The sequence below is a fragment of the Syzygium oleosum genome, unplaced genomic scaffold (genome assembly GCF_021117445.2).
Source record: "Syzygium oleosum isolate NSW1041296 unplaced genomic scaffold, Sole_v2.1 Sole_v2.05, whole genome shotgun sequence".
Lineage (NCBI taxonomy): Eukaryota > Viridiplantae > Streptophyta > Magnoliopsida > Myrtales > Myrtaceae > Syzygium > Syzygium oleosum.
In genome coordinates this window covers 4498411-4640193 of record NW_026607489.1, presented here as the reverse complement: position 1 = coordinate 4640193, position 141783 = coordinate 4498411, and the positions used below count along the sequence as shown (strand labels likewise).

Below are 141783 nucleotides of genomic sequence, written 5' to 3'. Positions count from 1 at the left end.
TATATCTCGGCAATTGCGCATGACTTATGCGGTTGCGTCATGTGGCATGACTCATGTATCTATGTCACGTGATGTGCCGCCACATGGCAGAATATTATTGGTGAAACATTATTTGACTCATTAAATATAATATCACCCAATATGATTATAATATGTTGTAATCTATAGTTACATGTAAGTAAGTATTTTGTGTAAATAGATTACAACATATAATAAGATTTCCCAATCAATGCAAGTATTTTGTGTAAATTAAGTAAGATTTCCCAATCAATCTGCAGAAACAATGCAAATTAATCAGCATTGATATTTCTGAAGTTTACTACTGTCCTTGCTTTTAATTTCGCATTTTGGTAAATTTACTAAATCACCTTTTTTATATGGAAAAATACTTAATGACATACGCATACAACTTTTAATAGATATATCGATAGTGACTTATTTCACAGGGAATTGATTAACACATGAATAAGCACTTGCAACTTTTAAAGGTAGAAATTACTAATGACCAATATGCTTAAACTTACTTTTCTAAATAAAAAGTGATTATTAGTATGGAGAAGTTACTGAATTTAAAGAGTTTGGAAGTGAAGTTACATTTCATCATGACAAAATTGGTGGTCATCGATATGCGCAATCCTACTTTCCATGGTGAAAAGTTACTATGGTAAAAGACTGACTTGGTACAATCCTTTTTTGCCAGAGCAACACTCCAAGTTCACCACTGAGTATAAACGATTAACTAATTTTCGGCATTGGTTGACTTCAAGTCAACATCTGAAAAGCCATCTAAATGGATCCATCATCTATCCCTTAATACACGCACTTATATAGACACAAGTCCAAGAACCTCTGCTATGAATGCCAACATCTTGACTAATCAAGCTTATAGCATTCTTTGTCCAAAAAAAAAAAAGCTTATAGCATTCGAAAATGAGCAAGTATGCCTGGAGACAAAAACTGAGCTATTATAATAGCATTCGAAAATGATCATTTATCATAGGATTCTTGTCGCTTTACATGTCTTCCCTTATTTTCATTCACCTTTTGAAGATGATTACTACCGATCATCATCTTCATTTAATGATATGATATGCCACAAGAACTATTCTGAAGTTGCTTGATTTCCTTGAGATATACGTTTTGAATTATGTCAGAGCACTTGCCATTCGTTGCTTATGAGGAGCATCCCGAATGTCAGCTTGAGTAACGCAAACATTGGTGAAAATCCAATGCCCCGAAAACTCTATCGGGGAGATAGTTCACTAATAGATCAGTGGATAAGTAATTCAACTCATTTACATCTAGATCGTGAATGTTCAATGGATACAAAACACCCATGCTTTGGCGCTTGATGCAACGACCCCTACACGGCTAAATCCATTTTGGATTTGGTATATGCATCGAAACCAGAAACGCTAGTAATCACTGGTCAACCATATCATTCGAAATTATAATTTTGATGTTATTTTGAATATTGCAAAATTTAATTTGAAGAAATAAATAAATGTGAATTTTATTATGTTTGAGTTCCTTTTCTTCTCGAGTAAAAATGCATCAGAAGGCAGGTGAAAGCGATAAAGTTTCATTTGTTTTGTATAAGAGCACTCTCAATTGATAACTACTCTATCTATATTTAAAAAAAATTATCAAAGTAAACTCAATGTAAATAGAATTTTTTTTTTCAAATTTGGTGAGCATATGGAATAATTAGTGAATTACAACTCTATTGTACCACATTTGGTGCGCATTTGTTGGGCCTTTTGGTTTACTCTCCCTTTACCACCCCATGAGGATGGTCTACGGGGTTTGTAACCACTACTCCTACTACTAGACGCTTTACCTAGCCAACATTTACATCTCCCTTTACCACCCCATGAGGATGGTCTACGGGGTTGTTGGGCAACAAGTGCTTTGCATCATTGCCTAAAGCGAATTTTTGCTATATGCGAGGTACTTGGGATCGGTAGTGGAGATTGTAGCCATAAATTGATTACATGGAAGAACTTTTCAATGCAAGGATGCTGCCTCTGCCTCTCTTTCTCCCGTCTTCCTTTTCTTTCTTTCGTGCTCTGTAGATGGAGTTTCATTGGCAAGACAGTAACTCATGCAATGGTTAAATTTTACACACAACTCAGGACGTAATTTACATGTCATTCTTTAGTATTGACTGGGAATACCAAAGTCGTGGCCATTTGAGCTTCCTATGCAGTAATGGTGTGGGCATTGCACTGATTGACTTAGAAGGAAACATCCCCACATATCGCCTTCTCGTAAATTTCCAGCCCGACGAACAGGGAAATACTTGCGTGGACCATGAACCATGGACCATGGATTACGGAAATTTGTGGAATCTGCGTGAAACTCACGTGACCAACAGCTGTGATTGGCCCATCCCACATGGATTGTGATTGGACCGTGCCAAGATAAGAATTTCACCCCCAAAATACACGCAGATGCATATACATCAACATCACAGCGGCTCTCACGGAGCATATATGGCCAGACAAGGAGTCTATTCCAGAGGGGATGAAAAGTAGTGCAACGTAGTGAATGGGCAGTGCAGTCAAGGTCAACGGTCGACCGTTGATGGCTTATCATTCACTGAATGGTACTCATTGTTGTTATTGTCTGCAGAAAAAAGAAAAGAAAAGAAAAGCCCTTCAAAAAGATCTTTTAAAAATGAACGCTTTCTTATGAAGAGGTTATTACTAATTAATTGTGTATGCTGAGTAATAAGTAATTACTTAATTACTTGTGATAACTAATACAAGAATAAGAACTGTGAAACCTTTAATAAAAAGATGTGTAATTTATTACGTCTTGGTAGTTGCGCATGAATTCACGCTGTTGCGTCATGTAGCGTGACTCGTGTCTATGTTATATGATGTGGTGTCACATGTCAAATTATTATTGGTGAAACTTTAGTTGACTCATCAAATATAACATACATATCATAAGATATAGTTACACGTAAGTAAGTATTTCGCATTAATTGTATCAATTGATTATTACTCATCTTTATACCATGAGAAATAGTCAATTCCATAAAACGTGCAGTGAGAAAATTACATGAATGCAATGCCCAAGGAAAATAACATTTTCCTAGCAAAAGTTATGCAAAATTATGCTATAATAACCAAAATCCACTGATTAAAACAACAATTTTCATTTCAAACAATTCTATGGAAACCAATTACGGTTCAAAAGTATTGAATGGACAAAACTCATTGACGATAATGACTACTTTTTCCTAAAAAGAAAAAGAGTGCCACTAGTTGCATTTCAATGGGAAGATTTTTTCTCTTTTCCTTTACATAAAGCACTGGAATTGACTGGAAGATTCTCTCTTTTTATTTCTATAAAGCACTGAATGTTACTCATAAAAAGAAGAACCAAAAACAGAAAGAAGAAAAGCGCTTCAAAAAGCTGTCAAAGAAAAATCGACACCTTCTTATAAATCTCTTCCCAGTTTGCTCTAGCATTGATCCTGCCTCTTGATTCCTTGCCTTGCTTTCATATCTACCCTGCTTTCTTTTTCTTTGTGTCATGAAACTCGGAAGCATGAGTTTTGTAGAGTTTCAATCATGCCACTTGCTTCTTGGTATTGTTCTTGCACTATGCTTTAACCAAGTCTTCTCCACCACCAATGAAACAGATAGACTTGCGCTGCTCACATTTAAGGCCGGCATAACCGAAGATCCTTTCGGCGTGCTCAACTCATGGAACAATAGCATTGGGTTTTGCCAGTGGTATGGCATTACGTGCGGCCGCAGGCACCAGAGGGTTACAGTCTTGGACTTGCGATCACAAGGACTCTCCGGATCAATCTCTTCTCATATCGGAAATCTTAGCTTTTTAAGGGGAATGTTCCTCCAAAACAATAGCTTCAATCAAAAAATCCCTCCACAACTCGGCCAGTTGTGCCGCCTGCATATCCTACGATTGGACAACAATTCATTGGTTGGAGAAATTCCCAAAAACATGTCGGGTTGCTCAGAACTAGTCATCCTCTGGCTTGTGAAGAACAAACTGACCGGAGAAATTCCTGGAGAGCTCGGTTCAATGTCGAAGCTACAAGACTTAGGTTTGGGTAGGAACAATCTAAGTGGGAGTGTGCCTTCCTCCATTGGGAACTTATCTTCACTAAAGGAACTTTATTTAAGCAGAAACAACTTGGGCAGGAGCATTCCCTCAGTTCTAGGCCATCTAACAAACTTGCAAGCGATTGGCATTGGAACTAACATATTGTCAGGTACAATTCCATCTTCGTTACTCAATCTCTCTTCTCCCGTTGTGTTTGACATTGGAGGCAACCGAATACAGGGGACTCTTCCTACTGGCATAGGCCTCAAACTCCCAAATCTTGAAATTTTTACCGTTTCTTGGAACCAACTTGAGGGACCGATTCCTCTGACGATATCGAATTGCACAAAGCTATACACGCTTCAACTTAACATTAATAGGTTTTCTGAAAAAGTGCCTTCTTTGGAAGAATTGTATAGGCTTCGTTGGTTTGGAATCGGTGGTAACCAACTCGGAAGTGGAAAACCTGAAGACTTGAGCTTCCTTTGCTCATTAACTAACATCACCCAATTAGAGTACCTGTCTATTGGGGGGAATAAGTTCGGCGGGGTGTTACCTAAATGCATAGGTAATTTATCCACCACTATCAAAGCATTTTTGTTAAGCTTCAATCATATATCCGGTGAAATTCCAGAAGAAATCGGGGATCTGGTTAATCTGGAAGTATTGTATATGAATGATAACAAATTATCAGGTGTTATTCCCCCAAATTTGGGGGCTCTACAAAATTTAGTGATGCTGGACTTAAGTGATAACAAGCTGGGAGGGACTATCCCATCTTCTTTGGGAAATCTAACCAAGTTAATCCAACTAGATCTTCGCAGGAACAACTTTCATGGGAAAATTCTGCCACATCTATCTAATTGCCGATCTCTTGATGAGCTTATTCTGTCTAATAACAATCTCAGTGGTGCCATTCCTCCGCAGCTCATAGGTCTCTCATCATTAACAATCATTCTGAACTTGTCTCATAACCGTCTGATTGGGGTTCTACCCACAGAAGTCGGCAACTTGAGAACTTTAACTGCGCTGGACATCTCGAACAATTTGTTGGTAGGTGAAATCCCCATCAGTTTAGGTCATTGCACTTCAATGACATCACTGAGGATGGGGGGCAACTTTTTCCATGGGTCCATTCCTCAATCAATGAAATCGTTAGGAGGCATTGAAGAACTAGATCTTTCATGTAATAATTTGTCAGGTCAAATTCCAGAATTTTTAGTAGCATTTCGCTCCTTGAAGCTTCTGAATTTATCGTACAATAAGTTTGAAGGTATGCTACCACGTGAAGGAGTCTTTAAGAATGCTACCGGTACTTCTATTATTGGGAATAATGAGCTCTGCGGCGGACTGCCAGAATTTCACCTCCCCAATTGCATCTCCAAACGCTCCAAGAGCAGAAAGATAAACATAGCAATATTGTTTGCTTGTATTATTTCCGGAGTCCTTGGAATAGCTCTTATTCTAACTTTTTTATATCTTTGTTGGTTAAAGAAGAAAGTAAATGAACCAGCTTCAAGTACGATAAGTGATTCACGTCCGAAGGTGTCCTATGGAGCACTCCTAAAAGCAACGGATGGTTTTTCTTCAATGAATTTGATCGGTATTGGAAGCTTTGGTTCTGTTTATAGGGGGATACTCGAGGACAATGGAATTGTGGTTGCCGTGAAGGTACTTCATTTAGTCCGTTGTGGTGCTCTGAAGAGTTTCATGGTAGAGTGCGAGGCATTAAAGAACATCAAACATCGAAATCTCTTGAAGATACTTACAGTTTGCTCGAGTAGTGATTATCAAGGAAATGATTTTAAGGCTTTAGTCTATCAATTCATGGACAATGGAAGCCTAGAACAATGGCTACACCCTAATGCAACATCTCATGGGAATGAGCTCCCGAAAAAGTTGAATTTCATTCGGAGGATAAATATTGCTATTGGTGTTGCTTCTGCACTGGATTATCTCCATCATCAATGCCACATCCCCATTGTTCATTGCGATCTAAAGCCAAGTAATATCCTCCTAGATGCGGAGATGGTCGCACATGTTGGCGACTTTGGATTGGCGAAATTCCTTCTTGGATCATCCCTTGATACTGTAGTTAATCAGATGAGCTCAGTGGGTTTTAAAGGGACAATTGGTTATGCTCCACCAGGTACTCTCTCTCTCTCTCTCTCTCTCTCTCTCTCTCTCTCTCTCTCTCTCTCTCTCTCTCTCTCTCTCTCTCTCTCTCTCTAACTCTTATAGTCTTAGGCACATTACCTTATGATTTGAAGATCCGCACCCCAATTTTACCTGCACTATGATCTAAATGTGTGGCAGAATATGCAATGGGATGCGAAATTTCAAGAGAATGGGATGTCTATAGTTACGGGATTCTCTTACTTGAGATGTTCACAGGGTTGAGTCCCACCGATGACATATTTAGAGACAATTTGACTCTTCATAGTTTTGTCACAAAAGCTTTGCCCGGACGAGTACTTGCAATTACAGACATCATTTTGCTTCAAGAAAGAGAGAGCCATTTAGGCCCCCGTAGTCCGCAGCATTGGCTTTTCGAAAGCGACGGCATATTTCAAGAGTGTTTGGTTATGGTGTACAATATTGGAGTTGCTTGTTCGCATAGCGTGCCTGGAAGACGGATGAGCATCAGCGGAATTGCAAATCAGCTGCAACAAGTTAGGGAGAAACTCTTTGCCTTGGGTTTACATGGAGAAGATGAACTACTAACAGCTTCTGTTTAGCTGTTAGTAAACGGAAGCGGACAGGTAAAATCTATAACTGAAGAGGATCGGTCATTGCCTTTTCCTCAAAATGATGATTGATCATTATTCTCCATCTGTATCTATACATAACAAAACTAGCACAAGGCCAATGGTGCATACATATTCTCGAGTACTGTTGCTTTTCTTAGAATTCTTTTTTGGTTCCATAGTATTTTAAATTGAATCCAACATAAATTGTCTAGCTTCTGTTTTTTTCTTGTCATTAGTATGATGCTCATTAAGAGGAATTGCAATCGATTAGTTATTGGAAATCTTATTCAAAATAAAACTTGGTTTCTGCAGATTGAGCGGGAATGGCTCGCCGTTGCTTTGTTTCTAAATAATCCAATATCGGGAATTGATCTCTGCTCCAAAAAGTATGTTTAGTCAGCTATGAACCATGCGGTTGCTCTGGAGGGTGAATACGGATGCATAGCTTCTGGATTTAGCATTCTAGCATGTGGTAATTCAAGAACACTTATTGACTGTCGATGCGCATGGTACGAATTATCCAAGAATGCTTAGTAGAATAGTGTAACTCTAGTGTATTGGATTTTTCTAGGAGTGCAAGTGCAAATTAATCAGCACCGATATTTCTAAATTTACTACTGTCCTTGCTTTTAATTTCGCATTTTGGTAAAGTTACTAAATTGCCTTTTTTTATATGGAAAAACACTTAATGACATATGCATAAAACTTATAATAGATATATCGATAGTCACTTATTTCACAAGGGACTCATTAACACATGAATAAGCAACTTTTAAAGGTAGAAATTACTAACTGCACCAAGAAATTACTAATGACCAATCTGCTTAAACTTACTTCTCTAAATATAAAGTGATTATTAGCATGGAGAAGTTACAGAATTTAAAGAGTTTGAAAGTGAAGTTACTTTTCATCATGACAAAATTAGTAGTCATCAATATGCGTTTGCCTACTTTCCATGGTGAAAAGTTACTATGGTAAAAGACCGACTCAGTACAATCCTTTTTTGCCAGAGCAACACTTCAAGTTCACCACTGAGTATAAACGCTTAACTAAATCTCGGCATTGGTCGACTTCAAGTCAACATCTGAAAAGCCATCTAGATGGATCCATCATCTATCCCTTGAGACACGCACTCATATATACACAAGTCAAAGAACCTCTGCTATGAATGCCAATATCTTGACTAATCAAGCTTATAGCATTCAAAAATGAGCAAGTAAGCCTGGAGACAAAAACTGAGCTATAATAATAGCATTCGAAAATGATCATTTATCATAGGATTCTTGTCGCTGTACATGTCTTCCCTTATTTTTATTCACTTTTTTATTCACTTTTTGAAGATGATCACTGCCGATGTTTCATCATCATCTTCATTTAATGATATGATATGCAGCAAGAACTATTCTGAAGTTGCTTGATTTCCTCGAGATATACGTTTTGAATTATGTCAGAGCACTTGCCATTTGTTGCTTATTAGAAGCATCCCAAATGTTGGCTTGAGTAGCGCAAACATTGGTTAAAATCCAGTGCCCCGAAAACTCCATCAGGAGATAGTTCATTAATAGACCAATGGATAAGTAATTCAACTCATTCACATCTAGATCATGAATATTCAATGGATACAAAACACCCATGCTTTGGCGCTTGATGCAACGGCTCCTACACGGCTAAATCCATTTTGGATTTGGTATATGCATTGAAGCCGGAAACGCTAGTAATCGCCAGTCAACCATATTATTCGAAATTGGAATTTTGATGTTATTTTGAATATTGCAAATTTTAATTTGAAGAAATAAATAAATGTGAATTTTATCATGTTTGAGTTCCTTTTCTTCTTGAGTAAAAATATATCCAAAGGCAGTTGAAGGCAATAAAGTTTTATTTGTTTTGTATAAGAGCACTCTTGATTGATAACTACTCTATCTATATTGAAAAAAAAAATCAAAGTAAACTCAATGTAAATAGATTTTTTTTTTCAAATTTGGTGAGCATCTGGAATAATTAGTGAATTACAACTCTATTATACCGCATTTGGTGCGCATTTTGTTGGGCCTTTTGGCTTGCTCTCCTTTAATCACCTCATGAGGATGGTCTACGGGGTTTGTAACCAGTCCTACTACAAAATGCTACCTAGTCAACATTTACTTCTGGCTCTACCCTAGGGTTTGTTGTGTAACAAGTGCTTTGCATCAACGTCTAAAGCGATTTTTGCTATATGTGAGGTACTTTGGATCGGTAGTAAAGATTGTCGGCATAAATTGATCACATGGAACAACTTTTCAATGCAAGGATTCTGCCTCTGCCTCTAGTTCTACCATTTTTATTTTCTTTCTTTTGTGCCCTGTGAATGGAGCTAGAGTTTTATTGGCAAGACAGTATCTCATGCAAGGGTTAATTTACATGTCATGTTTTAGTATTTACTGTGAAAGTTATCAAAGTTGCGACCGTTTGAGCTTCCTATAAAGTAGTGGTGTAGGCAATGCCCTGCCTTCTCGTAAATTTCCAGTCCAAAGTACAAGAAACTAATTGCGAGGGTCATGGCCCATGGACCATGTGCAATCACAATCATTGAAATTTGTGAGATCTGCATGCAATCCAGATAGGAAGTTTGAGCTTCCTGTAAAGTAGTGGTGTGGGCAATGCCCCACCTTCTCATAAATTTCCAGCCCAACGTATGGGAAACTAATTGCGAGGACCACGGCCATGGACCACGTGCAATCACAATCATTGAAATTTGTGAGATTTGCGTGAAATCCACGTGATGGACAGCTACGATTAACCCCGGTCCACGCGGATTGTGAATGGATTGTGCCAAGGAAATAATTTCACCCAAAATACGCGCATATGTGTATACATGAACATCACAGCGGCTTTCCCGCTGCATATATGGCCAGACAAAAAGTCTTCCAGAATCAAGGAAAAGTACTGCAACTTTAATGACTCATGTGCTGATGTTATGTGATGTGGCGTCATATGGCAAATTAATATTGGTGAAACTTTATTTGACTCATTAAATATAATATACATATTATAATCTATAGTTGCATGTTAGTCAGCATTTTGCATTAATTGTGTCAATCAATTATTACTCATTATCATAAAATGAGAAATACTTAATTCCATAATATGTGCAGAAAGAAAATTATATGAGTGTAGTTCCTAGAGAGAATAACATTTTCCTAGGCAAAAGGACACCAGAAGTGCCATAAGTTGTGTACGGAGATCACTTCGGTGCCATAACTTTTTTTCGGATCACTTTGGTGCTAACTTTTTTTGAAAAACGATCACTTTAATGCCAATGCTGACATGGCTTGCCGGAAATCCTACGTGGCGCTGACATGGCTCGCCGGAGAGGTCCAATCAGTATTAAAAACCAAAAACGACGCCGTTTAGTCCGCTGACATGTACTTTTTTAGAAAAATAAAATTTATATTATATTTATTTATATTTAAAAAAATGGTCTAACTTGTACATGTGAAAATTATGTGGCTTTTTTTTCGAATTTTTTAATCTTTTTTTTTCCTAACTTTTTCCTGATTGCCAGTCTGGCGACCGGCCAGAGGGGAGGGCCGGTGAGGCCGACCTTGCCGGCCTCTGGCGAAGCTCGCCTCGCCCAGCAAAGGAGAGGCTGACCTCGCCGTCACCTGGGTTGCGACAGCGAGGTCTCCCCTCGCCCGGCAAAGGCGAGGCTGACCTCGCCGTCGCCTCGACCCAGGCGATGGTGAGGTCGGCCTCGCCTTTGTCGGGCGAGGCGAGACCTCGCTGTCGCGACCCAGGCGACGGCGAGGTCAGCCTCGCCAGATCTAGCGAAGCTCGCCGGTGGCTGGCAGGGCGAGCTTCACCAGATCTTAGGGGTGAGCAACTTGGACCGCCCAAACCGGGACCGGACCGACGAGTTTGGTCCGGTTCTCGGGACTATCAGTCCGGTTCCCGGTTCCTAAAAGCGGAACCGGTTTCCGGGCGGTCTGGTTCCCGGTTCCAAGGGGGAACCGGATCGGACCGGACCGACTATTTAATATATATTTTTGTTATTTTTTTCTTTAAAAAAATTAATAAAATGTGAACTAAACTTTAAGTGAACTTCATTATCATAAATTCATTAATAAAAAATAGTAAAATGTGAATTAAACTCTAAGTGAACTTCATTGACATAAATTTATTGATAAAAATTAGTAAAATGTGAACCAAACCTTAAGTGTTTGACAAAAAAAACCCTAAACTCTAAGTAACCGGTTCCATTGGATCAGACCGAAACCGGACCGGACCGATAGTCCGGTCCGGTTCCCGGTCCTAGAACCAACCAGTCCAGTCTGCGGTTCCCAAAATTGGGAACCGGTTCTCTCGGTCCGGTTCCCGATTCCACCTTGGAATCGGACCGGACCGGGAATGTAACGACCTGGGTCCCACTCGCAAGATATTGTCCGCTTTGGACACTAAGTCCTCACGGTTTTGTTCCTCCAAGGGCAGCCCATACTACCCCCAGAAAAGGCCTCTTGCAAGTTAAGGCTTCCCAAGCCTTTATAAACTAGCCCAGGACTCCCCCCTAGGCAATGTGGGACAAGAGACATGCCCCCCTTGCCATCCTAGAAGCCTGCCAGGAGCCGCTCCTTGTCCAGGCCCTCTGGCCCCGGCGACCACTCCCCGCCCTCGTCGGACCGGGTTGTTACATTTTCCCCCCCTTTGGGCACAGCGTCCCCGCTGTGGCCCCACACGCGGTCGGGAGTCGGCTTTGATACCATTTGTAACGACCTGGGTCCCACTCGCAAGATATTGTCCGCTTTGGACACTAAGTCCTCACGGTTTTGTTCCTCCGAGGGCAGCCCATACTACCCCCAGAAAAGGCCTCTTGCAAGTTAAGGCTTCCCAAGCCTTTATAAACTAGCCCAGGACTCCCCCCTAGGCGATGTGGGACAAGAGACATGCCTCCCTTGACATCCTAGAAGCCTGCCAGGAGCCGCTCCTTGTCCAGGCCCTCTAGCCCCGGCGACCACTCCCCGCCCTCGTCGAACCGGGTCGTTACAGGGAACCGCTCACCCCTACCAGATCTGGCGAGGCCGGCCTCGCCTTTGCTGGGAGATGCCGGGCGCCGACGAGGCTTGCCCTCGCCGATGGCCGGCAAGGCGACCTCGCCGGTGGCCGATGAGGCAACCTCGCCCAGCTAGGGGCCGGCGAGGCTTGCCCTCGCCGGTGGCCAGCGAGGCGAGCTTCGCCAGAGGCCGGCAAGGTCGGCCTCGCCGGCCCTCCCCTCTAGCCGGTCGCCGGACCGGCGACTGGGAAAAAGTTAGGAAAAAAAAGATTAAAAAATTCGAAAAAAAAGCCACATAATTTCCATGTGTACAAGTCAGATCATTTTTTTAAAAATATAAATGCCACGTCAGCTTTTTGGCCGGAGTCACTAAAGTGATCTATTGTCCTCCGATTTGGCACCAAAGTGATCCGAAAAAAAGTTATGGCATCAAAGTGATCTCCGTACACGACTTATGGCACTTCTTGTGTCCTTTTGCCCATTTTCCTAGCAAAAGTTATACGAAATTAGGCTATAATAACCAAATTCCACCAACTATAACAACAATTTTATTCCTTTTAAACAATTCTATGGAAACCAATTATGGTCCAAAAGTATTAAATGGAAAAAATTCATTGACTAAAGTGACCAGTTTTCCTAAAAGAGAAAGAGAGCCACTAGTTGCATTTTATTTCACAAACCACTGCATGATACTCTTTACTGACTGAGAGATACTCTTTCCCTTGTTCTTTTTATAAAGCACCAAATGATACGCACAAAAAGAAGAACAAAAATAACTTTAAAAAAAGTGCTTCAAAAAGCTGTCCACATAAATCGACTCCTCATAAATTTCTTCACCGTTTCTATGAGCATTGATCCTGCCTCTTGTTTCTTCTTGCCTTGCTTGCATATCTACCCGCTTTCTTGTACTTTCAGTCATGAAACTCGTAAGCATGAGTTTTGCGGAATTTCATTCATGCCACTTGCTTGTTGGTATTGTTCTTGCACTGTGCTTTAACCAAGTCTCATCCACCACCAATGAAACAGATAGACTAACGCTGCTCGCATTTAAGGCCGACATTACCGGAGATCCTTTCGGTGTGCTCAACTCTTGGAACAATAGCATTGGGTTTTGCCAGTGGTATGGCATTACGTGCGGTTGCAAGCACCGGAGGGTCACGGTCTTGAAATTGCGATCACAAGGACTCTCCGGATCAATCTCTCCTCATATCGGAAACCTCAGCTTCTTAAGGGAGATGTTGCTGCAAAACAATACTTCAGTCAAGAAATCCCTCCAAAACTTGGTCGGTTGCGCCGCCTACATATCCTAAAATTATACAACAATTCATTGGTTGGTGAAATTCCCAAAAGCATGTCGGGTTGCTCAAACCTAGTCATCCTCTCGCATGGGAACAACAAACTAACCGGAGAAATTCTTAGAGAGCTCGGTTCAATGCCAAAGCTACAATGGTTCGATTTGGATCGGAACAATCTAACCGGGAGTGTGCCCTCCTCCCTTGGGAACTTATCTTCACTGGAGATCCTTTATTAACCAAAAACAACATGGGCGGGAGCTTTCCGCAAGTCCTAGGCACCTGACAAACTTGCTACAAATTAGCTTTCAAAGTAATAGATTGTCAGGTACAATTCCATCTTCGTTACTCAACTTTCTTTGCTTGTTGTGTTTGAAGCTGGAGACAATCGGATACAGGGGACTTTTCCTGCAGGCATAGGCCTCAAACTCCTAGATCTTGAATTTTTTAGCATTTGTTTGAACCAACTTGAGGGGCCGATTCCTCTATCAATATCGAATTGCATTAAGGTAGGATCGCTTCAACTTGCAGGTAATAGATTTTCCGGAAGAGTGCCTTCCGTGGAAAATTTGTATAAGCTTAGTAGGTTTCTCATAGCAGACAATCAACTTGGAAATGGAAAACCTGAAGACTTGAGCTTCCTTTGCTCGTTAATTAACACCTCCAAATTAGAGCTCGTGATGGGGGGAACAAGTTTGGTGGGGTGTTACCTAAATGCTTAGGTAATTTATCCACTACTCTCATAGGTTTTTCTTTAGGCATGAATCAAATATCTAGTGAGATTCCAGAAGAAATGGGGAATTTTGTCAACCTAAAAGTACTAGTAATGGTTAATAACCAGCTTTCAGGTGTTATACCCTCAAATTTGGGGACTCTACAAGATGTAGCGAGGCTGGTACTAAGTGATAACAACCTCGGAGGGACTATCCCATCTTCTTTAGGAAATCTAACCAAGTTAATTCAACTAGTCTTGGTGGGAACAACTTTCATGGGGAAATTCCGCCACATCTATCGAATATCTAATCTCTTGATATGCTTGTTCTGTCTAATAACAATCTCGGTGGTGCCATTCCTCCGTAGCTCATAGGTCTCTCCTCATTAACAATCATTCTGAACTTGTCTCGTAACCATCTAATTGATGTTCTACCCACAGAAGTCAGCAACTTGAGGACTTTGACTGCGCTGGACATCTCCGACAATTTGTTGGTAGGTGAAATCCCCAGTAGTTTAGGTCATTGCACTACAATGACATCACTGAGGATGGGGGGCAACTTCTTCCACGGGTACCAAAATTTTGTTGGAAACAATGAGCTCTACGGCGGACTACCAGAATTTCATCTCCCCAACTGCATCTCCAAAAGTTCCAAGAACAGAAAGATAAATATAGCGATATTGTCTGCTTCTATTATTGCCGGATTTCTTGGGATAGCTCTTTTTTTTAACTTTTATATATCTTTGTTGGTTAAAGAAGAAAGCAAATGAACCAATTTCAAGTTCGATAAATGATTCACGTCCGAACGTGTTGTATGGAGCACTCGTAAAAGCAACAGATGGTTTTTCTTTGACGAATTTGATCGGTGTTGTAAGCTTTGGTCATGTTTATAGGGGGATACTCGAGGACAATGGAATTGTTGTTGCCGTGAAGGTGCTTCATTTAGTCCATTGTGGTGCTTTGAAGAGCTTCATGGTGGAGTGCAAGACATTAAAGAACATCAAACATCGAAATCTCTTGAAGATACTATCAGTTTGCTCGGGAAGTGATTATCAAGGAAATGATTTTAAGGCCTTAGTTTATCAATTCATGGACAATGGAGGCCTAGAACGATCTCTGCACCCAATCACAATATCTCATGGGAATGAACTCCCGAAAAAGTTGAATTTCATTCTGAGGTTAAATATTGCTATTGGTGTTGCTTCTGCACTGGATTATCTTCATCATCAATGCCACATCCCCATTGTTCATTGTGATCTAAAGCCAATTAATATCCTCTTAGACGCGAAGATGGTCGCACATGTTGGCGACTTTGGATTGGCTAAATTCTTTCTTGGATCATCCCTGGATACTATAGTTAATCAGATGAGCTCAATGGGTCTTAGAGGGACAATTGGTTATGCTCCACCAGGTAATCTCTCTCTCTCTCTCTCTCTCTCTCTCTCTCTCTCTCTCTCTCTCTCTCTCTCTCTCTCTCTCTCTCTCTCTCTCTCTCTCTCTCTCTCTCTCTCTCTCTCTCTCTCTCTCTCTCTCTCTCTCTCTCTCTCTCTCTCTCTCTCCTTGTGTGATGTTTGGTAGCTAATGATAACTCTTATAGCCTTAAACACATTACATTTTGATTCGAAAATCCACACTCCAATTTGACCTGCAGTATGATCTAAATGTGTGGTAGAATATGCAATGGAATGCAGGGTTTCAAGAGATAGAGACGTCTATAGTTACGGCATTCTCTTACTAGAGTTGTTCACAAGCTTGAGTCCCACCGATAATATATTCAGAGACAATTTGACTCTTCATAGTTTTGTCGCAAAAGCTTTGCTTGGACGAGTACTTGAAATTACAGATGGCGTTTTGCTTCAAGAAAGAGAGAGCCATTTAGGGCCCTGTAGTCCCCAGCAAATGCTTTTCGAAAGCGATGGCAGATTTCAAGAGTGTTTGGTTATGGTGTTCAATATTGGAGTCGCTTGTTCGTACAGTATGCCCGGAAGATGGATGAGCATCAGCGGAATTGCAAATCAGTTGCAACAGATTAGGGAGAAACTCTTTGCATTGGGTTTACATGGAGAAGATGATTTACTAACAGCTTCTGTTTAGTTGTCATACCTTTAGGGTTTTTTAAGCAAACGCAAGCAAACAGGTAAATTCTATAGCTGAAGAGGATTGAATTTTTTTTCCCTCAAAATGATAGTTGATCATTATTCCCCATCTATAAATCTACATAATTAAACTAGCACAAGGCCTATGGTGCATACACATTCTTGAGTACTGTTGGTTTACTTAGAATTCTTTTTTGGTGCCATAGTATTTTAAGTGTAATCCATCATAAATTGCCTCGCTTCTCTTTTCTTTTCATTAGTATGATGCTTATTAAGAGAAATTGCAATCGATTAACTATTGGAAATCTTATTCAAAGGAAAGCTTGGTTTTTGCAGATTGACGGGGAATGGCTCGCCATTGCTTTGTTTCAAAATAATCCAACGGCAAGAATTCATATCTGTTTCTAAAGCTATGTTCGGTCAGCTACAGGCAATATTGTTGCTTTGGTGGGTGAATAAGGATGTATAGCTTTCGGATTCGGCATTCTGGAATGCAGTAATTCGAGGACACGTATTGACTGTTGATGTGTGGAGTAGGAATTATCCAAGAACGCTTCAGTAGAATAGTGTACCTTGAGTGTATTGGATTTTTCTATGGGTGCAAGTGCAAATTATTCAGTATTGATATTTCTGAAGTTTACTGCTGTCCTTACTTTTATTTTCGCATTTTGATAAAGTTATTAAATCGCCTTTTTTTTATTGGGAAAACACTTAATGACATATGCATAAAACTTATTATAGATATATCGATAGTCACTTATTTCACAGGGGATTTATTAACACATGAATAAGCAACTTATAAAGGTAGAAATTACTAGCTACGTCAAGAAATTACTAATCACCAATATGCTTAAACTTACTTCTCTAAATAAATAGTGATTATTAGCATGGAGAAGTTACTGAATTTAAAGAGTTTGGAAGTGAAGTTACTTTTCATCGTGACAAATTTAGTAGTCATCGATATGCACACGCCTACTTTCCCTGGTGAAAAGTTACTAGAGTAAAAGACTTAGTACAGTCCTTTTTGGCCAGAGCAACACTTCAAGTTCACCTTTGAGTATTAACGCTTAACTAATTTTCGGCATTGGTTGACTTCAAGTCAACATCTGAAAAGCCATCTAGATGGATCGATCGTCTATCCCTTAATACACGCACTTATATAGACACAAGTCCAAGAACCTCTGCTATGTATGCCAACATCTTGACTAATCAAGCTCATAGCATTAAAAATGCGCAAGTATGCTTAGAGACAAACGCTGAGCAATTACTAGGAAACCCACATATGCTTTATCATAGGATTCTTGTCGCTTTACATGGCTTCCCTTGTTTTCATTCACCTTTTGAAGATGATCACTACCGATGTTTCATCATCTTCTTCATATAGTCTTCATTCGTTTCACGGAAAACAACTTTCACAAAAACATTTTCCGAATTTTCCAACGTTTATTTCACAAAAAATAAATTAGTCATGGAAAACATTTTCCACCAATAGAAAAAACATCTTAAAAAATGGGAAAAATGTTTTCCGCTTTTTCCGCTTCTTAGAAAGCAGAAAACATTTTTCATATCTTCTTTCACCTTACTTTGTCACGCCCCGAACCCTACGAGCGCGCGATCATCCCTCCGAGGTCAATTCAAGTGCAACGTCCCAGGACACGTCGCCAACCCAAAACCCAAAACAGAGAACAATGCACAAGCGGAAGCAAACAAACACCCGTACAAATTAAAACCACATGACCAAGGATCGCAGTAATACCATAAATACAACTTGCACTAATAACAGGGATTTACAATATCCATTATAACATAATAAACACATAAAAACCAAAACGGGTCAACAGCCACCAACATCGAAAGGGAGTACGTGGCTCAACGGTCAGGCACTATATCTAGCCGGGGCTCCTCCCAAATGTATCGGTACGCCTGCCATCCTCAAGGCTGGGGGTCTGAAAAGTTGAGTTTAAACAACAGTGAGAATAAATCTCAGCAAGTAGGCCCCCTAAACCTAAACTAGGCTAACATGCACCTCCTGACGAGCACTAAACAATACACAATCCAGAATATAAATGATTTAGGCCCTCGAGCCCAAATCCTAAACTCAATTGGCCCTGCAAGTTAGGCACTTTATAAATTCACAATAATAACGCAGAACTTAATCGTGGCACATACATAACATCACTTGATCACAACGTATGTCATGCATATGCTCATACTCATGCTCATGCTCATACTCATGCTCATGTCTCATCAATGCACTTTCGCACACTTGCACTCTTGCACACTTGCAATTTACCAATTCTCCTCCGACCCGCATAAAACTCATCAGGTCCGACCCGCGTAAAACGCATCAGGTCTATCACTTCGAGATCGATCTCTGGCCCGCGTAAAATGCATCAGGCTCATGACACAAAACCCGCGTAAAACGCATCAGGTTGGTCATCTTCCGGTAGTCCGAGCATCGTCCCACGTAACACGCCTCAGGACGGGTTCAATACCCCGCGTAAAACGCATCAGGGCTTTATGTGATCACACGTACACAATCACCAGTTATTATCTGAACCCCGCGTAAAACGCATCAGGGCATTTTAGGTGATCACATGCTCATGTCATTCGTGCACACTCGCATATGCACATGTTATGCCAACGTTCGAGATGCACACTCATGGCCATAACGTTCACACTTGGGCATTTAAGAAATTCACAATGAGCATTCAATTGCACAACACCACTTGTTCAATTCACAATACAATATGCTCAATTTACACCACACATATTCAATTTAATGAATCAATATGCCCAATCAATCAATTAATTCAAATCAGCCATGGTACATCATCGGCACACGAAAATCACGCAATTAAGCCCTTAAACTTGCACAAGTCTAAGGTCCACCAAGCCTATCCTTTCTCGGCCACATAAGTACCCAATCCCGGCATCACATAACCACTACCAAGCCATAAACAATCAGCCACTTAATGGACAAATCAAGCACACACGGCCATTCACAATTAATCCTCAATTTCGCCGAACAAGGCCCGATAAATTCCACTATGGCCAGCCACTAATCAGTCCCCTCTAGGCCTCCAGTCCACCTCCAAATCATCACATTAGGCTCCCAAATCCACCACATAAACAGCCACTACACGGCCCGATTGTTGCACCCATTAAAGTCTGCATTTAGACCATGATTAATCAACATAGTAATCCAATTGAGCCTACACTAGTCGGTCACCAACCAGATCACCTTAGGCCACTAAATCACTTCCAAATCATCACATTAGACCACAAAAATCACCACGAGAACAACCACCACACAGCCCACAAATTACACTCGCTTAATCCACATTTTTGCCCGAATCACGGCTTCCATGACCAGCCACCACGCAGCACCTCGTAGACCACTAAACCTCATTTAAATTATCACACTAAGCCATCTAATTAGCTACAAGGTCAGCCCCTAACATTCTCCACCAGCTAACCCCTAAATTACCCTAATTAACCCCTAAAACTCATCTAGAAATGTACATTAGCCTAACTAGGGTTTAGGGTTGTAGTCACCAAGGTTCCTAAGCTCCTAACAAGGCTGACCAAGTGGGGAAAATGGGCAGCCCGAGCTGGTTCCACGGCGGCGCAAGCGGCGGTCCTCGACGGCGCTAACGGCGGCGGTGCGCGGCTAATCCGGTGGACGACGATCCAAGGCGGCGAAGGGGAGGGGAATGCTGGTTGGTGGAAGACGGGAGAGAGAGAGAGAGATGGTCGGGATGGTGGTGGTGCTAGGCGGCGGCGGCACCCCGGCGTGCGGCACCGGCGAGCGGCGGCGGTGACACTCCGGCGGGCGGCACACGGCCGAGAGAGAGAGAGCTTGCGGAATGGAGAGAGAGAGGGAGCTGGCCGGCTTGGAGGAGAAGAAAAATGAGGGAGAGAGAGAGAGACTAGAGTGTTTATGCACAAATGGGCTTAGTGGGGTTGGTAACCAACTTTGCAACAATGACCATCTTGTCCTCATTCCAATGGCCATGATCAAGACTTGCTAAATATCTTGGGGGCATTATGGTCCTCAATTTTCAGCATTATTGAGCTGAAACAAACTAATTTAAAACCCTAAAATATTCTCCAAATGATCCCAAAAATTCGGAATACAAGGTTAGGGGCACAAAGGCAAAACGGTAATTTTCCGGTCCCGGGTCAAATTCCCAATTTTCGACTCTATCGATCCCAAATATGTTTGGCCACACTTTTACGATGTTGTCCTTGCAAAAATAGTCGCGCACGCCCATGAAATTCGACACCCAAGTCCGGACTCAATTCCACGATCGATTTCGCTCGATTTGCGATTTTAGCGTCTCTCACTAACGGGCGGCTGTTTAGGGGTTACGCGTATCGACCTAGGGCTACTCGAGTCGTGAGGGTCTCGATTTCCCAGAGAGCACGAGGATTTATCGCTAGTTCCGGGGGTCGCGATCGTTCGGAATAAGTTCGGGATCGTCCGCCACGCGTACTCTTGGTCGCGCGGAATCACCCGCTATCTGATCGTACGTCGTTGGCCAAACTGAATCCGTCACTCTCCTTAGATCGGCCCACATTGGCACAAAATATTCCCTCGTCACTTCTTGGAATCGGACTCGATTTACAGTCGAGTTCTTGGGTCCACGCACCGTTTTCCTAGTTAGCCATTCCCTAATGGTCAGTATCCCGAGAATGATCAGTTCTGGGCGAGACTCACTAAAACGAAATGAGAAATAATCATCTATTTTATTAATCCCGGAAGTGGGTCGAATTCAGGGCGTTACATACTTTCTTTATAATACACATTTTCCTTTTATTTTTCTTTTTTCTTTTTTATTCTTTAAAATATCAATCTTTCTATTTTTTTCTTTGCTTTTTATTTTTTGCTTCTTCCTTGGCCGGTCGCTAGTAACTAGCAGAGAGCGAGCTCGAGCCTCGCCGTAGGCCAGTGAGGCTCGAGCCTCGCCGTAGCTCGCCAGATTCCCGCAAGCTCGAGCTCACCCGCGGTCGGCAAGCTCGGGCCTCGCCAATTCTGGCAAGGTCGAGCTCAACCTCGCCATAGGCCGGCGAGGCTCGAGCTCACCTATGGCCGGCGACCGGGCAAGGAAGAGAATAAAAAGAAAGAAAGGGAAAAAAAGAAAAAAAAGAAAATTAATTTAATAATTAAAATAATTTTAAAAATCTAATTTTTTTTGTAGTTTTCCTAGAAATCAAATCGGATACTGAACGGCGAAAAATATTTTCCATTTCATTTTTAGGTATCAGCCAAACATTGGAAAATATTGTCATTTTCCTTGGAAAAAGACTTTTGGAAAATATTTTTCACAAAACGAACGGGCCTTAATGATATGATATGCCACAAGAACTCTGAAGTTGCTCGATTTCCTTGAGATATATGTTTTGAATTATGTCAGTGCACTTGCCATTTGTTGCTTATTCGGAGCATCCCAAATGTTGGCTTGAGTAACGCAAACATTGGTCAAAATGCAGTGCCCCGAAAACTCCATGGAGAGATAGTTCATTAATAGATTGGGGGATAAGTAATTCGACTCATTCACATCCAGATCATAAATATTCAATGGATACAAAACATCCATGCTTTGGCGCTTGATGCAACGGTCCCTTCACATGGCTAAATCCATCTTCAATTTGATATATGCATTGAAGTTGGAAGCTAGTAATCACCGATCAACCATATTATTCTAAATTAGAATTTTAATTTTTTAAATATTAGAATTTTTAATCTGAAGAAATAAATTAATGTGAATTTTATTTTGTTTGAATTCCTTTTCTTTGTTAGAAAAGTGCATCCGAAGGCAGATGAAATTGTTTAATTTGTTTTGTATAAGAGCACTCTCCATTGATAGCTACTCTATCTATATCGGAAAAAAAAAATCGAAGTAGGTCAATTTAAATAGATTTTTCTTTTCAAATTTGGTGGGCATCTGAAATAACTAGTGAATTATAACTCTATTGTACCGCAATTGGTGCACATTAGTCTTCACCTCCTTTTCAGGGAGAGCTAATACTTGTTGGGCCCTTTGGTTCGCTCTCCAATAACCATGGTCTGTAGGGTTTGTAACCACCCCTCTTACTACAAGATGCTTACCTAGCCAACATTTGCATCTGGCTCTACCCTTCTTATAACGGATTGTTGTGTAACAAGTGTTGAGGAAAATTCCTAATGAATTTTGAAGTTGACAAAACTTTCTATGATAATCTTGTCAATCTGACATGCATTCCATTCTAGGAGAATTTATTCTGGAAGCTCAGAAGGAAATGTCAGACTTTACAAGTTCTCAGAACAAGAAGTTCAAATTCAGAATGAGAAGTTCAGACTTTATCATAAAACTCATTCAGACTCTATGAGAAATATGTTCATTTCTTATTAAAAGAAATCTACTAATCTAAGTTCTGAAAAAGACGAAGACGCAAAAGTTATGCAGACGCAGATGCAGAAGTATTTCAGACGCAGAAACAAAACTCATTCAGAACGAAATATAACAGCTAGTGATCTGGCATGGATTTCACAAAAGGAAATTTTTGATTGTCTCAATCTAAGGCTATAATTGATTGACAATCCAACATTATGACAAGTATGCATTATAATAGATAAAGCTCTACTTATGAAACCAAGATTCCGATTGTATGGGCGACCAGAATTTGTGGGATTCAGATTTTGCCTACAAACGGCTACTCAATTCATTTTATACAAATCTGTCCAAGATGAAGATTGGAAGATAATCATCTGAAAATTGTTCAACGTCTAGTTTGGAAGTGGAGGAGTATAAAAGGAGATCAACGAGAAGCAGAAGAAATAGAAAAAAAAAATCGAGAATCAACAAAGTCCAAAGTCCGAGAATCAACAAGTCCAACAAGTCCAATCTAATCCCCGTTGACCACCGCTTGGAAAAGAAGTCCTTGAACCCCGCAATTGGTGAATTGGAGTTGGAATAAAAATAGCACATCAGTTCACAAAGTGGAATTTCAATTCGTGTTACACAGGAGGAAGACAATTTTGGGCATTAGTGGGTGATCTTTACTCGTTGCTGGATTTTCCGTGGTTATTTCCTGAGCCCACGTCGAACCAGCTGCTGCCCCTCCGCAATCCCGACATCCTCCGAAGTTGCTGATCACCTCGAGTCCCGACGCCAAGCCACTGTTGTCCCAGTGCCTCGTGGCATCCTTACACTGCTGTGGCCTTATTCTTCTTTTGCAGATTGACTGGGAGCACCACCGCGCGCACCACTGTGCCCGCTGCCAAACCGATGCCACTGCCATTGTGGTGTCCGTGAGTCCAGATTAGCCGAGCTGCTGCATCCGCAGGCCATCACCATCGCCGCCGCCTCTCATCGTCGCCGCCGCGTCTGCCGTCGATCACCCACCGTTGGTCACCGTCCCGATCCGCAAGCCCGAGTTCGATCCGAGTTCAAATTTGGAATTATCCGCCAATTAGGTAAGATTATCCGAATATTTCTTTTAAATATTTAATTTCCTAGTTTCGGGTGTTTGAATATTTCGTGAATATTTTGGTGGATAGCTAGATATCTTAGGGTAATTTTGTGATATCCGCAATATTCAAAAAATACCCAAAATTGGGAATTTTCCCAAATTTGGCAACGTATCCGGACAACTATCCGACCTTATCCCTAAGGTACGATACGCGGCGATACGGAAAATCGTTATCTTATCCATAATCACTTGGATACGATAATAGATTTTATTTGCTTTCCAAATTTGAACAATCAGCTTTCCGTCAATATCTATAACCCTATAGATATGACCGTTAGTTTGATTTCTTTGCCTAATTTGAATCTGATAAGAAGAATTTTGCAGATTGCGTGGATTGTTTGAACATGGTTGTTATCTTTGTTTAATTGTTTTCCTTTTAAATAAAGAAAATCCAAAAATTTGTTAGTTAGATTTAAATTAGAAATTTTGCATGCTTAGGGAATCTTAAATATATCCAAAAGAATAAGATAATTATTTGATTTAAATTGGGATTTAGGGTAGCATATTTCCTAGTTTAAATTAGAGATTATTTTAATCTTTGTGGATTATTTAGGATATTTAATAATTTCGAATTTTAATAAAAATCCCCAAAAAAAAGAATCACTTTAGGATAGATCAAATCATTTTCTCTAGGATAGATTGCATGTTAATTTGAGTAATTTTTAATTCCGAATTTCATTTGAAAATACCAAAAATACGTCATTAGAATTAGGTCACGTTGTCGCATGACATATAGTTTGCATGTTAGGCTGCATTAATTGCATGTTAATTTTTGCACGTCATTACATATAGGTTAGTTTTCATTTAAATAAGTGAAAATCCTAAAAAATATTGAGTGAACTGCTTGTTAATTAGAAATCATATTAGGACTGTTGATGTGATTTTCTAGCTAACAATGCAGATGCTTACGTTGCTTCGAGGTAAGTAATTCTCCCAATCTTGCAATTTATTTAATGTTTTGATTATTGGGTGTTACTTTGGTGGTTTGCGCACCCGCATGATCACCTCACATGCTAGTGACTAAGTTAAAATGGATCCAGACTGCCTGCATAAATATTTTTGAAAAGAAAAGGTACCGAAAGGGCGTTAGATTAGATCTAGCGTAACCAAGTCCCCGAACTTAAAGTCTCTGGTTCGTAGGAATAAAACATATCTCCCTATGTTTTATTTAGGTTTCTAATCGACCTACCGCAAATAGATTAGTGGCGACTCCAAGCATGAAAGCATTTACGTGTTAAAAACTTAAACCCTAAGTTGCGAATTGGTAGGGCTTGGGAGGGCTCGAGTTAGGCTTAGTCCTAATAATCCATTAGGCTGAGAGAAATTTTAGGTCACGACAGCTTGGCGACTCCGCTGGGGATTTGAGTTAAAACTCTTAGTGGACTTAGGCCAGTTTTTCTTTTCAAAAAATATTTTTTGTTTGGCAGCGAGGATCCCAGGTACGTCCCTAACATTTTAGGTGTTAAATGCTTTTACAGAATGGGAGGTATAAGGGGAGACGTGATTGTTAACCCTTGTTTTGCAGGGAGGTGTTTGGATGTATGGTTTATTTTATGCACGAAGCGCCGTATGATATAACCTGTTGTGCATGCCTTGCATTTGCACTACACCGCACACACTACCCGCTGCCGGATCTGGGCGGCATAGGTTTAGGATGGTACTGAGACAGCGGACACCCCGACCACACCCGCGTGGTATGGGTCGCCCTTCTTGGTCCCGAAAGTTCTTTCACGGTGTCATTGAGTTCCCACCACGGTTGCACCCTTTGCAATCCGGGTCGGCTCCTTGACTAAGCCGGAGTCAGGGGAATCCCAGCCTAACCACCACCATGACTGGTTTAGCTCGGTAATCCTCGCGTCTCCACTTTGCAAGCCAGAGTCTAGATAGAAATCGAATCTCACATTTCATGCGCATGTCTATGTGGTTGCCATGGTCCTACCAGGTGAAGTAAGTCTTCTGAACCTTTATCTTGCAGTTTACTTATTTTCTCGTATTTTTTTTGGGTGGTCCATGACAGGTCTAGGTAGGTTTTAATTTGAAAGCCATAATCATTGAGTCCTTTGAAAAGAAAATAGAAAGAAAGAAAAAAAGCCTTTTTTTAGAGAATTTATTTCCTGGGTGTGTCATAGGTAATTATTTTCACAAGAGGTTGTCATCATTTTTATAACAAAAAATGGCGAAAAAAAAAACTTCAGAGAATTTGTTTTCAGTTCATAGTTTCTAGGGAGTCTTAATTTTTGGTTTTCCTAGTTTTATGATTAGGGATTTCGATGCGTTTATTTCCTAGGTTGTGTCTAGAGTGTTATTTATATTTCTTTGCTTAGAGCACTTTTCCATAAAGTCTCATTCGTATACGAGTATTTTTATGAATAAACAAAGAATGAAAAAGACTAGAAAGCGTGTCATGGACCAACCTTGTCTTGACCATGTGCTTATTTGGTTCATTTCTCTTAAATTAGGTGACTACGGATCATCCACAGTTATCGATCCGTCGCTCGAGCCTCGCCAAGGGGCAACCTTGCCGAGTTCCTTTGTTGTTGCTCTTTCGCCACCGTGAGCTCATTGCCCGGAGCAAACCGTAGCTCCGTCCACCACTTGCCGTTCTCGTGGCGACTGCAGCTTCTCAACATAAATGCCGTCCGTGTCTTTGTTTCTCGGAGCCTCATATGTCTGCTAGCCGCCAAGCCGAGACGCCCCTAGCTGTGAGCCACCACCGCGAGGAAGTTGATACTCGAGCTAAGTGATCATGGATCGTCGACCACCGGTTGTTCCCGCCTGGCCACGAGAGAAAACAAGTAATCAGAGTGAAGTGCTGAACCGCCTTGCTAATATCGAGAAGGACCTGAAGCAGGCCTCTGTCATCCTCCAACAACTCTCGAGGCAAATTGCGCATCTGTCGGACTGCTTGAAACAACTCACCATGACCCGTCCCTTTCCTCAAGGGCCAAGGATGATGATTCAAACGAAGCCCTTCAACACCAACTCGAATGACAAAGCAGTCGTACCTGGCAGTACTATTGAGTCCCTGATCTTAGGGAGTTGAGCACCTTGCGTCCAAAGTTCGTAAAGCACGAACAAGGTGATCGGGATCCACTCGTTCCAACATCGCGGCCCCAGCAAAGCAAAGCACGACTACTCCCTGGATGTCAAGACAGCCCACCGAAACACCCGTTCTCTAATCGACGACAAGGCGCTAGAAGACAATTCATTTCTCTCCCCGGGTCTCTATCCCATGTATTGACGATCCTCTGGGAAAAGGGCTTGCTTTCCACTGAGCCGAAGCGGCCTAATCCTGAGCGGTTCTCCAACTACGACCCATCCAAAAAGTGTGACTATCACCTGGGAGAAGTCGGTCACTCCACTGATGACTGCTATGTTCTAAAGCACAAGGTTCGGGACCTCTTAGATACTGGGGCATTCACATTCCGTGCTTCGTGGCTCTGCCAAGGCCGAGACGATCTTCTCATAGTTCCAAACATCCGGACCACACCCCCAAGTCCTGCAAGAATGATACATGAAGAGAAGAAGGTGATCGACACCCTGGGGCAACAGAGCGGCAAGTTCGACTACTACGTGAAATACTCGGCTCCACCGAGCTTCTATATTGACCCGGGTGATATTGTCCCCGATGGATGGGGAGGTATGGATGATCCAACATCTCCAGTGACAGAAGATCCTGATGATGCGATGGAGGGAATCACTGCCCTGTTCAATAACATGCTCATTGGAGCTATCGAGGAAGGACTGTTGGAGGGAATGGGCACTGGCCCTCAAGAGTGACATCTTTACTTTTTCATACACTCCCCCTGTGTGGGAAGTTTTACTGCTTTTTAGGACTTGCCCCGTCTCGGGAACTGCTTTTTAGGATTTTTCATTTCTAGGACTTATCGTTGCAATTTCCATTCAATAAATGTAATTAATTTGGTGATAATCAATGAAATTACAAATTATTTTTATTTTTGAGGGCATGTTGAGGTACATCAAACAAGCCCGGTGATGATATCCAACCAATAAGAGAAAAATATAGTCTAAGGAGAATTCTGAGGCCTGGGCTTCTTCATGTTCCCTCGCGTTAAAACTTTTTTGAAAAGAATTTCGAAAAAAAAGTCACAAAAAAATCAAAAGAAATAAAAATGCACTGTTTAGCCCCGTTTGTCCTTCTGAACCCCCTACTTTATGTTTCAGGGGCAATCTTGTGACACGTGAGGGTATGAAAATGGTCCAATCTGATGAATCATGTGCAGCGGAGCTTGATCCCAATGACACCGACGAACTCGACGATTCCTCAGATATTCAGCGCGATCTAGAGCGGCATGAAAGGCCCAAAGTCCTCACATCAGACCAAACTATCACTATTAACCTGAGTGATTCTGGAGAACCCAGAAAAGTGCAGAGAGGGGCAAATGCCCCTGAGAGTGAGACGAAATGTCCCGATCCAGTTGCCGCATGAGTAGGTAAGTCTTTCAACCAAAAAGTGTGTCAAAGACACTTCGAGGTAAATGATCTAGTCCTAAGGAAGATACTGCCAGTTTTTCCTGTTCCTGGGGGCAAATTCGCCCCAAACTACATCGGTCCATACGTGGTTAAAAAGGTGCTCCCCGGGAGTGCCCTGATTCTCGCAGAAATGTACGGTCATGAGTTTTCCACGCCTGTTAATTCTGATGCTGTGAAGATGTATTATCCCTGATAAGATCTAACATTTTTGCGGCAAAAGTTTTCAAGTGTTTGGTTTTATACTTTGAGTCACAAACATTTCACTTACGAATAAATAGTTTCAATCAATTTCAAGTTAAGATGTGTGCATTGGCTTTAAATTCTGCATGGTTATTTTGTCGGTCTGCATCATTGATTTCAAAAGGGGAATCTATTTGGACAATCCGATAACTCATGTGGAATGAATTGAATGTGTTGAATGAGGTACATCGGGATGATGAAAGGCAAGCCCTATCCTATATACAGTCCCATGCACTAATCCCCAGTGAGTTGAGTGGAAAAATTCCATGTCTGCAAGGTAAAGGGTTCTCTCGCGAAAGGTACGGCGACCAAAATGTCAAGAGGCATTTCATTTCTCTATCCTAAACAATACAGGTTATCCATTGTTTCGCCACTTTGAGCCCAAACACTTGGTGAAGTTCTTTCAAATTACCCCTGTCAAGAACCACCCCAAATCGGGGCAAACTGGAGGTAAGCTGACATCGTGAGGTGAGAAAAATGGATAGAAATTTTTTTGCTCACACTTGCATCAATCTTCAAGTGTTGCTATTGCAAATGAACTCAAACATTAATTCAAGTGCCTTAGGATGATGAAGAGCGGTTCTTTCTCTATCCTACACACTTTATCCATTGCTTAGCCCACTTGAGCCTGCAATTTCATTTCATAAAAACCCAGTTGGTGATCATCCCCCACACTGGGGCAAGGCAAAAGTCATCACTGTCCACGCAGCATATCCGGAGCGCCGATAGAAGACAAAGACCCTGAAAGTCCAAATGTTAGTCATTCTGTCAAAACACGCCAAAGTGTGGCTGGCCAATATATGCATTGTAGACAGTGTGTGTCAAAAGTCAAAAATGAAAAAAAAAAAACTAGGGGGCATGAAAAAGCAGTGTGCCTGGTAAAAGCAAGGCCAATGCCCGTGAAAAAAAAAAAGAAAAGAAGAAGAAGAGAATGAAAGAAAAAAAATGAAGAAAAAGGAGAGAACTTCGGAGTAGAAAATGTTAAGATGTGTCAAAGTCATCCACAGTCTTAAGGAGTCAAGTGATAAGCTCTCGAGGCCAATGGAGCATCTACCGAGAAGACAATCCCTGGCGGAAAAGAGGACCGGTGATAATGCCGAGATGATCACCAACTCTCACCCCAATTATACACATTTTGAGCCTAATGATCCATTCATTTCTCAACTCATGAGCCTAGCCTACGTTACGTCCCTTGTAAAGTCTCTTCATATTAGGGCACTTGAACTAATGTAGGATTCACATGTTTATAAGCTTAGCTCGAAGAAGTGCGAGCAAGTCCATTTCTATCTCATTTTGCAAGGTTCTTGACTTGTAAACCCGGAGACGATTGCGGAGTATTTTCTTTCAATAGCCTTGACTCAATGAGTCCCCTTTTGCTAAGCCATTGACCAAGCCCACGTTACGGTCCTAGCAAAGACCTCTCGGATTGGTAAGGTTGTACCGCTTGCGAGAATACTCGGACCCTTGTCGACATGATGATGGTGATATAGAGTGATTTTCATAAATTAGCCACTTTTCGATGAGAATGAATGAAAGCCCTTTCGGACTGAAAGTCCCTCATTTGACGTTTTCAAGACACCTACTTGTGAGTTCATATTGTCTTATCATGATTTTCCCCAGTGAAATTTAGTAATGCTGATTTGACAAAACTGTCATGCATGAAAACCAGTTGAATTTATAGTGCATGAGTATATGTGTTCTTGATTGTCCATGAATGCATATTACATGTTGCCTCAAACCGTGTCCAGCAGGAGACACGTCCTCAAGAGTCAGAGATATCAACAGGTAAGTATATCTCTATCCCTTGGATGTCTATGACTATCCAGGTATCCCTAACCTGTTCGAGCAATTGTTAGGTCCCATATTTGATCATTTTGTTGTGATCTCTAGACACCTCTAACGATATCTAGGCATCTATTGATCAAGTCTTTTCAGGTACCTCTGATGATATCCAAGTACTTTGTCAAGGAACCCCTGAACATTCGGGCTAGCCCTGGTTCAGCTAATCGTTAAGTATCTGCGACGATATCCGGGTATTTATTGATCAAGTCCTTTCAAATATCTTAGATGATAACTAGATATTTTGTTAGGCACACTTTTCACATAGTCTCAGAAGATATTCCCCCGTGACGTGCCTATGAGGGAAGGTATAGGCACAGCGGCCAAATCTTTACAAATGCCTATGGCGATGTATAGGTATCTCGTAAAGGTCGAAATATTCTCCCAATCTCAGAAGATATTCCCCCGTGACATGCCTATGAGGAAAGGTATAGGCGCAGCGGCCAAATCGTTATGAGTACCTATGGCGATGTATAGGTATCTCGTAAAGGTCGGAATATTCTCCCAATATCAGAAGATTCCTCCGTGACACGCCTATGAGGAAAGGTATAGGCACAGCGGCCAAATCTTTACAAGTGCCTATGGCGATGTATAGGTATCTCATAAAGGTCGGAATGTTCTCTCAATCCCAGATGTTCCCCCGCAGCTTACCTATGAGGAAGGTATAGGTGAAGCGGCCAAATCTTTACGAATACCTATGGCGATGTATAGGTATCTCGTAAAGGTCGGAATATCCTCCTGATCTCGGAAAGTTCCCCCGTGTCGCACCTACGATGATAATTAGGTGCAGCGGCCAAATCTTTACGAATACCTATGGCGATGTATAGGTAGTTTGTAAAGGTCGGAACATTTTCCATTTTGCTAAATCTTTCTCTCGAGCACCCCAGATGATAACTGGATGCCTCGAACTTTCTTCGTGTGTCTTGACTAAACTGCAGGTCACCGGAGCCCCCCCCAAACAGCTTATCAGGCAACATCTTTGGGACAATGCCCAAGTGATTGTCAACCAACAAAGTCGGAGTCATGCCTCGAATTACGCTACCACTCTTGTCAGGTATGTAACTCCAGGTATGTTTTATTCACGTCAGCATGCATCATTTCATATTGCATTTCAAAATGGGACTCATACTCCCACAAAAAATAACATTCATTGCATTTTCACGGCCAAAATTTAGGTATCATTTAGTCTTTGAATGCAACATCTTCGAGCTCACCTTCAAAGAGGGGCAGCTGTTGACACCTAAATTTTGGTGATCCCGTTAGGTAAATATTGCATAGAAAAATTAGGGATTAAATTTTAACCCCTAAACAAAAATATTAAAATTGCGTAGCATATAGTTTAAGTTCATATAGGTTAGTTGCATTCCGTATCGGACCGGCGGTGGCGAGAAAGCTAAAAATTCATCGCGTAAACCGAGCTTAAGCACTCGGCTCACTCAAGGGATTGGGGGCTGAAAATCACAAGTCTAGAAGGCCTTGGTTGTCTTAATTTGAGCTTAAATCAGTCCATCAAGCTTAATTAAAGAAAAGCCCAAATCAATTCAACCCATTCGGAATTAAAATAAAATTAGATGATAAAGCCTAAGCCAAAGCCCATTAGGACTAGGAAGCCGGTTAATTAACCTAGGGTTGCGATATAAATATGTCGTTATCTTTTAATAATCGAAGAGGCTCTCATAATTTCCAAAAGACAATTCCTGAGAGCCAGAGCGAGACACGTGAGCAAGAAAAAGAGTAAGAGAGAGAGTCGCTCGTGCAGGTGCTCGCCCCACCGTCGCGCCGCCTCGCGACCGCACCATCTTCACCGCTCCTCATCGTCGCCAATCCCGCGAGCCACCGCCGCGACGATCATCGCAAAAAAAAAATAGAGAGGGAGGCTAGTGTTGCTTCCTCGGCAACACCCACGGTACACGAGGAAGAAGACGTTCGTGACGGAGTGCACTGGTCATCCGCACTTTACTTAACTTCTTCACGGGGCCCATATAAGTTGTTGAGGAGAAGAAGACAAAAAAAAAAGGGGAGGCTGATTCTTCATCAATATCCAATATTTGCATCCCATTATTATTCTTTTCCTCTTTCTTCTTGCACCACCACTGAATTCCACGTGCAGAAAGCTATCGTCAGCTTTGGTCCAATCTAATCCCCGTTGACCACCGCTTGGAAAAGAAGTCCTTGAACCCCGCAATTGGTGAATTGGAGTTGGAATAAAAATAGCACATCAGTTCACAAAGTGGAATTTCAATTCGTGTTACACAGGAGGAAGACAATTTTGGGCATTAGTGGGTGATCTTTACTCGTTGCTGGATTTTCCGTGGTTATTTCCTGAGCCCACGTCGAACTAGCTGCTGCCCCTCCGCAATCCCGACATCCTCCGAAGTTGCTGATCACCTCGAGTCCCGACGCCAAGCCACTGCTGTCCCAGTGCCTCGTGGCGTCCTTACACTGCCGTGGCCTTATTCTTCTTTTGCAGATTGACTGGGAGCACCACCGCGCGCACCACTGCGCCCGCTGCCAAACCGATGCCACTGCCGTTGTGGTGTCCGTGAGTCCAGATTAGCCAAGCTGCCGCATCCGCAGGCCATCACCATCGCCGCCGCCTCTCATCGTCGCCGCCGCGTCTGCCGTCAATCACCCACCGTCGGTCACCGTCCCGATCCGCAAGCCCGAGTTCGATCCGAGTTCAAATTTGGAATTATCCGCCAATTAGGTAAGATTATCCAAATATTTCTTTTAAATATTTAATTTCCTAGTTTCGTGTGTTTGAATATTTCGTGAATATTTTGGTGGATAGCTAGATATCTTAGGGTAATTTTGTGATATCCGCAATATTCAAAAAATACCCAAAATTGGGAATTTTCCCAAATTCGGCAACGTATCCGGATAACTATCCGACCTTATCCCTAAGGTACGATACGCGGCGATACGGAAAATCGTTATCTTATCCATAATCACTTGGATACGATAATAGATTTTATTTGCTTTCCAAATTTGAACAATCAGCTTTCCGTCAATATCTATAACCCTATAGATATGACCGTTAGTTTGATTTCTTTGCCTAATTTGAATCTGATAAGAAGAATTTTGCAGATTGCGTGGATTGTTTGAACATGGTTGTTATCTTTGTTTAATTGTTTTCCTTTTAAATAAAGAAAATCCAAAAATTTGTTAGTTAGATTTAAATTAGAAATTTTGCATGCTTAGGGAATCTTAAATATATCCAAAAGAATAAGATAATTATTTGATTTAAATTGGGATTTAGGGTAGCATATTTCCTAGTTTAAATTAGAGATTATTTTAATCTTTGTGGATTATTTAGGATATTTAATAATTTCGAATTTTAATAAAAATCCCCAAAAAAAAGAATCACTTTAGGATAGATCAAATCATTTTCTCTAGGATAGATTGCATGTTAATTTGAGTAATTTTTAATTCCGAATTTCATTTGAAAATACCAAAAATACGTCATTAGAATTAGGTCACGTTGTCGCATGACATATAGTTTGCATGTTAGGCTGCATTAATTGCATGTTAATTTTTGCACGTCATTACATATAGGTTAGTTTTCATTTAAATAAGTGAAAATCCTAAAAAATATTGAGTGAACTGCTTGTTAATTAGAAATCATATTAGGACTGTTGATGTGATTTTCTAGCTAACAATGCAGATGCTTACGTTGCTTCGAGGTAAGTAATTCTCCCAATCTTGCAATTTATTTAATGTTTTGATTATTGGGTGTTACTTTGGTGGTTTGCGCACCCGCATGATCACCTCACATGCTAGTGACTAAGTTAAAATGGATCCAGACTGCCTGCATAAATATTTTTGAAAAGAAAAGGTACCGAAAGGGCGTTAAATTAGATCTAGCGTAACCAAGTCCCCGAACTTAAAGTCTCTGGTTCGTAGGAATAAAACATATCTCCCTATGTTTTATTTAGGTTTCTAATCGACCTACCGCAAATAGATTAGTGGCGACTCCAAGCATGAAAGCATTTACATGTTAAAAACTTAAACCCTAAGTTGCGAATTGGTAGGGCTTGGGAGGGCCCGAGTTAGGCTTAGTCCTAATAATCCATTAGCCTGAGAGAAATTTTAGGTCGCGACAAAATGTTACCTTGACCAAGTATTGCTCATGTTGACAATGAATCTTAGCTGATGTTGGGCAATATTATTGCAGAGGTTATATAATAGGGGAGCAAGAAAGTTTGTTGTCTTCGAGATTGGCCCAATTGGGTGCATCCCAACGATCGCGAAGAAATTGAAGCACGATGGAGTATGTGACGAAGGATCGAACCTACTAGTTTCCTACTTCAATCAAATGCTTCAACCGATGCTAGAGAACATGACATCCAGTCTCTCGGGATCAATGTTCGTTCTTGGTCGAGCGAATTCGTTTGGCTACGATGTAATAATCAATCCCTCCGGATATGATACAACCTCAACTCATATGAATCGAAAAAGGTTTACCATGATTAAAATTACATTTAGCTATTCATTACTGGGATTAATTTCACGGGGTCGGATCCATCGTAACCATCGGATCATGTGACATCAAATGTGAATCCAATGGATGCTTTTAGATCTGATTTGCTCATGGAAGTGAGTCCTGCTAAAATATTTTTTCCCGTGTTGAAATAGGATTGACGGACTCGAGAAACCCTTGCTACACGACATGGGGAAACGGAACTTTACTGTGTGTTCCGTTGCTAACCCCGTGCCCTAATGCCAATAAACACTTCTTTTGGGACGGATATCATCTGACCGATGTGGTTTCCTCAATCATAGCTTCTTGATGTTTCAACAACACAAAAGTCTGTTGTCCAGTCAGCGTACAAGATCTCGTAAAGATATGAACATCTCATTTGATTAGTCCTATCTACGGCTGCTTATCATCTTGGGTTATCATCATTGATAAGAGGTCGTCTTGTTTCGCCAATTAATGCTTTGTTTGATCGTCTAGGTTTCTAACCTGGACATAATAAGATATGAAATCCAGGAATTTTGTAACTTCATATCCACTGTTTGGTGAATTGCAGTAATAAAGTCATATATTTTCACATCTTATCATGTTCATTATTTGGCATGAACAGCACATCAGTGTAAATGAACCTGAAAATGCACAAGCAGAAATTATAAGAATCTCTTACAATTCACTACAATCAATCCATCAATCTATCCATGATTATTCTACGATCTAAATCTTAAATAGCAAAGGAACTCATTGCAGCATTACAGAGTCATAAGTTCGACTATAACAAGAAATGTAAACGAGTTACAGCAATATCGACGAGCTATATCTACTAGCAAATGCCGAATCCAGTTAGAGGGAGAAAATATGATCATTTACCTTTGCAATTCCGAAAAGTATAGTACTTCGACTGTCTCGCCTATTTCATTTTTATTTACTTGTTTTTTTATTATTTTCCCTCTCTTTTTTATTTCTTTTCTTTTATTATTTCTTTTGTAATCCCTTCCATCATTCCATAATAAAATTTTATTAAATAATTAACTATACTAATATACCAATATATGTAATAAATATAAAATACTAAATATATATATATATACACACACACACACACACACACACAATATATATTATAGAATAAAAAGAAATTCAATTATATAAATAAAAATAGGAATAAATATAAACAAAAATTGTTGTTATTTTTTGTTATTTTGAATTTTTTTATATTATTATTCAATTGTTATTTATATTTAATTATTATTTTAATTTTATTAATTTAAGAAGTTTTTTATTCAAGAAAAATAGCTTTTTATACCATAAATATAAGAAATTCTATCCACCTTTATCACATATCCTCCATGGGATATTTTTATCCGGTCTATATGTCTCTTATATTCGACTTTATCCTATGTTGGGTACGAACCAAACACAAGATAGGATAAATTTCATCCTATCCAATTTTTTATCCTGATTACCAAATGTAGTCAAGACAACCCTCTACCGACAGCTACATACAACAGTTACTAAATTTGAACAAAGAAATAACTATCTAATCTTATCAGTATTTACAAGAAGTTATACGGTCTCCTATGATCTATCAACACTGATCTGCAAAAAGTTATAATAATCCTATAGACATAAGTACCCAATAGTTAGGTTCTTGTCAATTCTTCATTGCTGGTTTCGAGTTCCAACACTTACTAATGTTAGTTTACTTAAAACTCTTATTTCGGTGCCATAGTATTTTAAAATGAATCCAAAATAAAATGCCTTGCTTCTTTTCTTCTTATCATTTGTTTGATGCTCATTAAGACGAATTGCGTTCTTTTCTTCTTATCATTTGTTAGATGCTCATTAAGACAAATTGCAATCAATTAGCTATTGGAAATCTTATTGAAAGGATGGAAATCTTACTCAAAGGAAACCTTGGTTTCTGCAGATTGACCAGGAATGACTCGCCGTTGCTTTGTTTTGAAATAATTAAATGCCAAGATTCGATCTCTGTTCCTAAAGCTATGTTCAGTCAGGGACAAGTAATACCATTGTTCTAAAGGGTTAATAAGGATTTATACCTTTCGGATTCAGCATTTTAGCTGGCGGTAATTCGAGGACACACATCAACACTTGATGTGCGTAGCAGGAATATCCGTGAATGCTTTAGTAGAATAATGTAGCTTGTGTATATTGGATTTTTCTAGGGGTGCAAGTGCAAAATTTTCAGCACTGCTCTTTCTGAAGTTTCCTACTATCATTGCTTTTATTTTGGGATTTTTGTAAAGTTACTAAATGACCTTTTTTTTTATGGGAAAGCACCTAATGACATATGCCTAAAATTTATTATGGATATATTGATAGTCACTTCTTCAACAAGGGGATTCGTTAATCACATGGATATAGCAACTTTCAAATGTAGAAATTACTAACTACATCAAGAAATCACTAGCCACCAATATGCTTAAACTTACTTCTCTAAATAAATAGTGACCATTAGCATGAAAAAGTTACTAAATTTAATGAGTTTGAAAGCAAAGTTACTGTTGGAAGCGAGTGTCGGGAGAATCGACTAACCTGTTCGATGCACTACGAACAAAATTTCCAAGATTGTACGTTGAATCATCAGCAAACGATGAACGAATCTACTTCACGTTGGTCCGAATACAATCACAGGGAAAGTATTCTTGTTCCACAGCGTTAATGCCGATTGTCTTCTCAAAGTAGATATGGAATCCTTATTGTAACGTCCTGAATTCGACCTACTTTCGTGATCAATGAAATAGACATGTATTTCTCATTTCGTTTTAGTAAGTCTCGCCCGGAACTGATCATTCTCGGGATACTGACCAATAGGGAATGGCTAACTAGGAAAACGGTACGTGGATCCAAGAACTCGACCGTGAATCGAGTCCGATTCTGAGGAACGACGAGGAAATATTTTGGACCAATGTGGGCCGATCCAAGGAAGGTAACGTATTTGGTTTGGCCAACGACGTGCGATCGGATCGCGAGTGATTCCGCACGACCGGGAGTACGCGTGGCGAACGATCCCGAACTTATTCCGAACGATCGCGACCCCCGGAACTAGTGATAAATCCTCGTGTTCTCTGGGAGATCGAGATCGTCACGACTCGAGTAACCCTAGGTCGATACGCGTAACCCCTAAACAGCCGCCCGTTAGTGAGAGACGCTAAAATCGCAATTGAGCGAAATCGATCGTGGAATTGAGTCCGAACTTAGGTGTCGAATTTCATGGGCGTACGCGACTATTTTGCAAGGACAACGTCGTATAAGTGTGGCCAATTATATTTGGGATCGGTAGAGTCGAAAATTGAAAATTTGACCTGGGACCGAAAAATTACCGTTTTGCCCCTATGCCCTATGCTTGTATTCCGAATTTTAGAGATTTAATTGGAGGGTATTATGGTCTTGCTCAGCCCTATTATTATTAGAATTAGTGGACTAATTTGCCCCTAGATATTTTAGTTAGACTTAATCCCAACCCTTGAAGTGAGGGCAAGATGGTCAATTGTGAGAAGTTGTTCACCTAACCCACTTAGTCCAAATGTGCATAAACTCTCTCTCTCTCTCTCTCTCTCTCTCTCTCTCTCTCTCTCTCTCTCTCTCTCTCTCTCTCTCTCTCTCTCTCTCTCTCTCTTCCTCTCCAAGCCGGCCTCTCCTCTCCCTCTCGCCGAGTTCCTCTCTCCCCCTCTTCCTCTCGGCCGTGAACCGCCGACCGCCGGAGGAGCCACCGCACGCCGCCGCCGTGCCACCGTCCTCAGCCGCCTTGCACCACCTTAACCGACCGCCCCTCACCTCTCATTCTCTCCTTTTCTCTCTCTCCTCCCGACCACGTGAGGGCCGCGCCGGAGCACCGCCGCCGTCTGCTCGAGCGCCGCCGCGGACCGTCGCCGCTCGCCGGGTGCCGCCGTCTCGCCTCACCACCACCACCACCACCAGACCGCCCCATTCTCCTTCTCCCGTCCGCCATCACCACCGACCAACACCCTTGTCGCCGTGAACCGCCGCCCGTCGCCGCCGCCACCCAAGCACCGCCGTGGAAGCCGCCGCTTGTGCCGCCGTGAACCCGCTCGGTCCGCCCGTTCCCCGCCGGTTCAGCCACTAAATTGGAGCTTAGGACTAAGTGAGTAATTAACCCTAAATCCTAATTAGGCTACTAAGCATTTCTAGATAGGTTTAGGGTATTTTAGGGGTTAATTAAGGTGATTTAGGATTGATTAATGGGCCGTTGATTAGTGGCTGATTTGGTGATGATTTGGGGAGCCTAATGAGGTATTTTGAGGGTGAATTATTGGCCTAGACGGACCTGATTTGGTGGCTGTCCATAATGTGATTAATTGGACTAAGTATGGCTAATCTAGAGTTCAATTGTGGAATTTTCGAGTAGGCCTTGATTCGTCTTGAAGTGGCTGATTTGTGATCATTCCCGATCAATTTTTGTGATGCCATGTCGCATGTTGAATGTGGCTGAGTAGTGAGGAGATTAATGGGCCATTAGTTGTGAAATTCTACATGATTAAGTGTATGTGATTGGGTGCCAATGCTGTGCCGTGGCCGAATTGAGTAATTGGGTTAAATTGAACGTGTTAATATGGCGACCTGAGCATGTTAAATGATTATTGGAGCACGTCGTGGCATTTGTTTGAGCATGACTTGGCATGATGTGTTTATGTGCCTATGTGAAATTGGATGCTCATGGTACACCATGTTGTTGCCCGAGTGCCGGATTTGAATGGCCACGCATTTCGCATGCTAAGCATTGGCTTGAGACGAGACTTGTGCGAGTATGCGTGCCTAACATGAGCATGTGATCACCTAATCGCCCTGATGCGTCTTACGCGGGGTTCAGATAAAAATTGGTGTGTGTATACGTGTGATCACTATAAGCCCTGATGCGTGTTACGCGGGGTATTGAATCCGTCCTGATGCGTTTTACGTGGGACGATGCCCGGATTGCCGGAAGATGGCCAACCTGATACGTTTTACGAGGGTTTTGGTCCGTATATGGAGATCGGTGTTGCGCCTGATGCGTTTTACGCGGGCTGGAGACACTGGGCCTGATGCGTTTTACGCGGGCCAGGAAGTGTTGGATATTGAATAGACCTGATGCGTTTTACGCGGGTCAGACCTGATGCGTTTTACGCGGGTCAAGCTCTAAATGAGAAATTGGCAATGTGCAAGTGTGCATTATTGAGCCGGATCATGAGCATGGCATATTGATGGCATATGTGTGCAAGAGTACATTGTCAAGTGTGCAAGTATATGAGTATTTGTGACTCGTGTGTGATGCAGGCATTAATAAGCTTGAGCATGTGCATGGCGTATGTGTGACTAAGCCTGTCGCGTATGTGCCATTATTGTGATTATTATATGCCTAACCTGCAGGATCATTTGTGTGCTCGATCTAGGCCCGAGGGCCTAGGTCAATTGATTTTGATCTGTTCATGTGATTGTTTGCCTGTCAGGAGGTGCATGTTAGCCTAGTTTAGGTTTAGGGGGTTTTACTCGCTGAGATTCGTTCTCATTGTTGTTAAAACCCAACTTTTCATACCCCCGGCCCTGAAGATGTCTGAGGTACCAGTACGTTCTGGGATTCCGTCTTGGATAGACCGGGACGTGACCGAGCACCTCGTAGGGAACGGGGATACTTATATTAGACACTTTACCACTATATGGGTTGATGTGGGCGAGCAGCATTTCCAAGCCCACGAGTATATCACTTGGTGTTTTAGGGACTATTCCGGGACCTTCGGGCCCCTCAGGACTTTTGACGTCCTGTTCAACAGGCTAGGTGAGGTAGATCCCCAGTGTCGGGATGGAGACCTGCCGAGCCCCGAATACACGTCCGAGGAGAGTTCTAGTTCTGGCCGCCGGCCTGTTATCTGGGAGGTTGACGAGTTTGACCCGATGGACAAGGAGCCGGTGGATTGGGACTCTGACCCGAAGCCGATGGAGTCGGATGAGGAGCCAAAGCCTATGGAGCAAGACCCCGAGCAGGAGGGCGAGCCTGAGGAGATGGATTCTGAGGAGGAGCCAGCAAAGGCCGAGTCCGAGCTGGATTCCCTAGACTCCGAGGTCGAGCTGTCTGACAGTTCCTCTGAGTCCTCGGGATCCGATCCGGATTGGGTTCCTTAGGGTTTAGCTGTATCCCTAGATAGGTCGGGCTAGTACCTTTTTTACCGGAGCCCTTCCTTAGGTTAGTGTTAGACTGACCGCTCGGGCCACTTACCCCTTTTTGTCAGTAGTGGCCGTTGACCCGCTTTTGATTTTTATGCGTATGCTGTAAATGGATATTGTATATGTTTCCCGATGTTAATGCAAGTGTTTATTTATAATGCTGTTTATTGTTTGTGCTATCCTTGGTCATGTGTTTTAAATTGTACGGTGTTTATGTTGCTTCCGCGTGTGCATGATTCTCTGTGTTGGATGTTGGGTCGGCGACGCGTCCTGGGACGTCGCTCAATTCCGACCTCGGCTGGGATGTCGAGCACCGTAGGGTTCGGGGTGTGACACTTATGCGTTGAGAGAGAGAGAGAGTTCTAAATTTCTCGTTCATCTACTGAGGAAGTTATCTTAACTTCCTTTAAGAAACTCTCCTCGCACCTCTTCAAAAGGTGTCTCTCATACACACTTCTTATTAGAGCAAATGGTGTCTCTTGGACACATACATCATGGGCGGACCGACGAAATATAACATCTCCCACTCGCACATGATGGGCTTGATGATGCTTTATCAAGAACATAAGGCATTCAACATTCATCTACCTTAGAAACAATTCATAACGGTAAGAAAGCCGTGCGACCAGTGAGTACACCTGCACTTGGGAGCTCTAATTATGCACCTGTTAGGAACAACATAATAGCTACAACCCCAAAAATAAATAAACAATTGATGTCTCACAGTGCCCCAGACATATTTTGTTACATCAGTCCAAGTATACATATACCTTAAAGGCTATACTTGACTTTTCTCAAGAACACCATGTATTTACAATTATTTCCGAAAGCTATTGAAGGCGAAATAATTGGTCGACTAGTAAACACATGTGATAGATGTAAAACAACAATAGTCTTCCTTCGTACTCATGTCTCTCTTCATTTCGAAACAACTGCTTTCCTAGACACCTCCCATGAAGCCATATCTATTTATGACCGCTGGTAACATGCTAAAGTAGCAACATTGATCTTCTACTTCAAGAACATAGTCAAAAGTAACATAGGGCACAAAGTAAGGTAAATTATAAATTATCTTAAGGACTCACACGATGAATAAATAGGGATAATTGTACTCATCTCCCTTATTGGTCAAATAAAGCACATGTAGTATGAATTACATGCTATAGTGGATTTCTCTTTCTATAAGAGCGTATGTCATTTATTAATCATATCCACTATACGAATATTAGCCTAAACATAGTCACATGCTTCTCACGTACTCATGTTTAGCCCGAATGCTATATCAGCTCGCTTTCCATAGCGTCCAATTTAGTACTCGCATTCGGCTACCTTCAGGCATACATGATTGTGGGACTATCATGTTTGGTCTTATCACATACGAATAACAGACCTCATCTTGATTCTAATCAAGGCAACATTAAATCGTTTTATGTACTAAACTGCTCTTCCAGCATTTATAGTACATATCGTCTCATCTCACCCGCTTACTATAGCGTTTGAGGTGATTGCTCATGTGAGTGAGCCAATCATTGCCTGGTGACATACCTTTCAATAATATATGTGTGTTTGTGCTAGTCTCATAACATTGTACTAATTGATAAAACATCAATTCATTAACAAACAATTACAATACATATATACACATAATCCAGTGATCCTCAACAATATTACATATCATAATCACATTCTACGTAATCCTAGAGACATCCTGTGGGTCAAGAACACGTCTCTTGGAACAGCCTTCGTAAATGGATCAGCAACCATTCTGTTGGTTGAAATATATTGCAAGACTACTTCCTTCTGCGCTATTATATCTCTGATGAAGTTATTCTTTATATCAATGTGCTTCGTCCTACCATGGTACTTGGAATCTTTCACATAGGCAATGGCTGCTTGACTATCGCAATATACTGTCACTGGTCTTGGGACATCAGTGACAATGGCTAAATTTTCCAAGAAACGTTTTAGCCATACTGCTTCTTACCTTTAGACGAGAACATGCAATAAATTCTGCCTCCATCGTAGATAAAGCTATGCATGTATGTTTCTTGCTATTCCAAGAAATTGCCCCATCATTAAGCAAGAACGCATATCCAGACGTCGATTTACGCTCATCTAGGTCTCCTCCCCAATCAGCATCAGAGTATCCTAATAAGCGTAGATCACTCCCTTGATAGCAAAGTCAATAGTCCATAGTGCCTTTCAAGTATCTCAGGATCCTCTTAACTGCTTTCCAGTGTGTTGGACCAGGATTTGATTGATATCGGCTCACTAACCCCATAGCATGACATATGTCGGGTTGAGTACACATCATAGCATACATCAAACTTCCGACAGCACTAGTGTAAGGAACAGTTACCATTTCTTTCTTTTCTTCAGGAGTCTGAGGACACATCTTAGTACTCAGGCCTTCACCTTACATGACAGGGGTATCAATGGGATTATAGTGCTGCATATTGAAGCGTTCAAGAATCTTCATTATATAAGACTCTTGTGACATAGCAAGGAGTTTCTTTGATTGATCTCTTTCAATCTTAACTCCCAATATATATGCAGCTTCTCCCATGTCCTTCGTTTCAAAATTAGAGGACAACTATTCTTTTATGGTCATAACCAAACCTTTGTCATTCCCAGCCAACAGAATATCGTCCACATAAAGAGATAAAATCATAAATTTATCCTCGGACCGTTTGATATACACACAGTGATCCTCTTCGATCATCGTGAACCCAAAAGAAGTTATGGCTCAATGAAAGCGAAAATACCACTGTCTAGATGATTGCTTAAGGCCATAAATTGAGCTATGAAGTTTCCAAACTTTACGCTCTTGACCTTCAGCAATGAAACCTATCTGTTGCTTCATATAGATTTCTTCATCTAGTTCTCCATTGAGAAATGCTGTCTTTACATCCATTTGATGTAATTCTAGGTACAAATGTGCAACAATGGCTAGGATAAGGCGTATGGAAGCAAACCTTACAACTGGTGAAAAAGTTTCCTCATAGCCTATACCCTCTTGTTGAGTATAGCCTTTCGTCACAAGGCGAGCCTTATACTTTTCAATGGATCCATCCGCCCATTGCTTAATCTTGAAAATCCATTTGTTTCCAATAGCCTTATGATCGGGTGGTAGATCAACCAAGTCCCAGACGTGGTTTGTTCTCATAGACTCAATTTCGTCTTCCAAAGCTTTTCTCCATTCTTCCTTATTAGGAGATAAGAGAGCCTCTTAAACTGTTTTAGGCTCCGCATCGTCTTGTGGAGTAATCATAAATGCTTCCCCTTCAATCTCAAATCGACGACGGGGAATACTTTTACGATTACTTTTACGCAACTGAACTTCTTGAGAATTCAGTTTGCCAAGCGACTCTATACTCCCACTAGGTCTTGTATGTTGAGGTAAATCTGTATTTCCCTCAATAAATTAGTGGGTGTGTTATTGGGATCTTCCATCTCATGTAATTGGAAGTCCTTATCGATCTCACCTCTACTAGGAAATCGTTCTCCAAGAACGTGACATCTCGTGACTCCATTTCAGTCACACTTCCATCAGCTTGTTCACCTAGGAACACGTACCCTTTGGAGTGTTCAGAGTATCTAATAAAGATACACTTCTTCCCTCTAGGGCCTAATTTGCCATATTTATGGGAAGAATCATGAACATATGCTGCACACCCCCAAGGTCGTAGATTACTTAAGTCTGGTTTTCTACCGGTCCACAATTCATAAGGGGTGGAAGCAACTGACTTAGAGGGCACACGATTAAGTATATAGGCAGCAGTCATTAACGCATCTCCCCAATATGAGACAGGTAGATTTGCCTGCACCATCATAGACCTAACCATTTCCAATAGGGTTCTATTCCTTCTTTCAGCAACCCCATTTTGTTGCGGAGTACCAGGAATAGTCAATTGTCTTACAATTCCCTTTTCATCACAAAGAGCCTTGAATTGCTTAGATAGATACTCACGTCCGCGATCGGTTCTCAATGCCTTTATTGTTTTGTTCAACTGATTCTCTACCAAAGCTATAAACCGCCTAAAGCAATCCAATGCTTCGGACTTATGGGAGATCAGAAAAACATAACCGAAACGCGTGAAATCATCTATAAAAGTGATGAAATATGAGGCTTCATGCCTCGCCCTCACATTTAAAGGACCATAAATGTCAGAATGTATAAGTTGTAATGGAAGTTCAGCTCTAGTTCCTTTACCAAATGGTTTTCTAGTTATTTTTCCCACTAGACAATGTTCACATACGGGTAGTTCAACATTAGCGAGTGACCCCAAAAAGCCTTCTCTTGCTAATCGTTTCATTCTTTGTAACCCAATGTGACCCAGTCTAGCATGCCAAGTACTTGCATCAATCTCCACATTACTAGAAGATGCAATTAAAGAAAAACAACCATCAACATTAACTTTGTACACATCATAGTCAATGTCTAACACCATAAAACCATTCAATACATAACCATAACCGTAATAAACTGTTCTAAACAAAATGTCAACACAATTACCATGAAAATTAAATACATAACCTAAGCCAAGAAGAACAACTACATAGACCAAGTTTCGCCGAATATCTGGAGCATAGAGGACATCATGTAGGAATAGGTTTCGACCACCACGAAAGGTTAATTTACATGTGCCGATACCCTTCACTTCAACTCTTGAGTTATTTCCAACATATATCCATCTTCTTCCAGGCTATATCAGACGATACTCCACAAATGCTTCTCGATCTCTAGCTACGTGGTCTGTTGCTCCTGAGTCTACAGTCCACATTGAATGAGATTCAGCAAGCATTACAGTGCTAGAAACAAAAGCATTACTCAAAGTAATGGAGTAATGTGGTACCTTTTTCGGCTCAGTGCATTCACGAGCGAAGTGGCCCAATTTACCACAATTGTAGCACATCATCTTAGCCTTGTCCTTCTTCCCGCCACGCTTCTTGCGTCGGAAAGTCTCGGCTCTCTTGGGTGCCTAATCAGTCTCTTTTCCTTTGTTGTTGAATTTATGGTTCCTCTTGCGTTTAAAGCCCGAAGCTTTGCCCGAACCTGATTCAGCAACATAAGCATGGGTAGAGGATTTTGTGGCCTCTAGGCGCTCATCTTCTAATTCCAAATGACACGCAATATCGTCAAAAGTGACAATATTCTCATTGTGCGTCATATTGATTTTCATATGTTCCCAGCTGTCAGGAAGAGACCTTATAACAGCCTAAACTTGCTGTTCGTTAGTTAAGGTATGACTTGCTCACTTTAGCTCACATATCATGTTTGACATCTCCCGAAGATGCTGCCTCATCGATAGATTTGAGCGCTTCCGGTATGTGTCAAATTTGATGTTGAGCCTCCTCAACTTAGTGGCAGACGTACCCCCAAACTTATCTTTCAAAGCAACCCATATTGCTTGAGCTTTGTCATAACTTTCAAACTCACACATGAGATCATCTTGCATACAACTCAGCAACGTGATGCGAGCAATGCTATTTTTCTTTTTCCAAGCTTGAAAAGTTTCTTGATCTCTTTTGTGTTGAGCAGAAGTTCCATGCTTAGGTTCATCCATGGTGTGGTTGAGGGTTTCCAAAACCTCTTGCTCCTCAAGGATATATTGAACTTTTCGATGCCAAATATCATAATTGTCACCGTTCAGCTTCTCACCCTTATTGAGGTCAGCCACAATGGTCTTGAATGCCGAAGCCATAATCACTATCTACTACACATTGACATAATAAACGCAAAATCAATACTAGCACATTTTCCATATAAACACACATATTTTAATTTGCAGCAAAGACAAACTAAATTAATGATAATTCAACAAAAGATACCAAAACGAAAGTTCACGATGTTCTCAATCAGTTTCGGCGTACGATTGTTCTACTATCATTAACTTGTTTAATTTGTGCAAATTTTAAGTTCTAGGTGAGAATTTCTTCTAATTCTACCAACCTACGAACTCCCACTAGAAAAGATAATTCGCAAAAAATATTTAAAACAATGATCACATCCTTTCTAGCAATCATATAGCATGGCATGACATAAATCAACAAATAGAACATTCATGCAACAAATATAATCAACAGCGGAATTCAAGACGTAATGAAAAAATAAGAATCTCCGGCCATTGTTCGAGTATGCTCAGAACTAGGGAATTGCAAGCATGCTGGACCATACACATGCTATCATCGAACTAAGCTCTACACAATCTTTATGTGGTCATTTACATGTAAGCCAGCTTCTGTATTTCCAAAACCATAGGGAAATACAAGTAAAATGCAATAATACCCCAAAAATACACGTATTTAGGGTTCCGTATGCATTTTCATACCTTTAAAAGCTTCAAACATGTAAAATAACTATACCACAATGTAGAGAATTTGAATACGAACACAACCATACCAACCACGCTCCAATCGGACCTCCCACGAGCCCACACGCGCCGCCTAAGTGCGCGGCGCATATGGCGCACGCGCCTGCCCAATTCGGGCTTCTAAGCCGGTCCGACCGGTCTAACCGGTTCGACCGTTGACCGGTTCGACCGTTGACCGATCACAGGTCGGGTCGGGTCAGGTCGAGGGTCGGGTCAGGTCGCCGGAGGTGGGATCGCCGGCGAGATGACGTCAGCATGTCGGTTACCGACAGTTTTGCTGACGTCATCGATGACGTCAGCACGCGCCGATTGGCGACGCGCGCGTGGTTTTCACACGCTGGCAGTGCCAACGCTTTGGGCGCGTGGCTCCCACGCGCCACGACTTCTGGCCGCGCATGTGGGCGCGTCCGGCATCTTCCGACAACGTTCGACCCACCGTTCTGCTCGTCTCGACGAGTTCTTCAAATATGTATAATAAAAAACTATTTTCACGGTAAAAAGTTTTTCGAAAATCGTCTGAACAGAACGGTCACCCGTAACCTTTAAACCTGTTCTTCGTTTCAATTCATGTTCGACGATTCATCTTGCAATTCCCGAGCAATGAACATGCAGACAGTATGAAGGTCATCATCATGATCTTCATATCAAATAGCAAGCGAAAAAATTCGACGGAAAAACAAAACAGAGATCATAACCGAGGCTCTGATACCAATGTTGGAAACGAGTGTCGGGAGAATCGACTAACCTGTTCGATGCACTACGAACAAAATTTCCAAGATCGTACGTTGAATCACCAACAAACGATGAACGAATCTACTTCATGTTGGTCCGAATACAATCACGGGGAAAGTATTCTTGTTTCACAGCGTTAATGCCGATTGTCTTATCAAAGTAGATATGGAATCCTTATGCGTCGAGAGAGAGAGTTCTAAATTTCTCGTTCATCTACTGAGGAAGTTATCTTAATTTCTCTTAAGAAACTCTCATCGCACCTCTTCAAAAGGTTTCTCTCAGACACACTTCTTATTAGAGCAAATGATGTCTCTTGGACACACACATCATGGGCGGACCGACGAAATATAACACTTTTCATTACAACATAATTAGTAGTTATTGATATGCACTCACCTACTTTCCATGGTGAAAAGTTGCTGTGTTAAAAGACAAAAGTATAATTCTCTTTTGCCGGAGCAGCACCTTAAGTTCACCACTCAGTATAAACACAAACCTAATTTTCATATGAAACTTGTTAATCACTTGAAGAAATTATCAACTATTAATCGGCCGAAAGTTAATTTTCCTCTTGAAGAATTTCTATTCACATTCAAATATAATGACCTATTAATACACACATACATGCCTCACAACGTTGTTTGTCACTGATGAACAGGTTTATCAATCAACTATGAAATGATTTTAACTGATTAAGCTGTTGTTAGTCAAGTTATATTTATTAATGACAATGACCATCCAATCAATCACGCTTGATTCATCAGTCTTTGGATTATTTTCCAAAGTTGGGGGGGTGTTGGGTTGGTGGGGTTGGAGCTAAAAGAAAAAGTGTACCACTAGTTGCATTTTAATGGGAAGATAATCTTTCTCTTTTCCTTTCCACTAGTTGCATTATGACTGATTGAGCTGTCAGTCAAGTGATATTTATTAATAACAATGACCATCTAATCAATCACGCTTGATCATCAGTCTTCTGTTTATCTTCCAAATTAGGGGGACCTTAGGACTTTGTGGGCACTGGTTGACTTCAAGTCAACATCCGAAAAGCCATCTAGATGGATCCATCATCCATCCCTTATTACACGCACTTGCCCACATGCACTTGCCTAGACACAGTTCAAAGAACTTGTGTTATGCATGCCCAACATCTTGACTAATCATGCTTTTAGCATTCGGAAATGCGCAATTATGCTTGGAGACAGAAACTGAGCAACTAATAGGAATATCACATATGCATTCTCATAGCACTCTTGTCGCTTTACCTGTCTTCCCCCGTCTTCATTCACCTTTTGATTTTGAATACATACTCATAGATGAATGAAGATCTTACAAATTCTTAAATTTCCTGCGGAGTTGCTAGAGGGGACTCATGTCAGCACCGAACTGACATTTTTGAAGTGAAAGGCTATAAGTCTTTTACAATCTATATTCTGTCAGATTGCTTTTCACTTATGAGCATGCGGCAGAAATTTTAATTATGATGCCTCAAACTCCCTCAAGTAAGGACTTTCATTATGTTTAGGGAAAATTCCAATTAAGGAACCAAAGTGGGGTCAAATTCTCAAATAAGGACCCAAAGTGAATATTGTGTCAAATAAGGACCCGAAGTGCACAATCAGTCTCAAATAAGGACCCGAAGTGTCCAAAAAATCTCAAATAAGGACCTGGGTCCCCAGCCGGCCAAAATACCCGCCGGCCGGCGAGAAAGTTACTGTTCCGGCACCGGAACAGTAATTTTTCATTTTTTTATTGTTTTTTTCTGTTTTTTTCTTTTCCTTTTCCTTTTCCTTTTCTTTTTTTTTTCTTCTCTTCCTCCGCCGGCCACAGCCGGGGCCAGCGAAGGTCGCCGGCCTCAGGCGAGGCCGCCCTCGCCGGCGTCGGGCCAGGGGCCGCCCTCACTGGGCCGGGCGAGGCCGCCCTCGCCGGCGTCGGGCGAGGTCGAGCCTCGCCCGATCTGGGCGAGGCCGGCCTCGCCCCACGCCGGCGAGGCGACCTTGCCCGACGCCGGCGGCCGAGCCCTCGCCAGATCTCGGCGAGGCTCGACCTCGCCTCGCAACCGGGCGAGGCCGGCCTCGCCTCGACGCCGGCGGGGCCGAGCCTCGCCCGACGCCGGCGGGGCCGAGCCCTCGCCAGATCTCGGCGAGGGCTCGGCCCCCGCGGCCGCCGGCGAGGCCGGGACTCGCCGCCACCGGGCGAGGCCCGACTCGCTCGCAACCGGGCGAGGCCGGCCTCGCCCAACCCAGGAGGGCGGCCCTCGCCCGACGCCACGAGGCGGCCTCGCCCGAGGCCGGCGAGGGCGACCTTGCCTCGCCAGGGTGGGCGGCCCTCGCCCGACGCCGGCGAGGCGGCCTCGCCCGACGCCGGCGAGGGCGGCTCGCCTGAGGTCGGCGACCTCCGCCAGCCCCGGCTATGGCCGGCGGAGGAAGAGAAGAAAAAAAAAAAGAAAAGGAAAAGGAAAAGAAAAAAATGAAAAGTTACTGTTCCGGTGCCGGAACAGTAACTTTTTCGCCGGCCGGCGGGTATTTTGGCCGGCCGAGGACCCAGGTCCTTATTTGAGACTTTTTGAGCACTTCGGGTTCTTATTTGAAACTGATTGGGCACTTCAGGCCCTTATTTGACACAATATTCACTTTGGATCCTTATTTGAGAATTTGACCCCACTTGGGGTCCTTAATTGGAATTTTCCCTTATGTTTATATTGGTACTCTTATGCCGCTAAGCTGTACCTGAAACACTGTTGAGAACCAGAGTTTGGAAGAAGATGAACAGTAGGAAAGAAGGAAAGAATAAAAAAAAGAAAAAAGAAAAAATTAGAAATTGAAGCTAAAATGGCGTTGTTTCGAGAAAAGTTGTCCATGTCAGATCGCCAGTCGTGCTTCATAGGACGACCAGTGATGACTAGATGCCACGTCAGCAATTTCAAGCTAAAATTGATCGAAAATATTATATTAGAATTTCACGCAAAGATTTAGGATTATATTTAAATAAAGGTTTGAGATTATATTAGAATGCGTATAATAGGTTTAGGATTGAAATGGTAATTTTCTCAAATATAAACGCTCAAAGTTGTATCTTACCGCCACAAGAATTCTACACCTCCGTTGCAAACTGTTGAGAGTAAAAATTCAAATTGCAAACCTATTAAATTTCTCGGTTCCTTTTCCGTGCAAGAAGGGAGACGACTTTATCATTTAACTTGTGTGTTTCTGTGAATGGAGCAAGAGTTTCATTGGCAAGACAGTATCTCATGAAAGGGTCAATTTTTACACACGGCTCGGGCGTAATTTACGAGGCAATTTTTAGTGTTGACTGGGAAGTATCAAAGTCATGACCATTTGAGCTTCCTATGAAGTAATGGTGTGGGCATTGCACTGATTGACTTGAAGGAAACATCCCGACAGTCCACCTTCTTGTAAATTTCCAGCCCAACGTACCAGGAAATATTTGCATGGACCATGGCCCATGGATCACAGGCAATCATAACCATTGAAATTTGTGGGATATGCGGAAAACCCACATAACCGACCAGCGGTGATTGGCTCCGATCCACGGATTGTGATTGGACCGTGCAATTTCGGCCCCCGAAATACACGCAGATGTGCACACATCAACATCACAGCTAGAGGTGTGCAAAAGAATCGAGAACCGCCCGGACCGCCCAAAACCAGACCGAGCCAGCCCAGAACCGGCGGTTCCCATGGAGATCGGTCCGGTTCCCGGTTTTAATTTCTTGAAACCAATGGGTACCAGTCCGGTTCCCGATTTCAAACGTGGAACGATCCGTCCGCCCGCCCGCTCACCCGGATCGATCCACATGTATATGTATATTTAAATTTAAGATTTCAAGCACTAGACCCTCTCTCTCTCTCCAATTAATACAACACTCTCTCTCTCTCGTCAGTGTCTTGCACGATCAACCATCATCATCTCCACTTTCCTCTCTCTTCATGTAATACGGCATATGTAACCAGACAAAAAGTCCCTTCAGGTTTCAAATGAAAAGTCTTCCCACTTGATGAAAAGTAGTCCGAATTGCTGTCCACCGACAATGACAACCATATTTCCTTTCAAATAATTCTACGGAAACCAATAATGGTCCAAAAGTATTAAATGGACCAAATTGATTGACTATAGTGACCGCTTTTCCTAAGAGAGAGAGAGCCACCAGTTGCATTTTAATGGGAAGATACTCATTATTGACTGGGAGATACTTTTTCTTCTTTTTCTTTTTACATGGCACTCTGATGATACTCACAAAAAGAAGAACAAAAAACAAAAAGAAAAACAGCGCTTCAAAAAGCTGTCCACACAAAACGACTCCTCCTTATAAATCTCGTCACAGTTTCCGCTCGCATCGATCCTGCCTCTTGTTACTTCTTTGCCTTGCTTTCATATCTACCCGCTTTCTTGTGCTTTGAGTCATGAAATTCGTAAGCATGAGTTTTGCAGTGTCTCGATCATGTCACTTGCTTCTTGGTCTTGTTCTTACCATGTGCTTTCACCAAGCCTCCTCCACCGCCAATGAAACAGACAGACTCGCGCTTCTCGGATTTAAGGCCGGCATAACCGGAGATCCTTTTGGCGTGCTCAACTCATGGAACAATAGCATTGGGTTTTGCCAATGGTATGGTATTACCTGTGACCGCAGGCACCAGAGGGTCACGGTCTTGGATTTGCAATCACAAGGACTCTCCGGATCAATCTCTTCTCATATCGGAAATCTCAGCTTCTTGAGGGAGATGTTGCTACAAAACAATAGCTTCAATCAAGAAATCCCTCCACAACTCGGCCGGTTGCGCCGCCTGCGTATCCTGCAATTAAACAACAATTCACTGGTTGGCAAAATTCCCAAAAACATGTCAGGTTGCTCGGACCTGGTCATCCTCCGGCTTGGGAACAACGAACTAACTGGAGAAATTCCTAGAGAGCTCGGTTCAACGCCAAAGCTACAAGAGTTTGCTTTGCACGGGAACAATCTAACTGGAAGTGTGCCTTCGTCCATTTGGAACTTATCTTCACTGGAGATACTTTATTTAACCCATAACTACTTGGGCGGGAGCATTCCCCAAGTTCTAGGCCACCTGAAAAACTTGCGAATGATTAGCTTTGGAGGAAACATATTGTCAGGTACAATTCCATCTTCACTACTTAATCTCTCTTCGATCGTTGCGTTTGAAGTTTTAGAGAACCGAATAGAGGGGACTCTTCCTGCAGACATAGGCCTCAAACTCCCAGATCTTGAAATTTTTACAGTTTCTTTGAACCAACTTGAGGGGCCAATTCCTCTGTGGATATCGAATTGCACGAAGCTAGATTGGCTTCTATTTTCTGATAACAGATTTTCCGAAAAAGTGCCTTCTTTGGAAAAACTGCATAGGCTTAGTCGGTTTACAATCAGTGATAACCAACTTGGAAGTGGAAAACCTGAAGACTTGAGCTTCCTTTGCTCGTTAACTAATAGCACCCGATTAGAGTACTTGACTATTGACGCAAACGAGTTTGGCGGGGTGTTACCTAAATGCATAGGTAATTTATCCACCACTATCAAAGTACTTTTGTTAAACGGGAATCATATATCCGGTGAAATTCTAGAAGAAATCGGGGATCTGGTTAATCTGGAAATATTGTATATGAATGATAACCAGTTATCAGGTGTCATCCCCTCAAATTTGGGGGCTCTACAAGATGTAAGGGGACTGTACTTAAGTGATAACAACCTGGGAGGCACTAACCCATCTTCTTTGGGAAATCTAACCAAGTTAATCGAACTAGATCTTGGTGGGAACAACTTTCAAGGGCAAATTCCGCCCCATCTATCTAATTGCCAATCTCTTGACGTGCTTATACTGTCTAATAACAATCTCAGTGGTGCCATTCCTCCACAGGTCATAGGTCTCTCATCATTAACAATCATTCTGAACTTGTCTCATAATCATCTGATTGGGGTTCTACCCACAGAAGTCGGCAACCTGAGAACTTTGACTACGCTGGACATCTCGAACAATTTGTTAGTAGGTGAAATCCCCATCAGTTTAGGTCATTGCACTCAATTGACATCATTGAGGATGGGGGGCAACTTCTTCCATGGGTCCATTCCTCAATCAATCAGATCGTTAGGAGGCATCGAAGAACTAGATCTTTCACGTAATAATTTGTCAGGTCAAATTTCAGAATTTTTAACAGTATTTCGCTCCTTGAAACTTCTGAATTTATCGTACAATAAGTTTGAAGGCATGCTACCACGTGAAGGAGTCTTTAAGAATGCTACTGGTACTTCTATTATTGGGAATAATGAGCTCTGCGGGGGACTGCCAGAATTTCACCTCCCCAACTGCATCACCAAAAGCTCCAAGAACAGAAAGATAAATACAGCAATATTGTCTGCTTCTATTATTTTCGGAGTTCTTGGAATAGCTCTTATCCTGACTTTTTTATATCTTTGTGGGTTGAAGAAGAAAGTAAATGAACCAGCTTCAAGTTCAATAAATGATTCACGTCCGAAGGTGTCCTATAGAGCACTCCTAAAAGCAACAGATGGTTTTTCTTCAACGAATTTGATTGGTGTTGGCAGCTTTGGTTCTGTTTATAGGGGGATACTTGAGGACGATGCAACTGTTGTTGCTGTGAAGGTGCTTCATTTAGTCCGTTGTGGTGCACTGAAGAGCTTCATGGTGGAGTGCGAGGCATTAAAGAACATCAAACATCGAAATCTCTTAAAGATACTAACCGTTTGCTCAGGTAATGATTATCAAGGAAATGATTTTAAGGCCTTAGTCTATCAATTCATGGACAATGGAAGCCTGGAACGATGGCTACATCCAAACGCAACATCTCATGGGAATGAGCTCCCAAAAAAGTTGAATTTCGTTAGGAGGATAAACATTGCTATAGGTGTTGCTTCTGCACTGGATTATCTTCATCATCAATGCCACATCCCCATTGTTCATTGTGATCTAAAGCCAAGTAATATCCTCTTAGACGCGGATATGGTCGCACATGTTGGTGACTTTGGATTGGCGAAATTCCTTCTTGGGTCATCCCTTGATACTGTAGTTAATCATATGAGCTCAGTGGGGCTGAGAGGGACAATTGGTTATACTCCACCAGGTAATCTCTCTCTCTCTCTCTCTCTCTCTCTCTCTCTCTCTCTCTCTCTCTCTCTCTCTCTCTCTCTCTCTCAAGTTTGGTAGCTAATGATAACTCTTATAGTCTTAGGCACATCAATTTGACTTGCACTATCATCTAAATGTATGGCAGAATATGCAATGGGATGCGAGGTTTCCAGAGAAGGGGACGTCTATAGTTACGGCATTCTCTTACTGGAGATGTTCACAGGGTTGAGTCCCACCGATGACGTATTCAGAGACAATTTGACTCTTCATAGTTTTGTCGCAAAAGCTTTGCCCGGACAAGTACTCGAAATTACAGACAGCGTTTTGCTTCAAGAAAGAGAGAGCCAATTAGGCCACCATAGTCCCCAGCATTGGCTTTTCGAAAGCGACTGCATATTTCAAGAGTGTTTGGTTTTGGTGTACAATATTGGAGTTGCTTGTTCGCACAGCGTGCCCGGAAGACGGATGAGCATCAGCGGAATTGCAAATCAGCTGCAACAGATTAGGGAGAAACTCTTTGCACTGGGTTTACATGGAGAAGATGAACTACTAACAGCTTCTGTTTAGCTGTTATACCTTTATGGTTGTTTAAGCAAACAAAAGCGGACAGGTAAATTCTACAACTGAAGAGGATGGATCATTCTTTTTACCTCAAAATGATACTTGATCATTATTCTCCATCTGTATCTATACACAACTAAACTAGCACAAGGCCTAGAGTGCACACACATTCTTGAGAACTGTTGCTTTGCTTAGAATTTTGTTTTGGTTCCATAGTATTTTAAATTGAATCCAACATAAATTGTCTGGTTTCTGTTTTTTTTTTTCTTTTCATTAGTATGATACTCATTAAGAGGAATTGCAATGGATTAGTTATTGGAAATCTTATTCAAAATAAAGCTTGGTTTCTGCAGATTGAGTGGGAATGGCTCGCCGTTGCTTTAGTCAGCTATAGGCCATGCGGTTGCTCTGGAGGGCGAATTTAAGGATGCATAGCTTCTGGATTCAGCATTCTAGCATGTGGTGATTTAAGAACACTTATAAACTGTCTGATGAATGTGGTACGAATTATCCAAGTATGCTTTAGTTGAATAGTGTAACTCTAGTGTATTGGATTTTTCTGGGAGTGCAAGTGCAAATTATTCAGCACTAATATTTCTGAAGTTTACTACTGTCCTTGCTTTTATTTCCGCATTATGTTAAAGTTACTAAATCGCCCTTTTTTTTTATGGGAAAGCACTTAATGACATATGCATGAAACTTATAATAAACATATTGATAGTCACTTATTTCACAGGGGATTCATTAATCACATGAATAAGTAAATTTTTAAAGGCAGAAATTACTAACTACGTCAAGAAATTACTAACCACCAATATGCTTAAACGTACTTCTCTAAATAAATAGTGATTATTTGCAATGGAGAAGTTACAGAATTTTGAATACTGTTTTTCTTCGTTCTGAATGGACACATTCTTCCGAAGCAGCTTCTTTCCACCTTCAATGCGCGATTATCCTGAAAGAAATGAAAAGGACCACAAAAGCAACGGCAAGAACAGCTGAACTATATATTGATCAGTTGAGAGGAACATTAAGGTGGCTAAACAAAAGGATTTAACTGAAATTATATGTCATCTCGTTGTATCAAGCCCGCATTCCTGTGGGCTGCGATGTGGTAATCAAAAGTAGTGCATCATTCAGGAGAGCAACAGAAGAGTATCCAGTCTGCTATTCATCTATTGAGTGGCTGGACTTGCATTGCAGAACATACTCACTTTTGCCTCCCCGTTTGTTAATGCCCGGGGCCCCGTTTTGTGATTCCTATTCGCCACATCCACACAAGCCCTCGAAAGTGGATTGGAAAAATGAGTGTGTGGGCTAGTGTCGCCGTGCACTAGTCACAGTAGACCCCCCCTCCTTCATTCTCTTTGTAACTTGAATCAGCACACGTCATTATCCTTATGATATACATATCTTGTTTCTTCTCGCCTTGCTTCGATATATACCCGCATCCCCTTTTAGTCATGAAACTTGTTAGTGCAGAGTCACTATTATGCAACTTGCTTCTCGGTTGTTTAGTTCTTGCACTGTGCTTTAACCGAGTCTGCTCTGCCACAAACAAACTGACAAACTCGCGCTGCTCGCATTTAAGGTTGGAGTAACGGGAGATCCCTTTAATGTGCTCAACTTGGGGAATAATATTTGCCTGTGATTTTGGCGGCACATGCAGTCACAGGCACCAAAGGGTCCCGGTTCCTAAATTGGGAGCACAAGGACTCTCTGTCCCGGTACTGAACTTGGGAGCACAAAGACTCTCTGGGTCGATCTCTCCTCAGTCCTCCACATGTCAAGCGGTTGCGCCGCCTACATATCTTACGAGTAGGATACAATTCATTGGTCAGTGAAATTCCCAAAAACATGTTAGCTTGCTCCGACCTTCTCGGCCTCATCCTTGTATACAACCAACTAACTAGAGAAATTTCGATAGACGTCTGGTTCATTATCGAAGCTAAGCTGGTTTTCTTTGTATGCAAATAATCTCAATGTGAGTGTGCCTTCCTCGGAACTTATCTTCATCAGAAGGCTTACCTCAGGCGAAATAACTTTGGTGAGATCATTCCCGCAGTTCCGGGCCACGTGCTGAAATTACAAAAAATTTCTGTAGCAATGAACCGCTTGTCTGGTACAATCCCAACTTGAATACTCTTCTCTTCTCTAACTTCGATGTAGGAGCCAACCAAATACGAGGGAGTCTTCCAGCAGACTTAGGCTTCACACTGCCAAGTCTCCAATTGGCACGAGCCTATTTGAGGGATGGGTTCGTCTGTCAATATCGAATTGCACAAACCTAGAGTCACTTCAACTTGCAAGCAACAGACTTTCAGGGAAGAAAGTGCCTTCTCTGGAAAATCTGCATGAGCTTCGATCATTCACCATCTACAAAAATCAGCGCAGGAGCTGAAAAGGCGACCATAATCAGAGGCATTGTCCATTTCTCGCAACAGTTTCAGCCGAGTACGCCTAAATGCATAGAGGTAATTTATCCACCATCCTCACAAAATTTATCATTTCAGGTTTTTGAACACGAGGAAGTTTGATCGAATGCATGTGGAGAACGATTCAGGGTGACATAGGACTTTACATTAGACTATTTGAATAAAGTTTGTTAATTTGGAATTTAAGAGTTTCTAGTTTTTCATTAATTCATGATATATTGGACTTTGTTATGATTTTCATTCAACGAATGGCTTTGTTTAATCGATATGCAAAAATATTTGTTTTGGTTAATTTTATCTTTATTCTACAAAAGATGGCCGGTTATTCCCTAAATTCCGGGTATAGATATGAGGTGTGACAAAATTGTTGCTAGACAAATTCGGAACTTAATTTGCCGGAATGAAATACCTGAATCTACTTTAGATAATTGTTGCTTGAAAGATCTAGTACTTCAATGCCTCTCAACAATGTGATCGATTGAGGAATGGACCCGTGCGAGAAATTGCCCCCCACCCTCAATAATAGCAATGCAACAGTCACCTCATTCATCTGGAATTTTTATTTATTTATTTTTGGTCAGAAATAGCCTTTCTCATTCATTTAGATAAAAAAGAAAGATACATAGCTAAAGCTTCATAGCAAAGCAAGTCCCAAAGGCTTGAGATGGGTAAGAGTGCGTTTGGCAATCATTCTGTTCCCGAAAACTGATTCTGCTCAGAAATGATTCTTTTTTATTTTGTGCCCTGGAACAATTTGTAAGCATTTAAAGGCGTTTGGTAACTGCCTAAAATTTTTATTCTTGGAATAGAAAAAGAATAGAAATGAGTTTGGTAACCGCGCAAAATTTCTTTTTATTAATAATATTTTGAATTTTTTAATATTTCTCTCTTTTTTTTTTCTTTTTTTCTTTCGCTTCCCCTTCCTTGGCCATGGCCAGGTCGCCAACGCCAGCGACCGGCCACAAGCCAGGGCCGGCGAGGGCCACCCTCGCCGGCTCTGTCGAGGGCTGGACCCTCGCTGCCTAGGCAAGGGCTGCCCTTGCCAGATCCAGCGAGGGTGCGAAGAAGAAGAAATTTTTTCTTCTTGCTTATGGATTCTACTAACACAATGGAATTTTAATAATGACGGTTTACAAAAGTTTACGAATATTTGTCACAATTAAGAACAAAACGTTGTAATTTTGGATATTTCTCCAATTACGACGTTTTAAAAGGAGTTGTGATGATTCGTATAGCAAAACTTCACAAATTTGAATATTTTAAATTAAGACCATTTTTCGACCCAAAAAAGAACTAAGACAATTTCCAAAGATTTATGATAGTCCATTGTAACAAAGAACAAAACTTCCTTATGTGGGTAATTTTGAACGATGGCAATTTACAAAGACTAACTATAGCTCCGTTTGTTTCGCGAAAAATAAATGATTTGGAAAATATTTTCTTAAAAAAGATTGCTCATAACGCTTAAAATAATTAGTCGATGACAAATGCTTTCATTATCGATAACAATTTATATCTAAACATTTTCGTGGACGATGAAAATATTGTTCGTTCATTCATTTTTGTAAGAGATATAAATGATCATTTTAAGGAAAATATTTTCCAAATCATTCATTTTTAGCGAAACAAATGGAGCCTATATTTTCAAACTAATGATGGATTACAAATGTTTACGACAAGGAGGCATCATGTCCAAGAATAAAAACGTAGTAAACTTGGATTTTGTGGTTTTCAAAAGTCTATCACGGTCGGTCACAACTAAGAACAAAACATATAAAATTTGAATATTTTATCAACTACGATGATTTTCAAAGAGTTACGATATTTAATCAGGACAAGTCCTAAAAATCGTTCTAAATTTGGAATTTTTTTTTCAATTACGACGCGAAATATTAGGATGGTTCGTTATAAAAAAGGACAAAAATATCATCACGTTTTATTGTTCAATTACGACGAGCGAAAGGCTTTGTAAAAGGCTTACAACAATCCGTCGTAATTAAGAACAAATATGGAAAATTTTGAATCCTTTTCAATTAGATGGTTTCCAAAAAATTACATTGGTTTTAAAAGGTTTGCAATGGTCCGGTCCTAATAAGAAAGGTAACATCGTAAAACATCCTTAAATTTGACTTTTAATTTGTCCGACATCCATATTTTAGCGGGTCACGTGCCGATTCGTAAATGTGTAAAACATTTTAGGGAAAATGGCACACAGTTCATGAATTTTGTCTTAATGTGTAATGTAGTTTTTTAACTTTTAATTTATTCAATGTGATCCATGAACTTTAGCCTTAATTTGTTTAACATAATCCATGAATTTTTTGTACATGTTCAATTTAGTCCTGAACTATATGAAAATGTTCAATGTAATCCTTCTATTAATTAAACTATATTTAACTATGTAGTCCAAGATCATGGACTATTACATTGAACATTTTCATATATTTTAGGAACTACATTGAATATGTACCAAAAGTCCAAGGGCCACACTGAACAAATTAAAAATTCATGGACTACATTAAACATTAGGCTAAAGTTTAGATATCGCATTTAACAAATTAAAAGTTCAAGAACCAAATTATACATTAGGCCAAACTTTATGGATCATTTGTGTCATTATCCCAACATTTTATACTTCATTTTGCTCGTGTCCGGATGTAGTTTCCAGTGGTTCGGGCATCCGATCCTAGGAGAAAGTAGACAACCGGTGAAACTTGGCTCAAATCCAACGGCCGGGGATCTTTCCATCTCCAATCCGTCGGCTACCGTTAGTTCCCGCTCCGCCACCGCGCCACCGCCACCGGCGGTCGTGCCGACGAGACGAGTCCTACTTGACTCACTGAGCCAAGCTCTCGAGTTAGTCCCAGTTCCTCCGCTTCTCTCTTCAACTGCAGGACGCAGACGCTAAAGCGAACCATACGGTCCAGTCCCTAAAACCCTAAATCTCCCTCCATTTCTCAGGCGCGCCACCGCACGAAACCGCCGTCGCACTAGCTTGCGCTCTCACGAGACTTCAAGATCCGGTTCGCCGCTTACGCTACGCCGCCGCGGAGGTGCTTGCAGATTTTCATTTCTTTGGCAGCTTTCCTTTTCCTGATGTTTGGTAGCTGCTTCGTTGGGGATTGCGGGATTCTCGAATTTCTGAGGCGAAAATGAGTTGCGGTAGCCCTTGTTTGGTTGATGTTGGATTTGGTGGGTGGGTGGGGAGGGATTTGTGTGTGTGTGTGTGTGGAAGGAATGGAAAGAGGATGCGATTCTTGCTCGTTTCTGGATAGGGTTTATTGGTGCGAGAGGCTTGACTTGGCTCTTTATTGGGCGCATGTGGACTTGCGCATGAGGTGTTTGGGAAAATGCTTTTGTGAATTGTAGATGTACTTCTTTGAGAGGACAGTGACATGTACATAATAGAGAAATCTTCAACACCCATTTCTTTATTCTCTATCTGTGAATTTCTAATTTTAATTTTTTGGTCGACCATTTTGTATCTGTCGGATTGATAAACTATTTGCTTGTTGTATTTTGTACTTGTTTTGACTTCATCTCGCAATTCACGTTGATACTTCCCTTCATTTTTATAATAGATGCAAAATATATATATAAATGAAATCCCCTTTTAATGAATTTGATTGCTTGGAGTGGGATTCCATGGCAATGAACCAAACAGGCCTTGTTTTTAGTGACTAATATAGTTGGAATGTACCCATGCTTTCTCTTGGTGATGAGAAAAAAATGTTTACTTAATTAATGACGAGCGAGCAAATTTGGGATCATCTTTTGATTCATTAGAAACAACTATGTATAAAGAACTTTGTTGTAGATTTCGTATTTTTGTTATTTCATTTTAAGATAAGGAAAACTTTACCTGCAGAGAAAGAGGTTGAGAGAGAGAGAGAGGATGGTGTTTGGGCAAGTGGTTATTGGTCCACCAGGATCAGGAAAGACTACCTATTGTAATGGCATGTCTCAGTTCCTCCAACTCATCGGAAGGTATTCTCACTCTCTGTTTGTGTCGGTATGTTCTCTTCATCTATATTTGGAATTTGGATATATATTCCTTTTGAGATCTGGGATGACTAGTATTCACCCTTATGTGTCCCCATATTGGGGAGCAAGTTACGTTTCCTCGCCGCTAGAAACTTTACTCCACTCCTACCTTATTGTCAGCAGTCTTGTGAGGTGTTTGGGTGGTTGTGGCCGGTGTGATACTTGACTGCAGTACACCAGTCTAGGATGCAAACATTTTGTAGTTGAAATAGTTTAACTGTCTTGGTGATAATAGCAATCACGAAAAACTGAGTTATTATTGAGTCTTAGTTGTTTTCAACTAGTTTGTCATCGTGAAAGGCTTTCTCTTATACCTAATAAGACATTGCTCTCTATAAGCTTTGGAGTTAAAAACAGCCATCTTCCAAAGAGTGTCCCTAGCTTGCCAGCGCATGTGTATATTAAGCTTCACTATAGCATTCCACACTTGCTGTGGTGTTTGATCTTTTATTTGTGGATATCTGTAAAGTTCACTCTTCATGAATTTAGCTGGTTGCGCAACTTTTATGACTTGTTATATGTACATGTCACATGTTTGCCTTTGCTGTTTCTAGCTTTTGACTTGTCAACAATCAATGAGTGAGTTCAAAACTACTCATCTGTGTTGTTGTAGTGATCACTTAGTATGCTCTTTTTCAAAATAATTTTACCGCCAAACTCATGGTGGTGGTTCTGAGAGTGTTATTTTGACTGGTTTTTAGCACAAGTCACCGGCAAGCAATAGAGTGCACAAGGTTTACAGGAGTGTTCTCTTGATTGGTTTTAAGTACAAGTCACTGGCATGCAAGGAAGTGCAGGATAGTAGACGTGAGACCAGAACTCAATGTACTGTTTATCATGATATGTGGCTATGTATTGTCACAATCCGGGGCATTGTCCTAAAGTTTAGTCCTCCGTGCTTGACATATCATACCGTCATTGGCCATGCAGATTCTTTATATCAGTGTGGAAAACCTATCTGTTTGTCTAGTCCAGATTTCTACTTTGGAAAAAGCGAGATTATAAGAATGGGAGACAGGAAATTGAATGAGATTAGCGGTTTCTGTTCTTATTGCTGCTCATATCATATCATTTCCTGGAAGATGCTTGTGCTCACTTCATTCGATTTGGTTAAGAAATTCTTGAGTTCTCGTGGCATGCAGGAAAGTTGCTGTCATCAATTTGGATCCTGCCAACGATATGTTGCCGTATCCTTTTTTTCCTGCATTATCAATGCGTTGAATTATTGTTTTTCGCTAAGTAGTAGAAATTGTTGTCACTGTATTGCCCTTAACATGAGAATAGGTATGAATGTGCTGCAAATATTGAGGAACTTATCAAACTAAGTGACGTGATGATGGAGCATTCTCTTGGGCCTAATGGAGGTGACCATGTACTTTCCATTTAACTTTCTTTAGAGATATCTCTTTTTAGTAATTAACGGCAAAGGCATCTAGACATGTTATGCAAATGAGTTTATAAACTAGATTTCAACACCTAGGTGGTTTTTTTTTTCCAAATACAACACACAAAATAACAGCTTCGTCTGTGGAAAATCAGATTTTATATTTTCCCTGGGGATCCCTTTCTTATGTGATTTAACTATTATTTTTAGTTTGTTGCTTCCACTCACGTTCCTTTATTTGTTGTGTTGGACCAGGTCTTGTGTACTGTATGGATTACCTAGAGAAGAACATTGATTGGCTGGAATCTAAGCTGAAACCTCTTTTAAAAGGTTTGTATCCTAGGATAATGAATGTCGCTTTCTGTATATGTATATGTACTGCCAAATGATATGGCATTCTTTTTGCTTTGCGGTTCCTTTTTCTGGTTCGCCATCTTAATCTATTATAGGATGAGATCCTAGTGCTTTGGCAATGGCGGTGTTGGCAATGCTAACCAATGCATTGATTTTCCTGATATTCTATATAGAAATTATGCGAGATTACTCTAATTCATTTAAAATCTTAAACTAGCAAGAAGTTAGCTCATGAGGTAAATTAAACATATCGCTTTACACTCTACTCCCGTATAAGATGGGCATTCCTTGGAAAAAAAACGTGAGGTAAATGTAACCTTGTCGAATAGAGAATGGGAATAGCGACATAATGACGGGGGTGATAGGCAAATTGATAGGAGAGAGAATGTACCGTGACTAAATAATACTAGACTTTAGTTAATCCAGCTGCTTTGAGCTTGGTACCCTGAAAACAACAATGTAAACAGAGCACTATATGTATTCAAGTTTATAGGCCCTTCATTTGCAATTTTTTTGCTTTACATTAAGTTAAATGGCAACTTGCACGTCAGAGGGGATGATGAAAAAACTTTCTGTCCTAAGTAAATCATAAGGAACTAAAGTAAAACCGTGTACTATTTTCTAACCATAGTTTTTGGGTTCTCTGACTTAGCTCGTTGCTGATTGAGAGTACCATTGTTCTTCAAACTTCATTTTCCTTTAAGAAATCTAATATTTCACCATATTGGTGTTTATTGTCTTTATCCCTTTGAGTGCATATGCAGATAATCCTTGTATAGAAAATGTTGTAAACTAAATGAAGAAGCCCTTCATTCTCATCCTCAAAATTAGGGCTCTGTCTGTTTTGGTGCGGTTACCAAGCATGGTAAGGAGGGTGATTTGCTTATAAGGACAAGTCAAACAGTTTCTGTGCGGCTCTGCCTATTTTGTTGGGTGATGAAGTTTGACTTGCCACTCACGACCCACCTTTGTAAATCAACTGCAGGTTCATGTTTTGAGGAGAGTCATGTTTGGAATATAGTCTAGTTTTGTAACTACTCTTGTGGTCATATTTTTCACTACTTAATACTATAATAAAAGGCACATATGTAGCTTATTCCATTTGAGTGTGTTCTCTGAATCCCTTGTGCCCCACTCCTCTCTCTCTCTCTCTCTCTTAACCCACCCCCACACCACCCCGCCCGTCCCCCCCCCCCACACACACACACCTTTCCCTACTAGCATAAGCCATTGTGAATGTCTCCATGCTCTTTTCCGTAAATTTTTGGTTTTGGTTTTTATTTATATACTTTGTCACCAAATAATATACCTGACACTTAATATTTCTGCAGATCACTATCTTCTCTTTGATTTCCCTGGCCAGGTGGAGTTATTTTTTCTTCACTCAAATGCCAAGAGAGTTATAGAGAAAATTGTAAAGAAGTTGAACCTCCGTGTATGCATCTTCCTTAGTGGTTTACTACATTCTACTTTATCAGTTTGATCTGCTTGTGGGGAAATCTCCCAGTTTGACTAAGCGAAACATGTTTTCACTCTCATGCAGTTGACTGCAGTGCATTTAATTGATTCCCATCTATGCAGTGATCCAGGCAAATATATAAGTGCTCTGCTTCTCTCTTTATCAACAATGCTACATTTGGAACTACCACACATCAATATCTTGTCTAAGATCGATCTTATTGAGAGCTATGGGAAGCTAGGTGCTGCAGCTATATAGAGTTTACTCACCTGATGGTAAATTTCAGTGATTAATGCTGACAGTTTGCAGACATTTTGCAGCTTTTAATCTTGATTTTTACACGGATGTGCAAGATTTATCCTATCTACAGCACCATCTTGACCAGGATCCTCGCTCTGCAAAGTACAGGTGTGATATTGTGGAGTGCAATGGCAAGTACCAAGGTCTATGTTGTGTGTAAATATGAACTTCCGAGTTCATATTCTCTTTTCTTTCATGCATTCTTGCAGTAACCTTGAATTTGGAGTTATGCATTTAACTTTCATTTGGCATCAGATCGTAAGTGCCCTTATCTGTATCATCGAATCATACTATGTAATTAAGTAGATTCTTGCATTGGCAAATAGTGATCAGATTCTGTGCCCAATTATGTATACCAATGCAGTGATGATGATTTTCCTGCTGCCTTAAAGTTTTTTATTGAGAAAGGAATGTTTTGCATCCTCTACTTGATCACGTATCTTCAAAGGGTATCCCACAACCTCTTGAACACCTCCTTTGATATATTTTGAAGATCCTGTATGTCCAAGCATGACAATATTTTTTTTTACTGAGTCTAAGTAGGATGAGCGGATCTTCTTTTTCGTGGTGCACATTGGTTACTGTGACTTGTATCAACTGTATTGGATCCAACTGATCCCAAATTTACTGATTTGTTGAAGCTGATTTGATTGTTATCCTAGGAAGCTTACGAAGGAACTTTGTGATGTAATAGAAGATTATAGTCTCGTCAATTTTACGACTCTCGATATCCAGGTATAGGTACACTTCCTTGCCTTCCATGTTAGGAGCAATGGTATATATGTTGGGAATAATTCCGAGAGAGTTGAGAAACACAATATCTGATTGAAAATTTCCAGTTGAAGCCTCTTTGCTTTCATTTTCTGAAGTTAAAAAGGTGCTTTCCAGGATAAAGAAAGTGTTGGGAACCTCGTGAAGCTGATCGACAAGAGCAATGGCTTTATATTTGCTGGTATGGAACCTAGTGCTGTTGAATTCAGCAAGATAGCCATTGGTCCAGTTGACTGGGACTACTACAGATATCCTTTTATTTGGGAGCTTCGCCTGATATCGGGGTTCCTGTTTGATGTTTCTCTTATATTCATGTTATAGAAAAAGGCCGTCCTTTTGCTGTGACATGATGCAGATCATTGGACAATTTTGTTGCATTCTTAATCATATATTATTTGCTATTGCCATGTAAATGATATTGGAAATCATGGGTCTATGCATGGAGAGAAGAAATTGGCTTGTTCTGGGATGAAGTTAGGTCATTTATTGTTGAAAACCATGTGACAGTTGACCAAGTATCTGCTATTTAGAATGGAGAGTGGCATGCAACTTCCACTTGGCACGGAGTCTTGCTATTGCAGTTCTTATGTGACCGTGTAAGAAGTTTTGGTGGGTGTTAATTTTGTGTGCTGCTCCAGGAGTATCCAAGTTCAGATGATGGTTTTCATCCATTGTTTTACTCACTTTGTCTGGTGTGTGAATGTCATGATGAACGAGTTTTATGATCACATTATTGCCCTTTTATAATGTCATAAATATAGTGAGATTTCCTTGACAAACGAGTCTTACAGTTGCAGCAGTGCAGGAGAAGTACATGAAGGATGATGACAATGATGCTAATTAACAGGAAGAAGGTGAAGTTGTGATGTGCATTAGGTGGAAACTGCGAGTATGCAGGTGAAGAGATTGCTTCCTCAAATCTTCCTCCAATCAATGTCTTCAGATAAGCACAACGTGCCCATCAAAAATCAGGGAACTTACCCACTCTTATGATTTTGGCATTCTTGTAGAGTATAATGCGAATTAGGTGAGATTTCTTAATCTTAAAAATATTCAACCATGACTTTGCATGGGAAGCTGTAGAATTTGAAAGCCGCGAACGACTTAAAAAGCACTTGTTAGTTGTTGTTACCCACACTTGTCATGGAGATGTTCGAATTCTGATGTAAATCTTTGAACTTTCTCGAGTTATATGGCGTTTTAAGTCAACTGTGCATGACTTGAAAACACTTGTTAGGTGTTGTTACCTACACTTGTTATATGGCGAAGTTCGATTGAGATGTAAACTCGGATTTCTTTAAGCCATGGCATGTCAAGTCAACCGTGGATGACTTAATAGCACTTTGTCATGATAATTCTATGCAGATGCAATTTCTTCGAGTCTGTTGAGTTATACATCGCTAGATACTAGAGCTTGAACAATTTATTTGAATTTTCACACTGGCTTTGCAACAAGGAGCTTCCGATGTCGACATCGATGATTAATTTTTGAGAATTTAATTTTTTGTTTGATTGTTTATCGATTTTTTTTGTGATTATTGAAATGTTATTTCCATTGTTCTGGGATGAGCCCAGATAATCAAATTGTACACTTTATCAAAGAAGTGCAGGTAATGTGTGGTGTAAGATATTATATTGCATAGCTGCATCAGTCACTTTCTGTATGGGGCTAATCTGCCCCGTTGTGATGACTCTTAGTTAGTGTTCGGTTTGGCTTCAAGCTAAATTGAAAAGATCTTTTTTCTAAAATTTTCTGACCAATTCAAAATAGCGTTTCGAATTTAGGAAATCATCGAAAAAAAATCACGGTCAGCGTTGCATATTTACGCGGCCTATCGAAGTTTCGACTCGCGTCTTTGCTGGTCCATGAAGCTACCGGGCTGAACGGCATGAGCTTCCTCACGATAAAAGAAAACTGATTTGAGATGCTCTAAATTAGATATATTATGTTTCTATTAATTAAAAAGTGAAGTTGATCAGTAAAAGCAATACTGAACAACAATTTATTAGTATCCTTACTGTGGTTTTGCTTGTATATTTTACGAGGGACCTCCGGTAAAATGCCTGCTAAGGTAACGTAATCCAACAGTCAAAATACATCTCATAAGAGTTAAAAGTACATTTTGGTAGGGTTTGGGATTTAGTTGGCCGATACCTTGCATTTCCAGTCTGACCAATAACTATACACTAGAATGACACTTTTATTTCGAATTATCTTAGATTATTTTAGATAATTGCATTATATATTTTGTACTTATATATCCATTCATCCAGGATCCCAAAAAGAAATGCCATCCATAGGTTGGGATACCACAGTCATCCTTATTGAGAACCCCATGTCGAAGGGACATACTATCTTGAATAATTTATTGGTGGATCAGAGGTAATCATAGTCGTCGATCATGGTGAAAAGTATTTAAAAAGTTCTAAATTTATTACATTAGTATCAATTCAGTCATAAACATTTCAATTGGACCAAATTGGTCCCGAGACTTTTCACATTGGTACTAATTCAGTCTATTCGACAAATTTAGGTTGGAAATTACTGACGTGGACGTAGGCTATTTTACGTGGCACATCTAATACTAACATGGATAAGTTTTACAATTTTTTATTATTTTTCTGAATTTTTTATTTTTTTTATTTTTTTTCTTATCTTCTCTTTCTTTTTTCTTTTTTTTACACTTTGGGCTCGCCAGCCACAGGCAAGGGAGTGGCCAACAAGGATCATGACACCCTCGCCTAGTCGCCCGCAAGCACCACAAGCGAGGGTTGCCCTCACCCCCTACAAGCAAGGGCCTCCGCGCCCTCACCCGATCTATGCAAGGGCATCGCAACCCTCGCCAGGATCTAAGCGAGCCAGCGAGACGCAGAGGCCCTCGACCAAACTTCGCTTGTGGCTGGTGACCTCATTGGCCCACAATTGGCGAAAAAAGAAAGAAAAGAAAAAATAAAAATATTCAAAAAATATTCAAAAAATATTCAAAAAAGAAAAATTTAGAAAATTGTCCACGCCAGAACCGGCCATGCCACGCGAGAAGACCGGAGTCCACGTCAATAATTTTCGGCTTAAATTTGCCGGCTGAACTGAATTGGTACCAAGATTTACGATTAAAATGATCCAATTAAAAATGTTTATGGTTAAATTGATATCAATATAATAAATTTATAATTTTTTTTATATACTTTCCCTCGGATCATGTACGGCTCATACATGAGACTCGCATCCGGTCAAATCCACGCCGAGTTTCACCCGTTTAGAAGAGCAGTGGATTTGATATCTCCTGACATGACATGGAGTGTGATTATTAAGACCCCGTCTATTAATTTACTTGCCTCCCGAGTGACCTTCTAGATGCAGTAAAAATAAGCCGGCTGGGTCAATGACCCCCGCTACACAATTTACCTCAATTTACGTGCGAGAGCTGAAAAAAAAAATTAATATCGCGAAAATCGTTGAACTGATACATGCATGATAAATTTACCCCAAATTAATTTTTTATCATAGAAAACATTAAACGAATTTACCCTCTGTTAAATTGGATTAATACCACAAAAAATTTCAAACTGGTACACTTGTGACAAACGACAAGTAAAACCCTAAACCGGTATACTTGTCAACTGATACATGTCATCCAACTCAGCAAATTGACGGTAAAATTTAACGGAAACTAACGGAGGGTAAATTTGTCACAGGTGGGTGATCAAAAAATTAATTTTGAGTAAATTTGTCACAAGCGTACCAGTTTGAGATTTTTCGGGATATTAATCAAAAAAAAATGATAAGATGAAATTATGTACTAATTAGTGCGCATCAAATTAAACGGACGAAACCTAATCAGTCTGAAAGATTTACATCGTATAGGGATTTAACGGGTGCCGAAAATCTTGAAGCACAAGATCTCAACGGAGCATAGGATTATCAGCCGGACTATCGAATTGGTCGTGGAGATGCGCTTAGAAAACCATGGTAACTTCATTTATCACATGCATTATTCTTTCGGAATATGAATCGGAATTTTGGAACTCTTTTTTGTCGTCTATTTCCCGCGCTTTTTATATATTCTTGGTCATATTTTATCTGTTCATATAGTTCATCGGATTCTGCACACACGAGTTGACCGGACCCGGCAGAACGCAGTTGACTTCTACCCTGCTGCGCATGTCACGCTTCTGGCTATTGGCGTGAAGACTTTGTACAACACCTAAAAAGAGAGAGGGGGGAAAGAGATTGGTAGTAAAATTCACGCGTTCTCCATACTGTTCCCATAAAAAAAAAAGGAAGTAAATATGCCGCGAAATTTCTCGGGCCGGAGCTCACATGCTCCTGGAAATTTTCCGCGCATCGTACTGAGTTCACCTAATCGGGCGTGACAACGGGCGGACCACTTACGCCGAGCCTAAGGATTTCTCGAGAAATTATTTGCTAGCGCGAGGCATCAATTTATGAAGCGAAGAATAGAAAAATGGGAATACTTACACAAAGGCATTGAGGGTCAAAGCTGGCAGGTATCTTGACGAGTTAGTTGCTCTCGTCCCAGCTGCCAAATAACCAAATGAAGAAGACGTGATGTTGTTCGTAGTATGCTTGAATGGGATGCATGGTATTATGCAGAATGAAATAAGCAAGTGAGCGGTCGACGTGTGGTTTTTGGCGTCGGCATTGAAGCAAATCTCCACATCCTACTTCAAGAACCATCTAATTCTTACTGGCGAAATCGAATAAAAAGAAAACACGTGATCTCAATTGATCTTAGTCATTAGATCATGTCAGCCTCATGTAGAATTCTCATTATTCGGCGATTCATGTCGTTCTTGGCGCATATAATTTGGGTGCACGGGAGATTTCTTCTAGATGATATGCAGTACGAGATGGTCATTAATGACATGCAATTCATCATTATTCTTATTATTAGAGAACAATTTAAATGCGGGACAGTTTTGATCTCTTCCCAACCCAGGAGGGAAAAATTCCACGCAGACTCCATATAAGAAGCTTCTAATGCCTATGTTACTCTTTTCAAACCATTTATTTGACTTAGTTGGCTCTTGCTGGGTCCTAGTAATTCACCCCCTCTTGACAAGTACCTGTCTCTCTCATCTTCCAAACCATAACTCCAGATTCATTCTATCAGAAACCACATCAGTTCAGTTCAGTCCTCCCACCGAGAAATTCACATCCGATATCAAGATGCTCAACTCGTTCATCTGTGGCACTTTTCATCCTGAAGAAGGAGAAGATGATGAGCCCTATTGGACCAACTTCCCTAGATCCCCAGGGAAATCCAGGAGGCACCGCTTGCTCAGGAGGAGCAGCAACAGCTATGTTGGGAAGGAGAGCAAGAACCCGTATGCGAACCGGGGGCTCGACAAGTTCTCGGCCCTCGTGGCCGACCTTGAGGAGAAGAGGAAGGAGATATACCTGCAGAGCGGGTCGCGGGACATAGCCTTCGTCCGGTTCGTCACGTCGAGCTCGGACGAGTTCGTGCCGGTCGTCGTGAAGTCAAAGGATCTTCATCATCAGAGCAAGGAGAAGAAGGCGGCAGAGTTGAGTGATGCGAGGAAGAAGACTGCGAGTGCGACCCGTGATCCGGAAACCATGGTCGAGTCTCCGGAGGAGGTGAAAGCAGTGGATGAACCCAAGGTGGAATTGAATGAGGAGGCAAAGAGGAAGAGCTTCTCATGGAGGAGACCATCTTGCTATGTGCCTTTGGCTATGATCACGATCTTGCTGTTGTTGGCTTTGTTTGGGAGGTCATTTGCTATTGTGTGCGCTTCCATCGGGTGGTACATGGTTCCCGCACTGAGAGGAAGGGGCTCGACTGTCGTGAAGAAGAAGAAGAAGAAGATGGACACTTCTGGCAAGAGGGCGGGTGAGAGAAAGAACATAGCAAGAATTCGTGGAGCATCTTCTCCCCCCAAGAGCAATAACAGTGAAGAAAATGGCAGGACGCATCAAGATGGGCATTGTACAAGCTGGTGAAGATGACCAAACTACCTTGATTTACTCTTAATTTGATCTAACTTTTCAGTCCCTTTATTGGGTCATAGAGACAATATTTTGTTCATTCTGCAGAGAAGAAAGGGGATTTACTCTCTTAATCACATGCAAGGTTAGGGATTACATAAACGATTTTTATGTCTTGGCTGTTGGGAGGTCCTGCTCTTCTTTCTGGACAAGTCCTCATAAAGTGCCTCTCAAATGTAAATTACGATGCATGAACCAAGTAGTTTGCTTTGTAAAAGCGAGAAGTATGACAGCTTCTGCTCATGCTAAGATTTAAGATTTACATGCTTTTCGTTTGTTATATGGAAGGACTTCTCCATGATCCTCTTGAATTTACCATCTAATACCACTCCCAAGAGGAAAGAAGCGAAACAAGAGACATCAGAGAAAGCTTGCATTTGAAAGCTGTTGCAGAGTTCTCTATACTTTGGCCGAAATCACCGATGCGATCAAAGGGCAGAGAGAGTGTCATCAATTGGGTCCATCAGTCTGAAGCTATTGACGAAGCAACCGAAACACGCCCTTCTCGTCTTGCACAGCAAGCAAATACCTGTCCGCATTGAACTAGCAACTGAGAACGATCCACATGCAGGAATCATTGGAAGTAGCCTTCATGTCACACTAGCATGAATCACTCATCCTTATTACTTGACTTCAGGGCTGGTGTTCTAGCCAAAGGTAGTATTGCAACTGTAGGAATTCATCGGTGTATATGGCAGAACAAGGTAAGCATCCATCCACAGGGACGAGAGGATTTACCTTGGTATTTCTGGCTTTACCCTCTTGGCCCTTCCTATAAGTTCCTGCTGTTCTTTGCACTTCAACTTGTTTTTCAAGCGAGACAGCACATTCAGTCAGTGTCCTCTCGTGGTTATCAGATTAAATTGAATTCCCGTCAATTCATATGGAGAAAATTCTCCGCACAGTACTCTAATTTGATCCCAAAATCCGTATCCCGATTTTATTGGCCACAAGCATCGGATATGTCCTTGACAAGCAAACAACACATCCCTGTGAATGTGGATACCACATTATTTCTGTCATCCAATTCCACGAAATCCAAAACTCAAATCTATTGCCATTTAAGTAAAAGACAACCCTGTCCCTAGCTACCAACTGTTGACCAGTGCAGAACATTGCTACCATCTAGAAGGTGCAGAACAAGAGAAAGGCCGGCATTGTCAAATCCTAAATTGAATGCCGTCTCATTTGCGCCACTTTCTTCTCAGACAAAAAGACTTTGCACTTGCTAATTCTCGGGTGGACGTTCGTATGCAAGAGGCAAGAGCCAAGCTTTATGGAGCTGTCAGGAGTACTGGCATCACATGCTCTGAAGGCTTTTATGCACTGCATCCGAATAGGCTAATCTTGCCTCATAAATGCCCTAAGAAAATGCATCTCGCGACTATTAATAGCAGAAGCAGACTAAAATTGTGTGATATATTAGTTTGGTTAGCATTTTGGGGAAAACCTTTGGAAAAATGCAGAGGACTTTAGGGGTACTTTGTTTAGCGAAAAATAAGCAATTTAGTAAACATTTTCTTCATAATGATTGCTCGTATCGCTTGAAATAATTAGATATTGAGAAATTTTTATACTATCGACAAAACCTTATATCTAAATATATTAGTAAAGGATGAAAATAATTTTCATTTGTTCGTTCTTGTAAGTGATACAAATAATAATTTTTAGAAAAATATTTTCCAGCCCATTCATTTTTAGCGAAACAAATGGATTCTAAGTTAAAGTAGTTTTTTGAAATGCAAATTAAGTTTGTCAAGTTGTAATTTAAAAATTCATTGTAAAGAAACTTTGGGTAAAATAGTATTTGGAAAAATTATTCTTGCAAAGGACTTTTCTTATTTTTTATTAAAAAAGAAAAAAAAAGTCAAACCCTTTACCGGAGTTGGCGAAGGGCTCAGGCTGCCAGCAACCTAGATCTAGCGTCAGCGGCGTCATCTACGGTCGCACGACCTTAGACGGCCCACAGCGCAGCCCCTTGCCGAGGGCCGCCTAGGCCGCGTGACCCTCACGACCCCGAAGACCGTTTGGGTCGCATGGCCCCTCCCGAAGGTCACGCGGCCCCTCCCGAAGGTCACGCAACCACATCGGCCCGTCTTCAGCCCCTCACAGCTAGATTTGGCCTCACCGGCCAACCTCACGTAGAGAAAATGATGAACAATTATAACGAGAGCAAAACCAGAAAATTAAAATATTAGAGAGGGTAGTTTTCTAAAAAACAAATATGCCTTGGGCTTTCGGCCTTCCCAAAGCTCACTTTTCCTCAAGGTAGTTTCTAAAAATTTTCCCAAACAACCAAAATTTGGTCCACAGGGTTTTGGAGGCTCGAAGCCGCTTGGGAAAGCCTTTCCCAAAGGGACCCATGAGTATTTACTGACGAAGAGAAAAAAGTGTTGCCACTATACATTTTTTTGGGTAAATTGTCATAAAAAGTCGACTACACTATATATATATATATGGCAAACATGAGCGTTCATTAAACATGTTGGGGTGATGTCTCATCAAGCACTGAAGGCTATTGTTACAAGTTACATCCAGAAGACGAAAAGATGGATAACCATCGTCAAAATCCCAAGAATATGCAACTTCACGTAGAGATGGGGAATCGGGAGGATGATAAGATTACGCAAAGCCTCTTCCTTATTCCTGTATTTGGTACAAGGAAAGAACTTAATTTACAAATTATCCTGTTGACCATCAAACTTGCTAAAATGGAAAAAGTCAAGAAGATGCATGCAATTTTAATACTCAATTCGAAAGAAAATAGACACGAGAGTAAGAAAACTCACCCTGAATCTCTTTGGCCGAGTTTTCTCAGGGCTGTGGCGAGAAATGTGTTTCGGATATTCGCTTCTGTATGGTCCCGATGCCAATGAAGTCATCCTGCTGCTTTTCTCTTGAGTTTCACTTCTAGAGTTCCGGAAAAAGCCATCCTTGTCCCAGGAAACCTCATAGTCAGCTCTCAATCGTGATCCTTGCTGCTCGAGCACACAATGTTAGTCACTGCTGAGCACGTAACGAATTAAAAGAAGTTAATCAAAACATATATCCGCCAGTTGGCAGCAGTATCTCGTACAAACCCAGGGCTTATACTTCCTAAGATGCTTTTTAGCATGCTGACAGTTACACTAAACTCAGCCGGTAGTAATAACCCCTAAAGGCAAGAAATGACAAAAAAAGGCAGAAAGCAACTGAGCTAGATAACAGGAGGATCTGAGTATATTTATGAACAACAAATATACCGCAGGGAATAGCAAGGCATGCGCATCAAACATGCATCAAGGCGCTTTCCATGCACTTGCTAAGCAAAACATCTTTCCTCATGAGGACATATGCTTTAGATGTCCACGACAGGATACAAAAATATATTATCTTCTCAATCAGAGATCTGCAATTTGGAATGCTGTGGTTCTTTTTTACGGTACACTAGCAATTCGGAACATTAACATTGATAGTCGCAATGTTACGATAAAAATAATGGTACTCTAGAATTGAAAATTCTTATGTTACTTTACAACAAAATAAATATTACTTCGCCGTGTGCTACCTATGTTCGATGCTTGTTTTAGGGTCCCTTTTTTCCTTTCTCTTGATAAGTCTTGTTCCCTCCCCCCACCTCCGGAGGTACAAGTTGAACCTCTCACATCTCAAGAGAGATGTGTGGCTACTAAGCCAAGGCTTAAAGGAATAAATATTACTAACCAATCTTGTCTTATTTCACCTCAGGACCAAAAGAAGTTTACCCTTATTATAGCAAATATTTCAAAAGAGACACCCGCATCATCTTCATCCAAGTAAGTGAATTTATCCGAGGATATCCCCCCCTATTTTTGGTAATGACAAAAACCTCAAGATATGTGCAGAAGAAGTACATGGTTCAATCTATGAACACCTCGATCAGCTTATAAATGCCCAGATCTCATGCCAAAAGCAAGAATGCAACAAGATCATGGGGTAACAGAATAGGAGATGCATGAGATGCTCAACTAAGTGATTCATATGGGAGCATAATGACACGGGTCTAGCCCAAATTTAAATGACATATAAAAGACCATGTTCAAACCTTTTCCAATGATCGGCCACATAAAGCTTTCATAGCACTGTGGAAATCCCTGTGTTTTTCAAATTGGACCACAATCTTGCAATGCAGACCTGAAACTAAGCCATCTGTATCCTCATCTCTCCCCCGACCAAAGTCGACGTCCTCAGCCACATTGATATTCCTATCAAATGCAAGGAAAATACTCATCTTTTACTGCACATCGAAAAATTGCTAAGTAGAGAGCGAAAAACCACAAGAGAGATAGAGATAATAATACTTCAGCTCATACCCTCGGTCATCAAAATAAAGGATATCAACCTTAAAAGGTATTAAGCACCATTTCATGCAAAGTCTAACTTTTGCATTCTCACTTGAACATCTCAACCCAAGCACACAAATATCCATCTCAACATCAACTTGAATTACTCTGAAAATAACTTCAAAACTACCTTATACTTCCAAACGTGGAGAAGATCGTATGCGTGACCAACATCGAGGGCTTCGACGACACTCTAGGCTCGGCGAACCACCTCGACGGCACCCCTCGCAACACGACTGTATCCGGCTCTTGCCTTCCTCCCCTCGAATGCCCTGCAAAACATTCGTTACATTCAACTACACTGACCCTCGTACACAGAAAAAGCAAACGCATTGCACAGCCATTTTCGCGATTCTCAATCCAAAAGACACACAAACACATGCACGCGCCGAAAGAGAAATTAGCCACCTCGATTTCCAAAAGCGTAAAACTCCTCCCACTCCTTCCTCATCCCTTCGAAACTATCCGAGGCCGGCGCTTCGACACCCAGCATGAACTTCACGCCTCCAAGCACCAAATCCATGCCGTTCATCTTCTCCACCAGATACCTCTTCCAGTCCGCGTACTTCTCCTCCAAAACCCTAACCCCGTCCTCCCCGCCGCTGTCCTCCGCGTGCGAGCCCCTCGAGCTCCTCAGGAAGCCCAGGTCGCGGATCACGAGCGAGCCGTGCGCGACCGGATCGTCGCGCCGCCGCTTCCGGACGTCCTTCACGCGCCTGATCTCGAGGTCGCCGTCGGGGACGGAGAGCGGCGCCGCGAGCGAGCCCTTGAGGAAGTCGAGCAGGGCCTTCTTGAGCTGCCAGTCGTCGAGGGGCTTGGCGAGGGAGGAGGGGCTGGCCGGGTGCACGGTGAGGGTGAGCCTCACGCGCGGGACGAGCGTGAGGGAGGCGTCTATGGGGATGGGATCGAGCGGAGACGCCGCGTCGGAGGTCTTCGAGCTCATTGTCAACCCCGCTGCTTCTCGAGCCTGAGCAGCTTCCGGGGGAGCCGATGAAGAAGGTGGCGGTGGTGGGGCAGTAGCAATTCGCGCTCTGCTCGCAGCGAAAGTGACGAAGAAGAAGGAGACGCAGGAAGAGAGATTTGGGGGACGACCCGGCTCGAAACGAGTCGTTTCACGCCTCTCCTCTTGTAATTTAAGAAAGGCTTAATATGAGCGGGGAGCATGGTCCGGGTGAGTGATTTTCACCATAAAATCGGGAACCACTCACTCGAGAACCGGACCATCAATCCGGTCCGGTCCGATTCCCGGGTGGGTTCATAGAACCGGTCCTACCAAGTTTCGCGCAAATGGAGGTGATCGAAACTGCGAGAGGGAGGCAATAAATGGTCGGAGACAATGAACAGCCGGAGACTTGGCCGTGAATTGATAGAAGTTGAGAGTCAAGGCCGTGAGTCAATGGGTGATAAGCTTAAGAGTTGAGATCATGACCGAAAGATAGAGAGACGACTCAGACAAAGTGAGAGTAAGACGAAACGAACACTTAGTTGATGGACATTGAGCTTTAGATTAGGGATTTTAGGGTTTTCAATTTTCTTAAAAAAAAATTTTGGTTGGAAAATTTTCTTAAAAATTATATATATTACTGGTTGGGTCCAGGTGGGCAGTTCCACATCTAAAACCGGGAATCGGATCGGTACCCACTAGTTTTGGTAAATTGGAATCGGGAACCGTCGGCCTGGTTCAATTTTGGGTGGTCCGGGCGATTCTCGGTTCCTTTACAAAACCCTACTTACTATCACGAAAGACCCTAAACTCATTTCTTGACCACCAAAAATCTCAAACTAATATACATGTGATAAATTTACCCAAAACTAATTTTTTAACCACCAAAAATCCTAAACTGGTATAGTTATGATAATTTTACCCTCCGTTAGTTTCCGTTAAATTGGATTAATTGGTTCACCTGTGATAAACAGAGGCCCAAATCGGTATATCCGCCAACTGTCACGTGTCATCCAACTTAACAATTTCACAGTTAAATTTAACGGAAACGAACGGAGGTAAATTTGTCATAGATGTACCAGTTTGGGATTTTTGGTGATCCATAAATGAATTTTTGGTAAATTTATCAGAAGTGTACTAGTTTGGGGTTTTGTATGATATTAATCCTTTAAAAAAATAGTAGGAGGATGGAAATTGAACAAACTAAAATTTTGAGGACTAAATTGACATTGAACAAGAACATAAGGGCAAATGAAAAATATCGGCTAGAAAATAAATAAATAAAAATTTTCAAGACCGATGTTGAGATGATGATTGGTTCCTTAGCATGGGGACCGGACCGAACCATATGGTCCTCGAACGGGACCGAAACGACCAATTCGGTCCGATTTCCGGGTGGATAAATGGAATTGTTGGTTCCCTTCACACATATCTTCCTCTCTTTTTTTCCATTCAAGACGGCTTCGGAACTCACCTTCGCACCGATCATTATCACCCTGCAACGATAGGGTGGAGGGCGTCGCGGCTAGGGTTTTCGACGGCGGGCCTTTCCCAACCGAGCTCGCCCGAACAGCCGCCCTCCGCCTCGGGAGTTCCGGAGCTCACTCCTCCCTCGTCTACCATAACGGCTCCTATCGACCACCACTAGCAAACCAGCAACAACTGCACAAAACACGCTTCACAAAGATTGCAAAAGCTCATACATATTTTGGAGATTTCCAGTGATCCGAAGCTGAGCTGCAGACGCGCTTCGGCCTTGATTCTATTCGAATTCGCGATTGATGAGAGAGAGAGGAATTCGTTCTTCTTCTTTTTAAGAAAGAAGGAGAGAGATAGGGCATATGTGTCCTTGACTGGGGATTGACCCAAGTGAGGGTTTTTTCATATTTTTAAGAAGCTAACTCCATGGGCTAAGGAGGTAGAACGTGAGCAGCGAGTAAGGTTTTTTTTCTCAAATTTGTACGAAATAAAAGAAATTTAAAAAAAAAAAACTAAAAACAATAATAATAATGAATCCGGGTTGGCACTTTCACTATTAAAATCATGAACCGGATCAAAATTCACCGATTTCAATTTTATGGAATCGAAAATCAGATCGGTGACTTCAGAAATAGTCCAAAACAGGCTAGTTCGATCTAATATGGACGGATCCGTTTGCTGACTCTCAATTCAAACTTCACCATTGCAAAAAAAATGGATGTCGCGAGGGATATTCCTAACGACACGAGACAAAAGGATGTGAAGATGCATAGCATCGTGACGTGCTGCCGGCGAAACATGTAAAAAAAATAATAATTTTTTTGGTCGGTGCGGAAACATGTCATTCGAAGGATGGCCTTTTCCCACGGGGGAGCATTTCCGGAGGACGACGTGGCGGCCCGCGATAGGCGGGAAGCCTCGCGGGGGGCCCACCGTCGGAAGACGCGTGCGCCGAGATTCAGACAAAGACACTGATGTGGGAATTCCCGAGGAAAGAGAGACGGACGAATCAGGAGGGGGGGGAGAAGGTTCGTGTCCCATACAGCGCAGGCGATCTCGCCTACGACGGCGAGGCTCCGGAGGGCGGAGAGGGGGAGATATGGGTTGGTGCGCGTGCTTCGACGGAGGGAGCAAGCAGCGGCGGCGAGAGGAGGACCGGGCGGCCTCCGCCGAAGCCCGCGCCAAGGCCGCCGAAGCCGCCCAGAGAAGGCGAGCTCTCTCTTCCCGTCCCGTTTCTCTGCGGCGGCTGCAAGAACCGCTCCGCCGATAATTTTTTAACCTGTTCTTTATCGATCGATTCGTTCTCGTGGAGCTACGCGATTCGCAATTGGATTCGTCTTTCCGTCTTTCCGTCTCTTTTTTTTTTGGCTCTTTGGCTTCTTCAATCTGGTTTGAGTCGGTTTGCATCGTCATCACGTCTCTGCCCGTGAATGCTCTCGTCGTGCTCGATTAGGATTTTGTTCGAATTAAGGATCGTTTCCCAGGTTTAATGTCGACCCACCCCTGTAATGAAACCGTGTCTTGGTTGTTGCCGCTTGAATTGAATGAATTGACTTGGGTTTTTGTTGCGTGCGCGGGATTCATCAGCTTCTCTGGAGATTGTCGCCATTTCTTGTTTGATTTGTAGCTTACGAAATTAGTTTTCGCCTTTGTGTAACTGGAAAACCCTAGTTATGTATTTCTATCTGAGCTATGTTTTGTTATCCTCAGTTGGTGTTCGTTCATTCGGATTGCATTTTTTAGCTCTTCTGTAATTTCTGCACTTTGGCCCTTTTCGAGTCTGAGCCCCACCTTATGGCCCCGGTTCCTATGCCTTTACCAGAACCGACTCGATAAGTAGGGGCCTTGTTTCGGTAGATCGCGAAGGATCGCTAGACATTTGAGAACCTCAAGTACCGATCGACTTTCGCCCTTTTCTACATTCAGGAGTCTTTAGTTTTCGCTGCATATGATTTTGGATTTGTCGAAGCCAGCTTGCCCTGTTCCTTGTTGACAGTAATCCTGAGTTCATTTGCTGACAACTTTGCTTGAGCAAATCTGAACAGGTGTAAGAACTTTCTGTTTCTGTGTGTGAAGTGGGACCATCGTCAAGTCATCAAATGGAGCTTTATATCTAAACATATCATTGTGATATTGTGAGACTGTAAAAACAAATTGAATATTTTAACAGCAATTGCATATTGCGTTCTAGAGAAGTACCCTGAGAGAGCATAAGGTTTTCCTTACTTGAGTGTCGGCATATGTCTTGGGATAAAGAATGGCAAATCTACTTGATGCTTCTGTTCTGTTCTCCAAATTTTATTCCTCATAGGTGAATGTATTGCTCTGCATTTCAGGCAAGAAGAATTTGAAAAGTCCGCAGCAGGGAGGGCTGCACGCGCGCAGTTACAGGCAATGAATAAGCAATCCGCAGCTACCAATAAAGGCGAACCAGTTCTTAAGGTTGTGGTGCAATAATCTTGCTCTTTGCTGCTTGCAATTCTTAATTATGTACTCGTCAACTGCAACAAATTATAACTGATCTACGGGCCCTTTGTCGTCATCATCTCTCTCTCTCTCTCTCTCTCTCTATCGAATATATCCTTTCCACTTTTCATTTTTAGAGTTTTGTCTCGATGGTTGTCTTGCAGCCATTGCACTTTCCATAGAGAACAATGTACTTTTTGTTGCCTCTGTAGATATAGTTTAATTCCTTAGCACAACATAAAACTTTTAGCACGTGCTTCTGACTCTTCTCTTGGTGCATCCTTTGGTGCAGTGGTCGATGGGCTGAGGCATGATGTTGGCTAATCCAGGCTGCGGCGAGTTTATGTGATTTTTTTTAATCTCTTCCAGTCCTGGTCTCTTCCTCCAGCTTTTGTTTACTATTATCATAATTGTCTTCTTCTTTTTTTCTTTTTTCTTTTATGGGGTTGTAAATGATAATTATGCACGGGTGGAAATCTGCTCTCTGTAAATTCTGAATCTATTTGGATTGACTGTTGGTGGAATTTTGCTGTATGTAAATTCTGAATCTGTTTGGAAGATGCTGGATGAAAAAGAAATGTATGTTCTTTGCTCCGGCAATGTGCTTCTGGGCCTTTGGAATACTTATCTTGATCTCTCTTATGAAAAGTTGTAAGACATGGTGTATGCCTGTATGGCGCTTGAGGTCTCTGCATGCCTCACGTCTGAGGATCATACTTATCTTTGACACTACCACCGAGTTCAAAGGCAAAATTAGTCCATGGCAGAGTGACAGCATTTGAACTCCTGTCCCTCAATTGATGAACATTTTCAACAGTATAGCCGAGCGTCCGATATGATCATCTTGCTCTCCAGAGTTAACTTCAGCAAACTTCGAACGTTGACAACAATTTTTCTGCAAGGGAACAAAAGTTTAAGAAATCTCCAGATATGCTTCCATGGCGTGGCAGGGATGGCGACTGGTTTGTTTGATTGTTGTTATGTACGGGTGCTGCTAGAAATTCCCTACAGGCCGATGGTTTATTGCTTAGTAATGCACTAGCTTTTCTTCGTCGACTGCTGATCACTTCCAGAAAAATTCGGAAAAGTAAAATGAAAAAAGAGCTCATCATCGACAGTTTACAAAGCCTGTAGTGCAGGAATTGGTCATCTCGCATAGTTTCCGACTCTACTGAGGCTGTCTAAAATCTATTTCTCTTTCTCAATAGGAAAAGATCCAGTCCGTCATAGACCAGATGCATCTCAACCATTGATGAGTTAGATCCCACATGGGCCTCAGATATTCCTAACAGCTGTGATTTGCGCTCTGTGACTGACCCGTGCAAGAACTCCGTTCTGAAGCCAGGACACCCAAAAGGGACGGCTTTCAGTTGAATTTCTGGAAGTTTGCCAGGGCCACTGCAGTTTTTTTTCTACGAGCTTGCAAGTTGCGACCTCAACTAACCGAGGCATGGAAACCAGAACTGAAAGAATGCACATGATTACAATAAAGTCAACAGGTTTTCTAGATCAACTCATCGCCAGCAATTCCACCATCACCTGCAATGAGTATTATTTTACAATGTAAGTACGCATTAGTTGCAGGCAACAGATAATTCTTTCAAGAGAAGCATCAATTTAGCACAATGAAGTATGAACTCCAGCATAGATGGGATTGCGATGCCATTTCATCTGGCAGGCCAGTAAAGAGCAGTAAATCGAATGGCCAACAGTTCCGCTGTCATGTAGTATGCTCTCGCGTACTGCTTTTGGTGATGGCCCTCAACAATGGAAAGATCTCTATACAAAGTTTTCAACGGGAGCTGACAGCTTCAGCTCATATGCAGCTTGGAAAAATTCCGCTGCTTGATGTAGGGAGCCTTCCATTTTGGAGAGCTTCCCAAGATTGAACCATGCTTCATGATGCACGGGCTCTATGCGTAATGCGTTCATCAAGAAACTTCTTGCAATGGGGAGGGAATGGGATCCGAGTTTCATCAGCACCTCTGCAGTTGAAACAATGCTAGGGACGTAATCTGGTTCCAACGACAAGGACAGCGAAAAGGAGACGAGAGCTTCCTTGTACAATGATCGAGCTTCAAATACCAAACCTGAAATTGTTTCATGGAAGGCAACAACAGAGTCAGATTTATGAGCACCCCTCTTTTAGCCCTTTATGCCACATTAAACAGAAAGCTTACCTGTCGTGTGCCAGCTTCTAGGAGAATAGAAATGGATTGACTTGGCTTTTTCCAAACAAGTTTCTGCATCGGCCCATGAACCAAGTTTAGCATAAAGAAGGGCCAAATCCTGCCAAACTGAAATTTCCAGATTTCTTTCTTCTTGTGCCTGAAGAGGCAGACAAAATAGATATCAGTACACAATATCGTTCCTCTCAGTTTGATATTTCTCTTAGTAGATTCATGCCGAGAAAACCACTCACAATGAAGAGAACAGGAAACCTACAGAGTAATAGCTTGAACAGTGGAAGTTTACCAATGGAAGTCAAGCAAGATCCTTTATGGACGTCGTCTATAGCAACTCCAGGAAAATAACATTTCGAGCAGATGCATAAATATCAATGAAAAAAAAGCCAAGACAACTAATATAACTGAGTTGAGTTACTATCATTCAAGGCAAACACTGCTTGCTTCCAAATGCAAGGACTACACAAATACCTGATTAGTCCAGTTATATATATAAAATCAAGATCAGAAATTGATCATCAAAAGATGATTATCTCTTCTTGGAGGTGCATTGATTATCCAGGAATACTGTTAAGAATACACACCTCATAGGTAACTTGTTTCACTTGATCTGAAGTCTTTGCTTCAATTTCCCTTTGAGCTTGAATCAGAGCTAGCAAGATTCTGTAGGTTTCTATTGCCTGCTGGGGCTGTTCCCGAGTTATCTGAAGCACAGCTTTCAACCGAAGAAGTTCTAGTTGGTCCAATCTTCCAGCTTCATCCAAAGCAAAATCAACTACACTTTCAGCATCAGCATATCGCTGCTCCGAAGAAAGTATGAGTGTTAATAGCTTGCAACATCTTCCAGAGTTTCCCGCTTCTGTTTCTGAGTACATCAATGCACTCTCAAAAGCTGCCTCCAGATTTCTTTGGACAGCATTTTCCAGTGCAAGGTTGTACAATATTTCTGGATCGTCCTTTCCAGAAAGAGCAGCATGATTTAGATAATTCAAAGACTCTCTCCGCAGTAGAATTCTTTCTGAATCAGAAACAGATACTCGCGCAGCATTACCATAGCAGATTCCAAGAAATTTATGGGCTTGACTCGAGAAATGCTTTGTGCAAGTAGTGCCAAGCTCAATGACTTCACGCGCAAACTTTACGCCGTCATTTGCATGCTTCAAGCCTTGGGAGCAAAGCTTTGCGCCCAACAAAAGGGAAGGAATGTGGGGCTTGTGCTTCGCTTCTGAAGAACCAGAAATCTTCTTTAAAAGGTTCAATGCTGTATCATTATGTCCAGCAGCAGCATAGCATAGTGCCAGAAAGTACCATCTGTCTGCTCGACTGTATACCCCAGGAAGGACCTGCTCAAAATGAGTTGCTAATAATTCATACTGTCCGGTGACTGAGAGAGCATAGGATAGATGATCAATGATGTCACCATCCCAACCTATCTCGCCAAATGTCACCTTTCTCATGAGTATCAGCAGCAAAAGGATGGCTTCTTCTATGTTACTTTTTGGGGCAGTTGGGGCCCATGACGGTAATTGATGGGGAAGGCTAGCTTCAATCCCACCATAAAGTAATATGGAAGCTAATTCCTTCTGCACATTGGCCAATTTATGAGGATCCAGGTTCCACGGTCTCATTAGAGCTCTGCGGTAAGCAGCAATGGTTTCATCAAGTAAGCCTGCTTTTATCCAAAGATCAGGCTGCAGCTCTAGAGCTTTGTGAAACATCTCCTGCAATTTGCAATCATCAGCAATCCCCTCAGGCATCCCATTAGGCAGTGCTGACTCAACTGTATCCAAAATTATCTTGCACTCCTTTGCAGCCTCTGGTGGAAGGGGAAGTATATAGTTATTCTGAACAATCATAGCAAAAAAACAAAAGTCTATCTCCACTTGTACGCAGTGGCATTGTATAATTACAGAGATTATTGTAGCTCAAATCTCTACACAAATTCAATTACGTCAAATGAAACATCCTCTCAATTACTAAACTGCACAACTTACCCAATCGTGCAAAAAAAATAAAGAAGAGATTTGAGAAGGTCTGGGAGTATCAATGCTTAGTGCATCCAAGAGAGTTTTGTAGTCTGAGCTGGAAACGGATACATCTTCTTGAATAGACTTGAAGATACATCAACAACATCAAAAGGGAAAGGGAAAATGCAATACCTATGTAACGCCCAAGACCTTCCAGAGATCTAGCTTTGAGCAAGATTGCCTCAAGAAGCAGGCTGACGGAATGCATGGACAAAACATTTACAGGAACATTATCACCTCTCGAACGGGGTTTTCTCGGGCGCGCCCTCTCTGTAATAGCCTTTTTCATCCGTGGGATTAAGCCTTTGATATCAATGCCCTGAAAGACCTGAAGGGCAGCATCATAATTCCCTCTTTGATATTCTAGTCTCCCCAACAAAGCCCTCGCTTCCTAAAGCAAAACACATGAAGGCAAAACTCAATTCAATTACCGAAAATCAATATACCCATGACCAGTCATTGGATTACAGTGATGTAGAATATCGAATTCACCTCATAATTCAATGAGAGAGCCTCTTTGAGAGTAGATTCAACTTCATCAACTTGGGTATCCTCGAATTTCGAATCCCAGTCGCCAGTCCTCGACGAAAGACCGCTTGCGGAGAAATCCCTCGTAGCCAAGGACTGCGGCGACTGGGGCGGATCCTCGAATTTGAACTGCTCCCCAGAGCAAGCGCACAACATAGTTTTTCCGCTTCGGAGAAAACACGCGGGATTCAAATAGCACAAGGGAGGGAAACCGAGGGGATAGCGTCACTTCTCCAAGCGCTCCTTCATGGTCGAAGAAACCTTCAGCAACGGAAGCCGAACAGGACACCGTCAATATGCAAAAAATTGTAAGCAAGAATCTCTTCAGAACTAGCCAAATACAAATTCACGGGCATCGCATTTGCCGATAGTTTAGCATAGAGACCGCAAAAGCAACAGCAACGAGAAAGCCGATCGAAAGGCACATTCCACCAGGAAAAGCGAAACGCAGATCCCCCGGAGCAAAGCGGACCGGAGAGATTCAAAGCGCGGAAAAGACGAGATAAAAAAACTGGACGAAAAGACGCAGCATTCGCAGCTGAACCGAAAAGGCAAGTCAAAGATAGTGCCACCCCCCCCCCCCCCAGCTTTTGCCATATTCGAATTGTCCAGGCCAAGAAAACGAGGGAGCCGCAAGAACGCAACGCCAACCGAGGAACCCGCGCCAACCACATCACGACGGGACGCAAAGGAAACAAGAAACGCGGAGCATGAAAGCGGCGAGACGGAGCGAAGAGAACGAGGCCATGGGGGTGCGGGGGGGGAGGGGCTCACCGCGGGGGGAAACCGGCGCGAATCCCAAAGCGGGCGACTCGGCTGCGGCGCCGCCGTCGTCGGAGAGCGGCTTCGACGGCGGCGTGACGTCGCGATCGAATCGGGACGGAGGAAGCTTGTGCGCGCGCGGGGGAGGAGGGAAGACAACAGGGGCGGCGACTGGGTTTTACGAGGGAGTGAGAGGATGGTGAAGGAGCGTGATGGCGACTTGGGGAATGATTGCGGCTTCCTTCCTTGTAAGAGAGAGAGAGAGAGAGAGAGAGAGGGGGGTTGATGGGGGCGTGTGATGATGGTGATGTGGGCGGGAGGGGGGGGGGGGGGATGAGCTGGTTTGTTGCAGAGAGGCTGGCAGGGGGATGCAGTTTTTGCTTTGAAATTTTGGAGGAGAGAGGAACACAGATTCTCTCCCTCTCTCTCTTCCCCTCTCTCTCTCCTTCCCTTTTTGAATTTCTTTTGCTTAGCCTTTGTCTCTATGCAGATTTCTCTGTACTCTGTGGTTACCAGAGAGTGATTTTGACAATTCATGATGATTCAATAGCATACTTAACAACGTGCGCGTTTTAGTTCGGTTCCTGGGGGAAAATCTTCGGAAAAATGCAGAGGCCTTCTTAGGTTAAAAGAGCCTCTTTTTTTTTTTTCGAAATGGAAGCAGTGGTTGATAATTCGTAGCTGTAAAGTGTATCGGGAAATAACTTTGGTTTAAATGGAGTTTGGAAAAAATCACGCTCGGCAGCCTCGCCTGAGGCCGCGCAACCCCAGGCGAGGCTGTCGGCGCCAAATCTGGCTGGCTAGTAGCCACGTTTGGCCTCGCCGTAGGATCGCCAGTCGCCCGCCGGCAACCTGAATCATTTCCGGTAATGTTGCATGAGGTAGGGACATTTCTAAAATTATGAAAATTCAATGATGGCAAAGTTGGAAGCGAAAAAAGCTATATGCATTCGGAAATGCTCAAAACTTAAAGTGGCTCTGGACCTGTCATGGACTAAAGGTCATTGCATCTCCGCAGCTCTCCAAATATTTGACAAACGGTAATTTGCATTTGCCGAGGGGAGTTTAGAGCCCAAAGCCTCTTGGCAAAACAGTTTCCAAACGCACCATAATTTCAGCTTCGTAAATTTTGTCGATCTAAGGATTTGAACTCCGAACCTTATTTCATCTCGTACCGATTTTAAGGTAGAGCTCGACTTGACCGACATGCTTGGCAATTGAAATTCCATTAGAGTCGATGGGGTGTTAAGTTCGTCGCTAAAGCTAGACTCGACAAAAAACATGACATGTTCGAGCTCAACTCAACCATAATCTACTAGTGAATTAAGTCGAGCTTGAGCTTGAGTTTAATTTTTGTGTCTATCATTGCAACAATTAAATATTCCTAAAAAATATATTACAAGCTCGATTAAGTTTGTAAGTTTATTGAGTTGACAATTGACGAGTCCAAACTTATAGCGAGAAGATATTTAAGTTAGGGGTGAGCGTGGTTTGAGTCCCAACATGGAACCGGGAACCGCCCACTAAAGACCGGTTCCAAGAAATTGGAATAGAAAACCGCATATTGATTTCATGAATCCATTTGGAAACCGGACCACATGGGTCCATGAAACTGGTCCCACCAAATTTCACGCAAATAGAAGTGATCGAGAGTGAGAGAGGGAGGTACTAAAGGCGCGGTCATGAGTTGATGAGAGTTGACTTTAGAGTAACTCGAGCACAATTAGAAATTAGGATCGTCAATCTTGAGTAATAATTGAAGTGTACCAAACTTTTTTTTTTTTATCGAAGTGTACCAAACTTTTTCACGAGTAAATTGACTCGATTTCACCCTCGTTTCAATTGCACGTGATTTCCCATTCCAGAGCTCATGTGACTCTGTTACGAGTACGGTAAGTACCAAGACCATTTTCGTGCGAGAAAGAAATTATTTTTACTAAATCTTATCTATTCGACATCATGATAAAAATATGCTTTTTGCACTCGAACTAGAATGGAAATACGTAATAAAATTAATTAACTATTTATTTAACTTCTGACCAGAAAAAAAATTCTTTAAAAACTAAGAACGAACTTAAAAAAACTATATCTCTTTTCTGCCGAGATACAAATTCTAATTTATGTACAAAAAAAATTAATCATTTTATGTCTAAATGGAGGGTGAAAATTAGGAATATAGGAGAAATGAACCAGCTTATGCCATGTGTCAAAATATATTCAAAATGGGCAAGCATTAGGTAAGTCTTCGTCCCATCAAGTCGACGTTTCGATAGGAAGCTCAAAGTTGACGTGGCTTTAAAGCTGCGAATGATAACCATTTTTTTTGTTTATTTTTTTATTTTTCTATTCCCGGGAATAGGTTTGGAATAGAAATTCATTTGGTAGCGTAATTTTATTTTTTTATTTCTGGAACAAATTTTAATTTCAGAAATAGATTTGAAACAGAACTGAAATCTAAAAAGTTTATACTTTTCTATTTTTAGAACAAAAATGAGAAATAAAAACTCTTCTCATCGCTCATCCCCGCTACTAGCCAGTCGCCCACCCCCATCGCCCACCTATCGTCCGCTGCCCACCTCCCGCCATCCATCGGCCACTGTGGGCCACCTCCCGCCGCCACGACCCTCTTGCCACCACCTACCTGTCGTTTGCCGCCTCCCGCCGTGGGCCACCGCCGCCCTCCTCTCGCCGTTGTCCGCCTCCCATCGCCGCCCGCCACCACCTGCCGTCGCCCGCCTCCCACCGTTGCCCGACACCAGCAACCTCCTGCCATTGTCCTCCGCATTGGCCTCCTGCCATTAGCCGCCGCCGCCTCCAGCCGTCTGCCGTCCGCCCGCTGTCCACTCGCCGGTCACCCAAGAGAGAGAAATTTTGTGCCGTTATCAAATAAATTTTTTATTTCGGGAACAAAATTTTTGTGTTCGTTATCAACGCATATTTTTGCTCAGAAACTCATCCAAGGAATAGAAATAAAAAATATATTTCTGTCCAGAAATTGATTTCTGAAACAGAATAATTGTCATTCGCGCCCTAAGTTTGCATTGACTTTTCGTCCCGTTTGTTGAATAAAAGATAATTCCAACAATTAAAACTATAGAAATATAAGTGAGAAAAAAAAATCAATATGCATTGGTGTATGAGATTTTGTGGAACCACTGCTAACTGATCAATTCTAAAAGCTTAAACTAATAGAGAAAGAAGGCGGGGTTTAATATATAGCATTCTTGCTTTATACTCGTGGACATATTTAATTGGAAGGTAAATAGGGTCCGGAAAGATTTGAATTTGGAACCTTTTGGCTATGATATCATGTGAGATTTTATAGGACAACTCTCAACTATTCTAAAAACTTAAGTCGTCAGAGGAATGAGGGTTTAATATTTAATTACTCTAACGCGTGTTATATGTTTTGAAAGGATTCGTGTAATTTTTATTAATAAATACCGAAATGTATGAGCGGTAGAATTCGAAAAGGAAAGCAAAATATGGAAAGTAAAACTGAAACCCGAAGACACCCTTCAGTTATAAGAAACGCACTCGAGTCCTTCTAATTATTGACTTCGAGAAGGAAGTGGCATCTTCGATAGTTCTTGCCATGATTATATCGTGTGAAGACATTCTCCAAATAACGAGGCGAAATTGATAGCGTACCAAAGCTACATTCGGCTCTTTTACATAATTAAAGGTAAGATTGGATGGATTAGTTACTACAAATCATTGCTTAAGTACTACTTTTTTGACTAATCTCGTCACTTTTTCATTCAACCTTTTTTGGGCTTTTGACTCTTTTTTAACACTACTCCGACCTTTGATCACCCCACACGGTGCTCAAGAACACCCCACCTCTACTATAAAGTTAAAAAGGGGCTACGATGAAATCATTATCCGTTAACTCTAGATCGATAAAAAAAAAAAATGCAAAATTCGAGCCGATAATTTAGAATGGAAAACGAGAGCTCCTATGGTCATTGGAGAAATCGATTCATCGCTATAAATGTCGTATGCTAGCGCATTTTGTTACATTTTCAACGCAAAATATGGTACCCGACAAATACTTGTGGGTGTGCCCAAAAAAAAAAAATCTGTTTATAAAACGATAGGCATTGAATAACATGTAGTCAACTTAGCTGCCTGTCGTGGCCACGTGCTTATTATTTTTTCTTGGATGAATTACAAAGATCAACGGCTGGCATGCACGTGATCTTGTGATGTGAAGCACGTGTCTTTATCTTGCCGTTGCGATTGCTGAATTGCTGGCGGGAATGCTTGTTCGCGGGTGCGAGTTCAAAAGAGATTGCCTTTTGACTTTAATGCGAAGGCACTCTTTTCAAAACAAAAAAATTTATTTTATTTTGAAAAAATCTCAAATAAAAATCTAAAATGCTTTCATTTTCTCAAATAAGGACATAAAATGTACTTTGTCTCAATAAAGACTTGAAGTGGCTTATTAATATCATCTCAAATGATGACTTTTAGCCAATCGGTGACTAATCCGGCATTGGAGAAGGGGCATTTTAGTCAAAAAATTTAAATATATTTTTTTTACTTTCTTTTCTTTTCCTTTTCTTTTTTTCCTTTTTCCTTTTTTCCTTTTTTCTCCTCCCTCCTGTGGCCATCGCCGGCGACCTATGCTTTTCAGCTAGTAAGGCCGGATCTTTATTTGAGACTAATAAGCCACTTCAGGCCATCGTTTGAGACAAGGTCCACTTCAGACCATTATTTGATAAAACGAAGACACTTCATGCCCTTATTTTAAATTTTCTCTTTTATTTTTGTTGAATAAAAAAAAAAAGACACCAAAAACCCTAATCATTGTGACACATTTACCCTGAATTTTATTTGTAATATCAAAATCCCAAACTACACATATCGTTATACATTTACCTAAACTTTTTTTATACATAAAAAACTCCAAACTTTTATCTATGTGAAATATATACGATGATTTTTCAATCAAAACAATATTATTTTTATTTCACTTAAGCCACGTAGGTGTTATGTTAACATCGTATGCTTTTTGGCTTCTATGTGGGCAGATTTTTAATGGTACTCATTCACAGAGAGGTAAATGTGTCACACAGGTACAAGTTTGTAATTTTTTATATCGCATAAATTTTTTTAGGATAAAGGTATTACAGTTGGCACAATTTGGGATTTTTGGTGATTTCTTTTTCGTAAAACAAAAAAATTTGTTCAAACCATTGAATTTTACCTTTTTTTAATGTTTTTTATGGCCTTTTGTCTTGTAGCAATAAAAATTTATAATCTATTGGATGTATGAATAGATTGGCTTTCACGTTTTACTTTTTATTTTATTATCGATAATAATTTGAAAATTGTTTTCAAGAAGGAACTAGCATCTTTGACGTTTCTTGCCATGATTATATCGTGTGAAGACATTCTCCAAATAATGAGGCGAAATTGATGGCGTACTAAAGCTACATTTGGCTTTTTTACATGATTAAAGGTGAATTGGATGGATTAGCTACTTCAAATCATTGCTTAAGTACTGCTTTTTTGACTAATCTCATCGCTTTTTCGTTCAACCTTTTTTGGGTTTTTGACTCTTTTCTAACACTAATCCGACTTTGGATCGCCCGCATGGTGCTCGAGAACACCCCACTCTATTGTAAGTCAAAAAGGAGCTGCAGTGACATCATTATTCGTCAGCTCTGGATCGAAGAAAAAATGCAAAATCTAAGTCGATATATCATGATCACTTGAGAGATCGATTTACCGTGCTAAAGACATCATATCCCAATATATTTTTCATATTAATAATAAGGTCGCTAGATAATTTTTCTCCAAAATACCGATAATAAGGTCAGTGCGTGACATTTCACTTATATAAAAAAGGAGCTGGGGGGACATCATTATTCATTAACTTCGGATCAAAAAAAAATTGCAGAACCCAAGTCAATTGGAAAGAAAAACGAGAGCTTCTGTGATCACTCAAAAGGTGGATTCATTGTTCTAAAGACGCTGAATTCGACGAATAGTTCAAAGATTTTCAATGAACGATCGAGATTTGTATTTGACGATTCAACGGTCGCCCTTTTTTTTTTTAGGATTGAATTTTCGGGGATTTGTGGGCTTGTCCAAAAAAAATTGTTTATAAATCGATAGGCATTGAATAACATGTTAGGGTGTGTTTGGTAATAATTCTGTTTCTGAAAATAATTTATACTCAGAAATGATTTTTTTTATTCTGTATCCGAAAACAATTTCTAAGCATTTGAAGGCGTTTGGTAACGGCCCAAAATTTCCATTCCTGGAATAGAAAAAACTCAAAAATGCGTTTGGTAACCGCACAAAATTTCTTTTTATTAATAATATTTTAAATTTTTAAATATTTCTTTCTTGTTTTTTCTCTTTTTTTGCTTTTCTTTTTTTCTTCTTCTCCTTCTTGGCCATGGCCGGCTCGCTAGCTGGCCACAGGTCAGGAAAGAAGAAGAACCGGCCACAGCCAGGAAGGAAAGAAGAAAAAGAAAAAAAAATTCTCTTTATTTCTGATTCTTATTCCCAGAATCAAGAATCAACTTTTTTTTTTATTCTTGATTCTGTTCCAAAACTGATTCTGGAAATAAATTTGTGTCCGAGAATAAAAAATTTACCAAACGGATTTCTGTTATTCTTTTATTCCCGAGAACAAAAACATAGAATCAGTCACTATTTGGCAAGTTACTAAACACGCTCTTAGTCAACTTAGCTGTCTGACATGGCCACGTGCTTATCATTTTTCTTGGATGTGTATTACAGAGATCAATTGCTGTCGAGCACGTGATCTTGTGACGTGAAGTACGTGTCTTTATCTCGCCGCTCTAATTTGCTAATTTTGCTGGCGGGAATGCTTGTCTTGTTAGCCTGTGCGAGCGAGTTCAAAAAGAGATTCCCTTTTTTTTGACTTTATTTTGTTTTTTCACCCCACTTTTGACTTTATTGCGAAGGCACTCTTTTTTAAAAAAAGCAAAAGATTTCGTTCGAATTGATTTCTTTGCATCTTTACTTTTTTAGCTTCTTTTTTTTTTTTGGTCTTTTTTCAATGAAATTCCGATTCTCTTGGATGCATAGATTGACTTTTACATTTCATTTTTCTGTCTAATTAATACATTACGAATCCTGCACCTTAACATTTTTACCCGAAAACGCCCAGAAGTTTCACCACATGTAAGTTTTTACGAATGGAGTAAAGTAGATTTTTTTCATGAGTTTTTGAAAATTCAGATAACATCTTAAATATGCTTGACACCGAACAAATAGGCCCTTATAATATACAGATGGTAACATCCGGAAAAGTCGCTCAATATTTTCCATGAGTTTTTCAGGATTTAATTTTCAAGGAAAAAATTCCGGAGCGAACATAAAAAGTGCTTTTTTATTCAATTTTGTGCCCAAAAAATTATAGTCTGTTCCTTATTAGGTTACGTCATAAATTGACTTTTGGCATTGCTTTTCGCGAAATTAAGACCTGCGTATGTAAATTATAGATGGTCCACTGTAATTACTTTGGGCACTTTTTTCTTTGAGTGTAAACCGGAATTAAACTGCCGAAAGGTCCACATGAGAAGTCAACAACATAAAAAGAGTCATGAAAGAAAAATAAAGTGGAAAGACGAGGCGGGACACGTGGCGTTGACGCACTGGTTTTCCTCTTGAATTTCGAGGCCCTTTTTTTTTTTTTTTTGTTGGGGCCGGGGTGATAATCAAGAGACGCGTGCGGAGTAGAGGCTTGACTAGCCGATGGCCGTAATTCAAAGCCAGTTACACATAAACCAGGGATACTTGGTTGGCAAGACGATTATATGTCATTATGCAAAGCACAGACCAACCAAGCAAGAGTCGAAGCTCCTCCATGCCACTCCAGGTGCGGGAGGCTACTATATTTATCTATCTGGTAGTAGCCAGCTGAAGCTGACATGTAGTATACCTTCCCCATTAAAGGTGAGCATGATCCGGATGGGCGGTTGAATCACCTACTAAGGACTAGTTCTGAGAAATTGAAATCGGAAACCGCCCGTTGGTTCCCTGTAGTCATGGCCACGGGTCGGTTTTGGCCCGGAACCGGCCCGAAACAGGCCCGGTCAAACCCGGGCCCGGCCCGTTGACCGGGCCCGCGGTTCGGAACCGGAACCGGCCTATGGCCTACGGGCCCGGTTCCAAATTATTTAAAAAAAAAATAATAATAATGATTTTTTTTAAAATTGGAGATCAATGCACTTACAATGCATGGCAATTAGAGTTCAATTTGTTTTATAAAAAAATTTAAATAATGATTTTTTTTAAAAAAAAAATTCATTATTTAAATTTTTTTTATAAAACAAATTGAACTCTAATTGCCATGCATTGTAAGTGCATTGATCTCCAATTGCAATGCTTGGCTTTGGTGTATTGAACTCTAATTACAAGGCTTGGCTTGGGTTTTATAAACAACCCCTTTGATGGTCTCTTTATTCCCATTCGATGTGGAACTCTCGATTTGCCTTGAACTCCTTCAATATGAGACTCTTAGCTTGTCTTCATGCAAATGCCAAGAGTCCCACATCGAATGGGAATGAAGAGACCGTCAAAGGGGTTGTTTATAAAATCCAATCCAAGCCAAGCCATGAGCATGTGAAGTTGTATGCCTTTTGTGGCTACGATCCTTTGCTAGTTAAGAGCAAAGGGTTCCATTGGACCGCCTAGAATCGAACCGGACCAATGTCCGGTCCGGTTCCCGGTTCTATGGTTTGCTGGTCCGGTTCTTAGTTCTAAAATTAAAAGACCGGTCTTACCGGTTCGGTTCCCGGTTCCGACCAGGAATCGATCACCCCTACAATTTTCATTTTTATTATAATTTATATTGAATAATTCATTATTTCATATTTTTATAATTATTTATTTTTTTTATTTCATAATTTATTTTTAAAATTTTTAAATTACGAACCGGAATCGGCCGGACCGGAACCGCTAGGGGCGGTTCCGGTTCCGGTTCACACATGGCCACGAACCGGAACCAGCCGGTTCCGAACCGTGGCCATGACTAGTTCCATGGATCCACCTAGGAACTCGACTGCTGATCTGGTCCGGTTCTCGGGTGGATCCGTGGAATCGGTCTCACCAAGTTTCACGCAAATGGAGGTGACCAAGAGTGAGAAAAGGAGACGATAAACCGCTAGAGGCGCGGTCGTGAGTTGATGGGAATTGAGAATCAAGCTTCAAATTAGGTATTTTATGGTTTTCATTTTTCTAAAAATGTTTTATTTTTTTTGTCGAAATTTTTCTTAAAAATTATATATATTACCGGTCAGGTCCGGGTGGGCAGGTAGGCGGTTCCACGCCTAGAACCGAGAACCAGACTAGTCCTCACGGGAACCGCCGGTTCTGGGCCAGTCTGGTTCCTAGCGGTTCGAGCGGTTTCCAGTTCCTTTGCACACTCTTATTCCCCATCCATAGGCTCCTAAGTTTTGTCCCATTATTTTTTTTTTGGGAGAGAAGAAATACGGATAGAACTTACGATGTAATCTTTCCACCCTACTGGGAAGTTCCTTCCCCTATCTCTATTTGAGCCTTTTAAGGTCCTGCTCAAAACCAGAGGTGATAATGGAGAGAAGCATGTGGAGCAGAGGCTCGACTAGCCGATGGCTGTAATTCAAAGCTATTTGCGTATAATTATTGGGATTTAAACAGATGACCTTCAGTTCCTAAGCCTGAAATTCTTGACCTCCCAATTGATTGAGGTTTGTCACAGGTGTACCAGTTTGGGGTTTTTGGTGAACAAAAAATTAATTTGGGGTAAAATTATCACATGTGTATCAGTTTGGGGTTTTTCGTGATATTAACTCTTAATTTAAACCCACGTGATCAACAAATATGATTGACTCCATCTATCGGGATTCGGGTTTAGGCAAGAATTTCTCCTTATCAATTTCATGTTAAACTATAAAGCCGATTTATGGAGCACACGCTGACCGGTCAATTCAAAGAAGCGAAAGAGTTGGATGGGAAAGTTTCGAGGTCGAAGGACGCTTAGGAATTCCTCAACATGGGAAGAAGTAAGGAGCTTCTACAATCCTCAAAGAAGGAATTGACTGTCATTGGATCGTAAACGAACAAATCTTGGGCTGTTCACGAAAAGATGTTGAACAGACGATGGTGACTTTAAGGTGATGGCATTTGGTTTTCATGGCCAGAGTAGTGCTCTGGATTCTATTGGTCCCATTCGGATTTGTCTAGGTTGGAACAGTACTTAGCTGAAAAAACATAGGAAGCTTCTGCGGTGTCCACATGCGGTAATTACACTTTATGCTTCAGGTAAAGATCCGGAGTGAAAAGGGTGCTTGGAGCATCAAGATTAGCGATGGAGGGACATTTCTTCGACTTGGTAATTCACTCTGTTAAGAATCTAAAACTTGAGATATTGGGTTACAGTGCAAAGTCGGATCTTCTAGGGTGCATCTTCTCCTAATGGTGATCGGTGTACTAACCCGAGCCCGTGTCGCTTGGGTGGTAAGGTTTGAGCCTAACTCGCTGTCCATGTCCAGCACTCGCAAAAAGAAAAGACACGCATTATTTCTCGGATTAGGATTGGACTTAATAACTAAATACTACTAGGCCAAACCTGCTAAGATGGGAGACTTTGCGTGCGCAGGCAGGCAGCCTTGCCCATGATCAGGTCTGGTCTTTGCCGATAAAAACTCGTCGCTGGGCCGTTTTTCTTCACTAATCAAAAGTTCTTGATGGATGCTGCATTCAAGAGTATAGGGTAGAAAGTGCAATTCGTGCTGTCGCATAATATGCGCAAACACATCGCACCATAAATCACCTGTGTTTCATGTCGACTGCAAATTGTTGCGTGTGGATCAAAGTGCTGACCCGTGCTTCATCAGCAAGAGAGTGAAAACCTAGGAAGCAAGAAGTGGAACAGGCTTGTAAAGTTTTGGGATCTCCATTGACACAGGATCTCCTCGCCGTACATGGACCAAACCCTAATTTCAGTCTTGTTTCCGTTAGAGCATTGACATTTATCAGACTAGCGGAAGAAGATACAAAGGAGATAGGACCGCTGCAGAACTTGGTGTGTAGACCTGTAAAAGTATTTACTTGTTTCATATAAAGTGGCCTGCTTATGAAATTGGGCAATCTAATATTGAGTAATCTTTTGAATAACTGTGCCTATCCACAAGAGAGAGAGAGACAGATGAACTTCTGGCCCTTTCAATCAAAACCCTCTCGTACTTTTAGGGAAGGGGAGTTTCATATGTCAATGGAGCTACATTACCACAGGCCGGGAAAATCACCGGCAAAAATCAAATCCACTTAGCCTAAGTTGCTAACAAAAGGGGTAAAGGGGTAGGAAACCCATAGCAGTAAGTTGCAATCTGGCATCACCAACAACAGTATCAAGAGATCTTTTATATGTTCTATCTGCTGCAGCATCAGTATCGTAATCTTTCATGGAGGACTTCTCAAGGCTTAAGAGAAAGTGCCAACCCGAACTTGGGATATTTTTCCAAGGCCTTGGTGTCGAAAGCTCCGGAAATAGTTAAGTAGGACTTTGGTTTGAGCTCATGCTGTAGAAGAGCCCCGAGATTGCCATGATTGTTGAGTTTCGCCTTCACGATTGTGTTGGGGTCAACCACGTAGGAACATCCAACAGTGAGGGTGTTCTCATTCGTGGAGAACTTCCTACTAATTTCACCCACAACAGCTCCCCTGTTCAGCTGATCTAGGTGGTGCATATAAGAAAACCTCAGCGAGTCACCTTTATCAGCCCTATATACAGAAGAAACTATGTTATTCTTTGTCGAAAGGTATCTGGCATGGCTTAAAGGCACCATATGAAGGCCACGATATATCACCCATCAATAATAATTCAATAGAAAGTCAATCTCTTTTGCGAGTCAATTTTAAATAATTTCTTTAATAACTTTATGCTAGTGTCCAATTAATATTCCTACAGGTTCACTTCAAGTTATATCAACATATTAATGAGCCATTCTTCGACATTATCTTAGCTAAACTAACAATCTCAAGCACACAAAGTTTTCACTATCAAACTATGGTTAAGCTGCCGATGCTAGACATACTCACAGGATTACCGACGCATTGGAATAAGGCTTTGTCATGCTGACCCCAGCATTATACTTCACAAATTTATAAGAATCTGTTGTGTAACTTGTCTCTGCACCAAAAGCAATACTTGGCGTGCCAATCGTCGCAGATACATCAACAACCGGGGATTGAGATGCTGTGACGGCCATGCTGAAGGTTGCATGTTCATGAAAATATTGCGCCTCCAACTAAAGAAACGGCACTAGAATGTCAGAAATTCTCTCTTTGTAGCAATAACTCGGAAACTCGTGTCTAGCAGAGTTGGTACCTTGCCAGAGTCGTAATCAGGTAGCTTTAAGGAAGCAATAGCTTTTGTTGATGGCAAGATGTCTGTGACAGTGAGGGTGGTTGAGATTTGCTGCACTAGTAAATTTCTTATTAGAAAAGAAGACAACATTTAACCCAACTTTGAGAAGCAAAAGATAAGGAGCTACATTTGATTCTGTGTCAACTTTGACATCAAGCACGCTATTATCCCGCTTGTATTGTGCTGTCACATTCCCAGAGGACAGAGCTCCGTTCTTCCCCACAGTGGAGCTAAGGGCCTAAAGAAATTAAGTTCATATTTACATCACTCTCACGACTCGGGGAAAAGAGATGAACCATCAACAATATAATGTCACAAAAAAAGCAGTAGTACAAAGAGAAAACAATATATCAAGGCACAGAGCTGGTCAGTGAAGCAAAAGGCAGATGCCTCCAACACGATGCAAAACAAGAGCGCGTTCATGGTCACCATGGAAGAACCATAAATCGATTAGGTCAAGGAAACACATCAGATGCCTGATATATGAGATAAGTGTAGTCCTTTGATTTTTTTTTCAATGAAACATTCACATAGCGAACACTAGCTCAACTACACAGGGCCTCGAAAGAAGTGCGATCATAATAAGCTGTTCACTCTTTTATCATTTGACCTGACTAATTGCATATTGCATGCAGCTGATGAAGAAACAAAGAACATCCAAAAAAAAAAAAATATTAGAGAAAGCATTCAAGAAGCCATGTGTCAATCCTGCTTACTTCCCTGAGGAAAAAGCATGGACAATAACCAAGCAGATAAGAATGCATTGATATTTACTTCCCAAGGCATGGATTTAGACGCAAAATCGGTACAGATTTTCATTTATAAATATTTTACCATCACTCATTTTGGGAAGACAGCGAAGCAGCATTGACCCCATTTCGTCATACCAACAATGAAACATCTCAGCAAACTTCATCGGCAATATATTCTTAAGCCCTTTCCCTCTGTATAGAAGCCTTCCCCTCTTCGTCTTGATCAATACTAGCTTCTTTTTCCCATGCCATTCTTCTCACAAAAGAGAAAAAAGAGCTATTGCTATCGCGAGTGAAATTGAATCCGAGGCTACTACGTTCTTCCATCTATAAAATTAAGACTTCCCTCTATATAGAAGCTTTCCTCTCTCTGTCTTAATTAATACTAGTTTTTTTTCCCATCCCAACCTCCCCACAAAGGAGAATAAAGAGCCATTGCTAATGCAGGCAAAATTGAACCCAAGGCTATTACATTCTCCCATCTCTATAATTAAGACTTCGATGCGAATTGCGGATTCGACACACTTTTTCGCACACCCCAGCAATGAATCTTGCTCATCGCGGCAAATTTGCAGACATTCTCAGTTTTGCTCATTGCTGTAACAGACAAGAGCTCCCAACTCGAGCAACAAGAAAAACACCGCTAAATCCTCTACGATTATTGAGAAACATTCAGCGAGCGGGCGAAAACACGGCGGGTCCGCAAAACGGAACTGGTCATCGCACGAGCTCGACCCGCTCTCGGTGCCCGAATCACAAAGCGGGCACGTACCGAAACAAACGAAATCAGTAAAAAAAAGAAGAAGAAGAAAACTCAGGAAAACAGAAAACCTAGAGCGGCGGAACAAGCACGAGGCAGGAAGCGCACGGAATCGGAAAAGAGAAGAAACGAAGCACCGATTACCAGACCGGTCACGCTGTCGCTGGCGAGGGTGAACTTCTGATCGGAGCTGTAGTCCTTCGCGAGCAAGTCTGCAACCACAAAAAACGAACCGAACCGACCCCAACCTCAAAAACCAAAAGCAAAACACGCGCGCAGACACAGAGAGAGAGAGAGAGAGAGGGAGGGAGAGAGGGAGGGAGAGGGGGAGGTGAACCTTTCGCCTTCTTCCCGAAATCGGAGAAGAGGGAGGGTCCTTTGCTGCTGCCCATGGCTTCCCGATCAGGGAGGGGGAAAGAATGGAGGAGAATCCTGGAGAGGAATCTCCCCGGCGATCGGAGATGGCGAAGGGTGAAGAAACGAGAGGGAGCGAGAGAGAGAGAGAGAGAGAGAGGAAGGGAGCGTAGGGTTTATCTAAAACCCTTTCGAAAAATTTTCAGGCCGGTTTTTTTCCCCCGGCGCAAGCAAAGGGGGAGCTGGAAAATCGAGACCGGAAATGATATTTGCCTGTCGCGGGTTCTTTTCTCTTCTTTTTTTTTTTCATTTATTTAGTTATTTAATTTTGCTAGATTTTTTTTTTTTAAAAGGGGAGATTTCATTCGAAATTGAAATAAAAATAGAGTCCCATTTATATATACTCAATAATAGGTACTTAATTAGGAGTGATTAGCTCCCGGTTCGGTTTGGTTCCGGACAGTACAATGAAACCGGCGGAATTCTCTGTCTCAAGCAAACTCATGTTGGACTTTTAGGGCGCGAATGATAACTATTCTGTTTTCCTGTGTTTTTCACGGAAAATGTTTCGAATGGAAATCCGTTTGGTAAAATAATTTAATTTTTTTTTTATTTTTGGAACAAATTTTGGCCCGGAAATAGATTTGGAACGAAAACGAGAAGTTAAAATTTTTTACTTTTCTATTTCTGGAGCAAAAACAAAAATAACACTCTATGTTATTTCTCACTCTTGCCGCCCACCGCCGCTCACTCGCCGCTCACCGACCATCCGCTGTTGTCGCTCGCCGCCCGTCCTCCGTTGCCACTCGCTGGTCGCCCTCCGCCGCCGCCGCTCGCTGGCCGTTGGCCACCGCCCGTCGCCACCCTGCCGCCCCTCACTGGTTGTCCGCCGCCACCGTCGCTTAACGGTCGGTGGGAATAGAAATTTTGCGTCGATATCAAACGAATTTCTATTTCAGGAATAAAAATTTTGTGTTTCTATCAAACACTACTTTTTGCTCAGAAAATTCGTCCGGAAAAGAGAAATAAATTTTTTAATTTCTAGCCAAAAATAAAATCGGAGAAGAGAAATGTTGTCATTCACGCTAATTCTCATTTCTATGAATATTGCCGGTTTCTGTTTGGGATGAGTGCTTTTGGTTGCTTCTTATTTCTTCAATAGAATTCATCAGGTTGATTTGCTAGTGACAAGACACAAACACAAGTGAATTCGTGCGATTGATTTTTCTTTTTGCCTCGCGTTGGTGGAAGGCTGACGTCCAAATTGTGAACTCTCAAAGTTCGCTGTGTTTGCTTCTTATTCTTCAAAATAAATATATATAATCGGTCCGATCTCGTCGGTCCTGTTCAGTCCGATTCCCCCTTAAAATTGGGAATCGGACTGCCCGGATACCGGTTCCATTTTTAGGAACTGGGAACCGGATCGGCACTCCTGAAAATCGAACCCAACTGGCCAGTGCGGTCTGGTCCAGCCAGTTTCTGGTTCAGTCGGTCCCTCTTACTCACCCCTTTACTTAATCGATGATCAATTCAAGGAAAATGACACAAATGGTTCCTCAACTTTGGTCCAATATGCAATATGGTTCCTGAACTTTTAATTTGTTCAATGTTATCCTTGAATTTTTTATACATGTTCAAACTAGTCCTTGAACAATATGAAAATGTTCAATGTTAGTCCTTCCATTAATTAAAATTTTATGGATTACATTGCACATTGAGCTAAAGTTCATAAACCACATTAAATAAATTGAAAGTTCAAAAACTACATTACAAATTACGCCAAAGTGAAGAGACCATTTATATCATTATCCAATCAATCTACTTTTTAGGTACTTAATCAATGATCGACCTACTTTTTAGGTAAATTAACAATCGATATACTTTTTTTTTAATCATGAATGACAAGTTTTGTGCACGTCCAGCACCTGTTGGCAATTACGGGATAATAATCAATGATAGTAATTCGGAGTATCAATAATTCGCTCGACATGAGATTAGCGACTTGATGCTAATAATTTCTTTCCGATCGAGTAAAGTAATGCTCGACAGTACCTCCGAAAAATCATAGGAGCAATATAAAGTACACTAACATTGAATGTTATGATATATTGTATATCAAATTATGTATTGAGTTTGAGCCCGTGTACGAAATCCAGCCTCATTTGGGACATAGACCGGTCCGTATGGGATGAGGCGTTCCTGGAAAGACCTTGTTGGACTCTGATTCCTATTCTAGCTTCAAAGATTTCACGCTTGAAGTTCTCGTGCCAGTCAAACACACGTACATATATATAACATATTGAGCTTGTTTGTTCGCAGAAAATGTGACATGTCTGGAAAATATTTTCTATGAAATCATTTTAACGGTTTCCGGTATTTGGGCAAAACTTGAAAATGAATTGAAAAATATTTTCCGTTGATTGGGAAGAAAGACTTGCTTTTATTTTCCGAAAGAAACATGTACCATTTGTGTGATAGAAGAGATACATATGCTATGTCAAATTATTTTCGGAGTGCTGAGGATCCTAGCTCGAGCATTCGGGGTTTGGCCCGGCCTCAGGGGACTTGTGCCCGGCCGTTGGGATCTTAAGCTCAAGTGCTGGGGTCTTAATTGCGGGAGCTGGGTTTCTCCAACCTAGCCTCTAGCAACTTGAGCACGAGCGCCGGATACCTGAGCCCGGTCTCGTGGACCTTGGCTCCGACGCCGATTACTAAGGCACGGGAGCTTAGTACTCAGGATTCGGGCACAATCACGAGATAATTGCTTGACGAGACATGGGCACATCACGAGATCACATTAATGGACTGACTAAATAATTTTTCAATGACAAAAATAGGGTCATTTTGAATAAAAAATTACAGATCGATGGATTTATATTTCGAACAAATCGGGACAAAGCATGGATGTTATATCTAACTTTATATGGGCTAAAGAACATTTCGGCCAAAACAGAAGCGGAGCTCTCTGGAAAAATCGGTCCTATGAGGCAAAACGCCGTTTCATTTGCTCTGAATGACTCAGTGATGGCGCTCAGTTCAATGAAACAAGCGTATACAATCTCCTCCTCCTTCTACTCATATTTTCAACCAATCCTTGCGGCCACAGTCGAGATGGCGTGTTTTTCTCACGAGAATTTCACCGAACGCTTGTCCTGCATTCATTTCTTCCCCTACCCATCTTTGTTTCGTCGCAGCCTGTCACTCTGCACACGAATCTCGGAGACATCGAGTGCGAGATCTTCTTGGGACGAGGTCCCCAAAGCGTCCAAGTTCAGTGACTTCCATTCCCTGTAAAGGTTAAATGGTGGTTTAGGTGCTCTTTTTCAAAAATTTCGGTCACGGGTCGAGCATGCAAGCTCTAGGCTTGCCGTGAAACGTCTCGTCTCTATGAAGGTTCCGACACGAATCAATTATAGATTGACTTGAAGATTGACATCTGCTACGTTTTATTGGAGATTTTGAGGCGTGGGATGAGGTTATTGTGTCTTAAGGAAAGCTTGGACGATGATTTGGGTGGGGTGGCGGAGAAGATTGGAGGGATGGAGAGAGAGAAAGAGAGAGAGAGGGTGATGGTTTCGAAGGAAGTGCACGAGATCGAGGAGGAGAGAGAAAGAGGAGGAAAATGATTTAATTTTGTTCGAAAGGAATAATTATACAAACAGTCTTTGAACTTTAACTCAACGTCGTGTAATATGATTCCAGTTCGTAAATTTTAACTTAATATTTAATGCGGTTCATGAACTTTTACTTTATAGTCCCTGGACTCTTGATTATGTAATCCCCGAAGTTACTATATTGAACATTTTCATATGGTTCATGGATCAAATTAAATATGTACCAAAAGTTCAGGGACGACATTGAACAAATCAAAATATTCAGGAACCACATTATACATCGGGTTAAAGTTTAAGGACCATACTGAATAAATTAAAAGTTTAAGGAGCACGTCGCATATCGGGACAAAGCTCAGAAACCATTCCTGTCACTTTTCCCTTCTCTAAAATGTGGAAATCATTTTCCACTGTGTTGAAGTTTTCACTTATTGAACTAATTTATTTGCGGTGCTACCTAACCTCAGAAAATCTGAAAAAAAAAAAAGCAAATCAAGTTATCCAAAGTTGACCGTGGGAGCGAACCAAATCCAAGGTTGACCGCACGGTGGGACTCCTTAAAAAGGGAGCTGCACAGTGGACTTGTTTCGGCCGCACATGGAAAGGGGGACATAAAAGGTGGGAGCTCTTGTTTAGCCGTGCGCAGGAACAGAAACGCATGATGATATTTTGTGCGCAAAGTTTACCTCCAATTGAGGCGTTTTCTTTTGCTAAGATGGTGAGCATTTCAAGCCGCGAAGTAATTTTTTGAGAGGTTAAACACCGTGGATTTGAGTGTAATCTAAGATCGATCAGTAAATTAGTTGCAGCAAGTTCTCCCCATAGAGTAGGTACTAATACTCGGATAGAATCATGTAAATTTCGTTTACTTTTTTACTGGTCTCATTCACTTGAGTCCCCATTCAATCGCAAGATTTGTTAATTTTTCCGCATTAGACCAAGGGCAATGACAGGTCGTCTAACGTGCGTGCTTGATTTTTTTTTCTTTTTTCGGGTTCCAAAAAGTATTGCTTAGAAATCTCATTAAGTAGTAGTTCGAGGGTACAAAATATTAGCTTCAGATCAAAGCTCACTCCGAAAGGTAATTCTTCTAACGTGCATGCTTGTTGACAAGCAATCATTTGCAGTCCATGTACAAAAGAGTGAAACGTGAAGGTGAGATTTGCAGATTGTGTATTCTTCAATTCTCTCCAAATCCTGCAAGCATTTTAGGTTCGCGACGACGAGGGTGGTTCTAAAAGTCTATTACGTCGGTCGATATATCTATTTTTCAAATCAGTCTCAATAAATTTAACATCGTTCGATGATTCGCAGAACGTTATATCTAGAATTTGAATCTAGCCACTTGAATTTCGTCTCTCGTTTTCTTTTTTCTTTTTTTTATCCGAAATCCGAATGAAACCAATCCTTTCCTAAAAGAAAACTCATCTTGCAATTTTTTTTTTATGATTTAATAACAACTGATCACAGTGCAAATTCAAGGGGAAGTGAGGGTTTTTGCTCATGATCTTTCGACCCATGTTCTTTTTATATATCACATCATCCATCATCAGTTCCACCAAAGTCAAAAGCTTTCCTCCTGTCGAGTCCCACGAATCGAAAGATTTAACGTCTTTCATCTCGTGTCAATCCTGCTTCTCCTCAATCAAAACCCAACTCTCCAAAAAACAGGAAAAAACAATCTCTTCACAACACTCATCTCAAATGGCAACCGATCTTACGGCGACGCCTGCGCCGATCACCGCGAAAGCACTCGCCGGAGCACCTGAGCCAACTGTCCCGGTGCGGTGAGGTGCGGCAAGTGGCCCTCCGTGTTCAGCACCTCCATCGTGTTCGGACCGCCCAAGTGGTCCGTCAAGTACGTCGCCGCCGACGCCGGCAGCAAGACGTCGTGAGCGGTCTGGATTATGCAGCAAGGCACCGTCACGAGGCCCAGCACGCCCCTTATGTCGCTATTGAACACCGTGCGCAGCACGAAGAGGGATATGTCGGGCCTCATGTTGAACAAGGTCCGACTGAACTCGCGGACCGCGGCCGGAACATCGGACCCCACGGCTAAGGGCGCGTGACCGGTCACCCACGCCTCGTAATTCGACTGCATCGCCGTGAAAACTTGCTCGATCTGCTCTTGCTCGAACCCGCAATGGTAATCTTCATCGTTCACGAACCTAATAACACATGCTCTTAGTGTTCGGCGAAAAAGTCGAAGGTTTAATTATGATGAAAATTAAGGCGATGGATGAAAAATCCAATTTGACATTGAACTAATTTAGTACTTGTCCTTATATATGCATGAAAATCTAAAATCGAGGCGTGAAAATACTCATAAAAATAGCCGAATTAAGGAGGACTCTCAAATTCTCACACAAAACATCGTGCTCTGATATCATCTATTCTCCTATCATTATCGATAGGAGCATTAATTATTTCACTTCGATTCGATAACAAGTTAATTCGAGTCTCCTCGAGTCCCGACTGTGTGTGTACCTTGGAGAGGCTCCGATGAGGACGAGCTTGGTGAAGAGGCTCGGGCGGCGGATGGCAGCTAGGATTCCAATCATGGCCGACACCGAGTGCCCGACATACGCGCAACGGTCAATGCACAGGGTGTCGAGAATGAAGAGCAAGTCGTCGACGTAGCCATCGAGCGTGGAGTACCGCCGGAAATCGAAGTAGCCCGGATTGACGCTGCCGGCGCACACGAGATCGTAGAGGACGACGCGATAGTGCGGGAGGAAGTAGGGCAGGACGCGCTGCCACGCGGACTGGTCGGTCCCGAAGCCGTGAGCGAGGACGAGGACCCGGTCGCCGTCCCCGACGACCCGGACGTTGAGGGCGTCCAGGAGGTTGTGGTTCATGATTTGTGGTTTTAGTGAGAGGACATACTGGAGTTCACAAGCAATTTTCAGGGGGGAATGGGCATTTTTGGGGCAGGTGGGCAAGTGTTTTGGAAGGTGTCGAGAGTGCTATTTATAGTGCTAAAGTTGAGGGCTTTTCTTCTCTGTATGCTAATAATTGCTTGGACTGGCTGTGTGAAAAGATAAAGAGAAAGAGAAATGGGAAATGCTTGGGGAGGACAATTTCCTTTTTGTAAAGTTGATGTCATTTAGAATGATGCCTCTGAACTGTTAAAAACCGTGTTAGATTGGAGACTTTCGTCTTCCAGGGAATAATGGCACATTAGCGATACGATTTCACTAAAATTTAGCGTCAGTTGGTACTCGCAAAGACTTTTTGTCCCCTCCCCTTCTCTCTCTCTCTCTCTCTCTCTCAGCTCGATGTCGACATCGAGCTCTTCCTAGGTCAGGGAGGATGTCCCTCCTGATCTAGAGGTGTCGGCTCCTCCATGTTCGCAAGCAAGAATCAAAGCGAGGCAAGATCTCAATGGCCGTGGTGGAGCCGTTGAGGATCGGTAACAACCGGGGGGTGGGGGTGGGGGAGAGACGGGGGATGGTGGTGCAACCTCGACCCATGGTAGTGGCTCAACTTGGAGACCACCACACGGAAACTTCGCTGTGGCAACGATGGAGGGAGGCGTGGCTAAAGGCACAGTGGTAAAAAGAGAGAGGATTAATGGTTAGGGTTTGGTGGAGATGTAAATCAGATGCGGTAAGAATTAGAGTTGCAATGAACACGTGTGCCACGGTTCTGCGACGGAAATAGGAAACGGGATTAGAGTAGGAGATGACTCATCCCTAAAGTTTAGTTACTTCATAGCTTCTTCATCATATGTAAAAAAGTTTAAGTTCAGCAAAATTTATGCACAGTGCTTCTGTAACCAGGGGTACGTTAGTTAATGAATCCAACCAAGCAACGAAAGATCATATTGAAACAACTTGAAATGTGTACACTTCCAAAAGTCCACCGTACTAGTCTCTTTACTCCAATGGAAGTCGAGGCCGACAGGACTCAGATCATTTGTCCTAAACAGTTGCCTGTAATCCCCATTCATTTCATGGATAACGTTGATGCGACAGCACACTCCACTCCACAACCATCTCGCTTTCATGGCGCTGGTGTCATGCATGTGGCTGAGCAAATTGAGTGATGGTAACAGGCGAATGCAAAGGCTTGTCAGTTCGGTCGACGATGAGGATAAGGAGGGCAAACACTATCGATCGATGCGATCGATGCGATGGGAAACTCGCAAATGCCTGTCGTTCGATTGGTTTGGAGTGACTTCAGAAATGTGAATGATTTTATAGGTTCGCTTCTTATTACATTGAACTAGGCAGAGAAAGCACACCCACATATCGAGATAGAATTCAAAGGGGAAAAAAATTAAGTTTGTCAAGATAAATCATGAGTATTTTCGAGCTTGTTTGTTTAAGTTTAAGTATAAGCAAAAAGTAAGTATCATCGAAATTTCGCAAATTTGTGAAAGAAAACTGTATGTGGTCCTACGTATCAATAATTTTATAATTGGGAAATTTCATATGCTTGAGTTGAATGAAAGTCAAATGTGTGCATCAAAAAATTTGAATAAAGCAAAAGATAATGTAGTCGTGCTAGTCTTATGGGAAAAAAAATAATCTTAAACTGCTATGAAAAAGAAGATATTTGTATTTTATTTTTAATGTATTAAATATTTGAGATATTTTAATGTGTCGGTGCCTACACGCCCTGTACCTCTTCAGTTGGCAATACCTTTATCGAGCCTGTACCTAGCTCTACCCCCTAGGTGTTTAACATCCAAGGGATACCGAAATTCATAAGAGGTATAGGACGAAGCAATTTAAGGTCATGCTTAGGACCAAAATTTTATTATTGTAAGCTTGACTACTTTTGATTTTGATTTTTCCCCATTTAGTAGTATATGATCATGATTCATCTTAAGAAGGGATTATGCTGAAACCCCTAAAACGTTCACAATTAAATCCTAATTTTTTTAAAAATTTGCGCAATCAAGTCCTAGCCTCACTGTTGGTAGGGTTTTGTCGCTGGAAACTCAAACCTTTAATCTAATTTAGCATGATTTTGACAATAATTATTTGAAAAGTATTGAATTTTTCTTGCCCGTTAACACTACGGGAGACAAAATTTGGACTCGACGGCACAGATTTTAGAATACTTAGGACTTTATTTCACTTTTTGTAACGTTTCAATTGCACTCGGTATAAAACATTTAAGATTTGTGGGGTAATTTTTCCTCTTAATGATACATGTAAGGTTTCTACATTAGAATATTAACAGTTTAAGATCTAAATTAGTTTTAAGTTTCCTTTATTATATAGAGACATGTATTGAGTGTATAATTGATTGTCATATAAGTTCAATTTGTCGGAGGAACAACTTTATTTGGTGGATGTTGAAATGACAAAAATCTTGAAGCTTGTGTATTCAATTTGTGTAGGCTAAAAATATTTGAGAATCTCAATTTATTGAGAGAAACCTTACAAATGGAAGGAAAGAAAACAGTTCCGAGGATCTCATATGTTGCTTCTGACTCTGATACCATCTTAAAATCGAATGCTCGAGCACGAGCAATATATCTTTGCTGCAATGCTCAGCAAAACAGCTGGAGAGCATACAGTACCAAAATCTCTGGGACAATCTTAGTTAGTGGTGTTGTATGAGGGGGAATCTGATTCAGTGGAGGTAGTCTTCCTTCAAATAAGCTTCACTGGTCCAAAGGTGTTAGTCCCTTTTCATTTGGCCCTAGCAAATCCATTGGAGTGGAACTGATCAGTACCAAGTCCTAGTCTACTTTTGCCTTTAAAGCTTCCTAGCTTTGCATATACTCATTCTATTGTTAACAAGATAGAATAAGCATATTAATAATTTCCTAGCATTGATGGTAATTAATTGGGGCGTCGGAAGATTCCATTTCGGAAAGGGTCAGGGAGAAAAAAGCAAATCAATATGTACTAGTAATTGATTTGGTGTACGTTTTAATGGGGTCCAATGTGAGCTCCACGATGTTCAATAAAATATGAATGATCGACTTGATCTAATAGATTGCTACACGCGTGTTTTAACTATAACATTCCTTTTAACCGATATTTTTTTTATCAAATAAGAAGCAAAACCGGCTTTGTTACTTCTTTAGTCATTCCCTCTCTCTTTTCTTTTATGGCTTTGCGAAATATGTTCTATCACTGCTACCCAAAGGGGATGATGGATTATGTGTTTTATCTAGGGAAAGCACCAAAAAAGTCTCAAACCTATCGCATTGGTACAAATTCAATTATAAACCTTTCAATTGGATCAATTTAGTTCTAAACCTTTTGTATTTGTGCCAATTGAGTCCATCCGGTTAATTTTGGCCGAAAATCGTTGATGTGGATGCTAGATGTCCGACGTGGCACGGTCAGCACTGACGTGGGCATATTTTAATAAATTTTTTTAAAAAATTAGTTTTTTAATTAATTTTTTCTTTCTTTGTTTTCCTTTAATCCTGCGAAGCCCTCACCTAGTGTTGCCGACCAAAATGAAAGGAAAAAAGTCCACATCAGCGCCGGCTGCTCCATGTAGGATGGCCAGTGTCCACTTTAGTGATTTTCGGTCAAAATTGGCCCGATAGACTCAATTGACACAAATGCAAAATGTTTAGAACTAAATTGATCAAATTAAAAGGTTTATAACAAAATTTTGTAGCAATGCGATAGGTTTGGGACTTTTTTTTGGTACTTTCTCTAGATCTATCTACATAAAAAATTTTCGGTTCATCTAGAGATCCATCAATGAAATTGGCAGTGATTGGAGACTCATCCTTCTTACAACAAAAGGAAGAACAAAAGAGGACCACCTCGTGCAGAAAACTCAAGATCCTTTTTGTCAAGTTCATGTCCCCATGACTCATCAGTGTGGTGGCAGCCTACTTCAAAGCTGCAAAAAACCCTAATCTGCTCAAAACCTTTCGCTTCCCTCCATCTCCTCTTGGATGCTCAAAACTTGGAAAGAAGCAAAATGATTAGCAGCATGTGTTGCACAACGTGCGATTGGCACTTCAACTTTTCCTCTTTTGTTTTCTCTCTTTGGCCCCCCAAAATGAACTTTCTTATTTTCGACCCCCACCAAAAACATGGAGGAGCCTCCGGATAGTGGTCGTGAAGATGAAGCATCATGGAAGGGCAAGGGTCCCAATCTCCAACACTGTCTACTACTTGAAACAATGACGCTTACGAGAGAAGAGAGAGGTGCGACTGTGGAGGAATATTTAATGGGGATCTAGTGGCCGGTGTCATTGTTCATAGAAGCTTTATCTTATCCATACCTTTCTTCTCAATTTCTCTGAGCCTCGCAAAGTACCATGTAGAGTCCACTTTATGCGTTTGTGAGAAGGAGAGAATCTGCATGACCATGTTTCAAGAGATGTGCGACTTCAGATAAGTCTGCTCTTCCTCTTGGGACCGAGGCAATGGCTACGTCGTAATCTTTTAAAACCAATGCGAAAGACTTCGTTCCGACCATATACGTCCCTGTACATTTATGATGAGTTAACGCAAAACTAATCCCTTTGTTAGCGGTGAACCGATGAGTTAATTGTCTAGCTAAAGAGAGAATCCAAGAAGGCTAGCTAAAGAGAATTAGCCGAGACTTTTGTATCGAATCATTAAGCATATCAGCATCATTAAACATTTCAGCTTCGATGCACTTTTGATGGAGGAATATGATGTGCATTTTGACGAGGGGATTGGTGAAGTCACGGGTCACTACTAAAAGCTGGGGAGTCTTTCTTTTTCTATTATTAAAAAAGGTGGGAGAGACTCCCCATCTTATCTTCAGTTGGAAAATTTGTTCCAAAGTCAGGACTCGACACCATCAATTACCTTTATAAGTTAATCTCTGGCTTGATTTGATTTGGAAGACATTGAGAGTTGGAAGACTTCCATTCCACTTTTAGGGCACGCGCATGGTTGCCATGGCCCTTTTTACTTATAAGTGGATTCCCCGACTCAGATTTGGGACTAATTGATTGCATCTGAAAATTGAACTTTTTTATAGGTGGGGTCTGTTGGGAAATTTGATTGCTGATAAGCGTAGAGCAATAGTGTGTCATTCTTTGATGATGATGACAATCATTGTCTTTAGATATTATTTGCTCTCACTATTGTTGCTGCCGGGTTTAAAAAATATATACCTCCAGGATATACACAAAAATCATAGATGAACGAGTTGAGCAATTGCTTTATTTCTCTCTTGAAATATTATTTTGAATGTGCTGAAGAGAGAATGTTGTGAATTAGAAAGAGCAATGAATAAGAGAAAGTTGTCAACAACAATGTATGATTTGGTCCTATGTACAGAAAACCAATCAATGCATCTTCAATGAATAGGTACCTTATCGGAACCCTCGTCACTTTTCATGACAAGAGCCATTTCTCTTCATGTCAATAATTACGTCTTTTCATATATCCAACAATCACTTCTTTTTAAGTCCACTTCAATCACTTTTATTAATTATTTATAGATAACAAACTATTTCAACAGAGTGTGGATGGGCCGAAGTGAGTGTCGAGCCTATAGTCGGCTCCATAGGGATAAGAACAGCGCAAATGCCATAAGTTTCGTACGGCGCTCATTTGAGTGCTATAATTTTTTTTTCGCTCACTTAAGTACCACATCGGAGTAAAATCGATCGTTTGAGTGCCATTTCCAGCAAATCATCCTATGCGAATTTTTTAATTAATTTTGCATCCGACATGGATATTTTTATTTTTATTTTTGGAATTTTTCTTTTTTATTTTTCCTTTTTTTTCAAGATTGCACGAGGGTTGTTGGTGACCTCGCCGGAGGCCTCACCCTCGGCCAAACTAGGTGAGGGCCACCTCACCATCAGCCAGTATGGCCGCGAATGCCCTTGGCGAGGCCATCGCGGCCTCGCTGGTTGCGAGCGAGACGGCGAAGGCTCTCGCCAGATCTGGCGAGGTTGCCTCGCCGGCGGCTGTCAAGGCTCTTGCCTGATCTGGCGAGGCCGCCTCGCTCGCGACCGCCCAGATCTGGAGATGGCCTTTGCAGCCTCGCCCAGGGCCTTCACGGCTGAGGGTAAGGCAGCCCTCGCCCAATTTGGGCGAGGCCTTTGCAACAGGCGAGGGTCGCCGGTGACCCTCGCCAGCATTGAAAAAAAGTTTGCAAAAAAAAAAAGGAAAGAGAAAAAAGAAAAAATTCAAAAAAAATATTTAAAAATTATCCACATCAGCTTCGGCGAAATCACGTAAGACAACCGGCATCCACATTAGATTTTCCGACGAGGCAAATCGCCGATGGTACTCAAGTGAGCGAAAAAAAGTTATGACACTTAAATGAGCGCCGTACGAAAGTTATAACACTCATAGTGTTCTTATCCCTAATCATGTGGTATCTCCAAAATTCACAAGTCTCTCGACACGGGTCTTTCTTTGATAGTAGCCTCCACGATTTGCCAATTTAGTTATAGGTGAAAAATAAAGGATGTGCACATAATCACAACAAATAGAGACAACTAAAAGAGTAAGACCCCAATAAAAGAAAATGTAGCATACAACATTTGAAGGAATGCCAATATTGAATTGAACTCTTACCTTTGGTTTGACAGAAAAAGTAAGACCAGAAAGAAAATAAACGGGAAGTTTTAAAATGGAGGTTAATAAAATACTTCTCTTAACCTTGTTTAGATGGGGTCAGACTAGGAGAGATGAGGTGGAGTGCAATATACTTCTCTCTATGACTCTTTATCCTATTGACTGGCTGATTTATTATATATGATTGTCATGTGGCATAACAGGTCGCATAGTTTTGCCACATGGCGCACATTCAATTAATAAGTTGTTAGTTTAATGATTTGTCTTCTATCAATATTTATCTCTTATTCGATTTAATGTCAAAAAATAAATAAAGAGAAATTATACGAAAATTTTATCTCTTATTGAGCTTAAACTTGATAAAGAAAAAAGTAATAAACTAGAAAAAGCATTTTCAATTATACTCTATCATCTCCCAATCTTAAAATTCGATTTTAAATGTTAGAAAATGGACTAGAGGAAGTAAATATACGAATTACAAAGAGAAAACTCCAATATAACAAGACACTACATGTTTAACTTTAATGTTGATACAAATCGACACAAATTATAAGTACGATTATGACACGCCAACACAAATTGCTAGCTTCACTTAAAAATTGGAGATTATCTTTGCTTTATACAGTGTAGATGAGTATCCAGAAAGGGAATAACCTTGGGAGACATACATGTGTAGTCACGTGACATAAATAATCTGTTAGTGAAGAGCATGTCAATAATAGATTAAGTAAAGAATAATCTGACAGACCGATAGCACTTAAAACTTGAGACCCTAAGCAAATTGGTACAGCCGGGCCAGGTCGAGCTAAGTCTCACAATCCATGGACCGATGGGTTTATTCATGGCTTGGACTTTGGTAGTAAAATATAATAATAGGTGCTTTTCCTTCCGGGAAAATTACCAAAAAGTCGTAAACTTGTAACATTTGTATCAATTTAGCCGTAAATCTTTTTACTTTGGTCAATTTAGTTCTACACTTTTTAACTATTTGCCAATTTAGTCATAAACCTTTCGATTGTGACAATATAATCCTAAATCTTTTGACGATTTGTTAATTTAATCCTTCCGACTTATTTTGGCCGGAATTCACTGACATGGCGGTCTAATTAGTACTAACCGTCCTATATGGCACGGCAGGCGTTGATGTAGATAATTTTTTGCTTTTTCTTTTCTTTTTATTTTTTTTTCCTTTTTTCCCTCCACTGATGAGGGCCGCCCTTGGGGGCCTCCGGTGAGGGTAGCCCTCTCCGAGTCTGGTGAGGGACACCCTCACTAGCCCCTGGCTAAGGTTGCCTTGGTCCAAGGCTGGCGGAGGTCATCGGTGATGGGCGGCGAAGGGAAAAAAACAAAATTTTAAAAAATTAAAAAATCGCAAAAATAGTCTATGTTAGTGCTATCCATGCCGTATAGGATGACTGGCACTGACTAGACCGCCACATCAGCGATTTTCAGTCAAAATTAGTCAGGAGGACTAAATTGACAAATCGTTAAAATATTTAAGATTAAATTGACACAATTGAAATGTTTATGACTAAATTGCAAATTATCAAAAGGTTTAGAACTAATTGGCCAAATTAATTGATATGACTAAACAGGCACGAGTACAATAAATTTAGAACTTTGGTAATTTCACCGTTATCCAAAATATCCTCTTTTTTCATACTTTCAAAGGTTTTACCTGATGGGTAAGTTTAAGAGATCTGTCAAGTTTACTGCTACTCTCTTACTGAAGTTGGTAACCAACAAGATCTTATCAGGTGTTTAAACAAGTCAAAAATTTGTGGTCCATTTGCATTTCAATTCAATGTGGACCGCATTAGTCTCTTCATAGAAATTACTCGTTACATAGCTAGTCATCCAAAAACAACCCTATTCAATGCTTGCCGCATGAAAAATAACAAATGTCAACTTTTACTATTGCCAGCAAAAATCTCAGTTCACATTAATTAAGGAGACAAATTACCAAAAAAGTCCTAAACCTATTGCACTTGTGCCAATTCTGTCCGAAATCTTTGAATTTGACCAACTTAGTCATAAATCTTTTGACGATTTGCCAATTTAGTCTTAAAATTTTGTATCAATTTAATCCTAATCATTTTGATGATTTATCAATTTAGTCTTAAACCTTTTGATGATTTGCCAATTTGATCTTTTCAACTAATTTTGATCGGAAATTGCTGATGTGATGGTCTAGTCAACATTGGGTGTCCTACGTGGTATGGCCGGCATTGAAGTGTAAAGTAGGCCCATCAAACGAGACGAGTGCCACTTGCCCTTATCTCGGCGAGGGGCGCTACCTCTTCTGACGGTCTCGCAAGGGCATCATCCTCATCAAGTAGAGTGCACCTCACCATCACCACCGACCCTCACTTAGCCATCAAGTCTCCTGCAAACAAAGAGGGTAGCTGTTGCACCCTCGCCTCGTGTTTGGAGCGAGGGCTACACCCCAATAGTATGCTTGGTTAGGTGTGGCAACCTTCAACGAGAGGTGATGACTCTTATATGTTCAATCTACTTCCTTATTCTTTCTCACTCTTTGGGCCCTTTAATTGCACATGATTTATCTGATATTTTTACACATAATTTTATCTCAAGGACAGCAATGAGAAAAAGACCATAAAACCTCTCAAGAATGGAGCATTTGCTTGGGGGCGTTAGATGGTTTTCAGCTCACAATTTGGACATCACACGTTTAAATTCCACAAACCGCGTGCAAATTATTATGGGTCAGGGACATTTATATGGGCCAAAAGGTCTAGACTTGACCGGCTCATAAGACTCGTAAGATATTTCACAAGTCTCTAGGTAGCAAGATCTCTACACTCGGGCTCGTGGATTGTAAAATAAAAAAAGACCATAATTTAGTAGCATTGGGTCCCCCCCAAAAAAATGGAGACCCGATTGAGCTTTGTCCTCTATATTTTCTCAGTGCAGTTCCATTTACGATGCATGTTTTCCTCCAGAATTAGAGCTTCCATGGGGTTTGACATTTACTATGGGGGTATTCATTTCTATATAGGAAACCTTTTCAGAACAATGGGAAAATTATCAAAAAAGTTCAAAATGTAATGCATTAGTGCCAATTCAGTTTTAAACCTTTCAATTAGGTCAATTTAGTCCTAAACCTATTGCATTTGTGCCAATTGAGTTAATTTAGGCCGGAAATTGCTGATGTAGATTCCATTCGTCCTACGCGGCATGGTCGACGGTGACATGGATAATTTTAATAATTTTTTCGAAGTTCTTTATTAATTTTTCTTTTCTTTTTCGTTTGGCCGGCGAGTGTTGCGGCCCTCACTTGGCCTCGCCCAAATGTGGGCAAGGCGGAGGCAGGCGGGGCCAACCTCGACAGCTATGGCCTTGCTCGTGCTCGCCTGGCTTGTCTTAACCATCGCCAGGCGGGCGTGGGCTTCGCCCATGCCTGGCTAGGCCCTTGCGAGGCTAGCCTCGCTCGCTCCTATCTCTGCCTCTCCCAGATCCGGGTGAGGGCCACGACCCTCCTCGGAGGTCCTTGTCCAATGGCCGGCAAGCTCCGATGACCCTCTGACGCAGCGTTCAGCGAATAATTCAAGCAAAACCTTGCTTAGAGAAAAAATCTTGAAATTCAATATTGATGATAATAATGTTTTCTCTTCAAAACAAACCCTAAACACCCTTTTATAGGGGTTAAACCTAATTACAATAGGAAACCTAATCATAATAGGAAAGTTACCTAATCTGAATTAGAAACCTAATTATAATAGGAAAGTTATCTAATCTGAATTGGAAACCTAATCATAATAGAAAATCTAATCATAATAGGAAAGTTAATAAGCATCAAATAGCAAAATTAAAAAAACGACCCTTAAAATTAACTCATAAAAAATACTAAAATAATAGAAAAAAAACCATCTAATCGCATCACCGTTTCGCTTTCCGTTTGGACTTCTGTTTGTCTAATTGGTCCAGAAATGCACCACTAATAAATTCCGCATCATTCTCCTCCACTTGAAAAGAACTCGTCCTCGAGTTAAAATCAGGATCTGGATATAACGGCTCTGTGGACTCATGAAACGGTGACAAATCAGCAACATTAAAAGTGTTGGATATGCCCATGCTATGTGGAAGGTCTATAACATAAGCATTATCGTTGATTTTCTTGCTGACAGCGTAAGGTCCATACTTCTTTGGCTGTAATTTACTGTAAGATCCAGCTGGTAATCGCTCTTTACGAAAAAAAATCATGACTTGATCACCTACCGCAAATACCTGCTTTCGCCTGTGCTTATCTGCTCCAGCTTTATACTTCTGATTAGCTTCCTCTAGCTTCTGTTTGACTTCATGATGCACTTCCACAATCTATTTAGCCATATGATCCGCTGCTACACTTTTATTCGCTTGCTTAGGCAACTGTACCAAATCCATAGTATGCTGAGGCGCATTTGTATAAACATCAGAAAAAGGCGACCTGCCAATAGAACTATGAACTGCATTATTATAAGCAAACTCTGCTTGTGATAAAGCAACATCTCATTGCTTCGGCTTATCTCCACAGATGCTTCGAATCAAGTTTCCCAGAGTTCTATTAACCACCTCTGTTTGCCCATCAGTCTGCGGGTGAGTAGTGCTACTGAAATTCAAAGATGAATCAAACAGCTTCCATAAAGTCCGCCAAAAATGCCCTAGAAATTTACTATTCCTATATGAGGTAATAGACTTGGGCACACCATGCAAACGAACCACTTCCTTAAAGAATAATCTGGCCACACTTACTGCATCAGAAGTTTTCCTACAAGGAATGAAGTGCGCTATCTTGGAAAATCTGTCAACCACAACGAAAACAGAATCCACGCCTCTTTGTGTCCGTGGTAAACCAAGCACAAAATCCATGGACAGATCTTCCCATATATTGTCAGGAACAGGTAATGGCATATATAAACCTGTATTATTAGATTTCCCCTTAGCAGTCTGGCAAACATAACACTTTTGTACTTACCTGCTGACATCTCTACGCAACTGAGGCTAGTAAAATCGCTTCCGAACTGCAGCAATAGTTTTATCACGACCTATATGTACAGCTAATCCACCATCATGTAAATCGCGAATTACCTTCTCTCGTAATGATGTCCGAGGAAGGCAAAGCTGATTGCCATGCATCAGATAACTATCCTGCACATAAAATTCTTGTACGGAGTTGACCGCGACACATGACTCTCAAATTTTTCCAAAGTCATCATCATCCGCATAACGATCTTTCAATTGCTTGAACCCTAGAATTTCCTGGCTCAACGTAATCAACAAGCCAGCTCTCCTACTCAATGCATCTGCTACAACATTATGCACACCTGACTTATGCTGTAATCTGAATGGAAATTTTTGCAAAAATTGACACCATCGCGCATGCATATCTTTGCTAATCCTTTTCTGACTATTCAAATACTTCAAAGTTTCATGATCAGAATAAAGGACGAATTCTTTCCCAATCAGATAATGCTCCCAGGTCTTCAAAGCCCTTACGACAGAATAAAATTCTTTATCATAAGTGCTTCACTTCTGCCTTGCGTCACTGAGCTTCTCACTAAAATAGCAAACTGGTCTGCGCTCTTGAGATAAAATAGCTCCTATACCTACTCCACTAGCATCACAGTCCACTTCAAACAGTTTATCAAAATTAGGTAAAGCAAGAACAGGTGCAGTACATAACTTCTCCTTCAAAATAGAAAAACTATTCTCAGCTTCCTCTCCCCATAGAAATTTGCCTTTCTTCACACATTCAGTAATTGGGGCTGCGATAGTACTAAAATTCTTAATAAATCGCCGATAAAAAGTAGTCAACCTATGAAAACCCTTAACGTCAGAAACTGTTTTAGGAGTCGGCTACTCTCTGATTGCTCTTACCTTCGCCTCATCTACCTCTATTCCTTCAGCAGTAATAATAAACCCCAAGAATAACAGCTTATTAGTTAAAAAACTGTATTTCTTAAGATTAATATACAGCTTATTAATCTGTAAGGCTGTCAACACCTCCCTTAAATGCATCAGATGATCCTCCTCAGTCTTACTATAAATCAGGATATCATCAAAATAAATTACAACAAATTTGCCAATAAAAGATTTCAGAACCTGATTCATAAGCCTCATGAAAATGCTTGGAGCTTTGGAAAGTCCGAAAGGCATCACCAACCATTCGTACAACCCCTCCTTTGTTTTGAAAGCTGTCTTCCACTCATCTTCAGGCCAAATCCGAATTTGATGGTATCCATTCTTCAAATCCAGCTTTGAAAACCACTTAGCACCGTGCAACTTATCCAGCATGTCATCCAATCTCGGAATTGGAAACTTGTAACCCACGGTTATTTTATTAATGGCCCTGCTATCTACACACATCCGCCAACTCCCATCTTTCTTAGGAGTCAACAAGGCCGGAACAGCACATGGGCTCATGCTATTCTGAATGTGCCCCTTTCGCAACAACTCATTCACCTTCTCTTTTAGAATCTCGCTCTCTTTAGGACTCATCCTATAGTGCGGTAAATTAGGCAGACTAGCACCAGGAATTAAGTCTATATGGTGCTGAATATTGCGCATAGGCGGCAACCCATCTGGAATCTCTTCAGGCATCAGTTCGCTAAATTCCTTCAATAAAGGCCTGACTACTTCAGGCTACTTCTCCACTTGTAGTTCAGCCTCAGTCTCAATTGTTTGTTTCACGACCAACACGTAAATCTGTCGGGTCTCCTTAACCTCATCTTCAAATTTCCTCGTAAGGGTAAGGAAATTATTTTCAGCAGATTGTTTTCCTTTGTTCTTCAGTGGCAGCAACGTATACTTCACTCCATCCTTCACAAGGCTATACTGATTGCTTCTTCCCGAATGCTGAGCATCTACATCAAATTGCCACGGTCTCCCAAATAACACATGACATACATCCATGTCTACTACATCACAATACAGCTCATCATGATACTTACTGATGGAGAATGGAATTTTACATCGCCCAGTTACTTGAATGCTTTCCGTTCCAGATTTAATCAATCCTAACGTATAGGGATTATGATGCTTCTCCACGGGTATCCCCAGCTTCTTCACTGCCTTCTTCCCAATGATATTCTCCATACTTCCACTATCAATAACCACAGCAAAGATCTTTCCCATAATGGTGCACCTGGTTCGGAATAACTGATGGCGCTGCGAATCATCTTCCTGTTTTGGGGCCAACATCATCCTGCGCACCACACAGTTTACTTGCTCCTCTTCTTCATCTTCAAAATCATCGTCCTCACCATCCGGCGCACAGCAATATCCATCTTCCTTCTCTTCTCTCGCTGCTACGTTTACGGTCTTTCTCTGAGGGCATTCATTAGAACGGTGCCCAGGCTGATTACACCTGTAACACTTTATCGCGGCTGGTTTAGTATAAGGGTTACTGTTCGTAGTTTTCTGTGCTTGCGTTCCCTTATCCCTCGGCTCGTTCATAGGGCGCTTTTCTACCGCCTTATCTTCCTGATTTCGCCCTGCGTTAAAGCGATTATTGAAACTACTCTTTTCTACCGAACTGCTCGAATTGCTACCTCGATAATTTTCGTAGCCTCTTCTTCCAATATCTTGCTGCATCAATTCTGCCTCCATCGCCATATTCTTGGCTTCAGTTAAATTTCGCAGAAACTGCAGTCCAATTTTATCTCGAATGAAGGGTTTCGAATCATTAAGATATCTGGCCACCTGTTGTCCCTCCGTCTCTGATAAATTATTTCGCTCCGTCAATCTCATAAATTCGGCCGTATACTCATGCACAGTCTGATTGCCCTGCTGGTAACATTGGTACTGCTGGAACATAATCTGCTCATAGTCGGGTGGAAGGAATTCTTGCTTCAGCAGCCTCCTCATCCTAGTCCAAGTTCGAACTCTCTCTTTCCCTTCTCGTTCCCTCCCATTCTGTAATCTCTCCCACCATGCAGACGCACCCCCCTTTAATCTACAGGCTACTAATCGCATTCTTTTCTCACCAGGGGTCTCCATATAATCGAAAAATCTATCTATATCAGCAAGCCAATCCAGAAATTCTTCTATACCCAGACTACCATTAAAATAAGGGATATCGACTTTCAATTTAAAGTCGTTACCTTCACGATCGTCATAGCGTTGTCGTCCATCTCTCCTATCATGCCTTCTTTGAAGTCCTCCCTGACAATTTCTGCCACCATAATCAGCATGTTCCTCATCAAAATTTTTAGTTTCTTCTTCTTCCAAACTCTCTAAAAACAGAGGGTTATTCTGCCTGCGGACAAGAACAGGCCTATCAACAGGATCACCGCGAGCAAGATCTGCACCCGGCCTTCTGTCGTTCCACCGATTCCGGTTCACATCAACGCCGAGACCTTCAAATCGTTCTGTTAACTCGTCAAATCGTTCTTCGAAACGACGAAGACTTTGGTCGAATCGTTGATCCAAGCGTTCCATTAAACGCTGCTCCAAACGTTGCAGCGTGTCGTCTCCAAGGGTTGGGGCTCCAGTCTACTGAGCATCGTCACGAAGACCACCGCTAGTCACCATAGGCTCTGATACCACCTGACGCAACGTTCAGCGAATAATTCAAGCAAAACCTTTCTTAGAGAGAAAATCTCGAAATTTAATATCGATGATAATAATGTTTTCTCTTCAAAACAAACCCTAAACACCCTTTTATAGGGGTTAAACCTAATTACAATAGGAAACCTAATCATAATAGGAAAGTTATCTAATCTGAATTGGAAACCTAATCATAATAGGAAATCTAATCATAATAGGAAAGTTAATAAGCATCAAATAGCAAAATTACAAAAATGACCCTTAAAATTAACTCATAAAAAATACTAAAATAATAGAAAAAAAAAACCATCTAATCGCATCACCATTTCGCTTTCCGTTTGGACTTCTGTTTGTCCAATCGGTCCGGAAACGCACCACTAATAAATTCCGCATCACCCTCGTTGGCCATAGATGGGAAAAAAAAAGAAAGTAAGGAAAAGAAATGGAAAAAAAGGGAAAAAGAAAAGAAAATTAATAAAAAAATTCAAAAAATTAATAAAAATTCCCATACTAGCGCTGGCTATGCCACATAAGACCACCGCTCACCTTAGCAATTTTCGGTCTAAATTGGCCGGACTGACTCAATTGACATAGATGCAAAATGTTTAGGATTAAATCGACCCAATTGAATGGTTTATGATTTAATTGGTATAAATGCAATAGGTTTAGAACTTTTTCGTGTATTTTTCCCGAAACAATGAGAGTACTAAAAAACCATAGAAAGAACATAATGCTTTGCCACTAAATCTTGGAACATTTGGACCGCGGATTTGAAAGCTGAGACTAGCCAATAGAGACATGGAGTGCAAAATTTCTTATATTCTTAGGAGGAATTTCAGAAAGCTTGCTTTCAAACACGAATTATCTTTTGTTTTGTACCCGATAGATCTCTGTCGGCCCATCCATTGTTAAAGTGAAGTCGGTTATCATAGTTTTGGGCCCAATGGGATCTTCACTGGCCTTTCTGTTTAGTCACTTGTTGTCATAACAGTATTGTCCTACACCCGCTTTAGATTCGGCGAAATTACCAAAATGCCCTCGCTCGTTGTGAAAGTTTTCCCCTCGAGAATACCCAAAATGAAGTTGCTTTTATTACTCTCAATCATTTAGAGGGCGTGCGGAGCCAAAATGGATGTGGAATATTAGTGCCGACCTCAAGCTTTTGCTATTTAAGAGATACATAATCAAGTCAGATATTGCATGTTACCGATGAGCCCAGCAAGACAAAAGATGGAGAAAGCTTTTATTGGAGTAAGTAAATAAAATTATTAATACAGCCGGTTTATCTATATCGTTATATAAGACAAAGGGAATCTCGCACTTTAAAGGGATTACAAACTTTTTTTTCCTATATGTTTAGTCAATGGACAAAGGCGTAGATTGATAATTCTACTTTATCTCTTGCGTAGTTAAAGATAGGAATCATACAAAAAAATCGAATTTCTATATATTATTTCTAAGCTATATTAGATGCCTATATGAGATAATATACAAATCAAGATGACTATCGAAAATAACATGTATGCACAATCAAAGAGAGATATTAGTGTGGATGGGCCGAAGTGAGTGTCGAGCCTATACTTGGTTCCATAGGGATAAGAACAGCGCAAGTGTCATAAGTTTTGTATGGCGTTCACTTGAGTGCTATAATTTTTTTTCGCTCACTTAAGTGCCACATCGGAGTAAAATCGATCGTTTGAGTGCCATTTCTAGCAAATCATCCTACGTGGATTTTTTAATTAATTTTGCATCCGACATGGATTATTTTTATTATTTTTTGGAATTTTTCTTTTTTATTTTTCCTTTTTTATTCAAGACTGCACGAGGGTTGTTGGTGACCCTCGCCGGAGGCCTCACCCTCGGCTAAACTAGGTGAGGGCCGCCTCGCCATTAGCCAGTATGGCCGCGAATGCCCTTGGCAAGGCCATCGCAGCCTCGCTGGTTACGAGCGAGGCAGCGAAGGCTCTCGCCAGATCTGGCGAGGCCGCCTCCCTCGCGACCGCCCAGATCTGGAGATGGCCTTCGCAGCCTTGCCCAGGGCCTTCACGGCCGAGGGTAAGGTAGCCCTCACCCAATCTGGGCGAGGCCTTTGCAACAGGTGAGGGTCGCCGGTGACCCTCGCCAGCATTGAAAAAAATTTCCCAAAAAAAAAAGGAAAAAGAAAAAAGAAAAAGAAAAATAAAAAAAAATTCAAAAAAATATTTAAAAATGATCTACATCAGCTCCGGCGAAGTCACGTAGGACAACCGGCATCCACGTCAGATTTTTCGGCGAGGTAAATCACCGATTGTACTTAAGTGATCAATTTTTCAAATTTGTGGCATCCAAGTGAACGAAAAAAAGTTACGATACTCAAATGAGCACCGTACGAAAGTTATGGCACTCCTAGTGTTCTTATCCCTAATCATGTGGTATCTCCAAAATTCACAAGTCTCTCGACACGGGTCTTTCTTTGATATTAGCCTCCACGATTTGCCAATTTAGTTATATGTGAAAAATAAAGGATGTGCACATAATCACAACAAATAGAGACAACTAAAAGAGTAAGACCCCAATAAAAGAAAATGTAGCATACAACATTTGAAGGAATGCCAATATTGAATTGAACTCTTACCTTTGGTTTGACAGAAAAAGTAAGACCAGAAAGAAAATAAACGGGATGTTTTAAAATGGAGGTTAATAAAATACTTCTCTTAACCTTGTTTAGATGGGGTCAGACTAGGAGAGATGAGGTGGAGTGCAATATACTTCTCTCTATGACTCTTTATCCTATTGACTGGCTGATTTATTATATATGATTGTCATGTGGCATAACAGGTCGCATAGTTTTGCCACATGGCGCACATTCAATTAATAAGTTGTTAGTTTAATGATTTGTCTTCTATCAATATTTATCTCTTATTCGATTTAATGTCAAAAAATAAATAAAGAGAAATTATACGAAAACTTTATCTCTTATTGAGCTTAAACTTGATAAAGAAAAAAGTAATAAACTAGAAAAAGCATTTTCAATTATACTCTATCATCTCCCAATCTTAAAATTCGATTTTAAATGTTAGAAAATGGACTAGAGGAAGTAAATATACGAATTACAAAGAGAAAACTCCAATATAACAAGACACTACATGTTTAACTTTAATGTTGATACAAATCGACACAAATTATAAGTACGATTATGACACGCCAACACAAATTGCTAGCTTCACTTAAAAATTGGAGATTATCTTTGCTTTATACAGTGTAGATGAGTATCCAGAAAGGGAATAACCTTGGGAGACATACATGTGTAGTCACGTGACATAAATAATCTGTTAGTGAAGAGCATGTCAATAATAGATTAAGTAAAGAATAATCTGACAGACCGATAGCACTTAAAACTTGAGACCCTAAGCAAATTGGTACAGCCGGGCCAGGTCGAGCTAAGTCTCACAATCCATGGACCGATGGGTTTATTCATGGCTTGGACTTTGGTAGTAAAATATAATAATAGGTGCTTTTCCTTCCGGGAAAATTACCAAAAAGTCGTAAACTTGTTACATTTGTACCAATTTAGCCGTAAATCTTTTTACTTTGATCAATTTAGTTCTACACTTTTTGACTATTTGCCAATTTAGTCATAAACCTTTCGATTGTGACAATATAATCCTAAATATTTTGACGATTTGTCAATTTAATCCTTCCGACTTATTTTGGCCGGAATTCACTGACATGGCGGTCTAGTTAGTACTAACCGTCCTATATGGCACGGCAGGCGTTGATGTAGATAATTTTTTGCTTTTTCTTTTCTTTTTATTTTTTTCCTTTTTTCCCTCCACTGGCGAGGGCCGCCCTTAGGGGCCTCCGGTGAGGGTAGCCCTCTCCGGGTCTGGTGAGGGACACCCTCACTAGTCCCTAGCTAAGGTTGCCTTGGTCCAAGGCTGGCGAAGGTCATCGGTGATGGGCGACGAAGGGAAAAGGGAAAAAAACAAAATTTTAAAAAATTAAAAAATCGCAAAAATAGTCTATGTTAGTGCTATCCATGCCGTATAGGATGACTGACACTGACTAGACCGCCACATCAGCGATTTTCAGTCAAAATTAGTCAGGAGAACTAAATTGACAAATCGTTAAAATATTTAAGATTAAATTGGCACAATTGAAATGTTTAGGACTAAATTGCAAATTGTCAAAAGGTTTAGAACTAATTGGCCAAATTAATTGATATGACTAAATAGGCACGAGTACAATAAATTTAGAACTTTGGTAATTTCACCGTTATCTAAAATATCCTCTTTTTTCATACTTTCAAAGGTTTTACCTGATGGGTAAGTTTAAGAGATCTGTCAAGTTTACTGCTACTCTCTTACTGAAGTTGGTAATCAACAAGATCTTATCGGGTGTTTAAACAAGTCAAAAATTTGTGGTCCATTTGCATTTCAATTCAATGTGGACCGCATTAGTCTCTTCATAGAAATTACTCGTTACATAGCTAGTCATCCAAAAACAACCCTATTCAATGCTTGCCGCATGAAAAATAACAAATGTCAACTTTTACTATTGCCAGCAAAAATCTCAAATCACATTAATTAAGGAGACAAATTACCAAAAAAGTCCTAAACCTATTGCACTTGTGCCAATTCTGTCCGAAATCTTTGAATTTGACCAACTTAGTCATAAATCTTTTGACGATTTGTCAATTGAGTCTTAAAATTTTGTACCAATTTAATCCTAATCATTTTGATGATTTACCAATTTAGTCTTAAACCTTTTGACGATTTGCCAATTTGATCTTTTCAACTCATTTTGATCGGAAATTGCTGATGTGATGGTCTAGTCAACATTTGGTGTCCTACGTGGTACGACCGGCATTGACGTGTAAAGTAGGCCCATCAAACGGGACGAGTGCCACTTGCCCTTATCTCGGCGAGGGGCACTACCTCTTCTGATGGTCTCGCAAGGTCATCATCCTCATCAAGTAGAGTGCACCTCACCATCACCACCGACCCTCACTTAGCCATCAAGTCTCCCGCAAACAAAGAGGGTAGCTGCCGCCCCCTCGCCTCGTGTTTTGAGCGAGGGCCACACCCCAATAGTATGCTTGGTGAGGTGTGGCAACCTTCAACGAGAGGTGATGACTCTTATATGTTCAATCTACTTCCTTATTCTTTCTCACCCTTTGTGCCCTTTAATTGCACATGATTTATCTGATATTTTTACACATATTTTTATCTCAAGGACAGCTGTGAGAAAAAGACCATGAAACCTCTCAAGAATGGAGCAGTTGCTTGGGGGCGTTTGATGGTTTTCAGCTCACAATTTGGATGTCACACGTTTAAATTCCACCAACCGCGTGCAAATTATTATGGGTCAGGGACATTTATATGGGCCAAAAGGTCTAGACTTGACCGGTTCGTAGGACTCGTAAGATTATTTCACGAGTCTCTAGGTAGCAAGATCTCTACGCTCGTGCTCGTGGATTGTAAAATAAAAAAAAGACCATAATTTAGGAGCATTGGGTCCCCCCCAAAAAAATAGAGACCCGATTGAGCTTTGTCCTCTATATTTTCTCAGTGCAGTTCCATTCACGATACATGTTTTCCTCCGAAATTAGAGCTTCCATGGGGTTTGACATTTACTATGGGGGATTCATTTCTATAGTGGAAACTTTTTCGGAACAATGGGAAAAGTATCAAAAAAGTCCAAAATGTAATGCATTTGTGCCAATCCAGTTTTAAACATTTTAATTAGGTTAATTTAGTCATAAATCTATTGCATTTGTGCCAATTGAGTTCATCCGGCCAATTTAGGCCGGAAATTGCTGATGTAGATTCCATCCGTCCTACGCGGCACGGCTGACGGTGACATGGATAATTTTAATAATTTTTTCGAAGTTCTTTATTAATTTTTCTTTTCTTTTTCGTTTGGCCGGCGAGTGTTGCGGCCCTCGCTTGGCCTCGCCCAAATGTGGGGAAGGCGAAGGCAGGTGGGGCCAACCTCAACAGGGCTAGCTGGCAGCGAGCGAAGGTAGGCTAGGCAGCTATGGCCTTGCTCATGCTTGCCTGGCTTGCCCGGCTTGCCCTGACCATTGCCAGGCGGACGTGGGCTTCGCCCATGCCTGGTTAGGCCCTTGCGAGGCTGGCCTCGCTCTCTCCTATCTCTGCCTCGCCCAGATTCGGGTGAGGGCCACGACCCTCCTCGGAGGTGCTTGCCCAATGGCCGGCAAGCTCCGGTGACCCTCGCTAGCCATAGATGAGAAAAAAAAAAGAAAGCAAGGAAAAGAAATGAAAAAAAAGGAAAAAGAAAAGAAAATTAATAAAAAATTCGAAAAATTAATAAAAATTCCTATACTAGCGCTGGCTATGCCACATAAGACCACTGCTCACGTCAGCGATTTCCGGCCTAAATTGGCCGGACTGACTCAATTGACATAGATGCAAAATGTTTAGGATTAAATCGACCCAATTGAATGGTTTATGATTTAATTGGTTAAAATGCAATAAGTTTAGAACTTTTTCTTGTATTTTTCCCGAAACAATGAGAGTACTAAAAAACCATAGAAAGAACATAATTCTTTGCCACAGAATCTTGGAACACTTGGACTGCGGATTTGAAAGCTGAGACTAGCCAATAGAGACATTGAGTGCAAAATTTCTTATCTTCTAAGGAGGAATTTCAGAAAGCTTGCTTTCAAACACGAATTATCTTTTGTTTTGTACCCGATAGATCTCTGTCGGCCCATCCATTGTTAAAGTGAAGTCGGTTATCATAGTTTTGGGCCCAATGGGATCTTCTCTGGCCCTTCTGTTTAGTCACTTGTTGTCATAACAGTATTGTCCTACACCCGCTTTAGATTCGGCGAAATTACCAAAATGCCCTCGCTCGTTGTGAAAGTTTTCCCCTCGAGAATACCCAAAATGAAGTTGCTTTTATTACTCTCAATTGTTTAGAGGGCGTGCGGAGCCAAAATGGATGTGGAATATTAGTGCCGACCTCAAGCTTTTGCTATTTAAGAGATACATAATCAAGTCAGATATTGCATGTTACCGATGAGCCCAGCAAGACAAAAGATGGAGAAAGCTTTTATAGGAGTAAGTAAATAAAATTATTAATACAGCCGGTTTATCTATATCGTTATATAAGACAGAGAATCTCGCACTTCAAATGGATTACAAGCTTTTTTTTCCTATATGTTCAGTCAATGGACAAAGGCGTAGATTGATAATTCTACTTTGTCTCTTGCGTAGTTAAAGATAGGAATCATGCAAAAAAATCGAATTTCTATATATTATTTCTAAGCTATATTAGATGCCTATATGAGATAATATACAAATCAAGATGACTATCGAAAATAACATGTATGCACAATCAAAGAGAGATATATATGCACAAGCTTCAACAGAATTATCATAATTATTTCTAACATAAAAAAATATTATGGAGAAAATCCTGAATATCTCTAACATTTATTCTTAAGATTTGAATCTAATTTATCTTATCATCAACCTCATTTTAAAAAGATTTGGAAACAATTTTCTTTTTCTTTCATTGTATATGTACGTGTGTAATGTCTTGATATTGAATTAACGTCTCTTTTCATTAATTAATAAAGTTCAAAACTTTAAGATATGCAAATTAAAATTGAATAACAGAAGTTCTTCACCATTCATATCGATTCTGCCAACAATATATCATTTAAAAAAATATTTAAAGATTGAATAATTGATTGAGAAATATTAATGCCAAAACTTATACCCGAAATATCATGTAACAAAGAAGTTGACTTTTATGTCATTAGAATATATTTTGTTAGTATTTGTGTATAACGATATTTGCTTGCTATGAAATAACTTTATAATTAGCTTTTATAATCTTTTAAGGGAAAATTACAAGTAAGGATTTGAAATGCTCTCATTTTCTTAAATAAATGCCTGAAGTAGACCTTATTTCAGATAGCTTGAAGTGCTCTTATTTTCTCAAAAAAGGGCCTAAAGTACCAATATTTTCTCAAAGAAGAACGTAACACCACCAACAAATCAAGGGCATTTTTGTCCTTTTATTTATTTATATTTTTTTCTTTTTTTTTTTCCCATTTCTTTGGTTTTCTCTATCGTCAGCCACATCTTGCTAGCGAGGGGTGGCGATCCTTCCCTATGTCCATTGAGGGCGGCCTCGCTTAGGTAGGACGTGGGTCACCTTGCCCAGGCAAGGTCATCAACCCATAGTCGGTGAGGGCCACGATCCTTGCCATCGGTCGGCTGGGTCCTCCACGGCTGGCGACGGAGCCAAAAAAAAATAAATGGGAAAAAAGAAAAGAATAAAAAAAGGATGAAAATGCCCTTGATTAATTGGTAAGGTCGGGTCATTTTTTGAGAAAATAATGACACTTCATTATAAGATCCATTTCAGACTTTTATTTGAAAAAATAAAGTTACTTTAAACTCTTATTTGAAATAAAATCTACTTTAAATATTAATATAAAAAAATGATGGCATTTCATGCCTTTATTTGAAATTTTCTCCTTTTTAATAATAATTTTCGCTCTTTTAAAGTTTCGGCTTTACTAGTCTTAAAGAGAGGAAGACAATATAAATGCTCCAAAACTTGTTTTTCCCACACAATCGACCATGTCTACGTCGACGAGCTCCGGTGCCGCCGGGACTTCACAGGAGGAAAGCTTTCCTCCGCCCTCCATCTCGGTCCCCGCCGTCGAGCCTGCCTCCGCTTCCTCCTCCCTCAGCGGCGGCATGACTCAGGCATTCTGTTTCTCCTCCGGAAACCCTAGAATCGAAGAGACTCGCGGGGTCATGCACCTCTTCCCCGACATCGCCGTCTCCTCCGATCTTCCGGTAATCCTCGCATTCTCTACGAGCTCGGATCGTTTTATAATCTAAGAACTGTTGTGTGGAACCATAACGTGTCTTCGTTTGCTTAGTTTGATGATTCTATTGGAGAAGTTGTCCTAATTCAGGAACTGCGGGATTGAGCTTGCGCTTGACGATTGAATAGGAGTTTGAGTTAACTGATTAGGTGGATGATGAATTGGTGTAGTTAACGTATTTAGTGGAATCTCGGCTTTTGTGAATGTTAGTTTTGCTCTGTTTTGCTTTGTGAGTTAAAAGGTGTGTTGAAATAAATTTTTTTTTTTGCTGTTTGTCTAGATTGGAAGGAAGTCCCTTGTTTGTGTGCTCGGGGTGCCTGATCACATGACGTATGCCGATTTTTGCCAGTTCTGTGCTTCATTTATTCATCATATACTGGAGATGCGAATTGTCAGGTTCGATTAAACTCTTTGGCTCTAATTGATTGATTTGCTTGCACTTGATAATTGAATATATTGTTCTAATGTGTTGTTGGTGCTTAGAACTGACGGGATGGAGGACCGATATAGTATCTTGATACGAATGGATGGTCAGGATTCTACAGATAACTTCTACCGGTACTTTAATGGGAAGCGTTTTAATTCTCTTGAAGTATGTACTTCTCTTTAAGTACTCTTTTTTATGTTAAATTATTCCATTTAACATTTCCTTAAACTTTCATGCAACCTGCTTTATGTAGGTAGAGGCTTGCCGCATTCTTTACACCGTCGATGTACAGTACACTGGTTATAAAGGTTCAGTTGAGCATCCACAGTCTTCTCCAGTGGCAACAAGTGAGCAACCATCATGTCCGGTCTGTCTAGGTATGTTTGTCATTTCTCACGGGTGATGCCTTTTGCTTGCATGAACTTTCCATGCATTAATGGAGTGATTGGCTTTAGGTTCTAGGTTTTAGAGTAAGAATTATCATTCTTCCAAGTAGATTTGGTGCTTCTGCCCGGAAGTGTTCCCAATGCAGTAGACTCTAAGCTGTATCACATGGCTTGATTTTTATTATTTCGATTACCTACTCTTCTCTCTTTGAGGCTCTTCACTGGACGCAACTCAAGTAATTTAGCTTCGCCTATTTTGTTTAATTCCTCTTTTTTAACTATGTCTCTGGACTCTGTCTTGTGAAGTCCTGACTCCTATTTTTTGGAGATGCTTCACTTAGCAAATCCTGCTGAGCTAACATAGGTTCTAATTTAATAATTTTGTGCTTGTGCTATTCTTTTTACCTCCTTTCATTCTTTCTTGTCTTTGACGGTGCTCAGATTGGACCACATCTTTTCTTGTCAGGTCACTAGGGAATGTTTCTTGTTCAAATCAAGTTGTTTTTTCTGATTTAAACATGACATGCTATTATGTGGGTAATTTTGCAGAGAGGTTAGATCAAGACACTAGTGGCATTCTGACGACCATCTGCAACCATTCTTTCCATATTTCTTGTATTTCGAAATGGAGTGACTCTTCTTGTCCAGTAAGTTATTTAGTTGTTTTTCTCTTGAACTTGTAGCTTGGTGATCTTGTTTAGAGTTTTTGTGGAGGTTGTTACAATAGATTTAAGATACTAGTTTTGAAGCATATTTGGGGTCTTCTTGAGAACAAAACAGTTAATGGATTTCATCTGTTTTAGGTCTGTCGCTATTGCCAGCAACAACCAGAGAAGTCAATATGTTTTGTGTGTCAAACACCAGAAAATCTTTGGATGTGTGTCATATGTGGTTTTGTTGGATGTGGAAGGTAATGAACCGCTCGGTTAAATATTGTATTTTCCTTTACGTTCGGTCAATTCCATATTCTTTCTCTATAAAGCATGAAGGCCTAACATGACCATTGATCAGGTATAAGGGAGGACATGCCATAGTGCACTGGAAAGAAACACAACACTGTTATTCACTTGAGTTGGAAACTCAACGTGTTTGGGATTATGCTGGTGACAACTATGTGCATCGGCTCATCCAATCCAAAACTGATGGGAAATTGGTTGAGTTGAATACCCATTGTATACACTCTGGAGATGGTTGTGGAAGCTGTAATTATGCTGATTCTGAACTCAATGAGGCTCTTCTTAATAGCAAAGTGGAAGTTGTAATGATTTCCAAACTCTATTTCAATTATTTTTTTGATGTTTCACTTTTTGTTTCTCAGGCATTTGAATGCATTTTGTTTCAACTTTGTACACAGATTGTTAAGGAGTATAACGATTTGCTCGCCACTCAACTTGAGAACCAGAAACTAGTGAGTGTTCGTTTTAGAACCTTTTATTCTGACAGATTTATTGACAGGGCTCTGAGGATATTGATTCATTTACTTCGAAAAAAATATAAACTTAAGTTATTCTTATTTGGTTGTAGTATTATGAGACTTTGCTTCGAGAATTTGAAGAAGAAACCGAAAGGGAAATTTCTGAAGCTGTTGAGAAGGCTTTGTCCACTAATAGTAAAGTGCAGAAAAAACAGGCTAAGCTGGATGAATGTGTCAGAGAGAAGAAATTTCTCGATGAAGTAAGTTTAGATTTAAGGATATGTTGATAGATATCTTGTCATGTATCTATTTCATTTTTTCAACTAAATTGGATTTGATTTTTTCATTTAGCTCAACGAGAATCTTATGGCAAATCAGGAGATATGGAAAGCAAAGCTTTTAGAGGCTGAAGAAAGGTACGTTGTATGTGTAGTTTAGCATTAAACACAATAGCAAGCATGTTAGTTAGATGGAAGCTAAGCATTCGCTCGGGTTTCAAGGGTCAACTCTATGATACCTAGATGGGGGTGTGCAGATCTTTTTCACCACAACGGTATTAATTGCCTTCTCATATACTGTAGCTTTCTCATGGTTTGTTTATCACTTGATGCCATGTTAAACAATCGGTACAATGCCTTGTCTACGGGTAATAGACATGGGCTCTAAATTTTGTTTAACCGAAAGAAAAGTTCAGCATTGAAAGAAATAGCTTCATCTTCTACCTGAAGAATTCTCTTCTTTTGCTTGAAGTTTATTCTTTCCTCTAGCTTTTATTTAAGCATTGCAATTGCAATTGCAAATCCTTCGATTGAGTGCTCAGATGGTATTAAGGATGCTGTTCTGAAAAGAAGTTAATTTTCTGGTTGATATAGAAGTGAGAAAGTTTAGCCGCGTGCATATTCCTTTTGAGAAGCATGGAAATTCCCTCGACTCTTGTTCCTAATTAATTGGGCATAATATGGCATTACTTAAGTATGTATGTATTCTAGTTTGTGATGGCTTTTGTTTGTCCAGTGAAAGAAATGCTTTGAGAGCAAAAGATGATAAGATACAGCAATTGGAAGAAGAGGTAGGATCTCAATGCTTCTGTTATGTAATGTATTGGCTATTCAAACTATGACTTATTCAACTTCCGATTTTGCTGGCAGCTCAAGCACTTGATGGCATGCCTTGAAGAAGGTAACTTTAACTAACCAGCTAGTTCATACCGGATGGGGTCGAAGACGGCTCTAAACTCAGGAAAGCTGGAGGCTTTTCTTCAAGAAATGGTTCTTAGGTGGATTAGGCATAGCGGTAATCGCAAGTTGGCCAAAAGAAAGGTAAAGTGGTAATAGTCGTAGGGCGGATCCGTGGCAAGTGACTGTTTGCTTTTCTGTGTATATAATCGAATGTTTTTCCAGTGGCCCGAGAGATTAGCAAAACCCCGGATATTCTGCACATATGAGGGGGATTGAATAGATTGTAAATTCTACTCATTTGCATGGACTCTTCATATTGAAAGCATTCACTGCATGGTGAAATATGGTACTCTCTCGCATCCAGAGATTTCCATGATTTTTTTACCGAAGTATTATCACTTCGTTTACTGATCAGATTTATATAATATAAAACATTAAGCATTTTCCTTTTAGGTTCTTTTTGTTTGAAAGAAAATATTTTATCGGAAAATGGTTTTCCCTTTCTCCGGTGTTGCGATATATAAGCCAATCGAAGGAAAATGACTTTCAGTCAACCAGGGAATTGAATTTAATAATAAAAAAGAACTTTCTAATTTAAAAAGTGAAAGTCATTTTCCAACTTCACAGTCTCTTAAATCGTGCTCAATGCCATACTAAACGAATGAGGCACGAGCTATATTCGAATTGAAGATAACATCTGCATGAGTCTGATGGACTTAAATCGTGTAAGGCTTGCACGGTGGACCTTACGGCGAATTGTTCGTGACCCTGAACTCTTTGCTACCGCGTACGACATCGCCGCCCGTCGAAGTTCACTTCCAAGACGGGAGAGATCTGGGTCTTCCTCCACCTGCAGCCTCCATCTCGCTTAGGCACCTTCTAGAGAGCGACGCTGGCCTTGAGGATGAGAGCCGCCATGTCCGACGCCGTGAGCAGCTGCTGGCGCTCGGGCTCGGGGAGGACGAAGTAGATGTATTTGGGCGAGAGCTCATCATTGGCGCGGAAAGCGGGTATGAGCTCCTCGTAGTGTAGCTTGTTGAAGTTGCATATAAAGCACGAGGAAGGTCGTGGCGGGTAGGTTTCAACTTGGAGGACTTCGACACGGAGATGGGGATGTTGTGCCTTTCTTTGATGCACCACGTCAACGATTTCCGGTTAAAATTAACCGGAAAGACTAAATTGGCACAATTGAAAGGTTTAAGACTGAATTGAAAAATCGTCAAAAATTTTAGGACTAAATTGATCAAATTGAAAGATTTAGAACTAAATTGGCACAAGTGCAATAAATTTAAAACTTTTTTTTTGGTTAATTTTCCCTTTTCCTTATTTATAATTAGATTAGATGCCTAGTGAAAAGGCCATAGAATAACGAAAGCCCAAAGAAAACCTAGGCTTGGCAATCAGGCCCACTTCATCCAATTTTGAAATTCTAAATAAATCTCGAATTATTAAAATAGGGGACTAATCTCGTAGATTAGGTAATATTCACAAAGAGTTGGTAAATTCTTTCTAAAATAATATTTGATACTTTCACAATGGATAAATAGAAATGTTACGTGCTTTCTAATAGACTAATATCATCATAGTTGTTAAAACTATGGATCTATATCGAGGAAAAATGCACATAAATGACTTAGACTAATACGAAAGTCGCTAAAGTTATGGATCCAAGGCACCTCCTCCATAACTTGTAGACCCTCGATTTGAGTTTGAGCTTGGTGTGAGCTCTCACTATTAGGGGTGAGCAACCGGTCTGGCAAGGACGGTCCATGTCAATTCAAACGGAGACCAACGGTCCCCATATCCAAAAATTAGGAACCGGTCTTAACTAGTTCGGTTTTCGGTTCTGGGCCTCGAATCGGTTTTAAACCAGGACCTAACCCTAACTAAGTTCTTTTCTCCTATACTTTTTGTTCTGTAGTGACAACCCTCCATGCTGTTCACCCAGTCGGAGTGGAGTCGAATGCTTCGGATCTTCATCATGAAGAATACCGGATTCCTTCATGTTGTCGCATTCATTTTGTCATCGTGACTAGATTTGTCAAATGGGCGGATCGGATTGGGTTTGGGTTGGGTTACAAATGGTTCGACCCAAATTGGTCAATTAACCCGTTTATGACCCATTTATTGGCAATGCAATTTTATTGACCCATACCCGACCCGACCCGACCCGACCCGTATTGCTAAAACACTTCCATATTTAACCCAATCGTGTCTTTAAGCACGATTGTGCTATACATTCGGCAAATTTTACTCTCCTCCCTTGTGTAGCTCTCACATACTTGACAGATTCTCTAATATTATGTAATGATCCATCAATAACCTTTAGAACTTCCTGTACAATGAGATTCAAAACGTGCGCACCAGAACGCACATGAAGTGTATTTTTCCAAATATTAACCAAATTGTCATTGTATGATGCATTATCTAATGTAATGCTGAAAATCTTCCTCTCAATACCCCACTTTCTCAACAAAGTCAGCAATTTTTCCAAAAGAACGGCACCACTATACGGGGGCGGCACGTAGGAGAAACACAAGACTTTTGAATGCAATTCCCAATCCTCATCGATGTGATGGGTAGTGACCATCATATAATGATCAGTAGTGACAGAAGTCCATAGATCAGAAGTCAAACATATCCGGCTCGAAAGAGACACTAAGTTGGATTTCAAATTTCCCTTCTCTTTCTCATAAACTTTGATCACATCACTTCTTGCTGTATTCCTTGATATGTGCTTCACATTAGGGTTGAGGTAACTAAACAACTCTCTAGTAGCTTCATGCTCTACAAAAGAGTAGGTATAATTGTGTTTGATTATCGCTCTTGTTAGCATGTCTCTAAAAATAGCTTGGTTGAATTGTACTGTGGAATCATCAACATTGACCTCGCGATTGGGACAATTATCTAAATAACGCAACAAGTTTTTTGTCCCATGGCTAGCCATGTAAGTTACTTCGCACCACTTACATTTAGCCTTTCTCATGCCATCACCATCCGTGAATTTTTCAAATTCAGACCATACAATCGAAGTACATTTTCTTGAATGCTTAGAGCAAGTAGAGTTATCTTCTTCATCCTCATGAACTAAGGATGCAATTCTACGTCTCTCGAATCGTTCGGTAGTTGAATATTCTTCTCGATCCTCGTTAGCTCTTGACAATTCAACTAATTAGTTGGAGAAAACATAAATTAGAACAAGTTCATGATTGCACATTATGAGTTCAACATAAGCGGTAAAGACCGAGTTCATACATGGAAATGTTAATCAAATTAATAATGTGTCACTTGGAATTTTAAACCCCCAAACCCAAGTCTCCACTATCCATCAAAAAATTGCAGCATCCAACTGCCCATCCTACAAGACTATACAAAAAGCTCCAAACAAACAACAACCTTATGGTGACGGAATCATCCGGATATCAAATAGGTGTATCATAGCAACATCACAATTAGCATACTCATTATTCCTGGCTTGTATCAGACAAACCAAAGAGAACGTGTTCCAACTATTTCACACACATACATAAACAGAGCAAGCGAATATAGAAAAACAGAGCAATTAGACGATAATAAAATTGAAAAGCCACATAACCAAATGCGTGCTTTCCCAAAACACATAAGATCAAAGAATAAACATGTCTGCGAGCTTTTTACTTTATTATCATGTCGCGACTAATGAATAGCGATTAACACAGTGATCTCAACAGACTGAATTTTTTTATGAGAAGAATGTATTCTGACTATCCTAAATCACCTGCAATATGTTGAAGACTTGCGCTGCTATGTACTTTTGAAGTACAACACCCTTCTACTGCAATTTGTATGGATGAAGGCAAAGCAAAGGTTTCGGATAAGCTCTATTCAATACAGGTCACCACTCTTTGGCCAAAGAACTTGCAATGAAAATCACCCAAATACTTCAACCGGAAGAATGACCCAATTGAGAAGTGTGCTGAATCAAGCATGTCAAGCACATTAAAGAAGTTTTCATTTTCGTATTAGAATATTGTGATTCAATTCACTACAAAGCATAAGAAAGTACGAAACTTCCCCAGCACGAACCCAAACACCTTGAAAACAAAATTGTAGGCAAACTCAACAAAAAGGTAAGCAAATAGAGAAAACCTAATACCCGGAGACAAAAACGCGGGTCTCTTCGAACCCCGTCGAGTACGAGAAGCTCGGTTCGTACGTGCTGATCGGCCTCCCTTAGAGCTATGAGACTCGATTCGTCGAGGCAAACGAGACGAAGACCAAGTACTCGATCGTCATCGGGGGAGCGAACTCGGGGGAGCGAAGTTCGTGAGCACATGCCGGAGGTGCTTGGGACGGCGGGGGTCGAGGTGGTGGCGGCAGAGTCGTAGGCTTAGATAGTCCTCAGGAATTCAGTGGCGATCGGAGAGATTTAGCCGCAAGAAACGGAGTTCAGGGTTTGCGAGGAGTGCGGGACGGGCGATATTGAGTCGTCGGAGAACCTCGGCTACGATGGAGATGGGCGGCTCGAAGTCGGCGATAGAGGCGGAGGTGGCTGCGAATTCGTGGAAGCGATAAGCGAAGAAAATGGAGAGAAGATCATGAGCCGGGCTTTTTCATAATGGGTTGTTAAATGAGTCATAAATAGATTCATAATATACCCATTTAAGATCCATATATTTTGGCCTTCTTGTGTTTGAAATCCATTAAGGCTGATTTGGAAAAAAAAGAATGACCCATTAGCGACTCATTTAAACAAACGTGGGTTCATAAATGGATTTTGAACCCATTTGACAGGTCTAATCGTGACTACAGAATCTCCGTTCCAACTAGGATTACAACCACAAATTGAGGGCGTTGTCAATAGGATGAAAGATCCGCATTAAGAATGCATAAGAGAAAGCAGATTTCAGTAATGTTACCATCTTCGGATCTTTGAATCTGTAGTAATGAAATTGACGTGGCCGAGACCAAACTTACACACGGAAGAGTTAAAAAAAATCATGCACAATAATAAGACGAAACGAAAATATAAATAAAAAAGCCCCGCTGATTTCCGGTTCTAGAGTCAACAGATTGGTTCCCGATTTCAAAACTGGAGAATGGACCTTGACAGGGCCGATTCCAAATTTCTATCCATCCTGAAATTGATCGCCCATATTCACTACCATTTCGAGTATCGTGTGGAGAGAGAGAAATACGGATGCTAACATTCATCTCGAATTCAATGGGAGAGGATACTTTGTTACTCCATTGCTCAGCTGTGTTGCCCGTCCCACTAGCCCGATATTGACATGTGCCCCTTCTCGTCTTCCTCCTTTCACGTGACGTTCAGTCCACTGTCAAATCATGAGACCAACCCTTCCTCCCTCCCTCCGCACCATCCTCCTACTAGTCGTTGGTCACCACCGCTCGACGCACCACTGCACTGCTGCCACCATGGCCGACTGCCACCGCCACCCACCTCCACCTCCGCCGCAACTATCAAGTTGCAGCCCCACGTGGGGCTCCTCTCTCTCTCTCTCTCTCTCTTCCCAGGACCACATATTCCAGTAGAGATCTCCAGCACCACAAACTCAGAGAGAGAGAGAGAGAGAGAGAGAGAGAGAGAGAGAGAGAGAGAGAGAGGAATTTGTGCGAGGTATCTTCAACTGCAATTCAAAACGGGAAGAAAAGAGATGCGTGTGGGGGATCTCATAACAAGGGCAGATGATCGCAGCGCGGATTGCGGCACAGTATCCTCGGCCTCATCATCCAAATGAAAAATGCATTTTTTCTTTATGTTGTTCCTTGGTGGTGTATAAGATAAACAATGCAATCTAATACATTACGCTAAAAGTGACTTTCTACATAAAATTGGCTTTAATTATACATGATATGCGGTAAAATTGACTCAACGAGAAAGAGAACGAGAAAGTAATGACGTAATTAGTAGTAAGATTGACTCAACGAGAATGATAGAGTAATTACGTCTATGGCTTTACATAAAATTGACTCTATTATACATGATACATGATACGCGATACGATATGTTTGCAGAAAAAATATACTCATGTATCAAATGGAATGATATGAAGAGAAAAATCGGACTCACATGCTCGCGATATGTTATACTGTACACAGCAAAATTACTTCGATTCTATCGTACACAACGTGTAGCAAAATACAAAAATTTGGAGTTAAAGTTACTCAGAGGATGATGATTACTGGCAAAAAGAAATGACCAGCCGCGCACCAAGAACGATAGCACCAACGCGAGATAAACGAGGGGAGGGAGGGTTTTGGCTTAATATACAGAAGATAGGGATAATGACACGAACAGTCCCTGAATTTTGATCAAATGTATATTTTGATATTTGAACTTTTAATTTATTCAATATAGTCCATGAATTTTAGCCTAATGTTCAATTTGGCCCATAAACTTTTAATTTGTTTAATGTGGTCTCTGAACTTTTGGTACATGTTCAATTTAGTCCCTGAACTTTATGAAAATGTTCAATGTAGTCCCTGAAATTAATGAAAAGATTATATTGAATATTTTTATATAGTTCAGGGACTAAATTGAACATGTATAAAAAGTTCAGGGACCACACTGAACAAATTAAAAA

General features: G+C 41.0%; 11 protein-coding genes across 13 annotated transcripts; 7 read left to right on the top strand and 4 right to left on the bottom strand.

The window, feature by feature from the left end:
* The first annotated feature begins 3380 nt into the window (after positions 1-3380).
* Positions 3381-6821, top strand: LOC115685660 (probable LRR receptor-like serine/threonine-protein kinase At3g47570). The gene is made up of 2 exons (XM_030610747.2): positions 3381-6232; positions 6400-6821. Exons 1-2 carry the CDS (start codon positions 3547-3549, stop codon positions 6819-6821), a joined length of 3108 nt encoding a protein of 1035 aa, XP_030466607.2. The 5' UTR covers positions 3381-3546.
* Positions 6822-12791: 5970 nt separating this feature from the next.
* LOC115664924 (putative receptor-like protein kinase At3g47110) lies at positions 12792-15957 on the top strand. The gene is made up of 3 exons (XM_030586799.2): positions 12792-13142; positions 14620-15274; positions 15536-15957. The coding sequence occupies exons 1-3, from the start codon at positions 12792-12794 to the stop codon at positions 15955-15957; spliced, it is 1428 nt and encodes a 475-aa protein (XP_030442659.2).
* Positions 15958-52115: 36158 nt separating this feature from the next.
* LOC115685659 (probable LRR receptor-like serine/threonine-protein kinase At3g47570) lies at positions 52116-56088 on the top strand. The gene is made up of 3 exons (XM_030610746.2): positions 52116-54920; positions 55071-55535; positions 55840-56088. Exons 1-2 carry the CDS (start codon positions 52235-52237, stop codon positions 55490-55492), a joined length of 3108 nt encoding a protein of 1035 aa, XP_030466606.1. The 5' UTR covers positions 52116-52234; the 3' UTR covers positions 55493-55535; positions 55840-56088.
* Positions 56089-60572: 4484 nt separating this feature from the next.
* LOC115685669 (GPN-loop GTPase QQT1) lies at positions 60573-67613 on the top strand. 2 transcript variants are annotated; one of them, XR_008816694.1, is made up of 12 exons: positions 60573-60974; positions 61790-61908; positions 63108-63152; positions 63250-63329; positions 63605-63679; positions 65035-65138; positions 65247-65403; positions 65483-65570; positions 66125-66197; positions 66351-66482; positions 67024-67130; positions 67244-67613. XR_008816694.1 is itself a non-coding variant. In XM_056311928.1 (11 exons), the coding sequence occupies exons 2-11, from the start codon at positions 61817-61819 to the stop codon at positions 67075-67077; spliced, it is 900 nt and encodes a 299-aa protein (XP_056167903.1). In that variant the 5' UTR covers positions 60573-60974; positions 61790-61816; the 3' UTR covers positions 67078-67613. The 2 variants fall into 2 exon arrangements, 1 of the variants encoding a protein (XP_056167903.1); XM_056311928.1 differs by having other exon boundaries at positions 67024-67613.
* A 3611-nt stretch (positions 67614-71224) lies between these two features.
* On the top strand, positions 71225-72562 carry LOC115685606 (uncharacterized). Its single transcript, XM_030610686.2, has one exon. It carries the CDS (start codon positions 71236-71238, stop codon positions 72214-72216), a length of 981 nt encoding a protein of 326 aa, XP_030466546.1. The 5' UTR covers positions 71225-71235; the 3' UTR covers positions 72217-72562.
* Positions 72563-74866: 2304 nt separating this feature from the next.
* LOC115685665 (uncharacterized) lies at positions 74867-77720 on the bottom strand. Its single transcript, XM_030610751.2, has 5 exons — positions 77031-77720; positions 76753-76894; positions 76325-76484; positions 75051-75239; positions 74867-74907 (listed from the first exon to the last, which is right to left on the bottom strand). The coding sequence occupies exons 1-5, from the start codon at positions 77563-77565 to the stop codon at positions 74902-74904; spliced, it is 1032 nt and encodes a 343-aa protein (XP_030466611.1). The 5' UTR covers positions 77566-77720; the 3' UTR covers positions 74867-74901.
* A 2354-nt stretch (positions 77721-80074) lies between these two features.
* On the top strand, positions 80075-82131 carry LOC115685647 (uncharacterized). The gene is made up of 3 exons (XM_030610732.2): positions 80075-80253; positions 81381-81486; positions 81803-82131. The coding sequence occupies exons 1-3, from the start codon at positions 80144-80146 to the stop codon at positions 81815-81817; spliced, it is 231 nt and encodes a 76-aa protein (XP_030466592.1). The 5' UTR covers positions 80075-80143; the 3' UTR covers positions 81818-82131.
* An 860-nt stretch (positions 82132-82991) lies between these two features.
* LOC115685646 (protein NPGR1) lies at positions 82992-87157 on the bottom strand. 2 transcript variants are annotated; one of them, XM_030610731.2, is made up of 6 exons: positions 87026-87157; positions 86216-86512; positions 85856-86114; positions 84281-85512; positions 83691-83838; positions 82992-83600 (listed from the first exon to the last, which is right to left on the bottom strand). In XM_030610731.2, exons 2-6 carry the CDS (start codon positions 86405-86407, stop codon positions 83290-83292), a joined length of 2142 nt encoding a protein of 713 aa, XP_030466591.1. In that variant the 5' UTR covers positions 86408-86512; positions 87026-87157; the 3' UTR covers positions 82992-83289. The 2 variants fall into 2 exon arrangements, with proteins under 2 accessions (XP_030466591.1, XP_030466590.1); XM_030610730.2 differs by lacking the exon at positions 87026-87157 and having other exon boundaries at positions 86216-86672.
* Positions 87158-98115: 10958 nt separating this feature from the next.
* On the bottom strand, positions 98116-101414 carry LOC115685655 (mitochondrial outer membrane protein porin 2-like). The gene is made up of 6 exons (XM_030610741.2): positions 101260-101414; positions 101067-101134; positions 99538-99648; positions 99372-99461; positions 99083-99291; positions 98116-98764 (listed from the first exon to the last, which is right to left on the bottom strand). The coding sequence occupies exons 1-6, from the start codon at positions 101312-101314 to the stop codon at positions 98458-98460; spliced, it is 840 nt and encodes a 279-aa protein (XP_030466601.1). The 5' UTR covers positions 101315-101414; the 3' UTR covers positions 98116-98457.
* A 4949-nt stretch (positions 101415-106363) lies between these two features.
* Positions 106364-107914, bottom strand: LOC115685656 (probable strigolactone esterase DAD2). Its single transcript, XM_030610743.2, has 2 exons — positions 107375-107914; positions 106364-107055 (listed from the first exon to the last, which is right to left on the bottom strand). Exons 1-2 carry the CDS (start codon positions 107743-107745, stop codon positions 106626-106628), a joined length of 801 nt encoding a protein of 266 aa, XP_030466603.1. The 5' UTR covers positions 107746-107914; the 3' UTR covers positions 106364-106625.
* Positions 107915-131512: 23598 nt separating this feature from the next.
* On the top strand, positions 131513-135548 carry LOC115685668 (BRAP2 RING ZnF UBP domain-containing protein 2). Its single transcript, XM_030610757.2, has 12 exons — positions 131513-131762; positions 132075-132190; positions 132278-132386; positions 132475-132598; positions 133157-133254; positions 133411-133517; positions 133619-133865; positions 133962-134015; positions 134132-134281; positions 134373-134437; positions 135036-135090; positions 135170-135548. The coding sequence occupies exons 1-12, from the start codon at positions 131541-131543 to the stop codon at positions 135212-135214; spliced, it is 1392 nt and encodes a 463-aa protein (XP_030466617.1). The 5' UTR covers positions 131513-131540; the 3' UTR covers positions 135215-135548.
* Positions 135549-141783: the final 6235 nt, after the last annotated feature.

What these genes read in the sequence shown, in the direction of transcription:
- LOC115685660 (XM_030610747.2), top strand. Translation starts at nt 3,547, where the DNA reads ATGAAACTCGGAAGCATGAGTTTTGTAGAGTTTCAATCATGCCACTTG. An exon ending in AATTGGTTATGCTCCACCAG is followed by an intron (nt 6,233 to 6,399) that starts GTACTCTCTCTC and finishes AATGTGTGGCAG; the next exon opens with AATATGCAATGGGATGCGAA.
- LOC115664924 (XM_030586799.2), top strand. Translation starts at nt 12,792, where the DNA reads ATGAGTTTTGCGGAATTTCATTCATGCCACTTGCTTGTTGGTATTGTT. An exon ending in AGAAATCCCTCCAAAACTTG is followed by an intron (nt 13,143 to 14,619) that starts GTCGGTTGCGCC and finishes TGTTGGTTAAAG; the next exon opens with AAGAAAGCAAATGAACCAAT. An exon ending in AATTGGTTATGCTCCACCAG is followed by an intron (nt 15,275 to 15,535) that starts GTAATCTCTCTC and finishes AATGTGTGGTAG; the next exon opens with AATATGCAATGGAATGCAGG.
- LOC115685659 (XM_030610746.2), top strand. Translation starts at nt 52,235, where the DNA reads ATGAAATTCGTAAGCATGAGTTTTGCAGTGTCTCGATCATGTCACTTG. An exon ending in AATTGGTTATACTCCACCAG is followed by an intron (nt 54,921 to 55,070) that starts GTAATCTCTCTC and finishes AATGTATGGCAG; the next exon opens with AATATGCAATGGGATGCGAG.
- LOC115685669 (XM_056311928.1), top strand. Translation starts at nt 61,817, where the DNA reads ATGGTGTTTGGGCAAGTGGTTATTGGTCCACCAGGATCAGGAAAGACT. An exon ending in TTCCTCCAACTCATCGGAAG is followed by an intron (nt 61,909 to 63,107) that starts GTATTCTCACTC and finishes CGTGGCATGCAG; the next exon opens with GAAAGTTGCTGTCATCAATT. An exon ending in TTGACTGGGACTACTACAGA is followed by an intron (nt 66,483 to 67,023) that starts TATCCTTTTATT and finishes ACGAGTCTTACA; the next exon opens with GTTGCAGCAGTGCAGGAGAA.
- LOC115685606 (XM_030610686.2), top strand. Translation starts at nt 71,236, where the DNA reads ATGCCTATGTTACTCTTTTCAAACCATTTATTTGACTTAGTTGGCTCT.
- LOC115685665 (XM_030610751.2), bottom strand. Translation starts at nt 77,565, where the DNA reads ATGAGCTCGAAGACCTCCGACGCGGCGTCTCCGCTCGATCCCATCCCC. An exon ending in TCCACGTTTGGAAGTATAAG is followed by an intron (nt 76,485 to 76,752) that starts GTAGTTTTGAAG and finishes TGCATTTGATAG; the next exon opens with GAATATCAATGTGGCTGAGG. An exon ending in GTGGCCGATCATTGGAAAAG is followed by an intron (nt 75,240 to 76,324) that starts GTTTGAACATGG and finishes GTGCTCGAGCAG; the next exon opens with CAAGGATCACGATTGAGAGC.
- LOC115685647 (XM_030610732.2), top strand. Translation starts at nt 80,144, where the DNA reads ATGGGTTGGTGCGCGTGCTTCGACGGAGGGAGCAAGCAGCGGCGGCGA. An exon ending in GCCGAAGCCGCCCAGAGAAG is followed by an intron (nt 80,254 to 81,380) that starts GCGAGCTCTCTC and finishes TCTGCATTTCAG; the next exon opens with GCAAGAAGAATTTGAAAAGT.
- LOC115685646 (XM_030610731.2), bottom strand. Translation starts at nt 86,407, where the DNA reads ATGTTGTGCGCTTGCTCTGGGGAGCAGTTCAAATTCGAGGATCCGCCC. An exon ending in CTCTCTCATTGAATTATGAG is followed by an intron (nt 86,115 to 86,215) that starts GTGAATTCGATA and finishes GTTTTGCTTTAG; the next exon opens with GAAGCGAGGGCTTTGTTGGG. An exon ending in TGAAACAAGTTACCTATGAG is followed by an intron (nt 83,839 to 84,280) that starts GTGTGTATTCTT and finishes CTGCCTCTTCAG; the next exon opens with GCACAAGAAGAAAGAAATCT.
- LOC115685655 (XM_030610741.2), bottom strand. Translation starts at nt 101,314, where the DNA reads ATGGGCAGCAGCAAAGGACCCTCCCTCTTCTCCGATTTCGGGAAGAAG. An exon ending in AAGTTGACACAGAATCAAAT is followed by an intron (nt 99,462 to 99,537) that starts GTAGCTCCTTAT and finishes TTACTAGTGCAG; the next exon opens with CAAATCTCAACCACCCTCAC. An exon ending in CTGATTACGACTCTGGCAAG is followed by an intron (nt 99,292 to 99,371) that starts GTACCAACTCTG and finishes CCGTTTCTTTAG; the next exon opens with TTGGAGGCGCAATATTTTCA.
- LOC115685656 (XM_030610743.2), bottom strand. Translation starts at nt 107,745, where the DNA reads ATGAACCACAACCTCCTGGACGCCCTCAACGTCCGGGTCGTCGGGGAC. An exon ending in CTCATCGGAGCCTCTCCAAG is followed by an intron (nt 107,056 to 107,374) that starts GTACACACACAG and finishes ATGTGTTATTAG; the next exon opens with GTTCGTGAACGATGAAGATT.
- LOC115685668 (XM_030610757.2), top strand. Translation starts at nt 131,541, where the DNA reads ATGTCTACGTCGACGAGCTCCGGTGCCGCCGGGACTTCACAGGAGGAA. An exon ending in GGTTTTGTTGGATGTGGAAG is followed by an intron (nt 133,518 to 133,618) that starts GTAATGAACCGC and finishes ACCATTGATCAG; the next exon opens with GTATAAGGGAGGACATGCCA. An exon ending in TTAATAGCAAAGTGGAAGTT is followed by an intron (nt 133,866 to 133,961) that starts GTAATGATTTCC and finishes CTTTGTACACAG; the next exon opens with ATTGTTAAGGAGTATAACGA.